The sequence below is a fragment of the Phytophthora infestans genome, genomic scaffold (genome assembly GCF_000142945.1).
Source record: "Phytophthora infestans T30-4 supercont1.2 genomic scaffold, whole genome shotgun sequence".
NCBI classification, from domain to species: domain Eukaryota; phylum Oomycota; class Peronosporomycetes; order Peronosporales; family Peronosporaceae; genus Phytophthora; species Phytophthora infestans.
Genome location: NW_003303757.1, coordinates 804690 through 945398, shown reverse-complemented (window position 1 = coordinate 945398; position 140709 = coordinate 804690). Strand labels below are relative to the sequence as shown.

Genomic DNA, 140709 nt, shown 5'->3' with positions numbered 1-140709 from the left:
GCTCTTATACAATACTACTAACGTTAGTAGTAGTTTAGCCTTGACTTTTCCATACTGCTGTAGTAAAATTCCAAGACCCACTTTAGTACTACAGTAGTCGCTTTGATTATATCTTGATTCGAAATTCCGTTGGTGTATTGGAATTTGAGACCACGCAAAACACTATGATACTAATGAAGCTAAGTGACTTTCAGGACCAAAATCTCACTGAGTTACAAAAAATCTTTTTATCACTAATAGTGGTTGTCGATTGCAAGAAGTTTTTTTTCTTGCAGCAAGTCAGATTTTTTTTTTCGAGACCACTGATGGGCCAATATTGTTTTGGACAATCTGCACCAAAACTTGTGCATTTAGTCTTGCAGTAGCAAGTCATTTTTTTCGCGTGCTTTCGACGTGTTGAAGACCCAGCACACAGATAAGTGGGACATCGCGTGCACGACCTTCTGGAAGGAAACGCACTTGTAGCAGGAAACAAGCAGCTCAGGAGGGTGCTCGAACGAAGCGAAACTATACCAGCACACCGTCTACAACCTCCAGTTGCGATTACATTGACGGAGACACTACAGCTGAGGCTACGCGTTTGGCCTCCACTTTGAACGGAACTAACAGCAATGAGTATCACGACGCGCCTGCAGCGACCCATCACGATCAAACCGTTGCTGCACACCCGCTGTTACCATTCGAGTTTTCACGCGCGGATCAGACGCCGCAGATTGGCATTCAGGAGTTGATGTGTAGGCGACTATCGACGGGTAAGAAGGCCCAACTGGCCAGAATTCGTGAAATCCTCAGCAGCGATAGCGATAACGATGATGGTGATGCACAACCGGTATTGAAGACGAATTCTACAGCTCGTCTACAACAGAAACAACCACTATTTCACCCATTTAAACGGAGCCAGCAACTACACCAGAGTCATCGACGTGTGAAGAGCGTACAACCGCCACTATGGCTGCATTACCAGGTTCTTGTCGATGGAAAGACTGCAAAAACGTGTCCAAACCGCAAGGAGAAGCTTCATTTCGCATTTGTAGCAGATCTGGACGCGAATGAGTCGTGCATTCGGCTTGTCTAGCAGCTATGTTGGTTTTGTTTGGAGGTGATACATCGTTTAACCAAGCGGCATGCGGTAAACGATGCTGCAATGCTCTCGTGAAGCTCGCTGTGAGCACGACATTATCCGTTTCGACAGGCAAGAAGCGCGTGATGTGGCATAACGATGGCCTAGCAGAAGATGTTAGCTCTCTAGCTGTATGGATTGACTGGATGACGGACGGAGACAATTATGAGCGGTATCGAGGTGGTGACGCTCAATCCGGAGAGAATTAAATTGCTCTGGCGCAGAAAAATTTGCGCTTAATTTCTTAAAAGGGAATCAAAACTGTTCGAACTGCGAAAGATAAAACGAACAAGATTGCTAGTCTTGAATCCAGCTATCGGTCCGTGGTAGATTTCTTGCATGGCTCTGGCCAAGGGATAACGGATGAGACCTCATTACGTGACAAAATTCTGCAGATATGCCCAGAGTACTACGAACTTCACGACACGATGAAAAGTCGCGTTGGTACACGAGCTCAGCTATTGAATACGGTCCCGGGGTAGTTAAAAGAAGTCACTGAGAGTGACGGGATCAGTTCTAGCAGCGAAAGTGATCGAGCTTCAGATAAACATGCTGACAAGGCAATCTGCCTGAAACCAAATCGCCCCCAGTCTGTTCCAATATCAATCGCTGTGCCTCAAACAGAGAAGTATCAAAAAGATGATTTATCATCACAACACGCAGCTGGTTCATCAGAGAGACTTTCAGCATGCAGAACTCGGTGTACGCGAATAAGAACTTCATCTTCGAGAAAAAGAGGTTTGGGCTAGAGAAAAACAATGAAAAGTGAAAAACTACTGGCGATCGCCCGGGTTGGTGAAGCAAATGCACAAGCAAGCAAACTAAGCGAAGAAGCCGAGCATTGGCGTCAGCAACGGCGCGTTACGCTCCTCCGAGAACGCAAGTAGCTACTGGACGAAGGCGTTTCAAAAGACGAAATTGATTTCCTGCTGCCTCTCGTCTCGGACCTCGAGCATGTACGCTAGAAGTTGGTTTCTGCGTTTGTCACCATTCTCACCTTCCGTGATGGGTTCATTCAACTCGTCGTCGTCGTCGAGCCTACCCGTTATCTGCCTTTCAAATTCATTTTGCCACTGGTGTGGAATGGGCTCAGCAATAAGTAAGTTGTATAGAATACGTGCACAAGTCACGTGGCGAATTAACCGTCGTATGTTTTTGCGCGTTTTGCCCAAATTTACTCGACGTTCACGCAAGTATGGGAATCGCATCTTTAACAGTCCAATGCAGAGCTCGCTTTTTATCCGGGTCTTCGCAAGCTGCTTGTTGAAGTACGTATGACGAAAATTCATCTGTGCCTTAGGTGGATTTTTGAATGCAGGGATCATTTCGGATAATGCTTGGAATGGAGAATCCCCAGCACATATTCATTGTGCTTGAAGTGATCAGCACGCTTGACGATCAAGGGGCTGTTCATCCAAGCACGGTTGTCGTGGGTGGACCCGGGCCATCCAACAACGAGACTTCAAACTCTTCCAACATCATCGCATGTCATCAAGCCGTGGACTGAATACGAAGCTTTTCTGCTAAAATAATCTTCTCCTTGATGTTGCGGTTTTGCCGCAAGCGAAAATAGCGCCCCATCCGTGATTCCAACGCAGTTTACAGAACCATATTTCTGCTGCATCCGTTGCGATATCAAAACCCACTCCACTTCGTTTGGCCATGCCATAGTGACGGGTTCAAGCTTTAAGACGACATTCGTAGCCCGGAAAAGGTAGTTGTGGACGAACCCACTCGCGATTCCAAGGAGAGGCCCGATTTGACGGCTGTGTTGTCATTTCCGTATGTCCCGAGAAACTTAAGTAGCGTTAGCATGTGAAGCTCCGGTCCACCACGAAAGAGCTTGCTCCCCTTCGAAAAGAACGCAGAATCATGCTTCACCAGTGCCACTAGGCGAAAAAAAACGTCTCGGTCAAGTCGAAAATGATCATAAAACTCCGTGGCGTTCAGGTAATCGTGGTCATAGAGTAACTTACGCCATCGAGCACTACGCCAACGATACTTGTTGGGCCGATCAACGTAACTCGATGACAGCAAGAGATCGTACTCCGACTGTCAATGCGCATCTAGTTCATCTGCTGAAGAGTCAGGGTCAGTCAGGAGTTCGCGGTTAGTTGCTGCAACTCCCCGCCTATCTAGGATTCGGTGCAGCTCACGTATCTTCTTCCCACGGGCCGACAAGCGAGGCATTTCTCTCTAACTTGTTGATGTTAAGAAAGGAAACACGGCAAAAATATAAAACTTGCTGCAACTTCAATTTGGGGGTAGTCAATTGGGTCGGCTCTGATTGGTTGTTGATGTTGCTGCTCAAGTGCATGAAAAAAAAATTCTTCTTTCTGCTGCACAATTGACAACCACTATTGAAAACGAGATTTTTTATTTGACATCCGACGTAAAATTGTCGCGCGGAGCCAATGGTGTTGCCCGTTTCTACTTTTTTTTACTGGAACATGTGCAATAGTTAGAATTTTTCCACAGTTTCACTCTAGTGACATTGTGCCATAAGTAGCATTTTGTATTATTTTGGAGACAGGTAACATTTTGATTAAGCCGTCTGTGTCTACTGTGGCTGCAAAATTTTGCGGTGGGGGCGAGGTAGTCGGCGAAGAATTTATGGACTGGACACTGATATCTTCTTGAAAGTCGTTTGACAAATGAGTGGGCTCGTGTAGGTGCGAAAAATGATGGCCCAGCTTTGAATGCGATTATCTCGATAACTCTAAATGGTACATTAGTACCATTTTGTTTTGCGTGGTCTCATATACATGTTCACATTGAATACATTAGGTTAGCGTTCGATATTAATATCATCGATCATTAATACATCAAAGTAATTACCCCGTGCAGCCATTGCACATTTAGTCAAAATTACTAAACAGACAAGCCATATCCGCGCCAGACATGATTCCGATCAGGACATATTCCTGGTCGAACAGGAGGTATACAAAATTAGGTCGCAGACCAAATTGGGATCCTTGACATATATAACGACGATTTTTTACGAACTACGTCCGCTAGAGTAATTGTGAAGGTATAGATGGAGCGTGGTAGCTCTCTTGTTTCGTTTGAGCCCGTATCGTTCCCCAAACAAGCTTATCTCACAAGAATCTCGTCTCCACAAAATCGCCCTTCCGTCCACCACAACCGGAATGGCACTGCCACGAACGTCTGCTTCCAGCATTCCCAAGGGCAATTTATACTTGTATGCAGCATGTGCAGGTGTTGAAGAAGGCATATCGATTCGCAACGCAGCAGATTTGTACAAGGTGCCAAGGGAATCGCTCCATTGAAGGGTGCATGGATACGTTTCTATTAAGTGCAGACGCGGCTCACAGCGCACTTACATCAATGGTGCAGCCGACGAAGGTCTCACCGAAGCGGTTTTGTATCGTGCTGCTCATGGTCTGTCGATGAACACCACTTCTTTCCGGGATTTAGCGCGTAAGGCGGCACTGGCAATCTGCATCAAAGAGGTACCCGCCAACTTTCCGAACTCAAAGTGGGTTCAGCGCTGAATTGAGAGGCACTCAGACGTGATTTCGTTTAGGATTGACCGTATTCTAGATGCTAAGCGGTCTGTTTGCTCCACCGAGGAGAATGTGCGCAACTACTTCAACCACCTATCAATGGCCATGGAGGATCTGGGACTCATGGATTAGCCTGCGCAGATACAGAACTGCGACGAGACCGGTATAGCCGCACAAGGGTTCTTCAACATGCGTGAGCTGTGTCCCAAGGGAATGTCAGCCAATGTGCAGCGCTCATCCGATCCCGAGAATGTGAGCGTTTTAGGCTGCATCAACGCTGACGGAGGGTTCATTCCTCTTCTGTACATCTTCGTGGGTACTCACAGGAAGATGAGCTGGATGAAGAAAGTCCCTATGGACTCGAAGTGTCAGGTTACGAAGTCCTCCAACATAACTAAAAAAATTCTACAGTAGTTAAGCGGTTCGTGGATCTACTGCCCACCGCACGACCTCAGCTCTTCGTCCTCGACGGTCATTTTGCACATATATCACTGGATATAGTGGAGTACGGTGAGAATCACGGTGTTCATATCTTCGTTCTTCCAGCCCACACATCGCACGTTTTTGCAACCACTCGATGTCGGAGTGTTTCAAGCCTTCAAAAGAATGTACAATACTGGCGTAACGCAGCATTCACTACAGCTTAATGGTGCTCTGCCTATCAAAGACGACGTCACATGGATGAGCAAGGAGTCGTTCGAGAAGGCTTTTATTGCATAAAATTTATCCCGTTTTGCGATTCTGGCATATTTCCTGTTTCATTACAAATAATGCTCTGTAAAATGTTGGGAAACAAATCAACCGCCAACATTGTTTTGCTACGCTACCACTCGGTGATGACACCGCATTTTGATGGTGAACCAGGCGATTCACGTACATAAGAAGTGGTGAAGCGTCGGAAGTTGAGGCTTGACACACGTAACGTAGCTCACTTGTCTCTCAAAATGTTTATTGCACCAGAAGCACAAAAACCCTAGCAGCTTTGTAGACGAGAAGGTGTCAGGCGGTAAATTGCTGAGCTACAGCTAGATGGCGCACGCTGCAAAGCTTGAAAAGTAGCGTGTAAAAGAAGCCGCCAAGGAGGAAGCTAAACGTGTCCGACAGGAGGCAAAATCTGAGGCGAAGCGCGCGAAGGATGCTGCCAAGATAGAAGCCAAACGTGTTCGTGAAGCTAGAGCGGAAATGGCGCGTTAAACGTTTTTTGCCCCAAGACTATGAAACGCTCTCTCAAGCACCTTTCTTCGGTGGGGGGCTCGGATTAAGCTGGCAATGTTTGTAGTCATGTAGTGGAGATATGGCCTTTTGACCATACAAATGCGTAGTTAAGTTCATTTGACTAGGAACATGTCCTCATTTCTTATGTGTGACTTGAGCATTAGAATTTTGAAATAGCACCTTAGGTGACCCACTTCATGTCTGATGCGGATACTGTACGTACCTGAAAAACTGAATGCAAAATACTAAATAAATACATCATTGTCATTGCTAATGCAGCTTGTAATCGATGAGAACAATGAATGTTCATGTTGGAAAGGTGACTTGAGATCAAGATTAAAGCTAAAGCTCCCAAACTACGGTACCGTGACGGAACCCGCTTTTGGTTTGTTCGCTCTGTGTTTTGAGCCGCCTTCACTACATAATCCTCGCAACGTACAAGTGATTCTGTTCATGAATGCCATTTTGCGTGTTTGCTCGCTTAGATGTACTTTTGATCCGAAGCGCGTAACTGCTGCGAACCTGGTTCCCGAGGTATTACCACTTTGCTCGCCAACTCAGTCAGGTCCTGGTTTGCTTCGTTTCAGGCGTGAGTGACAAAAGTTAAGACAGCCTGAGGTGGAACACAAGCTCACGCTGCGCCCACAATGACCCATTTGACGACTAATTAATCGCACACTTCAATCTTCGAGTCTTTCGTTACTTAAAATGATATCCATCAAGATGTCCGCATAGTAAACTTCGGACAATGATCGCAACTCCCCTGCCGTCAGCAATCGTGCAGAACGTAGACGTACCAATCTTCGTAACGCGCACCTCACCACCATTCGTAGCTCTCCTAAATTTGTCACAGTCAACCGGATCGCACAGCATGTTTCAGTCCTTCACAAGATGATCGCTATGTCCACTGTCCATACCCCACGAGTCTGAATTTGCGTTCTCCATCGTTGTCACAGCCAACGCGACGCTGGGCGATGCTGCAGCAGCGCCTTTTTTCTTCTGCAAGCAGTTCGCCTTCCGATGCCCGACTCTCCACATTTACAGGGGGTGCGTGCTTCTCCACTGTCAACACGTGCGGCAAGTTCTCGACATCCTACCATGCACAACCACCCGTTCAAGTCCAATTCGCTTCTTTAGTTTCGATCACCGTGGCCACTTTCATAGACGCGATCACCTCGTCCGTGCCCACCACAGCTTCTTTTGCTACTGTTGCTGATGTGCGTGTTGGTTTTGTCCTCGATCGCTAACAAGTCGTGCATTTGTTAGTTTTGTCGAATTAGTGAGGCGCCAAGTCGCTGGATGAACTGTAGCCCCCAAACGTAGGCGTCAGCACCAATACCCGCGTATTTTGTCATATCGAAGAGCATCGAGAGCCCAGTCCAGGTCCCTCAATTTCTGGATTTTGCAAGCCTCGGACGAGCACAGTGGGAGCACTGCTCTCGGAACGAGCACAGGGTAAAAAAAACCTCACGAACAGTGTTCGTGAGGTTTTAAAGCCTCATTCTGTAAATCGGTTTATGGGGGTGAACACGCGTCTTTGTTGACGTGTCCGCACCCTGTATTCTCTCTCTGAGCTTCTGAGTGGTAGAAATAGACTTTTTCGTGATAGGTCAATACTCAATTGAAATATAACCGGTGCTATCTTGTAGCGTTATGGCCCTGACTCGAGCCCAAGCTGCTGCGGCTGCTGCTGCGGCTGCACCAGGTCAAGTGAACGAGGTGACAGACGTCGAAACGGCGATGGTGGAGCCCGTAGGGACAGACCTGGCATCTTCATCGGCTCTACCGCTCGCTCCCAACGTTGCTGATCATCTGGCAAGGCTCGCCCAGCACTTTATAGCTGAAACCCAGACCCGTGCTGCTGAGCACGTGGCATTGCAGCAGCAGCAACAAGGGCACAGTCACGCCCAACATGCGGCATTGGTGGCGATGCAGGTCTCGACAGAGGCCAATTTGAGGCAGCTCACTGATCAACAACGCGCAATTGTCGAAAGACTAGATGAAGCTCTGACAGCAGCGCAATCAAATCTCCAAGATCAGCTCCATCATCTTCAAACGGCTCAAGACGAGCGAGGAGAACAAACAGAGCAGTTCGTGAATAACAAAGTTGTTCACGCACTGCAAGAAGTACAGAAGGAATCACAGAGAGAAGCTTCGTCTCAGATCCAGGGAGTACACAAAATGCTTGAAGAGATCGAAGCCAAAGTTAACCCCTTGGTTCCCAACGTCATAAGTTACGACGTAACGGAATTGTTCGTCGTAACTTACGACGAAAATCTTTGAACAATAGAAATTGGCTCGGAGGCAAAAATCAATACTTTAATCAAGTTATTTTCCACTCGAGATAAATATAAGCTCATGAAGGTCACACAGAAAAATGCAAAAACTAGACAGGGATAGGGTCTGTAAAGGTGTGTTGCAGGTTGCGCAGCCCTCATTTGAAAATTTTCCTGATGGCGCGTATTCGATCGACTGGACGCGCGAAACCTGACACGCTTCCGGACGACGTCGACTTCCGGCACTTGTGGCGACAGCTACGAGAGGCTGGCTGGCGCTCCAGACGTCCCAAAGGCCTAGAGACTTACTGGACATACGTCAAGCCAGGAGCGCCTGCTAACGGCGATATGGGCGTCGACGTTTTTCTCGGCGAGGCAGCTGTAGTGGCTCATATCATTGAGTCCGGACTGCTACGGACCGAGAACGAGGTGAGGCTATCGTTTATGCAAGAAATATCATCTATACTAACGCATGAATACAGGGAGAGGCGTCTGTAGAGCACGAGAGGCGCAAAGCTGAGGACCAGGTCAACCATGAAGCTGATGTGCAAGACGGCGAAGATTGCAGCGAAGCGGAGGTCAATGTGCGTGCGTCCCAGATCGACACCAGTGTCCAGTTATCGCAGGGCACTATGCAAGACCTATTCGGTTCGCCTACGCCAAGCGAAGTGGAGCTGTCGCAAGGAGCTGTAAATCGCCCATTTGACCTTCCGCAAGACGACGGTCAGGATGGCATTTCAGAGCGGGATGTAATTGAAGGGGCGGCCCAATTACAACATCTCTCGGGGGCTTCTGGAGCCGAAAGCTTGGATTCCGATGCACCTGTCCCTAGGCGAGCTCAACCACGACGTGAATTCAAGCGCGACGTTAACTTTGTGGAGGCCAACGAGAACTCGAGTGACTACGAGCACTTGAGCTCGGGAGATAGCGATGGTGGTGCACTGAGAGACAATGAGGAGGACTTTGTGGAGCTTCGTGCCCTAGACGACGATGACGACGTCATTTCGGAGACGGATGCTGTCCAGATGGATGAGGCGTTTATCGCTTCACTAAGTATCGGTGACGACGATCAACTAAGCCGACCGGCGCTGGAAAGGCGACAGCAAACGCTTCGGACAATGCAGTGGACTCAACCATCGTCCAATTTCGAATTGTCTGACGGATATCCTGGCCTCGTTACCGAAGAAGCACATCCCGTTGTTGAACTACGGAACCTATGCGATTCACCACTGGATACATTCTTCTACTTTGCTCCGAAGTCTTTGTGGGTCTGTATCTGTGAAGAAACCAACCGCTACCGCAATCAGCAGATCCTACCAAGAGCCGAGCGATTGCGTGCAAAGCAGACTGAGCGGCGTGGGGCGCCAACCGAGACGCTGAAACAAATACGACGACGCCTTCGAATGAAGCCAGTGTATGACACGTATGAGATTCTTCATGTGCTGGGTCTCTTGGTAGCACACATGTTGTGCCCGCAGCAACGGCGCTTTGCTCAACACTGGTCGATGACAGAAGACGGCGCGGTCCCCGCTGGAACCTTCGGCAGGTTTATGCCCCGCAATCGCTGCCAGGATATCCTGAGAGATCTACATTTTGTGGATAACGAAAGTGAGCCTACCCGTGACAAGTTGCGAAAGCTTCGTCCTGTGGTTGATAAATTGCAAAAGCGCTTCCTTGCCGGGTGGACACTACCTACTGTGTTCTCATTTGACGAAGGTGTTCTTCCAGCGACGTCTAGACGGAACACCACGAGGATGTTCATGCCGGACAAGCCGCACCGATACGGGTCCAAAATGTTTATGACGTGTGATGCCAGAACTGCGTATTGCCACAGGTGAGCCCGTGCTTTTTTTTCCTCAAATCGTAATGACGTAACTTACGCCTTTGCTATTGACCGCGTTATATTTTGTCGTAACTTTGGAGATTCGAGATTTACGTGGGCAAGGTGAAGACTCGTGAAGATCAGGCGAGCGCATTTGACCATAAGACTGGAGCTGCAGCGGTGGTCCGCAACCTCAAGGTTGTACTTGCCTCAGGACGCCAAGCATTTCATGCTGTCACGATTGACCGCTTTTATTCGTCCATCCCGTTGGCAATCGAGTTGCTGTCTATGAGTGTGTACGTCGTGGGCACTATCATGACACGACGTCTTGGATATGATCGCAATGTTGAGGAGTCTCGGAAAACCAGACCAAGCACCATACCGCGTGGGTCGTTCACATTTTCGCGGTCGTTATCAGTGCCAAGTCTGATTGCCTTCCATTGTAAACCGGTCCATTACCTATGCACAGGGTCAGTGATGAATGCGTCAACGATCAGCCGCAACGTAAGGGGGCAGGGCCGACGACAGTGCCGTGTCCACAGGCAGTAAACGACTACCAGAAGTGGATGGGCGGAGTGGATGTTCACGACCAACTCCGCCTCCAAACCTTCTCAATTCAGACATCTGTTCGTTTTGCCAAGTATTACAAGAGCCTATTTTTAGGTCTCATGGATCTCGTTATGGTGAACGCTTATATATCGCACAAAGAGGCGTGCAAATTCACGAATACCCCGGCGTTGAAGCGTGGAGAATGGTATGCCGTACTACACAAGCAGTTGCTGCAGCTAAAGGAGCAGGATTTTGCTGGAGTGGCGTCTACACCTTCTCCTGGAGGCAAGAAACGCAGGCGAAGACGCGCTGGCCACTCTCTCATACAGTTTGACGACTGGGTAACGGTCTCGGGCATTCAGAAACGACGCCAACGTTCTTGTAAGGTATGCGCGCTGCTTCGTGGAGAGCGAAAGAAGTCGTTTCAGACCACCTTCTAATGTGATCAGTGCTCTATCGACGACGCAAAGTGCTACCTGTGTCCGAAGGCAAGGCGTGAGTACAGGGGCGTGATGAAAACGTGCTTTCAGATTTGGCACGAGGACTTCGAGTGTGGGCTCGCCATTCCGACTTCGCTTGGCAAGCGCGTTGTCCTCAGGCGACCTGGAAAGAAGACCGGAGAGCGGAAGAAGACCAGAAGAGAGCTGCTACGTGAAGAAGAGTGTGAAGCAGACGACGAGCAACGTCGTCGTAGTGACGATGGTAGTGAGGACGACAGTGCGTTTGATCTGTAGAAACGCAATGGTCAAATCCCTTGTGAGTAGCTATAAAACAAGCTTTCTTGAGTCATCGTACCTTCTGTCTAGCAAATTCCGGACTGATCTGGTTCCTAATCCAACTGTGCCCAGCTGTGGGTCTTCTGCAATGCACAAAGCTACGACTTTACATCTTTTCAACAACAAACGAAGCAGTGTAACTTACGACTTAATCAAAATTTCACCTGTGAAAACCTATGCACCTAGCCCGATGTGGATAGTACACGACTATACAAACGACATGATACAACGAAGGTCGTAAGTTACGACGTTATCTTAACGGTTCCGAGGTCCAAATCCTGGGAACCAAGGGGTTAACAGTGGCCTTGAGAACCTATCGCAGTACGTTCAGCAGCTCATTGAAGACAAAGTTACAGCATCTCGCCTCAGTGATGCCCCCAACGACGGGACAATACTGCTCATACAGAAAGAAGTAGAGGCTGCTACCTCGAGCATTGCGTCTTCCATAAAGACATCGCTGCAGCTGGATCTCCAGACAGTATGCGACACTATACGACAAGAATTACTGGTGCGCGTCGACAGTGCTGAGGAGCCACGCCGTGAAGCTTTAAGGGCCCTGGTCATGGAAATAACAACCAATGCGGAGCGCCGATTCGAGGCTCGGATGCAGCGAGCCCTTACAAGCACGCAATCTGAATTGAATCTGCAAGTTCAGCGCCAAGCGGACGCGACATCGGCACTGTATGAGCAAGTTCAAAAACTAAGTGTTCGGTCAAAGCGACAAGCCCAACAAAACGACGAAAGCGTCCTGTAATATACTATTACAGATCTTGTTCAAAAAGCAGTCGACCAGCGCATTAAAGCTCAACAGGAGAACGAGCTCTGTCGATCTGATGCCAACTATCGTCTTCAACAAGAATTACATACGCAGCTCCAAGACTCTCGCAATAGTATTGATCGCAGTTTGGAGTCAGCCGTTGGTGACATTGAAAGGAGCATTAGAGCCGAAGTACGTGGTGCCGTGGTTGAGAGAACCAAACTGACAAAGGTTCCGCAAGCTAACCCGGGCTGCAAGGCTGACGAATTAGATGATGATTTACCTGCTACTGACGAAGTTTTCGAACTTGAATAGAGGATGCAAGAAGCCTGGTGGAGATCTTACATGCAAAACATGCCGTCTGTACCAGCGGATTCGCCTTCAACCAAAGGCAGCGATGTACCTGACGTTGTGGAGGAAAAGGCACCGACGGCGTCGCCGGAGAGAGATCGCCCAAGCACGATTGAGGGGGAGACTAAGGAAACTTCACCGCCGCCGGCAGAACTACCGCAGTTACAGGGGGGTCTCTTGCAGTCGCCGCCGCACCCCAATGTCGCGGTGCTACAGCGAATTGGATCAGATTCGCATGGCCAGCGGCTGTCTCGCCGCTCCTTGCACCAACAGCTTCTGCTGTCGCAGCCACAGCATCCTCCAAATGCCGGGATAGTGCTGAGAACCCAAACACATTCCCAACGGCTATCACGCCGCTCCCAGCGCCAGTCGCGAACACGAGAACTTGACCTCAGGGTTATTGTATCCGAGATTTAGCTCCAAGTCCAGGAGAGAGCGGAGCTGGCTGCACAGCGCTATCAGTCAAACCGTAGCTATGAAGAATGATGTTGTGGCTATACTGGAAGATGTGCGAAAGCTAGGATGCAGAGTAAAAACGATGAAGAGGGGTTATATGCTACCAATACATGTTGCTGAAACCGATGCGTTAGCACGTTGTATACACACGGAAAACGAACAAATTACGGATGCTCGTATTTACAATGCAGATTTCTCTTCTGTTTCTTCTTCTTCTGCTGGTGTTGTGCTAGAAACGAAGTTGGCTATAGTATCACTCGTCAGGTCGTTCATCTCGTAATCCAGGTCCGAGTCCAATGGAAATACAGAGCTGGACGGTGTGGGTAAGTGATGTTGGCCCTTTGGAATTTCCTCACATTGAAGTAAGGCAGCGAAATCGCGGTTCCTATTCAAAAATGAGCACATGTCGATGCTGTGATCGGCGAGAGTCGTGCGCTGCGTAGTTACCATGATTCCCGAAACACCAAAGTCGCGTTCAATCTCACACGAAGAAGATGGAATTGCGTACAGCACTTTGATGGCTTTTGGAATTATTAGATAAGCACCTTGATGCTCAAGTCTTTGCTAAAATTCGAGCACTGTTTCTCTAGGCGTGTTGTCACTTGAACGTTCAGCATCAACATGATCTTCCATCCACCTGTCCAGTTCCTCTTCTGCGCGTCGATCACGATGGTTTGTAGCTGGTCGCCTCGCTGGTCTAGACGCAAACTCCGCTTCTAGCCTACTGACACGTGTCACCGGGGGGGGGGGTGAGAGGAATCTCCACGACGTCTGCGGGCTCAATGACCGCTGTGATTAGTTGCTTCGTATTTTTGCATTAACAGCATTTTTTCTCTCAACAGCTTATTTCCCGGATTTGCCATGCTGTCGACAAGACGAAATTATCACACGATCCAGACTCCTTTCAGTGTGTTTGTAGATGGGATGAAGTTTCAGTTGCATCACCATAATGAGCGCGCATTTTGCAAACTTGGTATCGCTGTAGTATCTGCTGAAGAAGCGTTGGTCTAGTGCTTCTCGCAGGAGAAGTCGTAGCTTAAAGCTGCAAGAGGCGTGAGGTCACTTGCAGCTATCCACCGAGGGTTTTCATCAGTCGACTTATAGTGTGGTAGAGCATGATCAGGATTAAGATCTTCAATACGAGCTAAAAACAGTTTCACTAACACTTCAACCTGCACGGGGCGCTCAGCCTGACAAATTCGTTTTATCTCTCCAATTTGCTTCAGCACTGAGAGGACATGCTCTAAATCGTCATGGCGGTTCGCGAGTGGGAACTCCGGTAGACTTTTGCCTGCGCGAAGTGCTTGACGAGCTCGCTCTTCATACCACGCAGTGATCGCCGGCCATTTCAAACGTATGCTCTCCAAAACGTTAGTCAGACTCAAAAACCGAGACGTTGAGTATCCCACGAGTCGAGTCGAGGCTTCCTTCACCTTCGACTTACACAGCTCCTCAAACAAATTTCCTATTGTTGAGACGTGCTTGATTTGGAATAGAGCTCTCGCAATTTTTGCCACAAAGTCTTCCATTGCAGGATTCTCGGCGGCGCTTGCTGCGCCATTCACACCGCACGAAGATTTTGTGGCCGCGTGAGCCATGTGAGCGAAGCACCACTCCCAGTTCAAGTTCAACTCCTTACGCAGCATAGACTTGACGTCTCCTTCAGCATCACTAGTAGCGCCATATACACTTACAGCCCAAGACCAGGGCTCAAGGTTAATACCTTTACTCTTATGCTTCAAAACCAGAAGTGTTTTATTTACTATTATTGCGGCCAAGTCGCCTAGGGGTAAATGTATCTGTATAACTATCTAGCATAGTTAAACCTAATCAAATGCATAACGTGTGGCTTTCAGCCAACGTACTGAGAGACCTTGTTAACTCTCTGGGTTTTCCGTACCCCTGTGTGTTCCACGCCATATAACCCCGTTACACTCTCCCTCACTAAGATGAGAACGTCCAGTTCTCTAAACTTTCCTCAGCGAGGTCACGTCTTGTCAAGACGACGGAGGTCACTAGACCTCACCTCTGCGTTCTGCAGCTCCACGAGCTCACAAATGCGCTCGCATCCTTGATGCCTGGCACTTCCACTCCGGCCCACGGCCCAACGTCTCCAGCGCGTCGCGCCGCCCCTGCCTCGTCGGTCCCAGACCCTCAACTGCGCTCCGCAACTGCTCCAAGAGCATCTTCGTCTCTTTCCGTGGCGGAGTACCACCAAGAGTATCGCCGTCGACACGGCCAACGATCCATGAGCCGTCAACAAGAAGAGAGCAAAGCTCAAAGCTCGTCAGAGCCGCGGGCGCCGCCCATAGGGAACGAAATTTTGTTCTCGGAACTTGAAGAGGGCGAAGTCGACTACGACGAGCCCATGGGTAGTGAGGATTACTCCAGCCCAACTTCTCCGAGGTCGCACACTGGTGCCGCGTCTTCTCCAGCTTCCTCTGTGAGGTCTAGCCGCTCAGCGGCGCGATCTCAAACAAGAAGAGACTTGCGGACACCGCATCCGTTCTCTGAACGTTCGAATCCAATTCGCGCGCTGCGCGATACGCCACCGCTATCGTCGCGGTATGACGAGGAAGATCGATACGATCACAACGTCATTACGAATGACCTGGACGAGGCCCAAGGCCGTCAGTTGTCCAACGAGCAGCGCTCGCAGTCGTTCCGACCTGTGATCCAACCACTTGTTCTAACGTCACGCCGTGACTACGGCTTTCAGCCGCGGAACCCTGCCGTAGCGGCCCGCCTCACGGCGCAGCAGCCGCTGAACACGTACACGTGTGGGCCTGCGGCCTCAACTGCTGATGATCAAGTGCAGCGGCACCGGCTCCGAGAGCGATATCTGATTCCACAAGTCACAACTGCTCAGGAGTATCAGGCGCGCCTGCAAATGCAGCTCAACCGCCAACGGGTTCCCTCTATGCGAACCATTCCGGTTGTTCTCAACCCTGAGGAATCCCAGCGTGCTTATGAAGCACAATTCCGAAGCTGGGTGGAGAGAGCTCGACGGCTCCCCTCCTACAATGCCCTTCGAGCAAGTTTCTCTGAAACTGATATTCGTCTTGAGAGACGTTTGCGCTTAGACTTCGCTAAGTCGAAAGCACGTCGACAACCACTGGGACCCCGTCCCCATCACCTCGAGGCGTCACCACCTCTCGCTCATGCTGCGAGCGCCGCCCATTGCTATGAGCCGGCTGATACAGCACTGGATCGGAGCTTGAGCTCAGCCACCGACCTGTCATCCCCGCGTTCTAGCGGCGGAAAGCACTCGGCGCCTGACGACGCGGTCGTACGCCGTAGCGGCGGGGCAGTGGGTGTGCCGATCAAAAGCGTCGACGACGTCAGGGCAGTCCTGCCGGAGGACAACCTCAAACTCCCAAGCGTTTTGTGAATGAGGATAACCCCTCCATTTCACAAGGTACTGCGTACGACCCTGGCGCCTGCGCCTCGCCACCAGGCGTTCCACATGGAAGTGGAGCTCGCCGTGCTCGTCGAGCAGAGCAGGAGGAGGCCGAGCCTCAGCTGGACGCTCGCGTCGCGAGTCGCAGCGACGTGCTCGCGCTAAAGCAGCGTGTGGGTTCTCTGAACTAGTATCTCCATGATACGACTGACTCTCTGAGTCGCCTTGCAGATGGTCTCGATGAGACGAACCACCGCGTGGACTGGTTTGAGCAACCACAGTCGGTTCAGAACCGAGTCGCGGACCTTGAGCGTCAAGTCGCTTAGCTGCAAGGTCAGATCGACTTGCTGTTGCGTCTTGTGGCCCCGCCACCTGCTGTCGTTGAGCCTGCCGTGGTTCGGCCTCCCGCTGTTGCGCAGCCTGTCGTGGCCCAGTCACCGTTGGCGCCAACGCCTCCGCGCTCACCTGAGCAGGGTCCTGATACGGCTTGAGTAAGCCAACGTAGAAGACTGAATGCGTGCGCATCTTCTTCGGAAGGTTAAGCGTATACGCTAGGCCCTTCTTGGCCACGACCTTGAACGGTCCTATGAATCGTGGTCTCAATTTTGTCTTAAGGACTGCAGACACTGCATGAGTAGGTAGTTTTTTTTGCATTTAATAAAACTTGGTCCCCGACCTCAAACCTTTCTTCATTGCGTCTGCCTTTGGCATCTGCATGTTCTTTTTGCATGTCTTGGCTTTCAGCCATAGTGTCGCGTACTTGACGCATTACGCTCAGTCTCAAAGAGACAAAGTCATTGCGAACCGCAACAGGGCTGACATCAGCTAGCCGCTCGGCTATCCCTCCCCATCAAGCCCTGAGCCACTGCGTGGCGGCGTCCATGGGACGCGAGGGTTCACCAAGCCGTTCACATAGAACGGAGTGTAGCCTGTCGAGGCGTGCACTTGTTTATTTAATGCGAACTCAACGAGTGGGAGCATCTGGCTCCAGCGTTTTGGCGCCTCAGCGCATACGCTTCGGATAGTATCCTCCACAACGCGATTCACGCGTTCGGTTTGACCATCGGTCTGCGGATGGTCCGCTGTGGACATGTCCAAATGAGTGCCGCGCACTCGGAAGAGGGACGTCCAGAACTTCGCGGTGAAGCGCGGGTCTCGATCCGAGACAATTGCCTCAGGCAAGCCATGTTGGCGAAAGACTCGGTCTAAAAACAGCAAAGCTGTACCTTCACCATCAATGGTGTCCGGCACTGCCGCTAAATATGAGCTATCTTGCTCAATCGGTCTACAAAGACCACTATACCCGTGCTTCCCGCCTTATCCTTGGGAAGGCCAAACAAAAAGTCCATACTCATGGACTGCCAGCATCCCTTGGGGACAGGCAAACTCGCCAGTGGCGCTGCCGTGTTCGGCGCGGACTTTGTCCGTTGACACGTCTCACACGTGCGTACATAGGTGCCAACCCACTTATACATCTTGGGCCACCGGTACATCGAGCTCACTGAGCCATAGGTCTTCTCCCAACCTAAGTGCCCGCCGCAGGGCGTATCATGAGCCTCATAGAGAATTCGATACTTTAGATCCTCACCATGAGGAACGACTACACGAGGGTTATCCTCAGCGTCGGTGCTGTAGTACAGCTGAACGCCATCGAGCGAGTATTGATGCAGTTCGCGCGTTAGCGCCCAGACAATGCCTTGTCAGAGTCTTTAAACTCTTCGCTCCCAAGAGCCCGTAGCAGCGCTACGCACATCTCGTCTTGTGCATACGATCCGCGTATCAAGTCAGGCACTGACGACGTCACTGTCGTGACATGAGCTAACTCGTAGTCCGGCCTGCGCGAGAGCGCATCGGCCACTACATTAAGCCGCCCCGGCTTGTACTTCACCTCGAAGCTATACTCGGCAAAGAAGGAAAGCCATCTTGCCATTCTCGGAGAGAGATGAGGCGACTGTGTCGCAGTGCGTAACGACGCATGATCAGTAAAGATCACAAAAGGCTTAGAGCCTAGCAGGTGTACCCTGAATTTGACTAGAGCATACTTCATTGCAAGTAGCTCTTTGTCATGAACTGGATAGTTCTTCTCTGCGGCTTTGAGCTGGCGAGACTCAAACGCAATCACGCGTTCACGCCCTTCGGTGTCTGCTTGTAGTAAAGCACAAACGATTGCAAAATGCGTCACAGACGACGCTAAACGGACTATCCGGGTCCGGTAGCGCAAGGATAGGAGCCTGGAGGACGCTCTCCTTCACAGCCTCAAAGGCTCCGTCGTGCTCGACGTTCCAGCACCATGGTGCGTCCTTCTTAAGGAGATCTGATAATGGCCGAGCCATCTCCGCGTAGTTCGCGCTGTACTTATGCAGGTAATTGGCTAAGCCTAGCCACTTGCGTAAGTCTTTTTGGTTCTTGGGAACCGGCCAGTCCACGATGGCCTTGACTTTGGCAGGATCTGCCCGTAAGCCACGCTTCCCAATGAAGCACCCGAGGAAAGGTATCTCCTCCGCGCCAAAGACGCACTTGTCCAAGTTGGCATACAACTTATTAGTGCGCATGCACTCGAGCACCGCTCGCAAGTGGTCAATGTGGTTTTCCACGTCTGACTTTCCGTGCTCAGCACGACTATGGACGAATATATCGTCAAAGTACGTTTGAGCGTACGCCCGATGGGGCCTAAACAACTGCGTCACAAGACGATTGAACGTTGCTGGTGCGTTCGACAGATCCTGGGGCATCACCAGCAACTCCCAGAGCATACTGCTTGGAGTACTCACCGCTGTCAGCGGAATGTCGCTTGCTCTCATGAGCAATTGGTAGTAACCATCGACCAAGTCGAGCGCGCTGTACAACGTACAGCCTACCATGTTGTTCTGCAGAACATCCTTGCGAGGAATCGGCGTTTGCGCCGGGATAGTGGCCGCATTAAGCTTGTTAAGAGCATGAACAATGCGCCACTTGCCGTTCGGCTTTCTGACACAGAACGTGGGTGTCAAGTGCGGAGACTTACTCTCACGCACCATCTCTGCTTCGTGCTTCGCACGGAAGAATGCGTCAATGACGTCACACTGCTCTTTCGGCAAAGGCCATTGCCTTGTGACGCAGTATTTGGCTCCAGGAACCAGGTCAATCTCATGACACACGCCTCGATCTGGAGGCAGGCCCGTCGGTGGGTCTCTCGAGACAACGTCTCCATACTCCTTCACTACCGGGTAGAAGGGATCTGAAGGATCTTTGAGGATCGCCGATCCACTTCTTGCGCTCAGCGCCTTCTTGGTGTCCTCTAGGACCGCGTCGTCCACGACGGATGAGGAGTTCAACTCCTCCTCAGGTCCCAGCAGGACCACCTCGGCTAGCTCGCCTGCCTTTAAGGCTTCGCCAAACTCCAAAGCAATGGACATCACGTATCCAGCTCTAGCAGAGCATCTGCAGCGGGCAGAGTGTCAAGGCTGATGTCGCCTTCTACCTCCCCCGTCACTCCGTTCACGAGTGTATACAGCTGTTCACAGCAATCACGTGGAGCATCACCGCTCGTCACGTTGGACACATCGTCCGACGTCGAAAACGTCACAGACGCCCTGCGTCTTCTTCTCCTCTCCCTCCGCGACCGAGCCCGGCCGGATGAGGGCGGTGTGGCGACATCTCCGTCACCACCACCGGGTGCAGCGGCACCATCACTCCTCGAAGAGGATACAGTGTCTCGCAAGACACTCGGCTGAAAGCCAGGAGGTCCTTGAACTTCACACAGTGAACTAGGTGTTACTTCACCTACATCTCCTGGGCCACGCCCATGATGCCTCAACTCGCAGTCGACCGCAGCCCTCGGGCCACGCAGTGGTATGTGGTGTAGTAGAACACACAAATATCGTCAGATGTGGATTCCTTACACAAACCACAACGAATCGCCGAGTTAGGTCGGCGGTTTGTATGGCCTGCGCAGAGGGTGGTCCCCTCGCGGTCCGGCCCTTCCGGGACAGACGAGTGGCTCGCTTCCACCCGGTTCCGACTAACCAAGTCAGATGCCGAGGCTCCGCCGAGTTTGGTTTGGCTGAGCTCGTTCACAACCCTGTGCCCTCCACCAAAGGATGGACGACGGCGCGCGAGCGCTTTTACAGGTCACCGAGCGCAGAGGCAGCTCAGCTAGAAGTGTTACGGCACCCGGGCTATCCGACGTACCGGCCCGCTGAGTATGCGGGACTTTCTTTCGCGCGTAGCGAGACTTTGTCCTACCCGGACCGACCTAATCTCTTGGCGCTACCAGTCAATACCCTACAAGCTATGCCTCTCGAGTATTGACGGCAGGCATAATCCAGCCCTATGCAGGGACTTTCCGGAAAAGTGTACACGTGTCTTGGACTAGGAAAATTCTGCTCTGTTATCTTCTGGGAGCCTTTTCGGCTCCCCCTATTTAATCCTATGCTTCTCATACAAATATCTAATGAAATGTAGTCGTTTCGGATTTCTACCGACCCTTCAGCTGAGTTCCGGCGACCGTTGAGCTCAGCGGCTATCCGGATAGCATATCCGGACAGATTGCCAAGTACTTACCGTGATCCTTTGCTCCTAAGCTCTGGGCTGTCAGACCGAGCCGATTCTTGACCTAAAGTAGGTCGGCGTATGGTCGAATCTGGAAATCCCTACACCACAACTGCCCCGGTTATGATACGAGCCGAGCTGGTGAGTGTCTTAATCCTTCATTTTGTTCTGCCACCGTTGGTCCGTACTCGGCTGATGACGTCTCGCGGCTCCCCACCACCTTCTTTGGTACGTTCGTTGCTTCCGCTGTCACTCACTTGGCAGCTCCTTACTCTTCGCATGTTGTTTCAGCACAACCCGTGGCACCATCCTTCTTCTCCAACTCCTCGTCGAGGTGAAGGCGTGCCAGCTAAGTCGATTCCTCGACCCGTCGGTACTCGTGGGGTCAGCGACCGGCATGAAGCTGGGCTGGTTGACCTGACAACTTCCCATGAGTCTGACGCGGAGTCGGCAGAGTCTTCTCGCGTGCGCCTTCCTGGTCCACCGAGCTTGCCGGGCGACACCACTTCGGGCGCCACCAATCAGCCAAGCTCGGCTACTCCAGTGAGTCTTGACTCCCTTATGGCCAGAATTAACGAGCAAGGGCATGATCGCCGAGAAGAATTGACCTTCTTGGCGAGGCTCATGGCTTACGGATTTACTCGTTCCGTGGAGCCCTCCGATCCCGTGCAGCGGCGAGCGATTTTGCATGCTGCTTCCGCGGGGGAACTGTTGGATATCTTGAAAGGCAACTACGCCGCTCTTGATCATCCAAAGATCATCGGCGATCTCCAAGCTGACAATCAAGCTGCTCAGGAGGAGAACCGCGCACTGACTCGGCGACTGGACTCGCTTGCTCTCAGCAATGTCGACTTGTCAACTCAGCTCTCGTCGGCTCAACAGCAAGTGTCTCGATTGGAGGCTGCTGCCACGCAATCGGCTAATCTCCTCGCGTCGCTGCGAAAGGCTGTAGCTCTGAGTGAGGCAAAACTTGCTCGGGCCATCGCAGCTGAGCAGAGCAAGGTTGACGCTGCGTTGGGTCAGGCCCAGCTTCACCATCAGCAAGTCTTGGATCGGGACGCCGAGATCGACGTCCTTCTCCGATCCATTTCTGAGAGGGATGCGGCGTTCATCACTCTTCAAAGCATTGCTTCCAAGCACTTCGAACAGCTGCAGGAGTCGGTGCGGCTGTACAGTTCCACCGGTACTCAACCCTTGCGGCACGCTCAGTCGGTGATCGCTGAGCAGCGGGCTGTGATCTTGCGACAGAAGCGGCTCATCCGTCGGAATGGTATTATTCCGATGCACGATCCTCACATGGCTGCTGCTGCTGGCGGTGGCTTGCAAGTTCCTGGGCTTGATCCGTCCGACCTTCTCCTCAACGCCCGGCTGTGTCGTGTCTTGGAGTCTCGCATTCCTAAGGTTCTCAACATCCCCGCTGGTGAAACTCGGCGGTTGGAGTTGATTGTCCATCCTCGCCGAGATGCTCCAGTGGCGAGTTCCATTATTGGTCCTAGTGTGGTTCCCTCAGCTAGTCAAGCGTCTTCGGCGACTTCATTGGCAGACTCGGCTGCGGCTCCAGTCAGCTCAGCGGCGGTAACAACCCAGGCTGAGCCGGCTCAGCTTCACCGTACGCCTTTGGCAAACTTGACCTCGACTCAGCGTCTTCGGCGCTATGCCAACCCCAAGTCTCCCACTGCTGCAGGTCCTCGTCATCGTGCACCGGCGCCGCATCCGCCTCAACCGTACGCTTGTCCACTCCCCGGAGAGGATGGACACGAGGGTATCAGTACCCTTTTGCACTCAAGTTCACCTCAAGCTACTGTATCCGATGGAGGAAGGCCTCGCTCTGGAAAGTCCCGTCGTCGGACTCGGCGGAAGAAGGTTCGTCACCTTCAGCTGAGTTCTGCTACTCAGCCCGCTGTCTCTGCTCGCTCTGAAGACGACGATGACGCTTCGAGCGAAGCTGAGTTTGAGTTTGAGTTGCCTGAGCCGACCGCCGACACCGTTCCTGTAGTTGCTTCGACGACTTCGGCGGGTTCTTCGTCTTCTGGTCCTCCGGTGACTTCGTCAGTCGCGGCTATTCGCCCACCGCCGATATCTTCATCCGATGTCGTGACTTCACTGCCTGTCCCGGCTACGAGCGTGTGTGCCCCAGGCTCGACTTCGCCCATCTCCGCTGGGTTGCCCCAGTCGAGCGCACCACTCAGCGTCGTGCTAACGGTGGTTGGACGCTCCCAGTCGCCCTCTCGGGGTCTGAGCGTATCCACCACGCCGACTGACTTAGTGACTCCGGCCGTGAGTGTCCTCAGACCGTCTCTTCCTGTGACCACGGCCGTGTTGACGTCCCCATCTGGGCGCCCTATCCGGAGATCTGCTGCGACCGCCCGCACTGTGACTGCTCAGCTGCTTGAGGATCTCGACGCGTCTGACGACGAGGTGTTAGGGCCTGGTGATGGTTCTGTACCGTCCACCGGCTCGACGAATCCTGCCGCTGGGTCGCTCTTGGATCCCATTTCCTTATCAGAGAACTCGGCTGGCAGTCCTTCAGGTTCCGACTCAGCGACCGCAAATGCTCGTCGTTCTGTCCAAGCGAGAAGTCTTCATGCGGCGATCTTCGGTTCTGACGACGAGATGAACGATGAGTCCTTGCCGCCGAGTGATCGCCACTCCTCGCGGCCTTCATCGAAGGATTCTGGGGACGGGACGAGTTCTGCCTCTGCGCCGGCTTCGGGGAAGCAGCAGCATCGCAAACGTCGTGCCTCGTCGAGTCCTACCGGTCATTGGTCGAAGCGATCCAAGAAGCACAAGAAGCACAAGAAGCATCACAAGACGCACCGACACCACAAGCATCGGCAGCTTCCGTCGACTCCTGATCCAGCTCCGGCTCAGTCCATTCCGGCCGCTCCTTCGCCGAGTAGGCTCCCGGTTATATCGATTCTCTCTCAGCCGAGTTCGACTGCTTCACGTCCGGCTGTGGTCGCACTTCCCAGCGCTCTTACACTCCCGCTGGCGACGTTACGGACTCGGGCCTCGCAAGCGGTGTCCAAGGATTGTCGCCTGACTCTTCACATGGCTCAACACGGCGAGGTACCATTCATGCATTTCGGCTCAACTCGTTGTTGGAATGCATTATTGGATACACAGAGCGGAGGGGTGCAGATGGAGCTCGTAGGGGGCAAGAGTCGTGTTCCACCTACGCCGTGTTCTCTTGACGGCATTCGAGCTTTCATGGCCGTTTTCGACCCGAGCCATCCTTGTCAGCGTCTTCGGCGGATGCTCCCTGAGCTTCCTTTCTTCTTTTCTCCGTCGATACTGGAGGAAGCTCGGCGATGTTTGGCTTCTCAAACCCGGCCTCGAACTTTGATGCAAGTTCTGGAGATATGTGGGTGAAGCTTCGTGGCGACAGTCCCTTGGACTCGGCGGGGAGGCCCATCCAGACAGATGGCCAAATGACTCGTTACTTCGTAGCTCTCTATGAGCGTCGTCATTGGATTGTCGAGTCGAGTGTGTTAATGGGTCTCCATCCTGACGTCAACCCGGCTGCCACGCCCGCCCAGCTTGCTGAGGTATACGAACTGTGGCTGGTGTACAAGCGCGAGCGCAAACGTCGTAGTGACACCTTGCGATCTTTGGTTGTTGCTGTCCACGACCAGCTTTACTCGGCGGTCACTCAGAAGCTCGGCGATGAACCTGCTCCACTGGTGGACGCAGAGGTTTATTTTGATCCGTCCGTTCCCCATTACTCTCCCGTTAACCTTTCGTGGGTTCCTTCCGGGAGAGACTGGGTCCAGTGTGCTCACGATGTGGATCTAGCCGAGCCCTGGCGAGCTTGGTGGCTTACTGACCCGGCGGTCCATCCGTACAATACTTGCTTCCGCGCTCGGAACTTGGACTTCTTGGTTTTCGCTCCGCGCGGTATGGATCCTCAGGTTGTTGACGACGCGATTGAAGAAGATTTTGATCTTGCTGAATCAGCGCCTCCTGCCTATGCCCCGGGTGCTCCAACTCGGCTGAATCGTCAAGGCATCCATATCTTTACTGGGTCTTCGATCGGTGAGCTCGGCTCAGATGGCGAGAGTGCGTCTGATGACGACTCGGCGGACGATGGGTTGGGTTCTCCTAATCTCCGAGGCGCGTCTCCGAGTATGTCTCCGTTCGGCACCCCACTCCCCAGTGGAACGGATCCTCAGCCCACTTCCGCCGCGTCGGGTCCTGAGGCACCTGGTTCGGCGTCAGCTTCGTTGGCTAGCTCGGCGATGATACTTCTTGCCACGGCTGCGAATGTTGCATCTCCTTCCGCAAGTTCCCAAGGGATGACGTCTGCTACGACGCCACGCCCCCAATCGTCGAGTCCGCTGAGCTCTTCCCAGTTGTCTCCGTCGGGTTCAACTCACTTGGAATCCGGATCGCCGACCTTTTAGTTTTCTTCCTTTGACTGGGCGTCCCGTAGGTATCGTTCAGGACTTCATTTCGTAATTATTCAGTATATGTAGTTTCGACACAGTAGCATTCCGTCTCAACTCGGCCTGTGTCGTCCGCTGAGTTGGTGTAACTTTTGGTGCAATAGCTGTTAATCCTCATCTGCAACTTGCACCATTTGCAGACGGTTTTCGCGCTTCTTCTGTCGTAGATAGTCAAACAGGAGACCCCCACATGACAAATTCGACAGTGGTTCCCAAGTAGGCTCATCGTAGCCGACCCACTTAACTTTAAACTTCCGTTGTGATCGTGACGTACTTGTGGATAATGGTAGCTCATCGTCGAGAATTGCTTTGACTTCATACTGGTTTGTACTTGTGTCTGGTTCCCAGCTGTCTTCAGGCAGTAATTCTTCATCAAAGTCAAATCGCTGAGTCTCTTCGAGGTCGGCGATTAGCCTCGTCTTTGGTCTTCCGCCGAGTTCGGTGACTGCCTTCAGCCGTGATACATGGACCACTGGGTAGAACCTATATCCACTCTTGTCGGGTAACTCCAATTCATAGGCAAATTCTTCCACCTTCTTCTTCACCCTGAATGGTCCATGCCATCGGTGGGCTAACTTCTTGGTCAGGCCCGACTTGACTCGCTCCATAAACAACCAGACTTGATCTCCTTCTTTGAACTAGGATTTGGTGGATTCATCTCCTGGTTCTGCAACTTCATCTTCGTCATCTGCTGTGTTGGGAATGGATCGTTTCTCCTTCTTGCTCAACGCTTCGTTGTGCTCTCGAGCTCGTCGTGCTTTCTCTCGCACTTGGAACTCAGCTGCTAATCGAAGTGCCACTTCTCGTTGTCTGTTCGCTTCTCGGCGCCACTCGACTGCGTCCGCCGAGTTGACTGGGCGTCCCTGTCCACGTCGTATTGAACTCGTCATAGCCTTGAGTGTAGACTTGGCGTCCCAACCATGCACCAGATAGAAAGGGGTTTCTCGCCGAGTCGAATCTCTTGAGTTGTTGATAGCGTGTACCATCTTCTCGGCGATGTCATCCCAGTCGGCTTGAAGTGGGTCTTCTACATAGACCCGTATAGTCTGAACCATTGTCTTGACTGACCTCTCTTGTTGACCGTTAGCTTGTGGTCGGTAACTCAGCGTAGCTCTTGATCTCGACTGCATCATCTCGGAGAACTTTTGGAACACTTCACTCATAAACCTTGGATCTCGGTCGTGCCGTATCAGAGACGGAGCCCCGAACTGCCTGAAGACGCATTCCTCAAATACCTTGGCCACTTCGAGTGCTCCGGTGTCATTCATAGCCTTAGCGATAACGAACCCCGTGAAGTGGTCCTGGAACAGCAGCAGTGCAGTATTGCCCCGCTGAGTTCGAGGAAGGGGAATCACGAAATCTATTGACACGACTTGGAATGGATGGTCTGACACCACATTTCCCGGCGAATAACCTCTCAACTGTGGCTTGCTCTTACTAGTATTGCAGTCCTCGCAGGCCCTAACATGTTTCACCACATCGGCGTAAAGACCAATCCAGTAGTAGTCGGCTTTGACTCGGTGATACGTTCTGACGATGCCTTGATGCCCTCCTTCGATCGAGTTGTGGCAGTTATGAAGTATTTCGTCGACCATGGTTGACGGAATCACCAATCTCAATGAGAGGTTCGGTTCGCCGAGTTCGCCTAGTCGGCGGGCTTCATCTCGGCGGTATAACAGGCCGTCTTCGCTGAGTACAAAGACTTCTGCGACTTTGCCGGCATTCTGAGCTCGACGGTGTGTAAGGTCCTCCAATTCACCTCTCAGGTACGCCTTCAGATCGGCCCACCTGAGTTCTTCATCTTGTGCCTTCGCGATTCGTCGTCTCCGCTCAGTCTGTACCGTCACTGGATCAATGTCGTTGGCATTCTGAGCTGTCTGGGCTGACTCCATCTGCGACCCTGTTTCGACATTCGGGGTCGTGTGGTTAATCCGCCGAGTCGACGCCCTGCTGACTTGTTCGAATTCATCTCCACTGCTTTCAAACGCGGATTCTCCAGGATTGGTAGACATGGCTTCATGATCCTGACTTCCTCCTCTTGCTCTAGCCTTGTCTTCATCCAGCTCGTCCTCAAAGTGAACTCGGCGTACTCGGCTACGAGTGACTGCCGTGACAATCGGTGTTTCCGCTGGGTTGTCTGTGGCGTACAGTTCTTCGGCTACGCGGTTAATCATTCTCAGCTCTGCTTTCCTATCCGTCCCAAGAATTACTCGTCCAGCTTTAGCTTCCAGTGCTTCTGTAGCGAGAGAATCAGCCGCTGAGTTATAGTGTCGCGCTATGTGTCGATACCGGACCGAGTTGAGCTGTTTCGTGAGATCCTTGTGCCGAGCTAGTTCCACTTGCAACGTTTCCTTCTTGCATGCTATCACCCCCATGGATTGCTGGATTGCAAGCCGGGAGTCACCCACGATAATCAGATCAGTTATCCCTCGGTCAATCGCCGCCAAGACTCCATTGTTCATGCTGGTGTACTCGGCGATGTTGACTGTGGTGGACGACAGGTACGCACTCGCAGCGATCTCAATGTCCCAATTCGGAAGGCGCCACAGTATCCACGAACAACTGCCATACCCACCGTATTTAGCTGTTTTCGCTGAGCCATCAAATGACAGCACGCATCCTGCAAAGTCAGCTGGTATTCGGGCATATAGCAGCGCTGGGTCCATTCAAACTGTCGCCGAGTTCTTGGAGGGAGGTGCCAGGTGCTTCAAGGAATCGTCGAGTCCGATAAACGGGGTTATCGACGCCTGGAGCAACTGGGCGAAGTCTACATCTCGCTCACGTACTCGTTTCACCTTCAAATGTCCTAAATCGTAGTCAATTCCGCCGGGGTCGAACACCGTCGCCGCTGAGTTCGTCACTCCGATCTCAGCTATAGTACCTTCCACCAGTAATACCTCTAGTAATTTATAGTTGTCGGCTGTGTCAGGGTCCGTATTCGCTGAGTTCACTGCGATGGTCGATCTGACTCCTGCGTTCTCAAACTTGGCTCCGAGGTAGATGGTATCATCGTCATATTGTCTAACCGCTTTCGGACAGGTCGTAGTTTCCATAGTCTCCAACGCTGAGTCCGTCGTAGCTGGGTCGTCGTTCGGCTTTATTCCTTCAGGCATTAATACCTCCCGATTATCATAGTCCTTGGTCGCGTCGGAGTGATCAATCGCTGAGTTGGTTGTGACGGCAGAACTAACTTCTGTGCATGCAAACGCGTCTTCGGAATAGCTGGCATCCTCACCGCATGCTGTGCCCACGTCCGAGGCGCTCTCAGTGTTTAGATCTCCTGACGCCGAGTCCACCGCCGCCGACTGGGTAATGCAGGCTTCCGGTGTACCCATCGCTGAGTTCACCGCGGCTGCAGAACTTGGTCTAATTATTCCAAACTTGGCTCGGTTGTCAGCAACGGGTTGAGCGTCACATAGGGCGTGTTCCGAGCGTTCTTCAAGGTCTCCTTCCGTTATAGCTGAGTCTTCAGTCGCCGACACGTCTTCCGTGGCCCTTACTTCACTTGTTCCTTCAATCGCTGAGTTCGTGTTGACGTCAGAAATGGCGCCATCGTCTTCAAACTTGGACAGCTGATAGGAGACATCTTGGCCATCGTGTAGCACCGACGTACGGTCCGCTCGGACGTCTTCCAGCTTGAACGCTGAGTTTATAGCCGGGTCACCCCTTGTCACTCCTGAAGTCGATATGACGTCTGCGTTACCGCGACGCTTCTCGTAGTCGCCGGCTTCAGCGTCGGCTTCGATCCTTCTCCAGCGTTCGGCGCATGTTAATTCTGGTCCACTTTCCACTGGAGGAGGTCGTCTTTCCACCGCCGTCGGAGTTGGGTATTTTCGTCTTTCCACAGCTGGCGGCTGGTGTGACAACCAGTCGTCGTACAGTCGTTGTTCTTTCTGCAGCAAATCTTTATCCATCGCCGACTCAAAGGCCAATATCTGCCAGTCACGGTACTTCGCCGAGTTCACGCGGACATATCCCTCATTGGCCAGTACTCCGTGTGGCTGCCATTTTATCACATAAAAGTGAGGTGGGCACCAGACTGACGTCTGTCGTACGTTCGTAATCAGGACATGGGTTGGTCTTCCTCGGCGATTAAAAACAACCGTTGGAATCCAACCCTTCGTACGTCGCACCCACAAGTCATGCGTCGACTCACTGGGTTGTCGCCTGGGCAATTTGAACTCAGCGGTCATTCGACTTTCGATCGTCAACCCGTCTGGTGGCCCACATGGGACATTTGGTCCGAACTCGGTCTTGGTCGGTGCATTACTTGATCGGATGAGTGGGATCACCATCTCATCGGGTAGCTTTACCGCCGAGTTGTACAGATCCAGACGGATTCCAGCTGGGATCATGAAGTCGGTGCCGAGAATCAAATCGACTCCGGCATGATGAGGCATTATCCATACTTCAAACTCGTATGCCACTTCCCAGCCGAGTGTCACCTTCACCACTGCTCTTGACGTTGTCACCATCCTGTCTTTACTTATTCCTTGTATGTCAATTCGCTTATCTCTGCTGGCCACTCTCTTGAGACGCAGTTTCCTTGCGAAGTATTCACTAATCGCCGAGACATTTGCTCCGGTATCCAATAATATCTTGGTCCTTCGGTCGTTCACTGCACCCAATACGAGGGCTCTCATTCTAACTCGACGATCAAACGTCTGTGCTGACCACCATCCCAGCCGTTCTCCCGCAGGCAGCTTCATTATCCTGGTACGATGCACAGCTTGGTCTGACTGCCGAGTTACACTTGCAATCGCTCGGTTGTTATCATCTAACTCACCGAGCTCACGTTCAATTCCGTCGATTTCACACATCCAATTGCCATCCCCGCTTCTTCCCTCGGGCCGTCCTGCTTCGCCTACGAAGGCAAACAATAAGTTTGCCTCAACTGCAGGTTCAGCTGACTGTGGCAGCCCGGAATATTCCAACCCAGTCAGTGTTGGCGGGCCGCCGAGTTTAAATCACTCGGCGCGTAAAGGTTTTGCAGGTCTTCTGGCACTTGCGACTTGTCGACAGAGTTCTTCACGAACGCAGCCAGCTTCTCATATTGACGAAACAGCTCGCACCGGCCGCCTTCATGGACTTGTCTGCAGAATTTGCAGCGTCGTCGACAGTAGTGAGCCGAGTGCCCCATTCTTCCACAAGCTGCACAAGGTCCTCGTTGGGTGTTGTCGCGTGATCCATCTCCACGGTTCGACTATTCTCGTTGGTTGTACGGTCGCGGAGGTCGGTTCGCTGAGTTTCCCCAGCTTCGGTTCGAGCCATTCTGGTCTCCCGCCGAGTTCTCTCGGCGGTCCGGTGTATTTCCTTTATCATTGAAAACGCCGGCGTCAATGTTGTCTTCGTCTTCCGCTGAGTCGTGTCCTCCGGACTGGTCCTCATCATCCCATTCGTCTTCGGAGTTGTACGGACTCGGCGGGTTCTGATCGATGAGTTCCTCTCCGTCGGAGTTAGCGTCAACGACAGTGACTCGGCGGTCGCGGTTTTCTTCCTTGCGACTTCGCTTCTCATCTCGGCGGCTCTGATCCTTCCGCTTGTCACGTGCGATCACGAGTCGGTCGCGTTGCTTCTTGCGCTTCTCGCCGAGGATCCGACGATTGATTATCTGTTCCACCTTACTGATGTCTTCCAACTGCAAGGGGTACATCAAATCCATCACATCGTCATCACCACAATGCAGCAAGAAGTGTTCGACATGGTCAGCTGCGTCGGCGCCACCCTTCTCGTACTGGATCTTGGCCGTCCAAGCATACCCGTTGAGTCGGATCAGGAAGTCGCAGATCGGTTCGTTGACTCTACGTCTCGCCGAGTAGTAACGAGTGCGGGCGGATTGGTCGAACTGTGAGCAATAATAATCCAGGAACGCCTCGCTGAGTAGTTTCCAACGTCGCTGAGTCTTCTTCGGCAGCTGCCTGTACCAACTCTTCGCCGGGCGTCCCAAGCATAGCGAGAAAGGCTCGCACCATGCACTTTGAGGCATCCTGGTGCTCTTCATCTCGTAGATGAAACGCTTGAGCCACTGGAGCGACGCGTCAGAGCGGTAGCGCTTTCCTTCGAACTCGGCGATTTTGTCGAGCGAGGCGCGGGTTCGGACTTCGAGGTACTGCGTCGAGTCCTCTTCAGTCGCGTCAAAGCTCAAGTTTCGGATGTAGTCCTTCACGGTTTCTTCACGGTTACCTCTCACGTTGAAGGCGTCGTCGTCTTCTTCATCCTCCTCGTAAGCCTCAGCCTCATCTGCAGCGTCATACAATTCACGGTAACGACCTACATTTCGCTGCCCACGACTCGGCGCTCGCTGAGTCGGGTTTAGCTTCAGTGGAGTCAGCATGTGAGAGTCTTCGAAGTACGGAGTTCCTTGCGTAGCGCGGAACACTTCACGTCTCTTCGTCTCCGGGGTCTTAGGCAAAGGAATCTTGCTCGGGTCCTCGCCGAGTGGTTTGAACTCGGCTACTCGGCTGTACACCTTCTTCGTTCCACCAGGGGCTTTCTCCAATCCAAACGCCACTCTCAGCTTCTTCTTCCATTGCCAGAGTTCGGCTCCGCCACGGGGTCAGACTCCAGTCGGACAGGATGAGGCTGTTCGGTCGGCTGTTGCACCGATAGCCCATCGCCTTCAACAGCAACACAGTTTCTTCCACCAACTGGTTGATGTTGGCTGCACGCACCGGCTGAGTTAACTCGGGACCCAACATCGGCCACTTCGCCTGCGCCATCGCTACAGGCGCGAACATCATCATCCATTCCGATCTCGTTCTCATCTCCTCGCCGAGTCGAGCCAACACTTTATTGGCGCTCGGCGTATCGGCGTTCCTCGTCGCTTTCGGAATAAGGGGCGGACGGTCCCCTTGAGCAACGCCATGTTCTTCTTCATCTTCTTCATCGTCCGCACCTTCGTCGAGCTCGGCGGATAAGTTGCGCTCGACAGGACGTGGGGCTCCCATGCGTCCCACCTGCAGCGTCAACTCTTCCACCTCGCCAAGTAGCTCGGCGGTAGTCTTCGTTTCTCCGAGCTCAGCGGTCTCGGCCTTCTATTCATACTCTCCTTCACTTGCATCTCCGTTCTCGCCCTCCTGGTCTTGGCCATCCTCGTCGAACTGGACGGTTCGTCCCACCTCCATCGTCATGGCGATGAGTCGTTGATCCGCCGGGTCCGACCCCGCGAGAGGCGATCCTCCAGCCGTCGCTGGGCTTCCGTCGCTCGGAGTTGCTGATCCCTTGACCATCTTCACTCTTCTCTTTCTCTTCTCTTCCTCTTAACTTGGTTAGCTGGCACCTATAAAAACAAGCACACACTCCTGTTCCCGGGTCGCGGCACCAGTTGTGGTGTAGTAGAACACACAAATATCGTCAGATGTGGATTCCTTACACAAACCACAACGAATCGCCGAGTTAGGTCGGCGGTTTGTATGGCCTGCGCAGAGGGTGGTCCCCTCGCGGTCCGGCCCTTCCGGGACAGACGAGTGGCTCGCTTCCACCCGGTTCCGACTAACCAAGTCAGATCACTTCCGAGGCTCCGCCGAGTTTGGTTCGGCTGAGCTCGTTCACAACCCTGTGCCCTCCACCAAAGGATGGACGACGGCGCGCGAGCGCTTTTACAGGTCACCGAGCGCAGAGGCAGCTCAGCTAGAAGTGTTACGGCACCCGGGCTATCCGACGTACCGGCCCGCTGAGTATGCGGGACTTTCTTTCGCGCGTAGCGAGACTTTGTCCTACCCGGACCGACCTAATCTCTTGGCGCTACCAGTCAATACCCTACAAGCTATGCCTCTCGAGTATTGACGGCAGGCATAATCCAGCCCTATGCAGGGACTTACCGGAAAAGTGTACACGTGTCTTGGACTAGGAAAATTCTGCTCTGTTATCTTCTGGGAGCCCTTTCGGCTCCCCCTATTTAATCCTATGCTTCTCATACAAATATCTAATGAAATGTAGTCGTTTCAGATCTCTACCGACCCTTCAGCTGAGTTCCGGCGTCTGTTGAGCTCAGCGGCTGTCCGGATAGCATATCCGGACAGATCGACGAGTACTTACCGTGATCCTTGGCTCCTAAGCTCTGGGTTATCACACCGAGCCGATTCTTGACCTAAAGTAGGTCGGCGTATGGTCGAATCTGGAAATCCCCACACCACAGGTAGGTCATCGACCAGATTCGTACCACTCAGTGGATTACGCGCCCCTCCGCGCTCGTCCTCACCAGGACCCAGCAGTTGGTCATTGACGTGACCTGCACCGCTCAGCGGATAACGCGCCGCACCACGTACGCCCTCAGGGCAAACAGCAATCTCGTTGCTAGCAATTTCGGACATACCAATGTCCAGCACTACGGCCGCCTCGGCCTCGTGCTCGCGCCAAAAGCGCTTCTGCTTCCTAGCAGAGGTGGGTTCATGACTCACCAAAGCTCCACTAGAAGCAGGGTGCGACGCACCCAGCGTTTTCGACTTCCAGTCGATCCATGGCTCACGGCGTTCCAGCCATGCCATACCAAGAATGGTACATACCTCGCATCCAGGTCTAAGACCAAACAGTGTTCCACGCTATCGAAGTTCTCGAGCTTCACTCCAAGGTCGACAGAGACCTTCGCACCAGTTACCAGTGTCCCCGTCGCGAGACGGACAGAGATCGTATCTCTCGTTGGCACTTCCAGTGCCTCAGCATACAGCTGACTCCCTTCCAGGGTGGAGCGACGGGCGTAGTTGCCCGAGGCTCCCGAGTCAATCAAGACTCTCCATGGCTTTGCAAAGCCCTTCACGTTCGCTTGAACGACAAGCAAGCCCGGCTTGCACACACTCTTTTCGTAAGAGAGCTCAGTTCTCTTCGGGGATGAGCCCCGTTGCCCTCTACCTCCTCGAGGCGCAACAGAACTCAGTTCTTCCCAGTAGGCCGCCCCGCGCCTACTGGGAATCGCCGTTTCCCAGCGATGCCCCGGAGGTTTGGCTCGCCGGAGCCACGCGCTTCTTGCGCAGAGGGCAATATGCCCTCAAGTGCTTAGTGCTATTGCACACAAAGCATCGGCGGATGCCGGCGCGCTGCTTCGCACCAAGAAGCTCCGCTTCTTCATCTTCAGCATAGCTGAGGCTCATCGGCTCTGGATCGCTTGCGCTACTAGCGCTCCAACCAGGTCGAGCCGACCTGAAGTTGTGCTCGGCATTTAATGCCACATTCACCGCCTCTTCGAAAGCGTTAGGGTGTACACGGAATACTTCCGTTCGAGCTGCGCTCACACGAAGTCCCTCCATGAACACGGTCACGCTGACCAGTTTCGGAAGAGGGTCCGCCGCCATTCCGGTGATAAGCGTTCTCAGCTCTTGGACATAGTCCAATAAATCCTTCTTACCCTGGCGGGTAGCAAGGAGCTTCGACCGGATACGGTACGCCTGATTAGGCAGCGCGAATACGCGCGAAAGCTGTTGTTTCAGCCGATCCCAAGTGGGAAATTCAGCATCAACAGACGTGCCGCACGTTAGTGCCCATTCGCGAGCGCGACATCCAAGCCCGGAGATAGCCAGCACCACGCGCTGATGCTCAGACTGGAGCAGGGCCGATCCCATGGCCATCTCGACCTCACGGGTCTAGAGAAGGAGATTCTCTCCATCCTTCCCCTCGAAGGTTTTTACGCTCACCATGAGCGGTTTCAGTCTCATATACTCTTCACGCGTCATCGACGCCGCCGCCGTTGCGGCGCTCATTTTCTCTTACCGTGCTCCAAGAGCGCGTTCTCGTAGCGGGAGAACGTTTCCAGTCTGGCGGTGACCGCCTCTGGGCCTTGCGATGCAAGCTGAGCCACGCCCTCCGAGCTAAGCAAGGACATAAGCTTAGTAAGCGCGTCCTGCTGCGCCAGGGCCAATTCGCGAACACGGGGTGTTCCATCCTCGCAGAGGATATAGTCAACCGACTCAGGAGCGGGATCGACTACAAGTGCTACCAAGTGCAGCGGGGCTGCCGTAGCTTTAGCGTCAGAGGAAGACGTTCGACTCAAAGAGTCACTAATATTAAGTTCCTTATCCAAAGGACACTTACAGCCCAAGACCAGGGCTCAAAGTTAATATCTTAACTTTTATGCTTCAAAACCAGAAGTGATTTATTTACTATTATTGCGGCCAAGTCGCCTAGGGGTAAATGTATCTGTATAACTATCTAGCAAAACATAACGTGTGGCTTTCAGCCAACGTACTGAGAGACCTTGTTAACTCTCCAACTTATGTACTGAGAGTATGTTAACTCTCCAACCTTTGTACTGAGAGTTTGTTAGCTTTCCGGGTACTCCGTACCCCTGTGTGTTCCACACCATGTAACCCCGTGTCTGGAGCAGTGCTAGACGTGGGCCACAGCGCGAATTGGAATGCAGCTCGTAATTTTTCAGTGTCTTCAAAGATTATGTCAATATCTACCAATCAAGTGCGCTAAGAACGAGCACGTGGCTCTCACTTATTTCCGAGAGGATCTTCGGATGAATACCGGGGTGGAAAAATCCAAAACTGCTCGTTGCTCTCGTACTTAGTCGAAAAGAACACGAACTTTGCGGTTTTCGTGCTCCCTCTGTTCGATGGAGCATCATCTGATTCTTTTTTGGGTTCCCCTACCCCGTATTCGTCCGAGGCTTGAGAATTTCGCGAAATCGGACACATTTCTGTAGTACATTGCAATAATTTATCCTGAAGATCCGCTCCTGCCAGCGACCCCAATATCACCCACGTATGCGTTCTTTGATAACGTCTGTGAACACCGAGCCACGAGTTCTCAGAGGGTGGCGTACGCGTCCCTTCGGTGATACCCTTCCACAACCTGGTCGAATAACACCAAACGTGAGACCACGCATAACAAAATGATACTTACGAACCTAAGTACGAATCGCAATTTAAAGCGGGGCGTCTCCTCTATCTTGAGCCCTTATAAGCTACAGAATGCTTAAAACTGAAGAAGTTGTGGTCGCTCAAAAATATTATCTCCATTTATGGGCCCTCGAAATGACGATACATTTTGAGCTCAATATTTGTTCAATTTTAAAAAATCAAGTGAGATTTTAGAGCATTTGCTACATGTAAAAGCAATTGAATAAGGGTAGTTTTACAGTTTTTTTTATGGAAGCTTACGCCAAATGTCACAGCTCCGATTTAGTGCGAAAATCAATTGGCCAACTTTAAGCTCGATTATCTCGATAGCTCTAAATAATTCGTAAGTATCATTTTGTTTTGCACTACTTATTTAGTAAGTTTCTTCCAAAGATATCCTACACAAAAAATGAAATACGCGCATTTGTAAGAAATTAATACGGCTAGGCGTATTTTTAATACAAACTTCTTGACTGTGTCAGAAAGAGGCTACTATTCGAGTGTTGTTATACGCAAAGACAGCTCTACTTCCGCGGCTTGTAACCTCGTTAGAATGTGTACTTATATGAAAAAAAATAAAAACAAACTTGATGATTGGAACGCATAACAAATGTGTGAATAACACACCGCTTGGCCCCGAATTGATCCCTCTGCAAGTAGGGCAGTTTACTTCGAACCAAAGCACCATCCGGATCCCAGTATAATTTGGATGAATACTCAGCCAAAATGACTCCTCGAATGCTTCTACAGAGCTGTCTACTGCAATTAGGTTTTTTGATGCCTCGCCTCTTCATTGAAGAGTACACGATTCTGCACTGACTCCTGATGGGATTTGAATATAGAAGTCCCCCTCAATAAGCGTAGGGATCGTCTGATAAAGGGAATTTTATGCAATCCGGTGATTTGTCTAATGTACCCCCGATCCTTGTTATCATATACAAAGGGGTATATGAAGTGCAAGCCTAGTGTAGGTACATGATCTGCGATCCCAATAACGACGAATTCCAAAAATCAAAATCATTAGCTCTTACAACCAAATAAATGCGTACAAGGGTTTGAGTCTGTTGACCCTTCGGGACCCAATAACCTCTATTATTTAAGTCATTGCATCGCTCGTTTTCTGCGTAATCACAAGACTCTAGGATCATGAAATAGCGCTGAGCGGCGGCCACGGTACCGCGCTTTCTTGCCGGCAAACGTCGTGTCCACGTCGGCGGCGGCGATAATGCGCTCAACTTCGGAGCTGCGGCCGGCCGAGAAGGAGCCTCGGCCAACGCCGCTGGGTCATCCCGATGTGCTCATGTCTGTTGCTTTGTCTGTACGCTGCTAACTACTGGCGAGTGGTTACGCGTCTGAAGCGTCTGGAGGTGCCCGAGAACTTCGCCTTTTGCTTGCGTTCGTCCTACGCGTAGTACTTGCACTGCAATACTTAAATAGTAAGAAGGTAAGCTTACAACTGTATCGCTAGACTCCGTGCACTGAAGTACATGTAGGCCCTGCAACTAAAGAATACATATGCTAGCTAAAGCGAGACGCGGTGAGCATATTTGCAGAAATGAATAATGTTGGTACCGGTACAAACTATCGCCTATCGCCTTGATAACTTCGTAAAATCGTAGTCGAAACTACGATTTCCCCGCCTCTCATCATATGGAGGATCACAGGATTGGACGTATTATTACACGCGGTGCATGAGGCATTGTTACTTCGCAGCAAGCCAGTGAGGCTCAGGCATTATCGTTTTTGCTGCTACTGACAAACCCACAATGGTGCGGTTCATCTTCCAGATCCTGGCGACGGCGGCGTTAGTGGCTGGCAGCACGAGCGCTCAACTTGACTTTGGAAAGCTAAAGGAATACGCGACGGACTTCAAGGACCAGATCACCAACAACGCTACTGACGCTCCAGCGGGAAAGAGGCCATTGCACGGTCTTCTTTCTGGTCTTGAGTTTGGCGGCACTGGCAATGACGCGTACGAGTACCGGGACGCTGTTGAACCGGGTGAAGTCGTGAGAGGTGTTACCATTCATACCGGCAAGCGTGTCAACGATATTGGCATCATTCACCAGAATCTGGCGGGGGAGCCTGTTACTTTCTTTGCCAGCGGGAAAGGAGGTGACCCACACACGCTCATGTTGGGCCCAGACGAGCACATTACTAGTATTGAGGCCCACACAGGAGAGAAGGATGGCCGGAAGCGTATCTCGTTCATCAAGTTCACCACCAACAAGGGCAATTCAGTTTCAGGTGGAACCCCCACGAACGATATTGGCAAGGAGTCTGCTCCCGAAGAAGGATATCAGGTTGGCGGGTTTTTCGGAAAGCGTGGCGATGAGATCGATTCGGTGGCTGCCATTTGGGCGACCATTTTGCCTTAGTGATTATGTCTTCATGTTACGAAAGGAGGATCACATTAAAGTGGAAGTGGCTCCGTGTTACTAAAACATACTGTTTGTTTTTTCTTTTTTTCATTAACGAAACGAATGAGTTCGACGATGGTTATTGTTGTGGTTGTCTGCTCGATCTTACCTTTAGGTAATTCGTTGCGAGCATCGCCGCTTTTGTATTTCTTTTTCTTACGAGTATCTAAGCCGCTGTGTCTTGAATGATCCCATCAGTCGAGAACGTGAATTTGCCTATACGGATTGTAGGCACGCAATATCTAGAATCGCTTTCGGAAAGCTTGACGCCAGCAACTTCAGCTAGTTTGACCACCAGCACGCGCGTACTAGCCACCGCTTCTTTGGTCCCACCATACACGACGCGCTTAACACCGTCACCGAAGCATGCTACACCTATCAGCGGTTCAATACTGCGCTCAAAGTCACTCGTATCCTGACAGGCTGGGATAGTCAGCTCCAAGTAGAACGGTTGTCCATCCAACACATCGAGCTTCTTCAGCGCTTCGTAATCGGTTAATGCGTCTGTTAAGTACCATTCGAAAATGCGGTGGGTATCAGAGCTTGACGCATGCCCCATACCCAAGTTATGGCGTGTCAAGGAGTATACTTGCACAAGCGCCCGATAATTCAGGGCCTTTGCCTTGTGGAAACGCATGGCCAGCAATCGTTTCTCTAACAAATCAAGAATTTCTCGAACTTGCGAGGGTTTGCCAACAGAGACTCCCATTAGTGCGGTGGAAACCATAAACTTTGTGAGAACTAAAGTTGTGGCGCACGTCTCGCGCACTTTAGCGAGTGCAGGAGCTGTGATAGCGATGTGATTAGTTCTCTCGAACCTCTGCATCAGATGTATCACGTGTAACGATTCCGAGAAAATAGCGTGGCGCATTCGAAGGTTTCTAGCGTCAGAATACTCGTCGACTAGCCCCTGCAGTTTCCCGATCACTTTGCAAACGAGCTGCACGTCGTCGACTTTGCTGAAGATAGGAATATCTGGATCTCGCAAGCGAGAAAATGCAGCCGATGTTTTTTGTCTCAGTGAGTTCTCCAAGATACTTACACGGTAGTTGTTTGCTTCGACTTGAGCGTCTGCTGACACTAGCAGTTGTTGGAGCATCTTTGTGACTTCTGCTACGTCATCCTTCTCTGTCGTCGCCGTTTCGGTTGCTTCGTCTCCCGCATTGTTACCTTTGTTGCGGTTTTTCCTCTTCTTGTTTTTCTTCTTCTTTTTCTTCGTCGACTGCCCTGAATTTATCTTTAAATTCTCAGATTCAACTCGGTGAGCTTCACTACTGCAAGCAGGCTCCACGTTCAGAGAACCGTCAAAGGCTCGAGAGGAGAACATGAAGTATCTTTGCTCGCAGATTTCGGATCAGCCATCAAATTTGGTTTCAATCACAGCTGCGATTTTCATGCACATTGCAATAGCTAGCTCGTCGCTGATGAGCTCAGATCCTGGATAAGGACAACCCGGTAGTGCACGTATATCGAACGCATCATTCGGCCGTAGACAGTCACACGTCTGAGTCACGCGAACTGCCATCCCATCCAGAAAGCACACACGCCGTTCATCCAAAGCACTGTACATTTCCGAGAAAGCGTCCGAGAGATCATCGTTGAGCTTCAGCATGTCACGTGACAGGACGCGGGTGTCAAATAACTCGTGGGAGCAGATATCTGCAGCCTTATCAAGTAAACCCTTTGATGATACACCTTCCAGAAATGACGTATCGTTCTTCGTCATGAGCCGGAATATCTTCGACATTTCGTTCAGATATTGGATTGGCCGAACTTTGATACTATCCACACTTGCTGGGGTGTTACCTCGAATGGCAGCATCCAACGCCGTTGCTTTCAAATCGGAGCTAAGTAAAAAGGTGCGATAGTAAGCGCCACGCACTGCTGCAGCTCGGCTTGGAGTAAATATCATTTCTCCGTAAAGGTCCAGTATATCCTCGAAAAACTGAATGCGACAGCACAAACCCTCGTTGGCAAGCGCACTGTACACATGACAGAAACTACGTAGCTTCGATGTCGCCACAGCCTCACTCGCTAAGTCCAAGTATTCTAAATGATGATCCAGCATTGTAAGTCCCGCTACCAACGGATTTATGGCAGCCAAATGGTCATTTAGAGCTGAACGTTTGAGCTGTTGCGCGTAAGTTTCGAGAGCCTTTTGAAGCTCCTTGTCAGCAGCTTTTACGGCGCCTTTTGCAACACAAACATTGATTCGAGTCAAGAGATCGGCGGTATGCTTCAAGGTCAAACTCGTGTTGCGACTTAGACCTCCGTCTCCTTGCAGCGCTCCAGCCGACTTTATCCAACAAAGACACACAAACACCGTCGACATTTCAATTTCGTGCGACGTAAAATACTTATCCATAGCCGTCAGGAATGATCCAGCGAGGCCCCAGTCGGGGACTGCAGTTGTGTCGTACGAGCTAGCGGTAGTTACCTTTGAAAAGATGAGTGTATTGTACAACTCTGACAGGTTCTGCAAGAGAAAAGTCACCATGCCATTGGAACCCGCGAGTAGATACTCCGGTGTCCGTTCCTCGTCGTAGTTTTCTCCATAGAAGCCAGGCGGTAGGTCTATTCTATACCGTGAACTGGGAGGGATCATATCAGAGAAGGACTTAAGCGTAGTCGCGATAATGAAGAAGTCTGCCAGAAACATTCCCTGGCCAGTGGCAGGTTTGTACACCTTTTCTTCGATCATTGCATCCCATGCAGCATCCATCGCTTGTGTCATAAGCGCCCCCAATCGCTTCTTTTCTGGATCAAACACAAGTCGACGGAAATCCCCTGCAGTTTGAAGTGACGGGTATCGCAACTGTAGCGTCGCCGTCAAAGAGTTGGCAGTGTCAATGGCTAATTTGGTCACCACGGTGGCCTCGAGCATCGTGCGTTGCTGCTTCTTCACTGACTTGTACATCTCAAACACTTTTTCTCCTAACTCTTCCAGTTCCACAAAGAAATACACCACCTCCAATCGCATATCCTCTGCAAAGGCTTCCTCCAGCACTTTTTGTCGGTCAACTCTAAGCTTCGTCGGAGCTGATGGTTCTGGGACGTAGGTGTCCTCATCCGGGAAATAGTCTTCATCCACTTCCAAAGCTTCGTAATAATTCTCAAATTTGCTGCTTTCAACCTCAACAGCAGTTTCGACGTTTCCTGGCTCCACTTCCACCTCCTTTAGAGTGTTATACCAGCTCCTTAACTGCTCTAAAAAGTGTTCATGGCCGTGTTCGGAGTCTGCGAAGAAGGCGGCGACGCGTTCTCTCAATGTGATGGCACATTGACAAGCAGGTTGTTGGAGCATCTTTGTGACTTCTGCTACGTCATCCTTCTCTGTCGTCGCCGTTTCGGTTGCTTCGTCTCCCGCATTGTTACCTTTGTTGCGGTTTTTCCTCTTCTTGTTGTTTTTCTTCTTCTTTTTCTTCGTCGACTGCCCTGAATTTATCTTTAAATTCTCAGATTCAACTCGGTGAGCTTCACTACTGCAAGCAGGCTCCACGTTCAGAAAACCGTCAAAGGCTCGAGAGGAGAACATGAAGTATCTTTGCTCGCAGATTTCGGATCAGCCATCAAATTTGGTTTCAATCACAGCTGCGATTTTCTTGCACATTGCAATAGCTAGCTCGTCGCTGATGAGCTCAGATCCTGGATAAGGACAACCCGGTAGTGCACGTATATCGAACGCATCATTCGGCCGTAGACAGTCACACGTCTGAGTCACGCGAACTGCCATCCCATCCAGAAAGCACACACGCCGTTCATCCAAAGCACTGTACATTTCCGAGAAAGCGTCCGAGAGATCATCGTTGAGCTTCAGCATGTCACGTGACAGGACGCGGGTGTCAAATAACTCGTGGGAGCAGATATCTGCAGCCTTATCAAGTAAACCCTTTGATGATACACCTTCCAGAAATGACGTATCGTTCTTCGTCATGAGCCGGAATATCTTCGACATTTCGTTCAGATATTGGATTGGCCGAACTTTGATACTATCCACACTTGCTGGGGTGTTACCTCGAATGGCAGCATCCAACGCCGTTGCTTTCAAATCGGAGCTAAGTAAAAAGGTGCGATAGTAAGCGCCACGCACTGCTGCAGCTCGGCTTGGAGTAAATATCATTTCTCCGTAAAGGTCCAGTATATCCTCGAAAAACTGAATGCGACAGCACAAACCCTCGTTGGCAAGCGCACTGTACACATGACAGAAACTACGTAGCTTCGATGTCGCCACAGCCTCACTCGCTAAGTCCAAGTATTCTAAATGATGATCCAGCATTGTAAGTCCCGCTACCAACGGATTTATGGCAGCCAAATGGTCATTTAGAGCTGAACGTTTGAGCTGTTGCGCGTAAGTTTCGAGAGCCTTTTGAAGCTCCTTGTCAGCAGCTTTTACGGCGCCTTTTGCAACACAAACATTGATTCGAGTCAAGAGATCGGCGGTATGCTTCAAGGTCAAACTCGTGTTGCGACTTAGACCTCCGTCTCCTTGCAGCGCTCCAGCCGACTTTATCCAACAAAGACACACAAACACCGTCGACATTTCAATTTCGTGCGACGTAAAATACTTATCCATAGCCGTCAGGAATGATCCAGCGAGGCCCCAGTCGGGGACTGCAGTTGTGTCGTACGAGCTAGCGGTAGTTACCTTTGAAAAGATGAGTGTATTGTACAACTCTGACAGGTTCTGCAAGAGAAAAGTCACCATGCCATTGGAACCCGCGAGTAGATACTCCGGTGTCCGTTCCTCGTCGTAGTTTTCTCCATAGAAGCCAGGCGGTAGGTCTATTCTATACCGTGAACTGGGAGGGATCATATCAGAGAAGGACTTAAGCGTAGTCGCGATAATGAAGAAGTCTGCCAGAAACATTCCCTGGCCAGTGGCAGGTTTGTACACCTTTTCTTCGATCATTGCATCCCATGCAGCATCCATCGCTTGTGTCATAAGCGCCCCCAATCGCTTCTTTTCTGGATCAGACACAAGTCGACGGAAATCCCCTGCAGTTTGAAGTGACGGGTATCGCAACTGTAGCGTCGCCGTCAAAGAGTTGGCAGTGTCAATGGCTAATTTGGTCACCACGGTGGCCTCGAGCATCGTGCGTTGCTGCTTCTTCACTGACTTGTACATCTCAAACACTTTTTCTCCTAACTCTTCCAGTTCCACAAAGAAATACACCACCTCCAATCGCATATCCTCTGCAAAGGCTTCCTCCAGCACTTTTTGTCGGTCAACTCTAAGCTTCGTCGGAGCTGATGGTTCTGGGACGTAGGTGTCCTCATCCGGGAAATAGTCTTCATCCACTTCCAAAGCTTCGTAATAATTCTCAAATTTGCTGCTTTCAACCTCAACAGCAGTTTCGACGTTTCCTGGCTCCACTTCCACCTCCTTTAGAGTGTTATACCAGCTCCTTAACTGCTCTAAAAAGTGTTCATGGCCGTGTTCGGAGTCTGCGAAGAAGGCGGCGACGCGCTCTCTCAATGTGATGGCACATTGACAAGCAGTGAGCGCTTTGGGGAAGTCCTTTAGAAGGTTGGGAGTTAGCGTGGCGGGCTGCGCAGCGATCTCCTGCACCACCTCATTTAGTGTCGCTAGCTTCACATGTTCATCAGCGTGACGTCCGTTGCCTCGTGCACGCAGCAGCCAGTCGAGGAAGAAAGCAGTAGCGCGTTTGTAGCGAGCGTATTTACTTGCAGGGAACGACGCCATGGTTCGACGCTGATTTGTGTGTGGTGATGTCAATGTCTCTCATACTGCCGTTATTGTAACAATCTGGATCCATCTTTCGTGCCGCTTAATTGACCACAGCGCTGTAAGCTACATTAAATGAGAGATATCTTTCGTGCCGCTTGATTGGCTGTAAGCTACTTTAAATGTGAAAGAGAAAATTTTCTCTTCCAGCAGACAAACGCATGTACACCACAATGCCGTGCGGTGCACGGGAAGCTCTGGATTTAGTGTACTTTTATACTGGGAATACCGAATAGAATGAGGGATGGACGGCCCCAACGGATTAATTCCACGGTACTGCGTAGCGTAAAGTTTTACGAGCCTCCACAGTTCCCGAAGCTAGTGCAGAGTACGCAACATGCCGTCAACTTGCTGTCGTGACGCTCTGTCAGGCTATCAATCAACTGGATCGATATTCCAAGTCGACAGCGAACCGTATCGTGTCTGGTCTTACGCGAATTGCAGCAGCCTGTCGTGAGGATATCCACCCAATAGCGAATGAACTAATGGAGCCTCTGCTTCCTGCAATGCTAGACGGATCTCAATGGGGCAAGTTCCTGCGTCTTCGTACTGAAGCTATCGCCACTGTGCTCGTTGGTTGTGCTGAGAGTGATGACTTCCGGGTACGTGTGCTGTATTTTGTGTCTTGAAATGGCTAAACTAACCAATGTTTTGCACTGTACCAGGTGGAAAATCATCCGTGGATCAGCGACTTCATCAGTTTCCTCCTGGATCCCGTGGTTTCGTCCGAGTCGCAATAATGCGCAGCTCGTCAACTGTCGTGCACTTGCGAGCGTGGTCCTCTTGGACTTGAAGCTGTTGAATACGCCGAAGCATCCCTTCCACTTCTTTCTTGCTAGTTTCGTGGGAGCTTGGGGTAAGGGAAGAAAACGAAACTAGAATAGTGACAGATGAGTGCCTGGGAACCCAGTGAATGTTGCGCTAGTATGGACCAACACTCCTTTAATGTGTATTGAGGCACACGCGACATCGCATTTCGTCTTGTAATGATTGCAGTATATTGTGATATAATATTAAGTTTCCGTGTGCTATCATTTTAAGAAATTCAGACCTCCAGTCAGATTGCCATAACAATGCCGTGCGGTGCACGGGAAGCTCTGGATTTAGTGTACTTTTATACTGGGAATACCGAATAGAATGAGGGATGGACGGCCCCAACGGATTAATTCCACGGTACTGCGTAGCGTAAAGTTTTACGAGCCTCCACAGTTCCCGAAGCTAGTGCAGAGTACGCAACATGCCGTCAACTTGCTGTCGTGACGCTCTGTCAGGCTATCAATCAACTGGATCGATATTCCAGGTCGACAGCGAACCGTGTCGTGTCTGGTCTTACGCGAATTGCAGCAGCCTGTCGTGAGGATATCCACCCAATAGCGAATGAACTAATGGAGCCTCTGCTTCCTGCAATGCTAGACGGATCTCAATGGGGCAAGTTCCTGCGTCTTCGTACTGAAGCTATCGCCACTGTGCTCGTTGGTTGTGCTGAGAGTGATGACTTCCGGGTACGTGTGCTGTATTTTGTGTCTTGAAATGGCTAAACTAACCAATGTTTTGCACTGTACCAGGTGGAAAATCATCCGTGGATCAGCGACTTCATCAGTTTCCTCCTGGATCCCGTGGTTTCGTCCGAGTCGCAATAATGCGCAGCTCGTCAACTGTCGTGCACTTGCGAGCGTGGTCCTCTTGGACTTGAAGCTGTTGAATACGCCGAAGCATCCCTTCCACTTCTTTCTTGCTAGTTTCGTGGGAGCTTGGGGGAAGGGAAGAAAACGAAACTAGAATAGTGACAGATGAGTGCCTGGGAACCCAGTGAATGTTGCGCTAGTATGGACCAACACTCCTTTAATGTGTATTGAGGCACACGCGACATCGCATTTCGTCTTGTAATGATTGCAGTATATTGTGATATAATATTAAGTTTCCGTTTCAAAATTCAGACCTCCAGTCAGATTGCCATAACAACTCTGGATTAAAATCCATCAGTCCATCAGAACTCTGGATTAAAATCCAGAGAACACCATTTGGACAAAAAGTCAAGATACGACGGATTTGAGATTGAGGTTTACCTTTGGAGATGCCTATGACGAGAATCGGACAAACCAGACTACATACTCCCTGATTCCTCCAACACGATGTTTTTTCCTGCAAAACCTGGCAGAGCTGTACAATACGCTCACGTATGACAAATAATATAACAAACACTTGTACGGCACGTCAGAAACCCCATTATGGAGAGTAGCTGGATCATTCCTGACGGTCATGAAAAAGTTCATTACATTGAAATGTCACGTTTTTCGTGTGTATGTTGGATAAAGTCAGTGGGAGCACTGCAAGGAGATGGAGGTCTAATTCGAAATACGAGTCTGACATTGAAGAATACGGCAGGCCTCTACGCTAAAATTAATTATACTGAAGCGACAGGTGCAGTAAAAGCCGCTGATAAACAGCTTCAAAAATTCCTAGAATTTTACGCGGCCCCGTTGGTAGCCGGACTTACAATGTTGAATCATCATTTTGAGTATCTGGACCTAGCAAGTGAAGTCGTGGCTGTATCGAAGCTGCATAGCTTTGGGCATCTATACAACGCGCTTGTGAGCGAAAATTGGTGTCGTCGCATTCAATTTTTTAGGATATATTGGATCTTTACGGAGAAATGATTTTCACTCCAAGCCGAGCTGCAGCAGTCCGTGGCGCCTACTATCGCACCTACTTGCTTAGCTCAGCTTTAAAAGCAACGGCGATAGATGCTGTTGCTCGAGGCGAAAGCGTAAGAAGCACGGCTGATAGTGTCAAGCCACGGCCATACAACGTCTGAAAGAAGTGTCGAAGATATTCCGGCTTGACCAAAAATGACGCGTCATTTTTCCCAAAAATGACGTGTCATTTTTGGGAGGTGTGTCGTCTAAAGGTCTACTGGATAAGGCTGCGGACATTTGCTCCGAAGAACTATTTGACACGCGGGTACTATCGCGTGATATGCTGAAGCTCCACGATAATCTTACGGATGCTTTCTCTGAAATGTATGGTGTGTTGGCTCCAGGGAATGTGCGTTATCCGAATGACGTTGACGAAGTGACGTTACGCGTCATCCGGATTTGTGATTGTCTACGACCGAATGGCGAACTAGATGTCCAAGCATTACCTGGTGGACCTTATGGAGGGATTGAGCTCATCAGTGATAACCCAGCGAAAGGAATGTGCAGGAAGGCTGGAGAAGTGATTGAGTCCACATTCTCTCTCGAAGTCTGCGAGCAAAGATACTTTATGTTCCCCTCTCGAGTCTTTGACGAACCAAAAAGTGCGGAACCTGCTCGCAGTGAAAGTGACCGCCAGGTTGGACCAGAAAAAGCACATACCGCTTCAGGGCAGTCGGCGAAAAAGAAAAAAAAGAAAAAACAAGAAGAAAAGCAAGAAAAGCAAAACGGGCCAAGCCACAGGAGGCGCAACCATCAAGGTGGGGGCAGCAGAGATTGACGAGTTATCAGACGTCACAAATATGCTCCAGGGGCTGCTAGTGTCGACGAACTTTCCTGACCAAGCAAACGACAACTGAGTCGGTACACGTTTCTTAGAGGACTCACTGAGACAAAAAGCGACGGCTGCGTTTTCGACCTTGCGAGATCCGCGTCTTCCTGTATCTAGCAAAGTTGACGAATGTTCTAGCCTTAATAGAACGAGCGCTCGAATGCGCGATGCTTTTTTCTCGGAATCCTCCCTCATTTTGCACCTGATGCTGAGATTCCATCGGATTAATAACCCCGAGGTCACAGTTCCTGTAGTCGCTAAGGTAAGAGAGCTATGTGCCACGGGTCCAGAACTTACCAAGTTTATGGTTTTCACGGCTCGGATCGGGGCCTGTGTTGGCAAAATGCCACAAGCACGAGAAATCATGATTTGTTGGAGAAGCGATTGCTGGATATGCGTTTTCACAAGGCGAGGCTCTCGTATTATCGGGAGCTAGTACAAAAACGTACTCCACAACACATCAAGAGTTGGGCATGGGACGTGCGTCAAGTCCTGACATCTTCCACGCTTTGGAATGGTATTTGACCAATTCATTAACGGATATTGAAACCTCGACATGCTGGATGGGCAGCCGTTCTACTTGAATCTAACTACCACCGCTTTCCAAGATACGAGTGATTTTGAACATGTTATTGAGCCACTGGCAGGCCTATCATGTTTCGGTGACGCTGTTAAGCACGTCGTGTATGGAGGGACTAAAGAAGAAGTGACCAAGGCGCGATATATGGTGGTCGTACTAGCTGAGATTACAGGTATCCAGCTTTCCGAAAGCGGCGTACCCGCTATCCGTGTAGCAGACTTCAAGCTCTCAGCCGATGGGATACTGCGACGCGAAATTAGCCTACTTGCAGTCATCGGTTGGAAACCCACGCGTGAGCGGTACACCTTTTACGCCTTCAGCATTGATCAAAACGTCAACCACATCAGTGAGTAAGTGTTCTGCTTCATCGATCGCTTAGGCCACCATGCTGAAGAGAGAAATATATATTTTCCATGAGCTTGCAATCAAGAGTTATGATATTGTTGATCAATCATCAGTACAGAATTCACTAACGGCTCGACCTCTTCTGCCTTGTCTGATGTAGCACCGATTAAACACCGTCAGCTCCCGTGCTAAGCCCAAAGGAGCAAAGGCAAGCATTATCGCCTTCTTCGGCCGCACTCATTACTATACTTACTCTCAGCGAAAAATCTTATATTATCGACTTCAGCAAAACCATTGTCGCCAGATCGACTTGGTTTCTTTCATTTTTCATGCAACACTACGAATGTTTTGCCTAGGACAAACCAAAACACTAAAAAGTGTCGAGTCTTCCCTTCGTGCAAGCGAAAAAATTCAAACCTGCTCACAACGTCTTGTTGCGAATAAACTTGGAGATCATGTCAAGAGCGACCTCGGGTTGATCCCCCGGGGCCATGTGACCAGCGTTGTGTATTTTCACATACGTCAGGTGGGAGAACGATTGCACCATGCCAGCATCCTTGATCCCCGAGGCGGACGTGTACGGACGCATTTTTGCTGCGTTGAATCCGGTAGTACCAAACCAGTTGAGCTTCTTTGCAGTCGCTTCAATAGCGTGGAAATTGCAGAGCAGGTCAGCGTCGCCAACGTACATCAGCACGCGTAATCCTGCATTCAGCAGCTCAGCGACCTTATCACCCACGGATAATTGTCCCGAGTAAGTAGGTGGTCCAAAAAAGCCGGCGTTGATGGTACCGTTGAGTTGAATCCACTCGGGACGGCTGGGGTGGACTCCAAGGAACTGACGCACCTTCGGCAAATCTAGATATCCCTTTGTTGTTGGTACCTCGGGCATACAAGCGCTCATGCTGGACATTGCAGTGTCACACTTTTGACGGATATCGTATGGATTCCGGTGCTCTCCAAATACTGGAATCCACTGGGTACTGATGCAGAAAGAGCCTGCTTCTGCGCACCGCGACGTATTCGTTTGGCACTCGGTCAATAAGCTTCGGCATTGGGGAGATGCCGCTTGCATCGCTGCCAATTGAGTGTCGTTCACTAGCGTAATATTATACGGATTGTCGGCCATATCGACAAAATGACTGAAGATTTCCACGGGATCAGTGAGCGCGTTGCCAATAGCGATACCCCGAAGGTTTATCGGGACGGAGTCGGCGGAAGCAGGGGAGAAAAGGTGCTCTCCCTGTTTCTTCCAAATGTAGTGAGCCACGGTAGGCACGAAATGGCCTGCATAGCTTTCACCCACGAGGAAAAGTTCTCGTCCTTGGAGCTCGTGGTGTTTCTTCAAAAAGCCTTGGAGAAACCAGAACACGCTCTCAGCTACACGTTCATCCGTAAGCTCATCGTCTTCAGCGACAGGCGAGTAGGAGAACCCAGAATTAACAGGAATGTCGACCCACAGCATGTTGGCTTGTGTAGTCCATGAGAATGGGTTCAGCTTCGTGGAAAGATCGGGGTTAATCGTGAAAGGGCCGTTCTCGACCAGGAGTCCGTACGTGCCGCCCATTCCAGGCCCACCAGGAAGCCATACTAGCAACGGATCCGTGCTTGGTTTGTTGCGTGACTCAAAGTACCAGTAAAAATAGTGGCTATCAACTCGGTTTGGAAGATTAATGTAGCCCACGTCTTGTATCTCAACGTCAGTGTCAGCTAAGCCACTAGCTGGCCCCATCAAGGTGCCAGCCAATGTCAGGAAGGAGAAGACGTAAGCCACAAGGCGCATGGCTTGGGGAGATCCTTCAATGATTTCTAAGGCGTTTACAAAAACGAAATTTCTGAAGGGGTTTCTTGGAAACGCTTAAGAAAGTATCAGGCCCTTGACCCTGCCCGGTTCAATAAAAATCTTATTATTTCAAATATAAAAAAGATAGATCGTATGACAAGGACCCGGGTTATTATAATTGCATTTGGCGCTGCTCAAAAGTTCCTTCGTCGGCTTCAACCAGCTAGCGTAGTTTCCAATGCGCTTTTTGAGTGCGGATTCCACAATATTGGATTCACCATCCCGCGAATCCGCTTAGAAGCTTCGCTGTGATAAATTCATCTTGAAAGCGGTTTCTATCTTTTTTATTAATACATACATGTACCACTTTCAAGAACGAGTTTATGTTGTTAGCTCGATTATTTTAAGTACAAAACATGTCATTAAGGTTTTGACATTGTCATGTTTTATGAGCGCTGCATGTATCAATGACAAATCATTGGGCGGTCCATTTGTTCCTCCGTACACTACATGGCATGACATGAACTTAGCGTTCCCAAATTGGAAACGTTTGTTTATTTTTTTTATCTAATACTCGAAAAAAAAACTTGTGCGATCTTGAAACAACTTCAAGGAGGCCTCGCTAAATACGGCTTGCTGATTTTTTATTCCGGGACTCGTCGTGTCCCATTGCGGGATTTGCGCACTTCCCGAGCTTAACGACCGTTGCAATGGAGCCTGTGCGGCTCGAGCGCCAACAGCAGGTGCCTGCCGACCACCGCGTGGACTCCACGCGGTGGTCGGCAGGCGCAGCCTCCACGGTGGAGGCTGCGCTCACGCCAGAGGACCAACTGGCCGCGCCGTTGGCCGCTGTGAAGCTCGCGGAAAGCGGCGACTTTCCGCGGCTCTTGGTGGCTTTAGCGCTGCGTCCGCGACTGGCGAGAGCTGCCGATGCCTTTGGCATGACGGCGCTGCATTGGGTCTGCAGCGACCCTAAGGCACCCCCGCGCGTACTTCTCACTGTCGCGCGTGCGCATCCTGCAGCCGCTGCCACACGAAACCTAGCGGGTTTATTACCACTGCACCTGGCAGTCAGAAAGAGCCTCGCTTTGGAGGCCATCCAGGCGCTGTTACACGTGTACCCTAAGGCCATTGGGGTGCGAACGCCGGATGGTAAGACGCCGCTCATGTTGGCCAAGCAAAGACCCGTGGCGTCTAGCGCTGTGCTCTCTCTACTGAAAGTACTGGAAGCTCATGCGAGGACGGGAGCTCCCTCCCCGACGATGTTGGCATCCCGATGGCCCGAGAGTAAACCGGAACAGGATCATCACAAGCAACAACAGGGCGAGGAGCGTACAGAAGCAACGATATCCGACAGATATAGTACCTCTAGATCTGTGACACAGGAGGAGACGATCGCTGCGATGATGGCGCCACATGCACCGCCTCCAAGATGGGCACTGGCCTCGAGATGCAGACTTTGTGCTGCAAAGTTTGGATATTTCAGACAGAGGCACCATTGCAGAAGCTGTGGGGCGTCAGTCTGTGGACGCCACTCCAGACATCGAGTGCCTTTAAAACATCTTGGACTTTTCCAGCCTCAAAGAGTTTGTGAGTGCTGCTTTGACGATCTGCAGAAACAACTCAATGTGCGTGCATTGGAGCGCGTGACGCGTACTGGGGGCGCGTATCCATACATTGACAACGACGACTCGAACAGTATCTATTCAAACACGTCGATGAATCTCCAAACTCGCCATAGACGACGTAGCAAGTCGATCTTTAGTGAGCCAACCCAGCGTCATGGACGGAGTGACTGGGAATGTTGCACCGACAACAATAGTGAGGCCAGTGCTAATGGCTTCACTCCTGTCTCGGCTCCTTGGAATTGGAGCATTGCAGCGTCAGAAGCTGTCGAGTCACTGCAGCCCAGTATGGGCTCCATGTTTCTATCGGTTGCACCGGCACAACTGACGGTACTGGAGCGTCAGCGTCTGTTACGTGAGCAACAAGGACACTCTATGGATTCCGAGCCTACTAGACGGAGAAGTCGACAACGACGATCAAGGCCACACTCGTCGGCTCTAGACAGATCGTTGCACGTACAGAGAATGTCGGAGGTGGATTCAGCGTGTTCAAGTGATGAACACGAGTTGGAGCAGCGAATGCAGCAACTCATGGAAGTCAAGCGGGAGCTTGGGGAGACTATGCGTCGCAGCGAGGAGGACACTGAACGAGCACAGCGTGAGAAGCGGGATCTGGATGCTCTAGCTGCTAAGTACAGGGACAGCGGGTACTCGAGTCCCCCAGAATGCGAGGATGAGGACGAAGAAGCTGAAATCGCCGCGACGCTGGCCTTCTTGAATGCTGGTAGAAGGATGAGTAGCACCGCAGAACTTCTGGAAGACATGGAGCTGCCACTCGATGTGGCTGCCACACACCAAGAGTTGGGCGAAACTTTGCTCAGTAAAGGAGACTTTGCTAGCGCCGTTCTGGAATTGCAACGTAGCGTGGAGCTGGACGCCACTAATGCCACTGCTTGGCTCCAATTGGCGAAAGCTTTGGACGGTGTGGGTGAAGATAGCGAGGCCGCTGAGGAGGCAGTACGTCGTGCACTCGAGCTCGAGCCAACGTCAATAGGCGCACTATCTCTTCTAGGGAAGCTGTTGCATCTACGCGGTGACCACGACGACGCCATCCTAGTGTTTCGCCAAGCACTGGAGCTACAATGCCCCAAAGGACGCCTTTCCGACGGTGCACAAGAATCGGACGCTGAACCCCAAAGCATGGCAATGTAGACACACTAGGCGTACGGAGGCTAATTTGACTAATACTTAAAGTACCGTTTGAATCATTAGCCTGGTGCCTCGTGCTAGTATTTCGTGCCGTATGTGGCGTTGATGAACTTGATGCTAAGTGTCAAAGCGACTTGGTCTACCCAGACTTTTGCCTTTTTCGCGGACTGTTGCGTTGATGAAGAAGTCGAAAGCTCTGTCAAGTTAACGACGAGGCAATTGCCACGGGCTTCATCTTGAAATTGCATCTGCATTTGCCTTGTCGTCCCACCCAGAGAGCTAACAGATAAGTCAATACTACTATCGTCTTCGTCCAGTTGCTGTTGTGATGCTGATTTCAGCTCTAAAACACGACTGAATGCCCACACAGGTACGCAGTCAGCGTCCCAGAGCGTGAAATCCATCACTAAGTAGTTATTCATCGCGTATTTCACGGCTTCCGTCTCCAGTCTAAATACTGGCTCGGTCTCGGAGGTGAGAACTCGGTCTCGCGTGGCGACAGTGCCCCCATGAATGTTGTCTAGCAACTGGACGCTCACGCTCCGTGCTCCATTCTCCGGCATGGGAAACTCGACTTGGTACACTTCACGCTCCCAATAGAGCTCATCCAGTGAGCGCAAACTTATTGCCGCTGTATAAGAGTGCAACCCGTGCGTACGGTCCAAATCATCCTCTCTACGGACTTGCAGAGCACGTGGTGGGGCTGAGTACAGCAGCTCCACAATATTCAGCTGCAAGAAGAACTTGGCCACTTCACATTGTTGGGTCCATACGAGCGCAATGAGGGAGCTCGCACGCCAATCACCAAGTGGGAGTTGATAAAGTGCTAACCCAACTCGGCGATCCGTCTCCGCTACAAGTGTCCAGGCATTAGTGGTCAAAGGCCCATCACTAGCAATCGGGAGCCGACGAGGCGTGTGCATCGCAGTGGAAAACACTATCACGCTTAGGTCGTCCAAGGATGAAAGTGTCAGTTCTGGATCCGAGTTTGTGTACTGCAAGCTCAGTCCGTATCGAAATCTCCCTGCTTCCGGCTTGAAGCGCCATGCCGCCGTCGTCGAAGTATGGCGTATGCTGCCCATCGCCGCTGCGACAGCGACTGTAGGAGCTGGAGGTGCTTTGGGTAGCAGCTCCACTCCGTTCACAAAAAGATCCGACGTAATTCGTAGTGTCGCCAGCATCTTCTCCATCGACTGCACCAATGAATGTGGCTGAAGTCGCCGAAACAGTTCGTTCGTCTTCCTTTTAGCCACCATCGACGAAGTGGAGGAGCTTGTCGACGGTGACGATGAAATCGAGCCCGGTATTCTCAGCGTCGACATCTCTAGACTAGACACCGATCGTCTCTCACTAATGGGCTGGTTACTTGCAGCATCGTCACCGCGAAGAAGACGCACCGACTGCTGCGGATACTTCCTCATGAAAATGTTCTTCAACATTGGTGCCACATCATACTGACACTAGTCGGTATAAGGAATGTAAGCTAATCTCACAGTTTATTGTACCACCGACCAACTGTCTAGGCCAGACATTTCATGACACATTCCGCATCCAAGCTTCAACAAGGAAAATGGTTGCGTTCCCTGCCAGCAAGTATGCGCGTTACAAGCGCACTACCGCTTTTTTCCTGGACTGGCTACTGCGAGCGCGTGGTCGGGGACGCCATGCAGGCCAGCGTGTGGAGCTAGCGGCGCTCAGTGATGTGGTGAAGGAGATCGCAGCAGCTCCCTCTACACTCACGCCGAAGTTGCTGCAAGAGCTGCCCAAGGCTCTCGCAGCCTGTCAATGCTCCATCACATTACGCCAACACGTATCTACGTTCTTCTCAGAGGATGATACTGCTCAGCGAGGCCACCAGCACTTCCTCGGTCTGTTGAAGGACTGGCATGCGACGCTGAAGGACGTCGAGAACCAAGAAGCTGCAGCAGAGACGGAGAGCACGAGGTTTGAGAACTACTACGAGGTATTACAAGTGGACGAGGACTATTTCCCTGATGAAGAGACTTTAGTGACGGAGATGACGGCGTCAAAGAGCGCGAAGACCGACAGAAAGCGGCTGTTTGATGAGGCTTTTGCTGAAGGTCTGAGACTGGAGGTAGTCTACTTCTTCCTAGAGCTGGAGGAACTTGTGGAAGGAGTGTTTACCGTGTACGACCAAGTGAAGAAACAGCAACGCACGATGGTAGAGGCCACAGTTGTGGTCAAGCTGGCGATGGAAGCTGCTAGTGCCTTGACAGCGAGACTGCAACTAAAGTACCCTGCGCTCCAGACAGCAGAAGATGTGTTCAACATTGTTTCAAGCAAAATTCCGCTTAACATGAGGATGCGGATGGCGGAAGCAGTTGCTAAGTTCTGGGACAGTTTTCAGAGGAACGGGACGTATCACTTCGTGCCGGGGATGCTGATCGTGGACTTCATGAGTGTGACGAGCACGTTGTCCAGTTTCACCACTGCAATCCCGAAATCATCACGAGAGCGAATGATCCTTCGAGATGGCTACTTTGGAGCGACTTACGGGGAAGAACGCACGCCTCAGTACGTTCTACCGGATCCTAGTAACATAGTGGTCTTCTTGATGCAGCAGCTACCACATCTCTACAATGCCGTTATCGAGAAGAAAGCTGCGACTGGGACGGGATATGATTCGTCCGGCTTTACCGGCTCATTCATGGCGCAAATGGACGAGTTTTTCACGTCACGCAAGGTCACGGTTCCAATGGTGTTTACGTGTATTTGCTGGCTGAAATCGGTCGCTGCACTACAAGGAAACGCAGGACTCAGTCGCAACGTGAGTCTTACGTTCACTCACTCGACAAAGCTACAGAAGAATCTGGATGCGACCTATGCGAAGGGCGCGGTTCAAACTAACGACCAAGAGATTCACGGATTACTGAAGTGCAGTTCGGATGCGATCAAATGCTCGGTGCCTAGTCGCACCTTGGCTCGTGCGAATCCGTTGCTGGCAGGTCTCATGATGTTGGGTCACCAGTTCCAGTACCTGAATTTGGGAGGCGAAGTCATAATGGTGACGTCGAGATTCCGTGCGTTTGGTCATCTATACAATGCTCTAGTGCAGCAAGGGTATCTCCAGCACATTCCATTTTTCGACGAGGTGCTACAGATTTATGATCAGATGATCTTTACTCCGTCACGCGCTGCTGCGGTGCACGGGTCGTACAACCGCACTTACCTGTTTAGCTCGCACATGACTGCGGCCGCGGTCACTAAACTGTACCGTGGTTCTCCGCCTCCTGCCTCTGGTGAAGGCATAAAAGTACGGAAGGCTCTCCATATGGTCGATTTGTCCAAGATCTATCGACTGCTAATTGAAAAGGATAAGACGGTTCTGGGAGGTACTTCGTCGAAGGCTATGCTGAGTAAGGCAGCAGATATTTGCTCGAAGGAGCTTTTCCAGACTCGGATTCTATCCCGAGACATCCTGAAGCTAAACGACGATCTCACAGATGCGTTTTCGGAAATGTGTGACAGACTGGGTCGGCGACAGTATCACGATGACTATATAGCAAACCCGACACCTGGGGAATCGCGGCAGTATCGTGTCAATCGCGCATTAGAAGACGCCGTGATGATGCATTTGATGCCGCTGCTGGATTGTCTTCAAAGTGATGGTTCTTTGGACTTAACTGCGCTTCCTATTGGAAATAGTGTAGTTCAGACAGGGAGGCTGGATGGAGAAGGCGTCAAGGCTATGTGCAGGAAGACTGCGGCTGTAATCAAAGCCAAGTTCGCGACTCCATCCCTGGTCTGTATGCACAAGTACTTCACGTTCCCTGCAAGACCTGATTTTGTCGACCAAGAGTACGGCACTAAGTCATTTAAAACGCGTACTGATCGTCGGAATCGCGAGGATGTATTTTGCGAGCTGATGGATTTACTCGAGGACACCGAGGGTCCACTTTTGGAACGTGATCTGAACAAGCTGAAGACAGAAATTCGGGAGGATCCGGAACTTCTGAACATGCTCTCACTCCGTTCTATGACGTTTGCTAACCCCAGCGAGTACAACCCACACAATCTGGCTAATGCCCCGCGTGATGACGTATCTACGCTCCTCCATTTCGCTGCAGCTGGTCCCGCACATGACGCTGATCTTGTCGAATGGATGATTCAGATGGGAGCGCTCACACTCCAGCCAACACTGCACTGTCGTATCGAGCCTCGCCAAAGCAGCGTGAGATGCTCTCGCGACGATCTGTGCAGAGCTATGGCTGTTCACAGCGCAGCCATCTCGGGGCTTCAAGATATCGTCCGGATCATTCTTGAGGCGGACAATATGATCGACTTGAATACCCCCACGTTCGATACGAAAGAAACACTTGCGCATTTGGCTGTGAAGCATGGACATCGCGACTTGTATCGCATGCTTGCTGGGCTTGGGGCCGATCTTCGCATCAAAGATCGCACTGGCAAACGTGTGTGCGATATGACAACTGATAGAGCGTGGGCAAACGACATTGAGAGGTCGACTGCTACACTTGAACGGAGTCACGCAAGAACGGAGGGAGCGAAGAATCGCGACGCACAGTTCCGTCACGAGGGATCTCTACGTGCCGAACGCATGCGCCAATCGGTATCGGTCCAGCGAGACGAGGAACGCAGACGTGTGTTCGCCATTGCCAGCACGAATGCCACTGATGGATCTAAGAAGAAGAGCAAGAAGAAAGGCAAGAAAGGTAAGAAGGGCAAGGCGAAGGAAATTGCACCAAACGTATCTGTAGCCTCTCCAGCTGCAACGGAAGCCACTTCTGAGGAAGTATCGAATTTGCTTAAAGATTTACTGGTGTCTACCGGTTCTGAGGTCGACACAAGCGACGATTCTACGCCAATTACCTTGCTGGAAGACTCGATTGAAAACACAGCTGCTATGTTTGCTCGATTGCGCGACCCCAACATCTCCACCGACGGCAAAGTCGACGACGCCCAGAAAGCCTGCACTGCAATCGAAACGTTAGAGCAGGCTGTTGAGATGTTCTCCCACCCCAGTCGACTTCACTCAGTGGATCGTCAATTGCGTACCGTAGTCGCTTCTGAAGCTCAGCAGATCATCCACATGATGCAGAAACTGCATCGAATTGACCATGCCGCTATCTCGGCCCCTGCTTTGGAAACTGTGCGGAAACAATGTGACACGACGTTTGCTTTTACCAAGTTCGTGGTGGGCGCTGCGCATTTGTGCGTCTCCGTCAACAAGAAAGCACAAGCTCGTGAACTCTTGGACGTACTGGAAAGACGATTGGTGAAGATGCCTTATGGCAAGCGCGAGCCTGGAGGGTTTCGAGAGCTGGTTCAAACGTACTCTGCAGCGCGTGAAGCTATGGGAATGGGACGCACTTCCAGTCCAGACATGTTCCACACGTTGGAGTGGTATTTGATTTATGCGGTGGACAACTACGAGCTCCAAATGACGCTGGATGGGATGGATGGTCGGCCGTTCTACTTCGAGTTTACCACCACTGCAAGTGCTCGACAGTTTGATGATTTTGAACAAGCAATCGATGCGCGACCTGAACTGGATGGAGTGGCGTGTTTCGGCAAGCGCGCCAAGCACGTTGTCTACGGAGGTACGAGTGAAGAAGACGTGGCGAGAGTTCGTGAGCTCGTACTCGGGGTGGCAGTTGCCTCGGGGATCCGATTTGCTGACCGCGGTTCCCAACCTTTGACGCGTAATATCCATGTCGGACAGTTCGTTTTCTCAGCTGCTGGGATCGTTCGGGATGCTGCTGCGGCGTGAAGAGAAGATGACATCAACGATAGCGGTAGACATTTCCGGAGGTGACGTTTTCAAAAAAAACATCATTCCTTAAAAGCACGCGCTGGAGGAGGCCGCGAGATTTCGGGTTTTGTTAATACTTCCTCTGGTCGGAAATGATCACGCGAAGTTAGTATGATAGGTCGTTCAACTGTTCAATCCTCGATAGAAATTTGACAAACCTATCATACTAACTGACACGTCTTTCAACTGCTCTATCCCCGATAGGAATGCTCTTCAGTTTGTCACGTACTTCGTCTCGATTCTTCCGCTTTCTGCCGCTGTTCTTCTTAAGCCGGTTAAGTCACTCACCCCTACGACACCAGCCGTCATTGCAGAGCTGTACAGCTCCAATTAAGTTCACGGTGTCCGGAAGTCGGCTCATAAGAACATCAAACGCTTCACGGGGTAGTTCTCTGTTGTTGCTGATCTTTAGAAGCTCGTCAATGACGGCTTTTGCGCTCGTTGTCGATAAGGTTGGACTTCGGCATGTTTATAGAGGAAGAAACAGCGTAGCGCAGGCGTGGCGGGTCGCACTCCAGGCGAGGCTTGAAACCTTGAGAGCTAAAACTGAAATTGCAGAGGCTATAGAAGTCCGTTCTGCGCACAACCGGTGGCTGAGGTGCAGGGCTTCCGTTTGGTCCAATCAGATGCCGTATTGGATAAATAGAGCTGAAGCGATTGGTCATTTTGTCAGTTTCGCGTGATCATTTCCGACCAGAGGAAGTAAAAATTTAATCGGATAATATTATTGTTTTTTGCTAGCGACACGATTAAAACAAATATTATTGCTAACGAACTTTTTGGCAAGAAACAAAACGAACCAAAAATTCGGATTCTGTGCTCAGAAGAAGCTCAAACGCCTTGTCCAGCATTCAGCATGATACATCCACGCGTACCCATTGTCGCTTTATGCCGCAACAGGGTCGCTCCGTGTAACCCCATCTTCCGAAAAGGTAAAATCTTTAACTATCATCGACGGGATTCCAATGCTCATTTGTTGGCTACTAAACAGCATTCCTTCACTTCGGGCCAGCTCGAGCAACGGCCTAAGAGCGCGCATCAATATTAAGTATCTGACGCGTCAATTGTCATAACAATCCACGCCGTTGAGCTCTGGGGCAGATGCCACTACCATTTTGAAGTGGCAGAGGGGCCAACGCTCATGTCACTAGTGGTCGTAAACGCAGAGTACATCGAAAACCCAACCATTCTGTCGAGTGCCATCAGCAGCTCGTAATCGCCCACTATGTTCACCAAATATCACTCCAAAGCGAGAAATGTGTCGGGGCTAGAAGTCTGGTCCAAACCAATCGCATCCCGAGCTACAGAGTACGTGCACCAGCTCCCGATACATTGGAGCTTCTCTCTTGTCAAAGGGCATCTTCACCAAGCGCTTCTCCAATAGATCCAGAATCTCCTTGGCTTGTGGCTTCCGGTTCACGGACACGCTGAGCTGCGCGGTTCCAATGACAAAACTCGTAAACTTGAGCGTCGTAGCACAGAGTTGGCGCACCGACGAGAGAGCGGGGACAGCGATGGCGGGGTCGTTGACTCGACGGAGTTTCTGCATCAAGTGGATGACTTGCAACGCCTCGGAAGCGATAGCGACTCGGTCGCGTCGATCCGTGGAGTTGAGTCGGCTTGGGTGACTGGAAGCTGTCACCAAGCTCTCTAGCTTCTTGATTAGTTGACAAGCACGTTGCACGTCGTCGGTTTTGTCGGCCGCAGAAATGTTCGGGTCTCTCAGGCGACCAAACATCGCCGCTGTATCCTCATCACTGATCTCCCGCAATGCTGCCGGCTTCGTATCATCGTTTGGGTCAATATCTGAGCTGCTTGGAACCAATAAATCCTTCAGCAAGTTTGTTGCTTCTGCTAAATCGTCTGCCGTCACTGTGGCAATTGGAGTGAAAACGTTCGCCGTCGCATTGCATTTCTTCTTCTTCTTTTTCTTCTGTTTCTTTTTCTTCGACATAGTATTGGCCGCGTTTGTGGTGGCATTTTCCACTTCACGTCGACGTTCTTCATCGCGCTGACTATTTACTGACTGACGCAGACGTTCAGCTCGGAGGTCGCTCTGGTGACGGAAGAGTCCATCGCGATTCTTCTTGCTCTCGTTATCAGCTTCGCATCTCTCGATCTCAGCGATGGACGCTGCAATTTCACGCCTCCACTCTCGATCGTTTGTGACGTCACAAATCCGTCTTCCTTCACCGTCCTTGATGCGGAGATCCGCTCCAACCTCAAGAAGCATCTCGTACAAACTGCGATGTCCGTGCTTGACAGCCAAATGGGCGAGCGTCTCCTTCGTGTGGTACGTGGGAGTATTCAGGTCGACCATATTATCAGCCTCAAGAATAATCCGAACAATGTCTTCGTGTCCCGCAATGGCTGCATTGTGGACTGCCATCGTGTTGGGCAACCCCTCGCTATTAAATGGAAGCTCTCTTCGTTGCAGTTCGTATCGACAGTGCAGAAGCTGTATGGTTAGCGCTCCAAGCTGGATCATCCATTCCACTAAGTCCGCGTCGTGTGCAGGTCCAGCTGCTGCGTGGTGGAACAATGACCACAAGTCAGAGTTGGTTGCCATGGCCAGGAGATCTGGATTCTGGCGCAGTTCAGATTTAAGAATCTCCAGATTATCTTCAGACAGAGGACCAGCGCTATTCTCGAGCATTGCCATCAGACCATGAAAGACATTATGCCGTGCTTGACCCTCCAACTCTCTCAACGGCGCTCCATACTCTTGGTTGACGAAATCAGGTTTGGAAGGGAAGGTGAAGTATTTCTTCTCACATACCAGAGGTGGCGTCGCGAACTTGGCTGATCACCGCAGCAGCCTTCATGCACAGTATCCTGATACCGTCACTACTCAAGTTACCAATCTGGACATGTTGAGTGGGTATGGCACGCATTTCCAGCGACCCATCCGACTGCAAGCAGTCCAATAGCGGCATCAAAGGCGTCATCACTGCAGCCTCTAACGCGCGATTGACTCGATAGTGACGAGAATCCCCTCGCTGCGGACGAGCAGCTACATAGTCGTCGTGATACTGTCGCTGCCCTAGCTCGTCACACATCTCAGAGAACACATCCGTGAGGTCATCATTGAGCTACAACATGTCACGAGAGAGCACACGTGTCTGGAACAGCTCCATCGAGCAGATATCCGCTGCTTTGTTCAGCATGGCCTTCGATGACGCACCACCAAGCACTGACCTGTCGTTCTCAGTGAGAAGTCGGTAGATCTGGGATAAATCCTGGAAGTGAAGCGCCTTCCGCACTTTAACGCCTTCTTTCCCAGCCGGTGGCGTCTCACCACGATACATGGCGTTGACTGAAGTTACAGTCAAGTGAGAGCTCAGTAAGTAAGCGCGATTGTAAGAGCCATGCACCGCTGCAGCGCGTGAGGGCGTGAAGATCATCTCGTCGTAGATTCGCAGCACTTCGTCGAAAAACGGAATGTGCTGAAGAAATCTCTGCTCCACAAGCGCATTGTACAGGTGACCAAAGGCTCGGAACCTCGACGTCACCATCAAAATCTCACTGGCCATGTGGGAATAGTGGAAGTGATACGTCAGCATCATAAAGCCTGCCATCAGAGGATTGACACGTGCCAAGTTGTGGCCTCGACTTGATTGTTTGATCTCCTCTGCGCACCTCTTCAAGCCTCCGTGGATTTCCTTATCGGCAGTGAACACTGCACCTTTCTCCACTGTCTCTTCCATGTTTCTCATCAAGTATTTCGAGTGGTTAAACGTAAGACTCACATTGCGAGTGAGCCCAGATTTCCCTTGCAGCGCAGCAACGGACTAACAAGACCGTCACCTACAGTAACGGTGATCGCTATGGAATGCCAGTTGACGCACACTACGTGAGACTCAGAATTCTATTTTTCCTTTCCCATATTGAAGTGCTGTAGTGGACAGCCACGCAGCAGATAAGTAGGAAAATACATTGTGCTTCTTCGTTTGTCAAAGCTAAGTCCTCTGCAAGCCAAGACTTTCAGGCTGAGAACCCCGCTGCGAGCCAAGGGTTGTCACTTTGCGATATCGCAAACCTTGTGGAGGCAAGGAAGGCAAGAACGCAACAATGAGTGAAGAAGGTAACGAAGGCACTGGTGTGTCGAGATCCGTAACGTTTCAGGTTACGACCAGGAAGAAGACTGGGGGTCATGAGCGTGAGTTCATTAAGATCAGTATTCCGCGTTTCAGTGGCGGTTCGGCGCAGGAATGGCTCCAGTGGATTCAACAGTTCGAGCATGTTAGTAAGATGAAGAAGTGGTCGTCGGAAGAGAAGGCACAGCACCTGTGTTTGGTGCTAGATGACGAGGCATTAGATGCGTGGGTTGACACGTCTGGATCCGAAGACATGGCGGACCAGGACACGTTTGATGACGCGTACCAGAAGTGGGGTCACATGTTCGTGCCGAGCATGTATCACGAGCGACTGGAGGAGGAGTTGTTTCTCTTTGCGAAGAGACGCCATGAGTCTGTGGCTGAGTGTCATCAGGGAATGCGACAGATCACTCGAATGCTGAAGAATTTACCCACAAACGCTCTGGTTGTCGACGAGCAGTCGATGATCCGGACGTTCAAGCGGGCTATGCCAAATGAGTGGAAGACAGCATACGAATTCAGCGGTATCCACCTCACCACCATGCCTAAAGCTGTCCAGTACTTTGAACGGCTTGAACAGTCTGAACGACGTCAGGGCAAGGAGCGTCATTCTGGAGGCTGGAAGCAGCACGGTAAGCAGAATGGTGGTAAGCCGCATGGCGGTTACAAAGGTAGCGGGAAGAACTTTGGGAAGAAGGATAAGAAGGAGTTCCACTCGTCAAAACAGTTTCAGTCACGGGAGAAGAGCAACGGTGACAAGTGGTGTAGTTTACACAAGACGAGCTCGCATTCTGATAGCGAGTGTTTTACGCAGAAGAAAAATACGTCAAACCACGGCGGTAATAAGTGGTCAGCAGCAAAGAAGATTGAGGAAGCGAAGATGACACTTGTGGAGGAGATGGATTCTGACTACTCGCTCAGTGACGAGAGTGAGTGTAAAGTCATCGGTAGTATACTGAAGGACAGAGAGCCGTCTAAGAAACCTCCTATGCGTCTCCGGTTCCGATTATGCAAGACAAGGCAGGAGCGCGTCGCACTCGTGGATACAGGATGCGGAACAAGCTTCATTAACGGGGAGTTACTGGCGGCAAATCGTGAGCTGGGCTTTGAGATGTCTCCGTCTGATCTGACATACGAACAGGTCGAGGGCTACGTTAAGGTGGCTGGATCGACACAAGTTCAATTTCGTTTGATGGATTTGAACTATGGGTCTCGAATTACGCATAGATTTTCCGTCGTCAACGATGCCAAGGACGAGATGGTGATCGGGCGGGATCTATTAAGTGCGCTTGGGGTAATTGTTAATTTCCGCGATGGGATAGTGGAATGGAATGGCAACACGGTGGCAGTGAACACGGGAGACAAGTCCACAGCAAGTGATGAAAATGGAGGTCCGAACATACAGGAGGAAGTGAAGGAGATCAACGACACCTCTGTGGCGCCTGAAGCTATGGTCGGGACAGCAGAAATTGATCAGTCCACATACGAGCAAGTAATCAAGCTGCTTAAGCAATTCGAGCAATTGTACAATGGGCATTTAGGGCGGATGAAGTTTCCTGACTATATTCTCCCTATGGCAGAGCAGTATACACCAATACAGGCTCGCCCATATTCAATTCCAAGGAGCGAAGAAAACGCAGCGAGAAAAGAATTGTATCGACTCATGCAGCTCGACGTGTTGGAGCAGATATTCGATAGCGAATGGGCTTCTCCGGCTTTCTTCTTAAAGAAACCAGATGGGCGTCTGCGATTATTGACCGACTTCCGAGCTTTGAACAAGTTTTTGAAGCGTAACCCCTATTACGTGCCGCTAATTCGGGAAGTCTTGATACGTCTGGGCGGAGCGAAGTTCTTCTCCTCTCTGGACGCTAATATGGGATACTATGCTAGGCAGTTGGCAGAAGAAAGCAGACCGTTTACGGCATTCTGTACACCGTACGGGAAATTCCAGTATAAGAGACTCCCAATGGGAATCTCAACGGCGCCAGATGAGTACCAGGCGTGCATGTCTAGAATTCTGGGCGATTTGGACTTTGTTGTCGTCTATTTAGACGACATACTCATCTTCTCTAAAACTGCAGAAGATCATTTGGAGCATTTACGGGTGGTGTTCTCGCGTCTACAGAAGTTCAACGTGACGCTTAATGGTAAAAAGTGTCGAATTTTCTGTGCAACTGTGGAGTACTTGGGATTTACGATCAATGCAGACGGGATTAAGCCTCAGGAAAAGAAGATCCGTGCCATTCTCCAGATTCAGCGGCCGAAGAACAAAAAGGAACTACGTCGGTTTATCGGTATGATAAACTACTACAGGGAGATGATACCAAGAAAGACGGCGATGCTGAAGCCACTAACACGATTGACGTCTCCAAAGACGGCGTTTCAGTGGACATCCAGCGAGAACAATGCTTTTGAGGAGATTAAGAAGGCGTTGGCCAAAGCAGTACTACTGACATTCCCCAATTTCTCGAAACCTTTCGAGATATATGCAGATGCAAGTGGAAAGCAGTTGGGTGGATTGATTGAACAACAAGGAAAATTAGTAGCAGCTTACTCTAGAAGTCTCACTACCGCGCAGCAAAACTATACGACGACTGAACTAGAGTTATTATCGGTGGTGGAGATCTTGAAAGAGTATAGAACAATGCTGCTTGGATTTCCTATTGTGGTCCGCACGGACCATAAAAATCTCATTTATCCAACCGAGAATTCATTGCGGGTCAAGCGATGGAAATTGCTACTATCTGAATATCATCTTACCTGCGAGCATATTCACGGAAAGGAAAATGTTGCTGCAGATGCATTTTCTCGACTGGCGTGCGACTCGGAGCAGAAGATGGGAGAGACTGAGCTGGAGGCGCTCTTGATTGATCCTGTTGAGTGTGTTCTGGAGGGCAGCTACATCAAACAATACCAAAATGAAGATTCCGCTATCCAAGACATACTCCAAGCCTGCATGAATGGTACAAACGACTCGGATTACAAGATACAAAATATCATGGGTGCACGTCTATTAACTTACCAGAAGCGTGTATTAATTCCCACCGAATTACGTCAAGAACTGGTCGATTGGTATCACACTCAATTAGTACACCCTGGTGCCAAGCGCCAGTATCACACGATGAAGTCATTCTTTTATTGGTCGGGAATGAAGCAAACAGTGGTGAGCTTTGCGAGGAGATGTCTTACATGCAAGAGAGCCAAACTCCACGGTGGACCTCAGGATTATGGCAAGTTACCACCACGAGAAATGCATACAGTCGATCCTTTCGACGTAGTGCATGTGGATACCATGGGGCCTTACGGTAGTGATCGCTACTACGCGCTAACAGTGATTGACGAAGCTACAAGATGGCTAGAAGTCTCCATTCAAGAAAATAATCGTGGTAAAACCACTGCAGAGAACTTTGACGTGACGTGGTTATGCCGATATCCAAGACCAAAAGAGGTTGTGTTTGATCAAGGCAACGAATTTAACACTACAGAGTTTCGAGAAATGCTTGCCAGCTACGCGGTCAAGCCAAAACCAATCTCCACCAAGAACCCTCAGGCAAATGCCATTTGTGAGCGAGTCCATTTAGTCATTAACAATGGTATTCGATGCTACCCGGAAGCAGATTGGCGACAAGTGATTCAATATGCAGCATTTGCAGTACGTGCGAGTTATCACACGATTTTGGGTACAACACCAGCACATTTAGTCTTTGGGCAGGACCTGATAACGCGGCAGCTTCATGAAACGAATTGGAGCTATCTCACGAAGCGCAGATTTGAAGCAATACTGAGAGATAATGATCGTGAGAATGCTACGCGTTTGGAGCATTTCTATCATCCTGGAGATCAAGTCATGATGCGAGTTGCAGCTAAGGATCGAGGTAACAAGCATCGTCAGGTGGCCAAAGGGCCATATTCTATTGTCGAAGTGCATGCTAACGGCACCGTAACGCTGGACTACGGTGTGACGCAGCAACGCGTCAACATACGCCGTCTCTTTCCGTGTTAATCGACAACTGGCATGGGGGTGAATAACAAGACCGTCACCTACAGTAACGGTGATCGCTATGGAATGCCAGTTGACGCACACTACGTGAGACTCAGAATTCTATTTTTCCTTTCCCATATTGAAGTGCTGTAGTGGACAGCCACGCAGCAGATAAGTAGGAAAATACATTGTGCTTCTTCGTTTGTCAAAGCTAAGTCCTCTGCAAGCCAAGACTTTCAGCTTAACCCTTGCTGAGAACCCCGCTGCGAGCCAAGGGTTGTCAGGACTTAAGTCAGCAGATGCACGTGAACACAATAGGTACTGTAACCTTCTGCGACGTGAAATACTCATCCATCGACGCCTAAACGAACTAGCCAGTCCAGATTTATCGTATCCAGTTCCCGTAGTCAACTTTGTTGCAAGGATCGTGTTATTCAACAACGGCAGTTGTCGCAGTAGGAACACTACCATGTTGCTAGGATCGGGCAGCACATATTGAGGCGTGCGTTCCTCTCCATACGTCTCGCCAAAGAGCCCATCTCTCAGCACTAATTTCGTCCTCGCTTGTGTCGGGATAGCAGACGTGAAGCCAGTGTGCTCCCCACACTCATAAAGTCCATTATTAACATCCCTGGGACGAGCTCGTACGTCCCATTACTATGAAATAAGCCGCATGACGTTCACGACCGCGTGCAAGCACCAGTCAGTCCAGGAAGAAGGCCGTTAGCGCGCGTACTTACTCGCTGGGAACGGCATCCGAAGTTTTTTTAGATTTGTCCCGAAAACAAGATTTTTGCTTGTCAAAAGTTTTGCTTTTGCCAAGAAATTCCTTAAGCGAAAATGTCAGATTACAGGTCTGGTAAATCGTGGTGTGAAATCTACATAATTTAATTAAACCGTATTATAATGCAGATGGACAGAAAACGACCTCTTCTCCACAAAAGTCTTTCATCTCTAATTAAGTCTTTACAGAACCATCAGCGATGCCGGCGTTCCCGGTCGGTAAGTATGCTCGCTACAAGCGCGCTACGGCCTTCTTCCTAGACTGGCTGCTACGTGCGCGCGGCCGAAGTAAACATGCGGGTCAAGAGTCGGAGCTGGACAATCTCACATCCGTCGTGGAAGAGATCGCAGCGGCACTAGCGTCCCTGACTCCGAAACTGTTGAATGAGTTCCCAAAGGCTCTCGCCGCCTGTCAGTGCGCCATCACGTTCCGTGAACAAGTCGCCGCCTACTTAGGAGGTGGAGATAGTGGTCACCGACACTTTTTAAGCCTCTTGAAGGGCTGGCAAAAGACTCTAAAAGCCGTAGAGAGGGAGCGACAAGGAGACGATGCAACAGAAACCGACAGCACGCGGTTCGAGAACTATTACGCAGTGCTAGAGGTGGATGAGGACTATTTCCCTAATGAAGATCTGCTCATTGCTGAGACTGGAGCTCCGAAAAGCACTCAAGTGGACAGAGAACGGCTGTTTAACGAGGCCTTTGCTGAAGATCTGAGACTGGAAGTGGTCTATTTCTTCTTGGAGTTGGAGGAATTGGTAGAAGGGGTGTTTAGCATTTTTAATCAAGTGAAGAGGCAACAGCGCACAATGGTAGAGGCCACAGTGGTGGCTAAGTTGGCTATTGACACGGCCAGTGCATTGACATCGAAGCTCCAGTTGAGGTACCCAGCGCTAAAGACTGCGGAAGATGTGCTACGTATCGTGATGGAACGCACACCCAACGACTTTGTGGATAAACTGGCTCATAAAGTCCGCGACGTGTGGACGAAATTCCAGAATAACGGGACGCTCGAGTTCGTCCCAGGGATGTTACTTTTGGACTTCATAAGTGTGAACAGAACGTTAGCCAGCTTCACCTCGATCATCCCAAGTCAAGAGGGAGCGTACTTGACTATTCGTGATGGCTTCCATGGTGAATCTTATGGAGAAGAGCGGACGCCAGAGTACATGCTGCCAGACCCCACTAACCTCGTGGTTTTCTTGATGCAGCAGCTGCCATTGCTATACAACACGATCATGCAAACGAAGCGTGTTACCGGCTCGGGCTTTGACGAATCCAATCTTGCTAGCTCGTTCTTAGCAGCAATGGATGAGTATTTCACGTCGCAGAAGGTTACAGTACCTATTGTGTTCACGTGCATCTGCTGGCTTAAGTCCGTTGCTGCGCTGCAAGGGAAATCTGGGCTCACTCGCAATGTGAGTCTTACGTTTGACCACTCGATATACCTGATGAGAAACATGGAAGAGACAGTGGAGAAAGGTGCAGTGTTCACTGCCGATAAGGAAATCCACGGAGGCTTGAAGAGGTGCGCAGAGGAGATCAAACAGTCGAGTCGAGGCCATAACTTGGCACGTGCCAATCCTCTAATGGCAGGCTTTATGATGCTGACGTATCACTTCCACTATTCCCACATGGCCAGTGAGATTTTGATGGTGACGTCGAGGTTCCGAGCCTTTGGTCACCTGTACAATGCGCTTGTGGAGCAGAGATTTCTTCAGCACATTCCGTTTTTCGACGAAGTTCTGCGGATCTACGACGAGATGATCTTCACGCCCTCACGCGCTGCAGCGGTGCATGGCTCTTACAATCGCGCTTACTTACTGAGCTCTCACTTGACTGCAACTTCAGTCAACGCCATGTATCGTGGTGCGACGCCACCGGCTGGGAAAAAAGGCGTTAAAGTGCGGAAGGCGCTTCACTTCCAGGATTTATCCCAGATCTACCGACTTCTCACTGAGAACGACAGGTCAGTGCTTGGTGGTGCGTCATCGAAGGCCATGCTGAACAAAGCAGCGGATATCTGCTCGATGGAGCTGTTCCAGACACGTGTGCTCTCTCGTGACATGTTGAAGCTCAATGATGACCTCACGGATGTGTTCTCTGTGATGTGTGACGAGCTAGGGCAGCGACAGTATCACGACGACTATGTAGCTGCTCGTCCGCAGCGAGGGGATTCTCGTCACTATCGAGTCAATCGCGCGTTAGAGGCTGCAGTGATGACGCCTTTGATGCCGCTATTGGACTGCTTGCAGTCGGATGGGTCGCTGGAAATGCGTGCCATACCCACTCAACATGTCCAGATTGGTAACTTGAGTAGTGACGGTATCAGGATACTGTGCATGAAGGCTGCTGCGGTGATCAAAGCCAAGTTCGCGACGCCACCTCTGGTATGTGAGAAGAAATACTTCACCTTCCCTTCCAAACCTGATTTCGTCAACCAAGAGTATGGAGCGCCGTTGAGAGAGTTGGAGGGTCAAGCACGGCATAATGTCTTTCATGGTCTGATGGCAATGCTCGTGAATAGCGCTGGTCCTCTGTCTGGATATAATCTGGAGATTCTCAAATCTGAACTGCGCCAGAATCCAGATCTCCTGGCCATGGCAACCAACTCTGACTTGTGGTCATTGTTCCACCACGCAGCAGCTGGACCTGCACACGACGCGGACTTAGTGGAATGGATGATCCAGCTTGGAGCGCTAACCATACAGCTTCTGCACTGTCGATACGAACTGCAACGAAGAGAGCTTCCATTTAATAGCGAGGGGTTGCCCAACACGATGGCAGTTCACAGCGCAGCCATTGCGGGACACGAAGACATTGTTCGGATTATTCTTGAGGCTGATAATATGGTCGACCTGAATACTCCCACGTACCACACGAAGGAGACGCTCGCCCATTTGGCTGTCAAGCACGGACATCGCAGTTTGTACGAGATGCTTCTTGAGGTTGGAGCGGATCTCCGCATCAAGGACGGTGAAGGAAGACGGATTTGTGACGTCACAAACGACCGAGAGTGGAGGCGTGAAATTGCAGCGTCCATCGCTGAGATCGAGAGATGCGAAGCTGATAACGAGAGCAAGAAGAATCGCGATGGACTCTTCCGTCACCAGAGCGACCTCCGAGCTGAACGTCTGCGTCAGTTAGTAAATAGTCAGCGCGATGAAGAACGTCGACGTGAAGTGGAAAATGCCACCACAAACGCGGCCAATACTACGTCGAAGAAAAAGAAAAAGAAGAAGAAGAAATGCAATGCGACGGCGAACGTTTCCACTCCAATTGCCACAGTGACGGCAGACGATTTAGCAGAAGCAACAAACTTGCTGAAGGATTTATTGGTTCCAAGCAGCTCAGATATTGACCCAAACGATGATACGAAGCCGGCAGCATTGCAGGAGATCAGTGGTGAGGATACAGCGGCGATGTTTGGTCGCCTGAGAGACCCGAACATCCCTGCGGCCGACAAAACCGACGACGTGCAGCGTGCTTGTCAACTCATCAAGAAGCTGGAGAGCTTGGTGACAGCTTCTAGTCACCCAAGCCGACTCAACTCCACGGATCGACGCGACCGAGTCGCTATCGCTTCCGAGGCGTTGCAAGTCATTCACTTGATGCAGAAACTCCATCGAGTAAACGACCCCGCCATCGCTGTCCTCGCTCTCTCGTCGGTGCGCCAACTCTGTGCTACGACGCTCAAGTTTACGAGTTTTGTCGTTGGAACCGCGCAACTTAGCATGTCCGTGAACCGGAAGCCACAAGCCAAGGAGATTCTGGATCTGCTGGAGAAGCGACTGGTCAAGATGCCATTCCCCAAGAGAGAGCCTTCTGTGTACCGCGAGATGGTGCAGACGTACTCTGTAGCTCGGGATGCGATGGGATTGGGGCGAACGTCCAGCGCCGTCACCTTTCGTGCCTTGGAATGGTATCTGAGTAACGTTACGAGCCGCTTTAAGGTGCAGGAAGCACTCGACAAGTTCGTTGGGCGACCCATGTATCTGGAGTTCACGACAGTGTCAAGGATCACCGAGCGACAGTTCCGTCGCTTTGAAGCCGCCGTTGAGACTGTTGCAGAGTTGGCGGGCGTCGTGTGTCTGGGCAACCGAGTCATGTACGGGGCCACGGAATTTGATGGCTTAATGCGCGTTCTTCGTGCTGTAGGAGACTTGGCGCACAGGGAAAAGATGGCCTTCGCTCAGGAGACCATGCAGATCGCTGTGACGACGTTGCATGTGGGGAGGTTCGAGTTCTCGGAGAATGGCGTTGTCAAATATGACGCCGCTGCTGTCTGAGGTTTGTGGTGTTGCAACGGAGTGGTAAGGAGAGAAATGGATGTTAGCAGTAGGGTTGCAATACATTTTTGGATTGTTGTGACGTCTAGTTCTTGTCGCAGCTCGGCACTTCGTACTGTTCCTTGGCATCCACTTGCACCAAGCGATTCGACTGCAGCCATCACACCACCACAGCGTAAACAAAGACTTCTTACGAGTAGTTTTCAGCGAGCTTACCGGAATAATGCACGCCGTAAGCTTTTTCCCATAGCAGCAACCGGTGTCCAACCCCGTCGCAAAACTCTCTTGCTAGACATGCAACAGCGACCATTACCATTACCCGTTAATTCCTTCGAAGCAACCTTCTCACCTGCAACCCCGCGCTTGCTGCATGTCCAAAGTACACGTGTCTAGGCCCGCCCCATACTTTGGCCCACATTTCGGGCTCTCCGCTGTTCTCATTTTTATACTTTTTCTTCTCGAGCGCCATCCACGTGGAAGTCTCGTCGTCCGCCTTCTCCCGTTGTACGAACCGCATCTTGTACATGTCGACGGGTCTCTGCTCCTCCAGATTCACTTCTGGTACAACTCCAGCGTGTATTACAATGATGTTGCTATGGTTAGGCAGCGACACCGAGAACGGCAGTTGCTCGAGGAATTCCACATCCTCAGGTTTGAAGTGTTCCACGTAGGGATACTTGGCGGAACCGGGGACGCGACCGCCGTTTATCCATTGGTAGAAAGCACTTAGAGCGGCATCGTCATGGTTCCCACGCACACAAAGCGAGCCGGATTCGCGAACGAAGCGCACGACGTCCAATGGCTTGGGGCCTTTGTTGACCAGGTCCCCTACAAACACCAAGCAGTCGTTGGGAGGCGAGAAGTCGCACGCACTTAGCAGCAGCTGCAGCTCCCGTGCACGTCGCCGATGATTATCACGCGCGTGGATGCAGGCACGTCGTCGGCGACGCGGTGTACAACGGCAGGAAGAGCCACGTCCGGGTGCGCCCGCTCGATTTGAGCCATAATGAAGGAGTGTAAATTGGCTCAGACGGAAACATTCTGAGTCTGATTCGTGACAATAAGTCGCTTCTGAGTCGGGCATTAAAGTACGGTACTGTCGCAGGCGAGTGTTAGCTACTGCATCGTGAGCTGGCGTTAAGCTGAACATTGCAAACAGATATCATATCTGAGATATGCCACGCTTAAGGACAAGAGTACCGGACGCAGAAGAAAAGATCGGTGTTTGGAATAGCGTCTTTGAATCGATCTTTACTCGATTTTGAGACGATCACGCATGGTCGTTCGTTGTGCATGCGATTTCGACGAGCGCACATGGCTCCTCCGAACGTTGCTTGGCAATTGATGCTTGCCAAGACCACTACCAGCTGGGTGGGCTGTGCTGTACATGTAGGCTACTACATTTATTAATACGTACTACAATGTAGTTGCCAATGGCGAATGATGAAGATCCGCCTCGGAATCGGAGCGCTCAAAAGGATTAAACGTGACTGAGCATTTTGCTCAGAGCAATGGCTGCGAGCCCAGAGCGTGTCATCCGACCAGCCCACTCCGCCTATCGCTGAGCAACGAGACGTACTATCTCAGTCTTTTGCAGCCAGCAGCATTCCTCGCGGCAGATCGTAAGAAGGGCTAAAAATTTCTCCTCGGGGCGAATAGTGCGCAACTTTTTATAAACCATTGCAACTCTTTATATGCGGGGAAGGCAGAGCGTGTTCCTCAGTCTTACAGCGCTCTGAAACCGCAGTACTCTCGCGCACTGGAACGCTCTCTTTCCATCAAGACTCGAAACGGCGAAAGTGTACGACGTTACACTGCACCTAGTAGGTCGTTTTTGGTGTTTGCGGCATCGCTCCACAATTAGCAGCGGCAACAAGACTCGTGTGCATTCGTCTGAAGACTCCAGCGCCTTGCACTTGGAGCGCGCCGTCCAATTGCCTTGTGCAGGTCGCAGCATCGGTTCGGCCTATTTCTACCAGTGGCGCAGATAGGGCTTCAGCACAGACTTCATGGCCGAGCTTCGAGCTTGCATGCATTCGCCAACATCTGACTCTCTTAACACCACCTCTCAAACCTAGTACACGATTTCTCCAGCTCCTCGAAAATTTCCAGACTCACTCATCGTGATACTATATTTACCTCTACAATAGATCATACATCAACTGTTATTGTCTGTGTACTTCACATAGAGAAGCACCGGCTAATCAAGGCTCTTGCTAGCACTTCGCAACACTGCGCTAAAGCTACACCCGTCGCATTCCCCAATTTCTATTCCGCTCGCTTACAGCCTTGAAGCCTTAAAGCCTTGACGCCCATGAGTCGACTGGTGGTATCCATTGGCCACGTCGAGTTCACGGGCGGCAGGGAGGTCCTGTACGTCGTCAAAGTGCAGCAGGACGCCGACGAATGGGAAGTACGTCGCACGTACTCGGACTTCCGCAAGATGCGCGACGACGTCCAGCGCATCATGAAGGACGCGCGTGCTCACATCTTAGACGACTCGTGCTCGCGCGAGTTTGCGCGTGAGCTGCAGGAGCTGCCGTTCCCATCCAAGCGGCTCTTTGGCAGCAAGAAGGACCACGTGGTCAAGGAGCGCGCCGTGGAGCTGCACCGCTTCCTCATCAAGCTTTTGTTTCTCACACACAAGTACCGCAAGGCGCAGAAGGCACGATACGATCAGTATGTGCAGGCGCTGCCCGCTCACCAACAGGCCGCGTATGCGGCGCTGCAGGACCGGACACAGGCCAGCGCCAGTGTCTTCTACTTGCTGCGAGACTTTTTAAAGCCCATCACTATCAAAACAGACGTACCACCGCACTCAGGTGACCTACTGGGGTCCTCTGGACTCGATAGCAATGGAGCAGGCGAAGATAGCGACAACTCGCCCACGAGACTCATCCGAGAGAGCAAAATCTTGGCCATGAGGAGCTCCAATTCCGGCGAGAAGAAGACCCGTGAGGCTGAAAAGATGCAACAAAAGCGCAGAGAACATCAGCTGGGACAGCTACGCAAGGAACAGCACAAGCAACAGCCTGTGCAACACAAGGACGAGGTGGCGAATCCTGCTAACGACGCTACGTCGCTGTATGACCACAATAGTACTCCTAAGACTGCCAAGATGAACAACTTAATGGCTGCATCAGAGCGCTCAAAGGCCGAAGCCAACTCGCTACGCGACCAGTTTTTACAGAAGCAACACAGCACGTCAGCGCTGGCGACCGAACACCGGAAACAGCGACATTATTCGACGCCTGACGGTAATGCCGGCGAGTGGAAGAACCGCAGTGCACGAGCAACTACGTCTGCGAGTACAGGCAACTCAGTGGCGTCTTCGCACGACGACTCCGAACCCGAGAAGGAGAAATTCATCTCGTCTTCAGCCACCCCGTCCTCGACGTCCTCGACGGCATCTGTTGAGGAAGTGAAGCTCGTGGATTTGTCGTCTCTGGCGCAGTACAAGACGAAGAAAAGTTCTCGAAGAGGCAGCCACTCCAGCGACAAATCCAAGTCTTCGCACAAATCGACAGGCAAAGAAAAGACCTTAACGCGCAGTAAGGAGAAGAAGAGTCCGTCACGTACGAAGAGGAAGGCCAAGTCGGCCAAGAACGTCCAGATGAGCGACTCAGAGCGCATGTCACGTGTCAGTTCGGCACTGAACGCTCAAGCCATTTCGATCCAAGCGCAGCGAGAGCTGGAGAAGTATATGACCGAGTACAGCGCTATTATGATCTTACGCTACGTGGATAGGTTCGTCAACAAGGCGGTGATGAAAGCGCCCGGTTGTTACCGAGTGAATGCGCAGTATCGACTGGTAATCGACGGTCAGCGGTTCCTGCAAGAACTGGAAGAGACCTTCACAGATCTGCCGAATAACTTTGGTGATTTATTCCGTGTCGGAGCTCCTGGAGACTCGGATGAGTATGGGCTTCCTCCGGCATTGGACAAGTATGTGCAGCTCAAGTGGGACTCGTTCCAGTCTATGGGCAGCAGTCGCGTCAGCCACGATAACGGACACAGCAGTGCGGCCGATCAGACGTCGGACTCGGATGATTCCGATACGGATTACGAGTACGAAGAAGTTGGCGGAGGCGGCTACATGACGGCGAAGCAGCAGTTCTCGAACGATGAAGAGTCCATGCTGCAGGAAATGATTGCCAACGGTACAGCCGGACGCGAACAGATGCTGCGTCTGAGACGTCAAACGAACGAGCAGGGCTGGAATCGACGCCAGAATCCAGGAACGACATCGCACCGTGTGATCGAGGAGGTTTCGTCGTCTGATTCGGATGAAGAGGTGGTAGCTCGACAGCGAGAGAAGCGCAGATCCAAGCGACGTGAGCCCCAAAGAAGCGTGTCTTGCGTCGTGGAGAAGTACCAGCAGGAGCAGAATGCCAGCGCCTCAGTCGAGTGCAGAGTATGGGCGGTCAGAGTATTGGCGGTTTTGTGTAAAATACATTCAAAGCAAGCGGTGGAGCAGCGAGCAGGAAGCAAGAAATGTGACAAAAAGCCACCAGATAGAGGCGGCTACGGCGCAAAAGTCTCTCGATCGGACCACCATCGCGACGAAACATCGATGGAATAAGTGCAGTAACAACCACACAATGAACACATCAGCAGTCTTTCACTTCTTGCCTTCTTGTTGCTCTTTTCCTTAGGAAAATCGAGTGTGTGCAGTGAGGACACTGCCGTGGAGCTCTTCGGTTTCAAATCTAGTCGGTTGAATTAGGATAGTCGAACGGATTAAAGGACCCTGTGCCAGACGACAGCGCAAACGCCAGTGTGTGTGCACGCCTGTAGAGGGCCTCAACTTGAGGCAGCAGGAATTCCTTGTACAAGTACTTTAAATACGACCAGGCTCTCGATTTTCTCGGCTCATGGTGGCGTACTGTGCGGATCGATCAACGCTTACGTTATGCTGAGATCGGCCAACGTACTGCAGAAAAAGCCAGCAGCATTACACGCCGTTTCGCTATTAAATTTTGAAGGTAAAGATCCAATTCAAATGGCGTTGGAGCAGCTCATGGCGCAGAAATTTAAACTAAAATATAAATTATTACAGTGTACCCGTTTCAGCTTTCCTCTTGCCAGAGCAAACTTAGTACAGGCAGGTTCTTGTCAGCTTCTCGATGCTCGGTCCCATTTCTCAAGTGACCCCACAAACTGCAGTGAAATCTCCACTGCTTTACTTGCTCTACAACTAACTCTGACTGTCACCAGAGTACCCTTCACAGTGTGAAGTTCACACGGCATGACGCACATACGTACGTCGGGCTTGGTGTTTTTGGCTTTCAAGAAGCTGGTGCAAGGCGCTACGGCCGACATGACGGAAGTGAGTGTGTGCCAGGATGCCACTTTTCAGATTCCGACTAGCCGTGGTGCAGTGTGTTCTGGGAGTGGAGCGCAGCCTCTTGGTGTGCAATGCCCTCGCATGGGCGACACGGCTCTGGATGAATGCCATTCGTACCTCGATAGCTTTAACGGGGTGAACTGCATTGCTAGAGAGGATGCACAATGTGTTCATCTCGACGGGAGAAACGCGTGGGGCTGCACATTTCCATCGACGTGGTGCTCAGACAAGTGGAAGGCTCCAGAGGAGACTGCGTCTGATGACTGTCCGACGTGGAATTTTTATAGTGACGAAAGCTCTGCAGTGGACCCATTCGATGTTGGGAGCCAAGGTGATCGTGATCCGGCATGGTTTACCAAGACGACAAAGGTGACAACGCTTTACAATTGCAAAGCTGACACACCGACCCCAGCTCCAATTCAGGATACTGCTATTCCGACTACTCCATCAGAAATCCCGGTTTACACAATGGCTCCTACGCCGACTGCTACTATGGTTCCCCAAATCGAAACAGTGGTAACAGCGATACTGGAAGACCCAGCGTCAGAGACACCAGGAACTCCAGTACCAACTAAACCAGCTTCATTGGTGCCGATACTGGAGTCATCGAGTCCTCCTGATGCTTCATATCCTGATCCTACACCGATAGATATGTTAGTCACTATCTCACCTACACCAACACCGACGATAGAGGAGCAAACACCTGCGCCTTCCGAAACACCAACGAGTCCACCCGAAACTCTCACAGGAGCCCCTTGCACCAATGAAGTAAGGACGATTGCTCCGACGTACGAGACTCTCCCGCCAAGCACATCAGTACCAGAGCAAACTTGGATAACTCCGACAGAAACACCAGCTGCAACTACTTCAACTCCGGTGCCTACCATAGCTCCAATTCTTGGAAGCAAACCCTGGTATCCGACTCCTACAGCGACAATGAAAGAATTGATTGTTCCTGAAGCTACGGAGCCTACGTCAACAACAGCAACTGAAACATTAGTGGCGACGTCTCCTCCGCTAGCAGCGACTACTTTACCACCTTACGATGTCGAGCCTGAGCCTCAAACTCCCGAGTCAACACCGTATTACTACTACGACGACACACCGTGCCCAGCTGAGACTCAAACGTCTACTCCCATCTTCACTACGCCACCAGCTCCTTTAGAGGACATTGAGACCGACGTGCCTTCCACTCCACCCGCAACCTTGGACCAAACACCAGTTTCCACGGACGAGATTCGTTCTTCAGTCCCACCTACCACTGAACCACTAGAAACGGAGCCGCCATCTGTGGACGAACCAACCACGGAGATGCCGATTGTCGAAATGAGTAAGGCACCTACGATAGAGACACTGGCAACCGACACAACAATTACGGAGATGCCAACGACGGTAGCACCATTGGCTACTATCCAAACTTCTTATCAGCAAGAAGAACAGCAAAACTACCAGCAACTAGTAGACACGACAGCTCCCCCAGCTACGACGCAGGCTCCTACTCAAGCACCGACGGTTGCTTCGGTGTATACGACACCGCTTTCAGCTCAGCTGTCCGATACGCCCTGCCCTTCGCAGACGTCAAACAGGCAAACATCCCTCCAGGCTTCAACCGAGTCAGATCTTACGACCATCGCTTCTGTTGGTATTTCAGCTGCGGCAGTGATCGCTATTATCATCGCTATAGGCACCATTTTGGTCGTGACCATTGCCATCTTTCGGGCTCAGAGCCGCAGCAACCAGCCACAACCACCACCCGACTCCGAAGGCCCATTCGACCACAGTATCGTACTCACCCCGTCAGACTTCTAAAACCTCTACAGTATACAATTCTTTAACTACTTCGATGCACGCACACACCTTCAGCCTAGACTACAACATGTACGAGCGCGCTAAAATAGATCTGCACTTGCAAGGAACAAGATAGAGAACACCAACCCTCTTCATCCCAGCTTCCGAAGCGGATAAGAACCTCAAGACGTACTCTTTTAAAATGGAAGAATCACTCAGCGTTGCACAAACGATTCTTCATTGTTGATAACCCAGCGCGAAGTCATCGCTTTAACTTGATGCCGCGACTTGTTCGCGTCGTGTCCATTGTAGTGGCGGTGGCAGCCACGATCTGTACCCCAGTCGAGGCAGCCAATCTTCGCGGCAGTGCTAGCGTCCCCAAGTACGACTGCAACGCCCCGCCGTCGATTTACCAGGGCTCAGTCAAGTTCTCAAGCACAAGTCCGGGCTCGACGGCGACGTATTCGTGCATGAGAGGCACGAACATAAAGGGCTCAAAGACACTTCGCTGCACGAATCAAGGCATTTGGTCTCCCCAACCGCCTGAATGCCGCGTCACGTACCTGGCGTCAAGGGACAACACCTTCAGGAACCACGACTCTGGATACGCGCTGTACTCTGGCTGAGGTCTCGATAAATAACAGCTAATAATCTTTAACCCAAATTGGATACCATCGTGTTATGATACTTCTTTAGTTTCCCTCATATCGTCAATTGGGTACGTCGTCATAAACCTTCGATACATAAACTGACACATCACTCGATCTTACAAGGTCTTCTTACTGTTCGCAGTCTTCTTGATAGGCACAAAGGTGAGCAACAAGTAGCAGCCCACAAGCCCGACGTGGCCAGTAAAGCGCATGGAGCGGAAACCAGCAACTGCGTCCTCCCACGACAGCACTACGAACGAGACGGCCAAGTAGTTGACGACCAAAGCAGTACAGATCATACCGACGAGGTCGTAGAGTGGCTTCAGCGGGCTGTCCACAACGTACGGACGCACGTGACGTCGCGCCAGGCGATTCACAGACGTCGCAAGCGGCACCGTGAGGAAGAAGAGATAGTAACCAGGGTAGAATCCGTGCCACAGAGCCGATACAGAGTACGTGGCAAGCAACGAGTTGCCCGTGCGTGTGTACACATAACGCTCCAGCCAGTTCTGCGTGCCCTTGTTCCAAGCACGCGAGATCTCACGCACGTTGGCGCCGAGTTCGAAGCCCAGGATGTCCACATTACTGACACCATCCCAGCCTTTGGGGTTGTTCTGCTCGTCGAATCCTTCGAATCCCGTTCCGGTCAGCACAGTCGCCCCCTCCGCCAGTTTCCACGCCACGTAATACTTGGCACGAGTCAAGAACAACGCGACAAATAGTCGCCCCCACTTCATGAGCATGGACTGATTCTCATCGTTCAAAATCTGATTCAAGTCGGCTAGAGCTCCGAACTGCACCAAAAGTCCCATAAGTCCAAGACCCAATACCAACTTGGACATTGCCGCACGCGCAGGGGACACATTACGTCGGACACCGTTGTTGTCGACGAACCTAGCCTGGTGAATAGCGTCGCTGTACTCTTTGTACTCAAATGCCGGACCGGCCAGGAACGTCGTGAAGCAGTAGACGAAGCCCAAAAACTCCAGCAGTGACGGGATCTGTGGGATCGCCAGTTGTTTACGCAACTGCTTGACTCTTTTCGTGTGCTCTGAGTCGCCGTTCTGCACTGCTGTGGCACTGGGAACAACACCATCGTGGTAGTTGAAGGCGAAGCTCGTGAGCTTGATGAGCAGCAGCATCTGACTCGCTGTCGAGTCCATACTCCAGCCCATATAGTTGACTCGCATACGGTGGATGTGCAGTGCCGCCACAAACAACATATTGGCGAGAAACACCACGAACGGTGCGCGTTTGGGCGGCAGCACGCACACCAACGCGTACGTGACCAGCGAGGATAGAAGCGAGTGTAGCCATCCTGTTCCATAGACGAATTGGGCGATGCTCACACCAGCGCAAATGTGCAGCCAATGCTTAGCTGTGACCGACGGCAACTTGCGCACGATAAGTGCCAATGGGTAGACAGCTAACAGGCAAGCGACGCAACGTAGTTGGTCCACTGGAACCCCTACGAGCTCCGAGAGTTGTGTGAGCTGCTGGTTTAACAAGGTGAATCGCAGCGGAGTGGCTGCATTACTCAGCGACGAGACAACGTGAGAAGCCATGAGTGCCAAATGCGAGGCAGAAACAGGAATGGGAGGCTGCGCGGCGAGGATGGCAAGGATGCTGCCGAAGGTGATGTCATGTGCGACGTGTGTTGGATGACGCTGGCAGTTCATATGGTTATGGAGGTAACTAATCCTAAGTGTTTCTCAGTAAATGATGCAATCAATACGGGAATTTGATACTACAATATAGGGTAGAGCAGGTTTTAGGGTCACTATTTGAGGGGACTCCGCGTCACACCGTGTTGAAGAGTTGTTGCCACGATCGACTTGCAGAGTTGACTGGTTGGCTCGTAGCGCGCCATTTCTCGAGGAGATAAACTGGTGACTAGTCCTGCTTAGAGCACAGTGATGAAGCCTTTGCTTTAGTACAGTTTTGGTGTATTCTCGGGGTGAGCATCGTACAGCTATTGTCGGAAGGAAAGGATGTCTTTCGCTCTCCTAGATTCGAATTGAGCGTAATCCACAAAGTGAGGATGGCTGGGGCCCTCGAATCGAGCGCAGCGTCATGTCACTTTGAAAAGCACCACGGTGGAAGACATTTCCGGCGTTTCTGCCGCTTAACACTCGGGCCCAGGATGCTATGACGTAGGTCGGACAACGAATTGATGTAACGTGTATACAATTTTCTGTGCTGTATACAACAGGAAACAGGTTCCCCTCTGCAATCATCAGCAATCTGCTGGAGGCAAAGATTATTGCTGCTGCAAGCCTGTAGGACCTAAATATCAAGGATGGAGGACACTTGCTGTCGGAGCAGACGACCTGTAATAATCAGCGGCGCTGATTATCGCTGGCATTTCACCCGCCGTGGCGTTACCGATCGACCCGAATTTGTTAACCGCGCGATTCCAGCAACACTAACGTTGCGCCTTGACGAGAACGCTGCTTTGGCTACTCTTTTTTAACTGTCAACTTTAGTCACGCACAAGTAGTCAAGTACTGTCATCATTCATCATTTAGAAGGCGATGGTGAAATCATAGCGTCAGTGTATTTTAATTGATACATGTACAGCTTTTGTGTCAATTTGAAATCCCAAATCAACCAATGGGTGCCTTCCAAAACTGGCATAAATCAGTTTTATCGATTATCACTCGTCTGTGCTCCTTACTTCGGTGATAAAAAGACGACGATCTTCTAGCATAAAAAAACCGCATCCAAAACCGTGTCAAACCATATTTTGTGTCCAGCTGTTTGTGTCACAACCGGTTCAAGTATCTGGTGCTCAGTATTATTCTAGAACGGGACAGGTCAAAGCCGGACAATATTGTAAATAAATGCTCTATAAATCAAGATCTTCGAAGGCGCGAAAAAGCATCACGACCCCTTCCTAGCAACGATGCGCTGGGTTCTGCGCTCCATTTGTGATCTTGAACGATCTTTAGTATCTAGAAAACGTGCATGTTGGAGGAAAGCGTCGTTCTCGTGGTTTGGACCTCCTCTAAAACACGTCAAAGAGCTGCAGCGACGCTTAAAGATCTTCGGCGCCGAGTTCACGACGAGATGCTTCGAGCGGAGTGGCAGCGACTGGTACGAACCCGTCACTATAAGACGATAGACTGCTTAAAGGAACCCGAAGATTCCTCGTGGATGAAGACGTGGCTTCACGGTACAGACAAAAATTTTATTACGACTACAAGTCTTACTAGGTACGCGGCGTCTCTGTTTATTATTAGTCTGCTAGCTACTTAACAAGGATGTAGAAGCTCTTTTTGTGTGTTGCTAGAGCGCTTCCGGCCCCACTACCTTATACCAACTTATCGTCGTCAAGGTGGACGACCTCAGAAACTGCGCAACCATCACCAAGTCTTAGCGCTACTCCTGGCATTTTACGTTGGCTCCATGGGACGGTCTACACTTTGCAAAGAGTTTGGTGTGCCGCCATCGACGTTAGCACGTGTATTGAACGCCGCAGAGGATGCATTGACTACTGCTTTACGAGCTTTACTTCAGCACGAATTGTATGGCCTACCTTCGAAAGACAAAATGCTCTTGCTAAATTGGTAGCACTTCGACAACCACTGTTGCAATACACATGGGGATTTCTGGATGGAAAAACTATCGCGTACGTGGGTAACTCGAAGTTCTATTATGATATTTTCTCTATTGATAATGCTGATGTTGTCTGCTACTTATAGATTCAGGAACCGCCGCATCCTGATGTGCAAAATGCCCATTATAACGGACGGCTGCATCAGGTATACGTCACTGGGACGCTGTGCTTTAGCGCTGATGGACTTATCGTTTGGGCTAAACACAACTGCCCAGGTTCCTGGAATGATGGAGATACTAGTCTTGGCTTCCGCCGACTGTTATCAGATCCGTCATTAAACCCTGACACTCGCTACGGGGTGGTCGCAGATAGTGCTTTCCTTGTGGAGCCGATATGACAGGGAGGATTTTGACTCCACTTAAGGAAGGTGATATCGGAAGACTTGTGCCGTCTGTCCGCAAAGCTGCAAATATCATGTCCGCAGCTATAACTTTCGTGCGCCAGCCAGCGGAGTGGGGTATGGGAGTAATCGAAAAGGTTTATCATCGGCTACCTTTACCTTTGCCGTACGATACGAACAAACGGAAACAGAGACTTGATAACTTGTTCAGGCTGTCAAATTATCGGGTAAGAACTGTGGGTATCAGCCAGATTAGAACCACGCATTTTCACGGTCATGAAGATGACTACAGAAGATAATAAATGCTACGCTGCCGCTATCAGTCACCGTTCTTCTTGCCTCGATGTAGCGAAGAAATTAGTAGTATAGTTTGCTCATGGCGTTGGCGCGCTTCTTCACGGTCTTGTGCAAGGCTTGGATGGGGGACCAAACAGCTCCAAGACATCAAAATATTCACCGACGACTTCCCCGGCTGGAATAGGAGCTGTTGCAACAACACCACGCATCTTGGTTCTGGTGTTCTGGCGTATAGCTAGCGAGTCTTTCTCTTGAAGTGCGTTCCCGCACACTCCGACAAACGAACAGTTCCTTGCAGTAGAAAACCGACTACGCTTTGCGTGGAAGCAGGTACTTGCTGTACAACGCACCTCGCAGCCACACCCTTGGTCACCACGATTCCCTGTACTCAACGTAGGAAACTTCAAACCCAGAGGATTAGACTGGACGTTCAAACGCGTGACTTCAGCAGGCCAGTCAACATCAACCACTCGGAGTTAAGAGCCACACCAGCAGGTTGTTCGATAACAGAGAACCCCGGTGAGCTACTCTGCGAAAGTATTGAAGTACGTCGTCGCTGTGAAGGCGGAGGAGGGCCATTCAAAATCAATTCGTCTGTGTTGTAGCCGTCCGACTCAAAACACTCCGAGAACCATTTGGGGACATCGGGACGCAAGCTGACAGGTACCGGACGCGGTGTACACGTTCTTGGAGACCAGGGAGCATCAGCAATCTCTTGTGAGCTAGTAAGGAGCGGTTAACCCATGCTAGCGAGAGTCGAAGCTGGCGACGTAGGTGGTGTTGACCTCCCCGCCTTCATTTGAGCCCCGTGTTCCAACTGGGTCTTGCGAGGTGACAGCGAATCGGCCTCAGAAGACTGCGAAAGATGAAAATCAGTTAACGGAGCTGTTTGCATCGTCTCACCCTCGTTAACAAGAGGGTGAGTGAACGCTCTACCAGAGCGCATCCACGGTAGTGTCGCCACTCCATCGGACGGCTTCAACAAGGAGGGCGATTTGCTCTTGGTCATCGAAGAATTCGTCGAATCAACACTACTGGCACCAACTGTTGTAGGTGCATGCACCCGAAGCTTGCAGTATGAACTCACGACTGTCTTGAGCTTCTTGGCAGGGCGGTCGGGTGATGGCTGCGCGAGTATTGATGAGTTGGCGCCTCGGCGGTTGGAAGCCATCACGGATCTGTATACAAGCTCATTATAACACCAGTCAGACCAGATTCATACGCAGGTGTATTGCTTCAAGACGTACCAAATGTATAGATGAGGAAGTGAGGGGGAGGCTTGAGCTGGAGACTGCAATTTAAAAACTAAAAGCTTCGCGCTTGCGAACGGCGCAGTTTCGCGCCCAGCGGCCCTCGAAGATCGGCACACTTCAATTCAAACAAATCTCTAAATTAGGGGCTCCTTTAGTACCATACAAATATGAAGATACTGTTTTGTGTGGTTGCTGCTTAAGGGTGGCGATTAAAGGGTATTAAATCCAGTTTAATGAATTGTTTGATGATACCACTTTTTGGTCTCATCAAACAATTCGGTTTTAATCACCGTGTTTAATGACTAGTTTAATGAATAGGGGTAGGGTGACAAAAAATTTCTATGTCAGTTTTGGAAGGCACCCAATGCGTACCAATTTCGCTCGTGAACCAGGCTTTGCAAAGGTACATGTAGTCCTACTGTAGTAGGGAGACAAGAAACGAGCTATTCCAGATTAAACATAGTCACTTAGGTATAAAAATTTTCAGATATAGGTATTCCTCTGATACACTCCTTTGGCAAAATGCCGACCAGGTTATCCTCGTAATTAGATGAAGAAAAAAAAGGCAGTCCTCACTCGCCGATTTTGAACCCGAGGTGCGAACGCGACTGGCCGCTTATTTCAAGGAGCTTGCTGCTATCCTCGCCGGGATCTTCTCCGTCAGAGCCGACCCAGCCATACACGTCGCCGCCATCTTCTCCGTTAGAGCGGACCCAGTCATACCCGTCGTCGCCATCTCCGCCACCAGAGCCGTCGCCGCTGTACTCGTCGCCGGGATCTTCTCCGTTAGAGCGGACCCAGTCATACCCGTCGTCGCCATCTCCGCCGTTGGAGCCGACCCCATCATGTCCGTCGCCGCCATATACGCCACCAGAGCCGTTGCCGCCATACTCGTCGCCGCCATCTCTGCCGTCAGAGCCGACTCCATCATACCCGTCGCCGCCAACATCAGAGCCATACCCGTCACTGCCATACCCGTCGCTGCCATACACGCCGCCATACCCGTTGCCGCCATACCCGCCGCCGCGATCCCCGTGTCAGCTACCCGTGCAATCTGTGACTGTGGAGACCGATAGTAGAGCTATCGACAACCTCCGCGGTTACTCAAACAGTGAACATGGGTCTGCGAATCATGGGAGTGTCGTTGTTTTCACGGAGACCGTTAGTAGTACTATCGACAGCCTCCGTGGAGATGATAGCACTCAGATGGCAACGAACGTGAGGAAGAATTCGCTTCAGCTTCCCGTGCAATCTGTGAGCGTGGAGACCGATGGTACAACTATCGACAACCTCCACGTTTACTCAAACCGGAAGCGCGGGTCTGCATGGAGCGTCGTCTCTAAGGTGACTATCGAGCACCTCCATGGAGACGGTAACTCTCAAAACACGGTGATCGCGACGAAGAATCCTTTTCAGCGACGACTTCTCCTCACGGATCCGATTTAGCTCGCCGACTACGATCCCGATGGATACGGCTACATCTCGAGTGGATGCAAGATTCCGCTCTACCACATGTCATCTACGGTAGGGTCCCTGTTGGCGAATTTACAAGCACTTGTCGATCGTGAGGATCTTCGAGACATGCTCCGGTTCGGCTATCGTCGATTCTTCATTGAGATGTTCTCCAGGAAACGCTTCTTTTCCAAGGGATCGCGGAAGTATAAGCCATCCGACTTGTGGTCACTTTCCCAGGCATGGGACGCATTTATGAAAAACCTGCGGCAGATCAAAGCCTCTACCACGCCCGCCGACGGCCTCGTCAAATGGTATGCCGGGTTTACCAAAGCAAGGAGTGGGTTCGTTATGAGCACTATCTTGGACGCGCAGTGGAATCTGCATAATGTGAGTACGGTATTCATGGAATGCTGCGCTGTAATTGAGCGGGGGTGTCCATTCTGGCACCCGCGTGGGAAGGAGATGACCGACGAGATGCGGGTATCTACAAATCTGCTGCCGTCCGAGATGCAAGTCGCGATCAATGTTCTTGACGACTTGATCGCGAGGGAGGAGAGATGCCATTCATATCTGCAATCAAAGCGCCATCGTAGCTAAAGAATACCACGACGACGGGTATGACTGGGTCCGCTCTAACGGAGAAGATCCCGGTGACGAGTACAGCGGCGACGGATCTGGTGGCGGAGATGGCGACGACGGGTATGACTGGGTCCGCTCTAACGGAGAAGATCCCGGCGACGAGTACAGCGGTGACGGCTCTGGTGGCGGAGATGGCGACGACGAGTATGACTGGGTCCGCTCTAACGGAGAAGATGGCGGCGACGTGTATGGCTGGGTCGGCTCTGACGGAGAATATCCCGGTGGGTATAGCAGCGAGTTCCTTGAAATAAGCGACCAGTCGCGTTCCTCGAAATTGGCGAGTGAGGACTGACTTTTTCTTCTTCATATAAGTCCGAGGATAACCTGGTCGGCATGCCAAGGTGACGCCGAGCTGCGTGCATGTGTCTCGGATACGATACGCCCTTGCTCCATCTAAATACTACAACATTTGCTGGAGCCAAACTTATAAAGTGCATCCATTGCATTTACCAGAAAGTACGCCTTTGTAAATCTAAAAAGAATACCGTACAACAAATACTTAAGTAAGTAGTAGTACCAGTACTTTCAATAACATTTGCTTACCGGGTACCGGTATTCACATGCCAAATCAGAAGCTTACAATCGATCCGGATATGCTCCGGTCATTTATGTGTATAGTATCCGACACTTAGCTGCTCATTATCACTCGCGTATCAGACCCCCCGCCCACTCCAGTACCAATGGACCGCGTCGTGGACTTTGTGGAGCACCTGCAGCCGTACACGGAGCTTGCCACTCCTTTGGACTTCAGTTTCCTCCATGCAAAAGTGGACGAGCTGTCCGTGTCGCTCGGTCTGGGCAGCGACCAGCTCTGCTACGTCCTCTGCCTATTCGCTGCGTATCCGCTGGCTGTTGTGTACAAACTGCTACCCGGTGCCAGCCTCAAGCACGTGTTTGATGTGGTGCTAGGTGTGAGCATCGCTCAGTTCGTGCTGGGCTCCGGCTGGGTGCACTCGTTCATCTCGAGCTTCCTGACGTACCTGATCGTTAAGTTCGGGCCATCCAAGCACGCGCCAGGCATCGTGTTCCTCTTCAACATGCTATACATGTCAGCGTCACACATCTACCGTTTGTATGTGGACTACATGGGTTGGACGCTGGACTTCACCGGCCCGCAGATGCTGCTGGTCATCAAGCTCACCAGCTTCGCCTACAACTACTACGACGGCGTGGTGGACAAGACGTTTGAGAAGAAAGGTGCCGAGATGTCCCCCGGCATAAAGAAAGTGTACGAAGGACGTCAGAAGCTCGCTATCCAGGAGATCCCGTCTCTGCTCGAGTTCTTCGGCTACGTGTACAGCTTCACCACCTTCCTGGCCGGCCCGGCGTTCGAGATCCGCGAGTATTTGGACGTGACGAGCGGCAAAAAGTTCCTTATGGACGGCAAGAACAAAGAGCCGTCGAGTGTGCTCGCTGCGTTCTCTAAATTCCTGGTGGGATCGCTGTTGATGGCTGCGTTCGCTGTGTATGGCCCCATGTACCCGCTGTCGAACCTGCACGACCCCAAGATCGCTGCGCAGCCGTTGCTGTACCAGATCCGCGACCTGTACATCGCGCTGATCTTCTGCAAGGCCAAGTATTACTCCGCCTGGAAGGTAAAGTGCTGGGAATTTGCAATTATTTATTTTAATCTGAATTATTCACATTTTGATATTATTATATTGGAAATAGATTGCCGAGGGCGCCACCGTGCTGTGTGGCTTCGGATTCGAGGGCTTCAACAAGGACGGAACCAGTCGCGGCTGGAACGGTGTGAGCAACATGGACATCTTGGGCTTTGAGTTCTCGCAGAGCATCCGTGCGGCCTCGCGAGCCTGGAACAAGGGGACGCAGAACTGGCTGGAACGCTACGTGTACACGCGCACGGGCAACTCGCTGATGGCCACGTACTTCATCTCAGCCTTCTGGCACGGATTCTACCCGGGCTACTACATTTTCTTCATGAGTCGTACGTACATTTGGAGTTTTATTTTATTTTAAATTATTTGCAGATTGGGGATTTTTATTCTAATCCTATTGGTTTTTATTCTCTCTCTAGTGCCGCTGGCTACGGCGGTGAACCGTTTGGCTTTCAAGCGTCTTCGTCCACGTTTCATCGAGGCCGACGGATCGTTCGGAGCCAAGAAGAAAATTTACGACGTGCTCAGCTACTTGTTGACGCTCTTCGCTATGCACTACTTCGTCATGCCGTTCCAGGTACTTAATAAGTATTTGTGATGTTTTTTTATACGTGGATTACTTACAAACGTATTCTTTTCCACGTAGGCTATGTCGTGGGAGCACTCGCTGGCTTCTCTGCAGAACACGTACTTTGTGGGCCACATCGCCGCCGTGGTGCTGTACGTCGTGTTCTCGTGCATCCCGGCCCCGAAGCCCAAGAAGAAGACCGAGTAGATAAGTGTAGAGATCTGAGTGAAGCACCTTAATTGTGAGTGGCTTCTTGCACTTCATTGATCCTTCGATAGAACGATGTTACCTTTTTCCACAGTAGCCATTACCCAAAGGGTTATTACTACATGCAGTTATCTAAAGTTCGTTGCGAGCTGCTAGCAGCTTGAGTTCCTTGCAAAAGCGTTGCACCGGGAAGCCAATTACATTGTTGGTGCAGCCATGAACCTCCTGCACGAAGCACCGTGCTCGACCTACAACACCCACCTGTGTTTAGAACCCCAGCAACGTTCCTGTTCGATACTACAGTACTCACCTTGCAGTCCGTACGACCCTGCCTTGTCCATCGGCTCCCCCGTCGCGATGTAAGCTTCAGTAGCGACCCAACAGCCATCAGCACAGACGATTAATCCACAGCACACACAAACTGCCACTCACCGCGAATATCTTCAGGCTCCAGCGGACCGAAGACCAGACTCGTCTTCTCGAAAAAGAGGTGCGGGTTGTCCACGCCCCTCTCAGCGGTGAAGAGCGCCACACCAGAGAACACATCGTGGGGACGATCGGACAGCTGGGTCAGCATCTTGAAGGCGTCTTGCTCGTCTTTGGGTTTTTCCAGGATCACTCCGTCCTGGACCACAACGGTGTCACATCCGATCACGACTGTCGGGAGCTGGTCACCTGCGTTCTTGTCTTTGGACACGCGGTTCAGCACTTCTAGCGCCTTCTGCTTGGCGTTCTCGATCACATAGAGGTCGGGCGTCGGGAACCGCTCCTTGGGCAGATTTTCCTCGAAGGTGGATGGAATTACCTCGAATGTGAGACCCTGGCGACCCAGCGGACGACACAGAAAACCAGCGGTTGGTGAGGACAAGAGGAAGGGAGGAAGCTATGGACTATGCACGTACGCAATCGCGAAGAAGTTCCAAGCGACGAGGACTCTGTGATGCGAGGATCACGCGACGACTGCGGAGGTGGCTCGACAAGGTTGACAGCATGGGGATAGAGAAAAAGTACTCACATTTTACTGTGAGCTAATTATTTAAAATTACAATCCCAGTACTACATGTAAATACCACTGTAGAAAAGAAGGAAACAACAAATTTTCGTTTACCCGTTAAGTGAATGCAGCCCTGTTTACCGACCTTTGTGTTAGCGTCATGGGCACAGTCTACTCAGCGGGCCTTATCACGCACAGCAAAGGAGGCGAGCCAACCAGGATGTGACTTAAGCCCGCAGAACGCGTCCACGCTCGTTTAGACCCTGGGTCTGATCGTTAACCTGCTTCACGTCGTCCGGGCATGGCGTTTCCGGCGTCGGCGTCTCCGGGCAAGGCGTCTCCGGTGCCAGCGTTTCCAGGCAAGGCGTTTCCGGTGTCGGTGTGTCCGGGCAAGGCGTTTTCGGTGTCGGTGTGTCCGGGCAAGGCGTCGTTGGTGCCGGCGTCTCCGGGCATGGTGCTTCCGGCGTCGGCGTCTCCGGGCAAGGCGTCGTTGGTGCCGGCGTCTCCGGGCATGGTGCTTCCGGTGCTAGCGTCTCCGGGCATGGTGTTTCCGGTGTCGGTGTCTCCGGGCAAGGCGTCGTTGGTGCCGGCGTTTCCGGACATGGTGTTTCCGGTGCCAGCGTCTCCGGGCATGGTGTTTCCGGTGTCGGTGTCTCCGGGCAAGGCGTCGTTGGTGCCGGCGTCTCCGGGCATGGTGTTTCCGGTGCTAGCGTCTCGGGGCATGGTGTTTCCGGTGCTAGCGTCTCCGGGCATGGTGTTTCAGGTGCCAGCGTCTCCAGCCATGGTGTTTCCCGTGTCGGTGTCTCCCGGACAAGGCGTCGTTGGTGCCGGCGTCTCCGGGCATGGTGTTTCCGGTGCTAGCGTTTCTGGGCATGGGGTCGTTGGAGCGGGTGTCGAATCATACTCCTTGGTCGGAGCTGGTGTAGGCTTTTCCCCTTCGGGGCAAGGTGTGGTCGGCGCTGGAGTCGAATAATTGTCCGTAGGCATAGGGAGATTGGTACCCGGGCATGGCGTGGTCGGTGCGGGGGTGATGTAGTCATCATAACCGCCTTTGGTGGCAGCAGGGGTCACGTCGGGAGTGCCGGATTCGTAGGTCGTTGGGCACGGTGTCGCCGTGGTTCCAGAGACCGAGGGAAAGACACAGCCCCAAGTGTCTCCGAGTACGATAGCGCACTCGGCGTCCTCCTTAGCAGTGCACTGCTTGCCGTCGAAGGAGAAGAGGTACGGGTGACAGTCCGCCGTTGCCACATCGCCCTTCAATGGACACGCAGTGCCGGCTGGCGCTTTGCCAGCACCGGAACAGATCGCGCCGCGGGACGTCGGGATGGTGTAGGTGGCATCGTACTGCACCGACACGGGGAGATCGGAGGTTGCGAGACCGGTTGAACACAGCGAGGCGAGCGCCGTTGCGAGTTGTAGGCGGGTCAGCATGGTCCAAAATGTCCGTGCGGAAGGCAACGGGTGGTAAGGCTTGAAGTCGAAGTTTCAAGTTCGAAGGCCGGGTCAACTGCTCGAAGGCAAGCAGATTGAAAAGTGAGTAGCGGAGTGAGGAGGGCCACCGGCCAATTTTTTGCTGGTTGTCTGGAGACCTTGACGTCCATGGTCGATAGCTGAACCCACGAGCCACTCTGCCGCCGTTGCAGCAAGCCGCTCCTGGGTAAGTAACTAGACTACACGTATCAAGATTCGCACGGCAAGTTGCAATTGCTTCCAGGGCTGGCGTGCTGTGAGAAACGGCTTGTCGTTTCTGCAGATATGACGGACAGGAACTATAAATGGCTTGGACTTCGTATGGCGATTGAAAGGACACTGGGCTTGTTGAAGTTGTCCACACGTCCAGCGTGACAATGGAAATGGATGCAAGCTGTACATTACTTCGAAGCTTACCACTGCTGGAAGTAGTACAAACACCGCTGTTGTCACGTGGATGTGAAGACTGCACTGGTCGAAATCTTGGACGCGGGGGACAACAATAAATCCTCGCCGCCATCGCCGGTTTGAGGATTCGGGCGTGCCCAGTACGACAATCTCCGAGCACCTCTTAACCATCATGATGAGGATCTCCATGTGTGGTCAAGAGTCATGATTTATGACTCGTAATGGAATTTGCGGTGAACCCAATAGGTTCAACAACCAGCGCGTGGCTCAAAATTTTAATTGGGTGAGCAAGGTGCCCCTACGCTAGTGCTGCAACCTTCAGTACACAGGCTTAAGTTATTGCAGGAACATCGCACTTACTGTGTTTTGCGCTTTCGTTGCGGCTTGATCCTTGCGAGGACAATATGGCCTTGCAGTATGTCGCTGCCAGTCCTAATCTATCCGAAGCCGAGGCTACGATAAAACTCATCATTGTATTTAGTGAATCTCCGGAAAAAGATCCAGTGAAAGTAGTCGGTGGGATGTCGGCTATTTATTGGGGACCACTCGCGAAGTTTCGCAACTCGAACTTCCAGATTGGACGTCTATGCTTAGCGTTCAGCTTCAGTAAATGTAGTTCATTAGTTACTCACCAACAAGATCATCTTTGTAGAAATAAGTAATGTAGCCCTTACTAGTATATCGGGAGATAAACAAACTGTCAGGTGAAAATGTGAAGTTGTAACTGTATTACCTCTATTAGTGATGATGGTCAACTATAGGTCAGCCGAAATTGCATTGTGAAATCAAGTAAAAAATGTGGCCTCTTATTGGCAGGACTTCTTTTTGGATGTGTTTTAATAAATCGTTATTCTGAGCTTACTTCTTTTTCTGGAAGTTACAAAATATCCCTGTAAATTAACAACGAAATCAGCTTTTCAGTACCGCGCTGTGGTTTTTCGTTGCTAAGTACAAACGTAACGCCCTGTGAGGATGCCCCCCGTAGTATATTTTTTTTTCAAATTGGATTGAATTCTAACGAGTTATCGAGTTGTGAAGGTAAACTTATACAGGATCGTGTCAACTTATTAAAGTAAAATAAAATCTCGGTTATATCGATCTGATGCGTCTGACATGCGTTGTTTCTCCGATTCAGAAAGTAAGTAGATAAACTTCAAGTTTCATACTCCACGCTAAATTACGGCGTCAGATTCATTAATGTACAGGGCGATTGGTAACTATCTATCTAAGCTATAATTAGTCGATGCGTTAGCTTAGCGTGCGTTCTTGGCTTGTTTTGCCGCTGATCAATTCTCCGCCTTATTTGCCACCTCACCGCGAGGGTTGAATGCTACCACACTCAATTGCGCTGACTGTCAATAGTTGTTCGCCTAGTCATAGTCGTTGCAAAAGTCATGAAATATGTGAGTCCTGTCAGTTCGGCAGCAGATGTGTAGATTTTTTGGGTCGTCTACCGGTCTGGTCTAAATTGCGGAACAAGGTTTTCTCAAAAAAAAAAATGGGGCCAGGGTTCAGATCCGTAAAATAACCGCACACCCAGACAAGCCTAATTACTAGCATTTGACACATCGGAATAACCTTTTTCCGATTAAAGCTAAAGCAAGGTGATACAGGCGGTTGAATGTGCTTTGGGAAGTTAAATGGGAAATTAGGGTGTTTCGGTACGGATCGACAGTAAATATGCTGTTTTGACAGCTGCTGGAGATTGTGGTCACGCCACCTGGCTGTTGTGAACAAAACTCGATTCGCAGACATACCATACGCTTGTAGTATATATGATGGGTTTTTGGCTTGATGTTACGATCCGAAGATCTGTCCTCGTATTGAACACTTTTTCGAGCACACTTTAGTTTTTACCTTCGACTACAAAGAAAGCTCCCACGTCTACTCCATCTTAACCCATCTGATAAATCAACCCCTTGGTGCACCCGCGACATCTGACTGCTCGCCGGGCGTCTCATCCCCAGATGATTCTGCTTGCCCTTATCCTTGCGACCCTGATGCTGGTGCAAGACAAACCGCGAGCGTGACAGTCATCTCATCCCAGTAAGCCTTACCAAGTATGAACGCCGTAAGAACCCTGCCTGGGACGGGGTCGCTGCTGCCGATAATCTTGTTTCCTGCAAGAGATGCGAGCGGATTATTCACCTGCTGGGTGAAACTCACTCTAAGCGCGTTTGTCATCACTTGCAAAATAAGTTCTTCAAGCTGCTGAAGACCAAGGCGATTACGTCGTGTTTCCGGCCCCTTTGACTCCTTCAATCCTTACTACTTTCAAGAAGTATTTTGCGCTGTGGTGATACGCTACTTGACGCGTCTTATAGCCCTCCAGATTCTGCACCCAGGGGTGGCGACCTCTCCTCCGTACGAGCTCGCCACGACTCTGCTCAACAGGAGCTATTTTGACTTCAAGTGGATAATGTCGCACAATCTTAAAGGCAAGAAGTGCGCCCTCAACACACTCGGCTGGACGGATATCAACGGTAAGCTCGTAATTTACTCCGTGCGGTAATGATATGGGAAGGAATACGTTTTGGAGTCGGTTTACACCGGAATAACCTCCTACGATGAGCAAGCTTGCACGGGTACATGGGGCATAGGGGTCATGCTGGAGGTGACAACAGGGAAAATGGTGCACGTCTTGCGATTCTTGCTTTTCGTCATGTACCGGTAGTGATACAGGTACTTTGTTTTTGAAGATAACGCGCCATTCCACTCTGCTCCACGCTGATGGCGAACAAGGCGAGCCTTCCGCCATACAAAACGTTGAGTATGCTTTTGCTGACTACATCAACGCTAAACTTCTGCAGTACATAAGTCCTAACCGCAGATAGCGTCATTTTCTAATTTAGGCTGTACATGTCCTTCAGCTCCTGCTTCTGGCCCGCGGACAGCTTTACCATGATGGACGCAGGTAGTGTCAAACTAGTTGCCAAACAGAAAAGCAACTTGCATTTCCTTCCTCTGATTAGTAATATATCATTTTTTACCACCTCGTGGTATATCCAAAAACACCGCAGAGGTCAGACAGCGATAATGCAACCGCCCAGGACGCCCAGGACAAGCAGCGGAGACAGCTCGAAGACGCCAACAGAATCGGAGACGTCCCATGCGTCGACCAACCCTGTCGAATATGTCTGGAAGTACAGTGAGTAGCGTCAGCAGCAGTCGCGGCCTGGGCGCGTTCAGTAAGAGCGGCAGCTCCAAAACGTTGAGTGTCAGTGGCAGCAGCTTCGGTGGCAGCTTCAACAAGCCTAGTAATGCGGCCAACGCCACGATGATAAGCAGTTTGCTAGGAAGTGAGCCGCAGCTCGGAGAGGAGTACACAGAGAGAGTAGACTTTTACTCGCTGGGTGTTCCACACTGTCCGCGCTGATGGCGACGCTGCTTGACACGACGATGGAGGCGCTGGAGCCTAAAGAGCACGCGGACAACATCGTGCGCGTATCGCAGAGCGTGGATCCCGAGACGAGGACTAGGACTTCCACTTTAATGCCCCATCTTTATACGACTTAAAGAATCCGTCACTGGAGCGACGCTACGGCAACAATACGGACGGTTTTTTTTCTCGCTGCCCCCGATATATGTCACCACGCGCAAGAGCTCGCCCTTCACAGGAATGTGTACGCTGGCAGAGGTCTGCGTCGAGCGCACTTCGGCGGAAGACGTTGCCACACCGCTGACTGTCCAAAGGCTGATGTTGGCGGAGGGAGACGTAACAGTGATATATCTTCACCTCGACACCGAGAGCGTGTCGGCACGTCACCGCCAGCCGAGATGGAGACGCAGAGCAGAATTGAGCCAAATTAGATACAGTGAATGGCTGCCACTGGCAGGCTGGAGTCCACCGATTAGATGGACATCTTTTACACATTACGCTGTGAAAATTGTACTTTTCAAATCATTTGATAATAAGAGCCCTTCAATCACCGGTATAGTCCTCCATGGCTGCTCTGACGTAGCAGTACAGTACATGCATATGGAGCCTCCGTATGCATGCACTGTACTTAAGTACTGTATTTCCGCACTAAATCGTGCACACCAGTCATGGTCATTTCGAAACTTGCGTCGCGACACACAAGACTTAACCAAGAGGAGCCTGAGCACGGCAAGGATCTACGAGCTACTTGTCGATAAATGTAAGTCTGTTCTGAATACTGATTGACAAACATGATAACTAACCGTCGTTTGCTATACCGTTTGCTGTGTTAATACATGTAGCCAAGAAAAAGAGCTAATTGTTGATTAATGTAAGTCTCTTCTGAATACTGATTGACGGCAAACATAATAACTAACCGTCGTTTGCTGTACCGATTGCTGTGTTATTTGATAGAGTTAATCGATTATTTAATTGAAGTTACGAAACAAAAATCGAATTCGCCTTTGCAATATTGAACTAGTTGTGCTACATGTAATATGTGTGGCGATTGAAAGGACTGTAGCCCTGAGGCGTGGTTTTTAAGCTTGTAGCCTTTGTGGTGTGGCTTTTGAGGTCGAAGCCCTTGAGACGTGACTCTTCTGTTGAAGCCCATGTGGCGTGACAAAACAATCATTTTTCTTAAACTAGCTTTTTTATTCGTCTTATCTAGTTTCGTACGTGTCTTGCTGCCCCTACTGATCTAGGCTAAGTCGGCGACGAAGTCTTTCATTGCGAGCATCTGCTTGCATAGAAATCAGATGATCTCGAGGAACATCTCGAGCGGGCTCCCACATGGGCTCCCACTCGACTTAAACCTCGAGCTCGCCGTCGTTGATGCGCTGGTCCAGCAGCGTCCTAAATGGATAGTTGTACCAGCTCCCTCAGCGGGAAAAGTCGTAGGAGCATTAGTTGGTCTTGTATCTCCTTCTCGGTTAGGTGCAGGATGCACACTTGGTGGCTCGGCTGCAGCTCCGCCTGCTGTCGGGGAGCCCGGCTCAGGCTCAGCGACGAACGTTTTCGTAATGTCGTCCTTTGAGATCCGCTTATTCTGCATCATGTCCAATAAAATCGGTAGTACAGCACCTGCGTATTCCTCGCGTTCCTCGTCTGCGATCGAATACATTTCGCGCAGTAAATTACTCCGGAGAAACCTGGTGGCTTTTCCGGTCATGTACCGTCCTTGGCGACGCAGATGCTCTACACATTGAGTGCGAAAGGTTTTCTTGTCAAGGATGTTCTCCATCGTAGGAGAAAAGACGAATGAGTCTCAAAAGCAGTTGAAATGACATGAAAACGAATGGTTTAGAGTACTTCGAGTAATTGATCTGGTTTAAAACATGCATTCAGAGAAAAATATACAAAATTACAACAGGCTACTTAATCGCGACTTTGTTTGATACGGTAGTAGACGATCATACATTATAAGAAACGTTGTTAGTATGCTGCCTGGTACATTTGCAAATTGCTTATTTAATCAAAAGCTTTGATCGCGATTCTTGTGCAGTTATAGACTAATCATATACTCACCTTCCTCTAAATTGGCAAAGTGACGTTCCTGGTTGTCACTCTTACTCTCCTCATCGTGATCGGCTTTTTTTAGACGCCAGTTGCTAATTTTTTTGTTGACTCGATCGCGGTTAGACTCGCACATCTTGTGAAGCGCGCCGTTGGTCTTCGTTGCACGAGGATTGCTGCATTTTCCACTTCGGTAGGTGCATTCACCGGGGTCCTTGCTTACCATCATCGTATGTTTGTTTTTGCACATTATTTTTTCTCTCGCGTCGATTTATGCGATCGCGGTGAAACTGAACCTACACAGTTTCATAGCAGAGCATAGCTGCACTGGCGTCAACTAGACGAGACAATACAACCGAAATATAAACAATCGGTTCTCTTCGCCTCAAGTACGGCCACCATCTCGTCTTTTTCTCCGCATGAAGTGCACATATAGTAAGGAAACAGCAGCATTTACAATTATCATCAGCCACTGCAGATTCAAGCGCCGTACACGCACATAACTGGTATATGTTGGTTCTTGTCCGTGTATGCGTGTGATACAGCCACAACAAAATTATTTATCAATGCGACACAACGTTTCGATTAGTGCTATTTGTCCAGTGTTCCATCAGATTTCTGCACCCACTACACAATACTTACGTTCGGTGTGGTCAATGCAAAGAAGGCGCCTCTTGTCTGGAAGTTCTCGATGAATGTAAATTCTCTTTTGTTTAGTACACCAAACGTGTAAACCTTTATATCCATGCGAAACCTTTTACTCGGAGTGGGGCCTGTGAAGGTTATACAAATTGATAGAAAAATAAGACCTGGTCATTTGAATTTGTATTGGATTGTTACCTACTATTGGTGTGTGTACATAATCTCGAATTAGTCCCTAATCGGCTGTATGTACTACTACTCGTAGTCCTACCAGGAAAAAAAATAGTATGTCGCGCTAACTAGATAATCGGGCTTTTAATACTTACCGTATCTATAAACGACTTTATATTTGTTTTAAAAATCATATACAGATATAATACACAGCTGAACTCCAACACCTCTAGAATTTGTAAATCGGTTTAAGAAGGTAATATGATTTGAGCGAGGTTACCATTTTCTAGCACCGGAAATATTGTTCTTTTAAAAGCTTACAGCCGCAATTTCGCAGCGAGCTCACCTGCTGCGGCGACCACCGCCCGAGGTCATATACTTCGTCGCCGCGGCGGTGAGTGGGCTGATGCGGTTATCTTCGCTACTCATATACATGATACGTCTACTTCTGCTCGTCTACTTATGTTCCTCTTATTAACTGATTACGCTCTGATTGGGGAAGCACTGGGTCAATCGAGACCACCACTGGCGACGCCCGCGGCGGCTTACAGATACGGACCTAACGACACATACGAGCGGACCTTTTGAGAAAAATACCGCGGATGGGGGAGACATCCGAAATCACTATGTCCAAGAGACTCAACTTCTCGATACTGTGTCAAGTGGCAGCATCAAGGCGTTGAAACCACTACAACTCCAAGTGAGCAAGGGTGAAAGGTAGACGGGTGATACTGCGCTGCCTGGCGCTGCTACGTTGTAATGGGTTACTCTGTTACATAAGTAGTTGCATCGGCATACGACTAGCGTGTGCTGAAATGCTGTCATGCCGTTGGTTGATATATGGGGAATTATACCTATTATTAGCCAATTGTACTATGACGTGTATTTGATTGGCCAGGGCTGCGGCCTTGGTCCTCAAATAAAGTCAGAGTTTATTTCCTTACAACAAACCTAAACCTCAGTCGCTCTATTGTGAGCTTCCTCAACACTATTGTGTAAGCAAGTAACGGAGTAAATACCTGGCCCGTTACATACATGCTCTCATTGGACTACCAATCTGCTGATCCTATCCTTCTGTCGCTCGACACACACATCACGGCATCGACATGTACGTTTACAGATCTCTTTAAAGCTATTGAGATCTACTATTAATGATGATACCCTTGCACAATATTTAGCCGTCTATTGTGAAAGAAAATCTGAATAAAAGTAAATGTTCTAGAAGCAACATACCCCAGCATTTACGTCGATGTGTTCTTAAAGAAAGTGGGCTGTATTTTGCCTAGCACACCAAGTTTCTATCAGTTTATACCCATGCTGAACATTTACTGCAGAGTGAAACTTGTGAAGTTTATTTCAAATCGATTTATGCTACTGGTAGGTTAAGATAATTTCGAGTTAATCTATATAGGGCTATGCGTACTACTACTCGCACCACTACCAGGATTTATGTGAGTGTATGTAATGCAAAATATGAATATCAATGATTTTACAAAGAAAACTGCTACAATAACTCTGCGTTTCGAAACGCGGAAACACCTAATATATATATATAATTCGTAAAACAGTAAGCATACACGACCTATCTAATAAAAAATCTCCCAGAAGATTCCGACCCATTCATCTTTTGACAGATGGCAATTAAATTTAAAAATATTGAATTAGACTTTTCGAAGCAAAACAAATCTCAGCTCGGCTTTCTTACCTGCCGGTTACCTTCTTTGGATCGTCTGCAGGTCTGGTCTAGCCACCGGGTCAGGATCTGTCTTTATTACTTGCACTACATGTAGTAAATCCCGACCCCAGATCCCGACCATAATAAAATGATAAACTGCCTTGGGTGACAATTACATCAGCGGCATCTGTGATATTTTAAGTAAATCTAAGCACACCACTGTGATAATTGGATATCATAGTTGGTCTAAATGCGCCTTCAACCCAGCTCTAATTGACCTCATTTTAGTAAGGCACGTACTTAATCTGGCTCATTTACTGCAACTGTGATAGACCTTTATCACGTAGCAAGGGTGACCTTTCAAAAAAAGGTTTTACAAGCAAGTATGCGGCGAGGCCAAAGGAGAAGCAGCCCGGCTCCAAGTGATGGCACCGCTGTGGCGAAGTTACTGCAGTCGAAGCGAACTAATGCAAGCACCAAACGGACCTACCAGTCAAAAGTAAAGATAATGAGGACATGGCTTGCTCAACACTATCCAAGTACTATCGATGCAGATACTCATGAACTGCGCGCCCCCCTCCCAAAAGAAGCCATTCTAGCCTTCTTCGGCCATATTTGCAGCCCTGCTCATGATTGCGATCGCGACGACATTAACTATACCGACGCATCTAGTGTTCCGCTCTCTGCGTCTTGTGTGTGGGGTTACCGTAGTGCGCTTGTTGACGTGTATCACAACAAGTTACTGGAGCTGGGTCAGCCCGTGGACATGGAATTGCGGCATGTTCTAGACTGATATGAAAAGGTGATTAATAACTTAAAGAAGCGCGGTCTGATGAAGATTAACGAGGGCAAGCGCAATCTGAAAGCCAGTGGGTTTGAGCTACTCGCGCTGAAGCTGATGACACTAACACCAGCTAAGAGAGGCCAGTCGTGGGCAACGGTTTGGGTGGAGCTACTCTGTCTTGATGTGGAACCTGATGAGCCGTTCCGACTCTATTGACACGATCATGTTACAGCATCTTGAGTGGGCTGATGACTGTCTGGTTATCGAGGAGCAAGGCCATAAAGGTGACCAAACTGGTGCGGAGAAATTTGGTAAACATGTGTACGCTAATCTCTACGAGCCTTCACAGTGTCCAATACTAGCTGCTGAAGAGCTTTTGTTTTCCAGTCCTGAACGAGTTGTTGGTGGAAAGCAGCAGCTCTTTATAGGAAGCGACAACAAAACCCGTTTTGGACGGATGCTGTGCAGGGTCATTGGTGATTTGAGCGAGGAAAAAATAGGTTTACTCAGCTGCAACCCTGCAGATATTGGGACGCACAGTCTGCGGAAGGGAAGCAGTTCATATGCCATTGGGCAGGTAAACGGCCCCACACCAGTATCGGTATATCTGCGTATGGGCCAAAGTCTTGGTAAGCTAAAGGACCGGTACATTCATTTCGGGTAAGATGCAGATCAGCTCTGTGGCAGAATGATTGCTGGGTTGCCGTTCAATTCAGAGAAATTTGGAGTGCTGTCACCGCACTTCCCGACTGCAATAGCACAAACCATGACTTCTTCATACTGGGAGAATATTGTAAGTGAATTTACAACTATCCACGTGGTGTTGGATCCGCGTTTCCGTTCTTATTGGCCTCGGTAATTCATCGTGAGCAGTATCTTTGTGCCAACCTCAGTCCTAACCACCCCATATTCAGAGCAAGAATTATTTCAGCTAACCCTTTATTGAAGAAACAACGAGGGTCCACAGTACTAGCTATTGGTACTTCTCCAGTGTGTGGAATGAAATCTACGGGTATACCCGCTCATCTTGCAGTTTCAAAGGAGGTAAATATTTACGCGAGGAGGTGGCTAATCTCAACGAAGAGATTAAACAGTTGAAGAGTGACGTTGCAACTAAATTACCAGGCAGTGTCGCTGACAAAGTCACATCCGAGCTAAGAGAACATTTCGTAGTGGGTGGTGTCGCTCCTGTATCCCTTCGAGATATCGCTAGTCTTCGAGCTGACCTGGCAGCGGAGTTTCGTAACGCAATCAGCTCGATCCAGCCGCCACGCGATTGCGGGGTAGCCGCACCAGCGGAGACGCCATCAGCAGAGTCGCCATCAGCAGATTGGCATACTTGGCAGTGGGGTGATGGTCAATTGGGGCACGCCGTACTAAAATGATGGGAGTTTCCGGCTCACACGAGTGTAAAGCAAATGTGGAATCTATGGCTCTTCGGTAATAAAGACACCGGGAGTCGCCCATACAAGTTGCTTAGCAAACAGCATGATATCCAGCCAAATCACCACATGAGGCAATGCCGTGCCCGGTAAGTCATGCAGCATATTTTAGATCTTGTAAACGGAGCTGGAGTGCTACCAGAGGGAGTGACAAACATATCTTCAATGGAACTTGCTGCAGCTGATAAAGTCTTTGGCGTCGTCTTTGAAACCATGATATCACAGCTTTACACCAGCGTCCCAAAGAGATCAGAGGAAATTACATGCGGTACGATCTACAATAGACTATGCAAATACCAGCATGCACAACAGCACAAGTAGTTAGCAAATACCACAGTAAATTTCTGACTAATATTTTCAATCAACCAATCACGATGCTTAATGCTTTGTGATCTGATTCCCATCACACATGCAGTCATTATATACATTTTACTTTTTATTTCATTGAATAAAATCTGTACCAGGATACTTGTATCTTACCCCCCCCCTAGTGGAGTCTGGTGTCTGTCTGTCAGTCCGTCCGTAACGGGCTAGGGTTAATAAATGTAACGCAAATACGCGCGTTCTACTGGCTGCCGAGCGCAGCGAAGGCGGCTCCAATTGGCTAAAATCGCATTATGTGGTGTACACACTGTATGTGGTCTACACATCGTACTTAAATGCACCGCTCAAATTTTATTTTGCCCCCATTTTCAAAACGGAAGCCGCGGAACGCCACGTTACTCACGGTACGCTGCGTGTATGCATGTTAGTTTGCATTAGTAGCTAGCAAGACACACATACACAGATAGTCCGAGGTTCCTGGGGCTGCTTAGGGGGTAGCTTATAACTTGCGGGATTTTATCCTGCAAGTAGGTAGCCGTGCTAAGGGGATTTAGTTCTAGAGCCCTCTGGGTTCTTGAGGCTTCATCCCACCGCCCACTCTGCGCGAGAGCACATTTGGCACCTGGTCCATTGACCGCAAACCCGACAGCGAACCAGTTGAGCCGGTCGTTAATGGTTATTGATGCATTGCGTGCGTGCAGTTAGTCAGGAGGGGTACCGTAACTGGCCTCTTTTAACCGACAGATGGGATGGGGGCTGTAATAGCCTATCAATAGCCAGCCTTTGCAATTAACGGCCGCCTTTTGGCAAAAGGATATCGCACCTCAAGCTACAGTACTATCCGGGGGCCCAACCCTGAAGATTCGACTGCACAATTTGCAAACTAAAACCGCTCCGGGCCTCACGGCCCGTGACTGTGGGATAAGTGATCGGAGATAACCTTGATGGGGGCAAGCAATCCCGGGTAGTACGCATATTCCAACACACTTCTCTATGAAAACCTACTGCTACGTGCGGTGTACTTAGACATTGTCTAACGCGTCACGTTTTCGTGTTCGCAGAGCTATGGCTCGGAGTAAGCGAAAGAGGACGCGCGAGGATCTCGAGGAGGCCCAGCGCGAGAACGAACGCATTAACGCGACACCCATTCAAGAGGAAAAGGATGCGCGAAAACGACGTCAGACCAAGCGCAGAAAGAAACGATACGACTTGAACAAAGAGCTGAAGGCCCTCAGCGTACACCAAGACGATCCAGACGTCACAGAAGCGACGGAAGTTCCGGCTCATCGTATTGAAGATCAGGAGGAGAAGACGGAAGAGTCCGATCCTTCGGTACATCAGCGCCGTTTTGCAGCTCAGATGGAGGCAGCGTATCAAGCGGGAGCCGCTGAGGTGGCTTCATTTGCAATACCTCCAGCTTCTGTTCAAGAAGCGATTCCGGTGTCAGCAGCGCAACGAGCTCGCGAAAGACGAGCTAGCAGGACATTGTCTCAGAAAGATCGCGACCGTACCAGTGATGCGCAGAGAGCTCGCACGAGACGAGCTAATATGTCACTCTCTCAGCAGGATCGTGCCCGGAAGAAAGACGCTGAGCGCAAGCGCGCCCGTAGAGCTCGGATGCGCGGGGAGGTGCTTCAGGAGCACCGAGATTAGAACAGGCAGCACCAAACGGCACACAGAGTGGGGATGAGTGAGCAAGAACGGGATACTGAACGCGAGCTAGACCGCCAGCTACATGCGAATCGGCGAGGACACCTCTCGGAGGAACAACGAGATGCTGAACGTGAGCTAGACCGACTACGGCAATTTAATCGGAGAGCAGGGCAGGCAGCAGAAGAGCGCCAGCAGGAACTCAAGCGGGTGCGCACTCGACGCCAATTCGTTCGTCATGGCCACGCTCTTATTTCCCTCGCAGACTTCGATGCGTCCATGATAACGGGTGACGACGTGGATAACGGTCGGCACAAGCTTCCGACAAGAACGGTTTGTCCGATCTGCAACGCTTGGAAGTGGCCAGGCGAGTCTGCGATATCATGCTGTCTGGCAGGCAGGGTAAAGCCTCCTCCACTGCACCCCGCGCCACCAAAACTGCTTCAGCTGTACGGAGATCCCGAGTTCCGCCGTCAAATTCGTGCCTACAATCAAGCCTTCGCATTTACGTCGATTGGTGCTTCGTGCTCAAACCGATCGTTTCAAAACGTACGTCAAGACGAGAGCGTTGCCGGTACACACGGGGTGTACACATATCGCATTCAAGGGGCTATGGGGCACTACCTAGGGTCCCTCCTTCCCCACATAGACCGTCGGACAGGCGCGCGGGTAGCACCCAAGTTTGCGCAGATCTACATTGTGGATCCAGACATGCAACGCCGCGCGGAGCGACGTCTTGGTATATTCGCGGATCTAAATCGTGTTGCACTACTAGACATCGAGAAAATGATGGCAGAGCACAACCCATTAGCGCAGCGATTCCTCCACTTTGGGCAGCAAGTTCGCCAACACAACACGGAGACTCAAGTAGATTTGGTCTTCCGTCTGCATGATAACTCCTCGCGACCGAGGACGCATAACCGCCCCACTGTGTCTGAAGTGGCTGCGACCCTCATTGAGGATGGCAACCTGGCTCAGCCTCGGGATCTACTGCTCTTTACACGCGATCAAAGACTGATACGTTTGTACGAGACTCACGCCGATTACGATCCACTCCAATACCCGCTTCTCCTTCCATATGGAGAGAAGGGCTGGACCTACACAGACGAGTTCGCGAATGGTGCTGAGTATCGAAACAAGAAGGCGATGTCGCTTCGTGAACATGTCGCGTTCCGCCTTCATCAGAAAGTGGATGACCAGTCCGCTCTCCACCAAGGCGGGCGTCTATTTCAACAGTGGTGTGTAGATCAGCGTGCAAAATGTGAGCAAGAACAGCTTCGCTGGGTGGCCGACAATCAGAAAACACTACGCGCCGATCAATACAGGGGTGTTCAAGACGCTTTGCTCAACGAAGATACTTTGGCTCTGGCGGAAGGAGAAGTGCTGCTGTCAGAATACGACCGTGCCCAGAACAGATTGGTGCACCCGGATCGGGACGCAGGCAGCAGAGGACGTCCAACCCACTTTCTTAATCAGGTTGGCAAGCGTATCATACTACCGGCTTCGCACCTGGGTAGCCCGCGGTCCATGTACAAGTCGTATCAAGATTCGATGGCAATTGCTCGGGAGTATGGACGGCCCGACGTCTTCCTGACGGAAACGTGCAACCCTAAGTGGGACGAGATTCTTGAAGCGATACCTTCCAATATCCAGACAGCTCAAGATCGACCAGACATCGTGGCTCGCGTATGGCAGCAGAAACTGCAAGCGACGCTTGACGATTTAAACCAAGGCGTCCTGGGGCGAGTGCGCGTGCGGATTTACGTTGTCGAGTTTCAAAAACGAGGGCTCCCCCACGCTCACGTATTGATGATTCTGGCTGATGAAGACAAACCTCGAACGCGCGAGAGCGTAGACAAGATGGTATGCGCTGAGATCCCAGATAAGGATACAAACCATCTGCTGTATGAGACGGTCGTGTCATGCATGCTCCATGGCCCATGCGGGCCTGCAAACCCTTCCTGCGCGTGTATGAAGGACGGCAAGTGCACCAAGGGGTATCCGAAGCCCTTAGCAGAAGTTACACAAGCCAATGCCAATGGTTATCCAGTGTACAGACGACGTCGGCGGCAAGAAGGTGTTCTAAAGCTCAAAGGCAGAGATAACGACAATGCTACGATCAACCAGTGGGTTGTACCGTACAGCCCGTACTTATCCCAGAAGTACAGCTGCCACATCAATGTGGAAGTGTGCACGGATATTACTGCGGTTAAATACCTGTACAAGTATGTGTACAAAGGACCCCACATGGCTATACTCACTGTGGAAGAAGTCCGAGGAGGGCAGCAGAGTGCGCGTCGAGAACCAAATGAGATTCTACGTTTCTTGAGCGCCCGGTACATTTCTCCGGTGGAAGCTTGCATGCGCCTGCTCGATTTCACGATTCAGGGAAAAACCCATGCGGTTACTCAGCTAACGGTTCATCTCGAGTTAGGCCAGACGATTTGCTTTCGCGAGACGGAAAACCCGGAGGCGGTTTTGGAACGTGGTAGTCACACGATGCTGACCAGATTCTTTGAATTGTGTGCGAGCGAAGTGCCCGAGAATCATATTGCCAGAACGATGTTGTATCAGGACATCCCCAAAGAGTTCTGCTGGAAAGCGCCGGAGAAAGGTCAACCGAAAAGGTGGGTCCGCAGGAAACAGTATCAAGCTGCCGTTGGTCGCATGATTCACGTGTCCCCTCGCGATATGGAGCGCTTCTATCTTCGGCTACTGCTCTGTCAGCGTAGAGGTCCAACGTCGTTTGAAGACTTGAGAACGGTTAGCGGGATTGTCTGCCCCACTTTCCAAATTGCGGCGCGGGAAGCTGGCTACTTGGAGAATAATAACGAGTGGGTTTCGTGTTTTAAGGAAGCAGCTGAGTTCCAAATGCCGTATCAGCTACGCCAGCTCTTCGTCACCATTCTGGTGTATTCAGCTCCAGCAAATGTTGGTGTTCTATGGGATCGGTTTTTCGCGGATCTTTCCCAAGACTTCGCACGCAAACATCAGACTTTGATGGACCTCTTCAAGTCGGTGTTGGTCGAATTTGAAACGCTGATGAGCATTCAAGAACTACGTCAAGCGAGTGGGTATGCGGTAGCTGACTTCGACGAGCTTCCTCAGTCGGGGTCGTTCCCAACATTGATTCGTGAAGCGCTTCGCCAAAACGGATTACTTCGACGTGAGCTCACTGGATACGATGCGTCAGCTTTGGAGGCGATTGTAAACACAGAAGATCAGCTAAACGAAAGTCAGCGGGTGGTGTTTACGACCAGATTATTGAAGCGGTTGAATGCCCGGAGGAAGGCAAGAAACTATTTTTTGTCGATGGCCCGGGTGGTACTGGAAAATCTACACTGCTTCGAAACATACTGGCCAAAGTCCGACTCTCGGGGAAAATCGCCATCGCTGTGGCGTCTAGCGGTATTGCCTCGCTCTTACTTATGGGTGGTCGGACAGCGCATTCTACATTCAAGATCCCTTTGAAATTGAACGAGAGCTCGACGTGCGGTATCAGGAAGAACTCCCATATTCAGGAGTTGATCAAGCATGCAAGTTTGATTATTTGGGACGAAGCACCTATGGCTCATCGCCACGCATTCGAGGCAGTAGACAGAACACTGCGGCACATACTGGATAACGATACCGAGCCTTTTGGGGGGAAAGTGTTTGTACTTTCGGGAGACTTCCGCCAGATTCTCCCGGTCGTTAAGAATGGAACACCCGTCGAGACAATTGACGCTTGCCTCAAGTCGTCTAGGCTGTGGCCCCAATTCCAGACGTTCCGTCTTACGGGAAACATGCGAGTTCGCACAGCTGATACTGCAGACACAGCTGAGGAAATGGCTGCGTTCTCCGAGTTCCTGTTGCAAGTCGGGGAGGGAAGGCATGATGTAGCTCCTTCCCTAGGAAGCGCTTACATGAAGATCCCGCGCGATATGCTGATTGAGAATCCTCCTGTGCCAGAGGACGAGGACCAGGAAGTTCGTCCGGGCGTTATTCCAAGAGGCATGGATCGGATCACTGACGAGATGTATGGCGAGATTAATAACCCCGAGGTTGCTACCGACGAGTATTTCGCTAGCCGAACGATCCTCACGACCACGAACGCAATCGTGCACCGCATCAATGAAGCGGTGACCGATCGATTAACTGGACAGGCGCGGGAATACATGTCTTCCGATTCTGTACAAGACGACGGTGACGGCAATTTCTTCGAGCAGGAAGTACTCCACTCGATGAATATCAGTGGAATGCCTCCCCACAAGTTGACTCTCAAGGTAGGAATGCCTATCATGATGATGCGGAACTTAAATCCAGATCTAGGGCTGTGCAACGGAACACGGCTTCGAATTGTGGCCCTCAAGCCACATGTCATCCACGCCACAATCATGACCGGTGAGCGTCAAGGGCAACATGTGTTGATTCCCCGCATTGTTTTCATCAGTGACGGAGACATTCGGAGCTTTCCGTTTCATTTGAGACGCAAGCAATTTCCTGTCCAACCGGCCTTTGCGATGACGATTAACAAGGCGCAAGGACAAACGGTGCAGTACTTGGGGCTGTATCTTGCTACGCCTTGCTTCTCCCACGGGCAGCTGTACGTTGCGATGTCGCGAGCTACTTCAAGATCAAGATTCAAGGCGCTGGTCGAGTACCCAAAGCTGGAGGAAGAGGATGGGGTCTACGCCTAGAACATTGTCTACAGGCAGATCTTTGGTTGAGAGTAGGAATGTTCAATTTCATATGCATTTAATACATCACGTTTACGTAAATCCTGTTTACGCCGGAGCGTAGCGAAGGCGGCAGCCCATTTCCCCTTGGACTAAAACCTGCCACCTCCGCCGCGTAGCGGCGGCGAACGGCTAGTTACCTCTCTAGTGGAGTGTGTTGTCCGTCTGTCAGTCCGTCCGAGGGTGGGGTTCTAAAATGTAACGCTAATACGTGCATTCTACTGGCTGCCGAGCGCAGCGAAGGCGGCCTCGATTCGCTAAAAAGCTGCCGAGCGCAGCGAAGGAAGCCCCCATTGGCTAAAATAGGTATTGTGTTTTGTACACACAGTATGTGGACTACACATCGTACTTAAAAGCACCGCTTAAATTTCATTTTGCTCTCATTTTCAGCTGCGGTATGCAAGGCCACGCAAAGGGCGCCGCCTGTGTGCGCGTTAGTTATCATAATTAAAAGGCGCCGATGAGCACATACGTACTGGATTCGCTTAGGAGATGTTGAAAAAATTGTAGGCTTTGGTAGCGCATATTTTGGCCTCAATCGAAACTTTAGTACTCATTGATTTTAGAATGATACTTGAGGCTTTGTAGTACTTTTCTAATAATAAAAACTTACAAAATTGTTTTGCGTAGTACTATTCTTAAGACATTTCATATTTTTGTTTGCAGTTATTTGTAGTAGTAGTCAACATATTTATTTTATTAGCGTTCTATAAAAAATCAATATTTAGTACTATTAATAGTAGTGTGAAAACTTTATAATATGACTTTTGTGGCTTACACCCCTGCACCCCACACTGCCTCCGGGAAAAAGTGTCACCTTCCTTTGTATTTGCGCACGTAGTGTGCGACCTTCAGATATTGTGCGAGCTTTCCAACAATATATGTAGCGTACATAAAACAAAATGGAAACAGCGTTTGTGATTAAGTTAGCGCGGAGGCACGTGACTAAGCAAGAGCACGAAGCACGAAGGAACACCGACCCACACTATATAGACGATGGGGTAGAAGAGCAACACGAAGCACGAAAGGTCATGGACGATGATAGAAGACTTAGCCGATGCAAACCACGAAGTGTTCTACGTAGCGTGAAAGATGGAAGTGCACGCAGCCATGAAAAGGACAGAAGGACAAGAATATGACAGGAGCGTACGGGCCACAGAAGGGAACTTAATACGTAGACACCCCAGCATGCCGAAACGCACGGGCTACGAAAGAGCATGCACGCTCGAAGCCACGGTAGAACACGTAACGGTAAGAGTGCGCGGACAGAAATTCTTCCATAGCACCACTGATGAACACGGAGCACATTCAACCGACCAAACATGAAGCCGCGGAAGACCATTAACGGGAGGTTGTCGAGTAATGAAAAACGATACCAGGGTAGAACCGGAGCTCACTGGGGAGCGCGATACTACTGTAGATAGCGAAATCTTGGACGAAAGACCAACCGCGACACCAAGAGATAGCACGATAGCATGGACGATGGGACAGCCACTAATACATGGAAAACAAACAGCCACAGGAAATCATGAGCACGATAGCACAGTAGAACTTGAGATCGCCGGGCCACTGATGACGATACTTCATTAAAACACGTTTACCCGAACGGCCGACAAATCGCGGGGAAACGCTTCTGGAGACCACGATTGCACAACCCGGAACACGGAATCATGGTAGAACGCGATAACTTTGGCAAAAACATATATATTATGCGATCGTGATAGCATAGACAGCATAACCACATTGCAATTGCACGATGGCGCGATAACGCGGTAGCTGGAGCCACCACAGTGGTGCGCGGCACACAGGTGACAGAAAATTTCGGAAGATTATTAATTGGCGAGTGTACCAGAAATGGAACGCGACCATGAATGATTATGGACACGAAGCCTGTGGAATCCACGTAAACCCTTGAGAACACGGAATATCTAGCAGCCACGAAAGAGGGTCGTACTACGGTAGCGCATGAGACCAAAAAGGTTAGCACACAACCATTAAGCACTGTGAGAGAATGAGTCCACAGATCCAGGACAATCACTAAGCAGCGTGGGCCACGGGTGAGCAGGGAACCACGAAGCCACGAAGATCACGGAAAAGCGCCGGCCACTGTAGAACATGACATCCAACCTGTAGTACGATGTAGCGGAAGCGTACCAAACAGGGATATTCAAGACAAATATATGTTGAAAAAGTAAAATTTTAGCAATATTATACGGGTTCAGATGAGACAGCGGACTGGTAAGTGATTAAGTACACGAAGTTAAGATCTACTGGGGTGAGTGACGCTCACAAAACACGCGACACCACGAAGCACTTAAAACTGAAAACCACAGCTCCAACAAACCATGCCACTCCGCCGCGTAGCGGCGGCGAACGGCTAGTCCTAAACTATTAATGCTAGCACGGTGTCTGTCCGTCCGTCACACGAAACGCTCAGGTTTTTGAGCCTTCTCATTGGCTGCTGGGTGTAGCGAAGGCGGCTTCGATTTGTTAAAACTGAATTATGTTGCTTACATCAGTAAATTTATGTGGTTCACAGAGCACAAATGGAGATTTGCACAATACTATCCATTATCCGATGGCGGCATTTTAAATACTACGAAGTTTTAGTTTGTACTATTTTAATATGGGATGTTGCTATTAATATTTAATTGCTACTTATTCTCAAATGAAATAGCCCCTAAAGACGCTTCCTATGCTGCAAGGTGCTTATCGTACACGTGTGTTATCGAGGCCATACTATTAATACACAAAATATTATGTTCTTTATAGTTTTTGCAAGAAACAATGAGCTACAACTGTTTTGTTGTAGAAATATTAAGAACATTTCTGAATGTGAGGTAACCGACTCAGCTGCCAAATAGTAGTACATGTACAACAGAAGCTGGCCGTAAGAATTGGCCGTAAGAACACCGCTGCTAATAAACGTTGTCACTTGAATCATAAATATAGATAGTTTTAGATTGTATAAAATGAACTCTTAGAATAAAATGAGCTCATATGCGTTACTGCTGTAAACCATTGTTTTCTAAGAGTTGTTTAGACAGCAAAATCCAATACTACTTAGCTGGTGGACGTGTCGTCGACATGGGTGTAGGATACAATTTTAAATGGAGCGGCAAGACAATAACAAAACACGAGAGGTGTGAATTATAGTTGGTTAAGTATACCCCTTAAAGAAACATTAATAAACTTGGAGCCTAAATGAGGTCCAATAATCCTGGATTCATCGTTAAATATTCAAATAGAAAACACTACCGTCAACAGCAACAGCAGCAAGGCGTCTTGCGACACAATATCCAAGTGATTCAATCATAACTGGCACAGGTTCGAGTGCTAATTCTGAATCAGCACAAAATGAACGCTACATACACTAAAATATAAATATTTTTGTTTAGCTTTCATTGAGTTGATATGAGAAGTGAACACTCTTTAGTTAATTACAAGCTGAAATAGGCAGTAAAGGCAGGGGTTAATAAGTGGTGCAAGCTGGACAGGCCATTACTACCGTTTGCGCTGATGTGAGCTAACTTTCATAGCGGCTCAGACATGGCCCGTGATATCGCGCACGACGCTAAACTAAACATATTGCGTAGCATTTGTATAAGTGTTATTTGAAGTGCTGGTGGTTTTGGATGGAGGATGAAGATACAGTGAAAGCCAGCAATAAAAAAGAGATTGCATCAAGAATCTTGATATAAGATCATTAGAATTTTTATTTCTTAAATCAGGTAAGCATGATGCTGACCCAAATTAATAAATTAAAAAAAATCGATTTAGGTACACACGGGTTGAGCGTTTTTTTTTTCAATAGTTAGCGGAGCGGAGGCAGGAAGGCCAAAGCAAGTAGGAATAAACCTTAAACTACCGCCGCGTAGCGGCGGCGCTCGGCTAGTCTTATACTCCAGTAGTATTTTTAAAGGCAAGAGCTAAAATAGGGATTTTTTTATGGAGATCGAGGTTACGGAGACCGAGGTGTGCGTAGTCGTGCAATTGGGTAGCCATGTGTCAACGGTTGAACATTATCCCAAACGGCCTCGTTCACAAACGGTTTGATGGTGGGCGATGCATTAGTAAGTTATATACTAATGAATAAAAAGGACGTCTCCCTGCGTATTCCCAGGAGCGTGACGGCAGACAATCCGGGTAATACGTTAAATTCGTACTAGATTCATCCCACGGAGGGATCGACGCAGTATTTTGGGTCAGCAAGTTTGTGAAAGACATCGTAGATGGTTGTAATAGAGAAAATTGAAGTGCTGGCGGAGTGATCATAATATAACGGACTTGTGGAGGAGCTGCGGGGTGATTCAGATCGACTCGCTCACTGTATGTTGGATCTCGTGCAGTTCCAGTCTTACCGTGATTTTTTTTTGTGTTTTTTTTCTGCGTTTAGCGGTCTTCGTAGGCTTTAGAGGGGCAGGTTCGAGGGGACGAGCTCCGCATTCTTCAGTGTGACCACGGCGTGTCAGCCAGAACCGGTGAAAATGATCGACACGAAGTTTCTTTTGGAAGTCCGAATTGATAAGCTCAATGATATCGTGCAAACATGGGGAGACATTTGTACGTCTAAAAACTCCAGTGCAGGGTTTTACGACCTCCTTGTTCTTCACAATTTTTTCACCTTGTTTCCAAAACTCCGCAGTGGAGTCTAACGCGGTGCGACCGATAAACATAACGACGCCCGAATATTGAGGCTTTTGCAGAATATTAGAGATTACCGTGACATCCTTCTCCAGGTTAGACTTCACGTTCTGTATGCTGGCTTCCCACCACGGTAGCAGCTTTTTGAAGGCTGTCAACAAGTCGCCTCGAGATGACTCTAACCACTTCTTACATTTAGAATGTGTTCCCTCAACAGGTGAGGTATCACGATAGCCAAAATGCAGATACTGATTTGTCCAACAGCGAACAAGTTTTGTCTTGTATTCCCACCATTGTAGGTCCAGATAATCTGCCATTTCAGAGCTGGCTTCGCGAATAACTTCGCATTTTGCGTCAAACTCAGCTTCGGTAAGTGCATCAACAGCGTTGTAGTAGAGCTGCATAAACTGATCTGTGGCAACGGTATTTACAAACTTGTCTTGTTCGGGCAATGGGTTTTCCACTTGAATTTGACCGAAAATTGAACGAGTCTTAGCCAATACGTTGCGATTCATGTGCCAACGACACACTAGTGACGGAACAGCAGGAAAAACAGCATCTACCGCATTCATGCATGCTAAATTACGGTCCGTAAGAATTATCGATGGGAGCGCTATGTGATTAGCTGTCATCATGTTTAGCAAATGTGTCAGTGCCCACACAAAGTCTTCTTTTTTTTCACCAGGTAACCAACATTGGGCGACAGGTAAGACAGACTTCGTGCTCGTCATGGCGATAATGTTTAGTAAGGGAAGATCGTACTCATTGGTCTTATAAGTGCAGTCCATAATCAGCACGTTTGAGTTCCACGGAAAGTACTTCATGATGCCAGGGTGCGACCAGTACAAATACAGCAAACGAGAAGTCTCTGGATGTAATTTGTAGGCGGAATAAAACTTGTTGCTGTCCAACTGCTTCAGTAGAACCTCTACGGATGTGTGTGTACGAAGCTCTTCACTACGCTCAGCGTTTTTGTAGTTAGATATGTCCTTGGCAGTGACTAAAATATCAGGGTGAGATTTACGTAACATTGCCACAGCAACTTGGGGCGAAATGCCCACAGCATTTTGAGAAGCTACGACACCCTCAGCTGTGAGCTCCTGTGAAATTAATTTCTGCATGTCACGGCGTCTGTGTCCCGGGTGAGAGCTAACGTCCTGCGAAGGTGGATGGTTGTGCACCGTCGATCCATTCAGATACACAACTTTCCATTTACCAGCGGGGTCAGATTTTGTTACCGCTTCAAGACGGATTTTCATTGTACATCCCGTCTTCCGAGTCCCTCTTTGAAGTCGCACACGATCTTCGTCGCGAAGAGCACGGTTGTTTTGCGTTCTACCATACCTATCACACTTGATATCACGTTGCCAGATGAGCTTCAATTTGTTCTTCTTGTGGTGGCTCATGCTCACGTCGATTATTCGCTCTCTGCTCCAAGCGTGGAGAGCTGACTCAGCTTCATCGTACGAATCAAAGACTCCCTTGGGCAAAGGTGGGAGCTCAAAGCTTCCGGTAGGCTCTTCTAAGGGAGCCATAACAACGCGTCTGAAGTCTCCGATGAGAACAACAACAGACAGAAAACTGGACTAATAATAACCATGTAGTAGCTCCCAAATAGGTCGGTACTACCCAATTGCACGACTACGCACACCTCGATCTCCGTAACCTCGATCTCCATAGAAATTCCCCTAAAATAGGTATTGGTTTTGGAAAAAATTGTGTACACCCACACGAAGTACCGGTATATAATCCCCATTTGGTCTGTTCGCTTACAGGGTTCTGGAAAACCCGGGTTTTTCGAAAAAAAAGTGGATGGGTAGAAGAGAAAATTTTTTTTTCCCCTTACCGCTTTACCCTATAACATCTAATATTTTGACTGTTAAGCGTTAATAGACTTTAATAATACAAAGTAACGCTCCAGACCTATTCTTTGTACAGCTAAAAGCACACAACCTGACATCGGAGTCAAGGGGTGGGTGGGTGGGTGGGTACATAACCCTGGTGTAATCCAGCCCACAAAAACTGCATACTGCGTACCAAAGTGCTTCCAGTAAAAGGTAGATGCTGTACCCCGTTTGAGTCATGTCGTTTCCCCTAGAGAACGTTACATGGTGTCCCCCCGCTTGATCAATCAACGACCCTGCAGACCAATCCATTGCAATAAGTAACAAGGATGGATGCCAGGAGGGACGGGGGTGAGTCTCGGGATGGAGCCAAGCGCCGAGGCGTATCGATTGGGCCGCAAGCGAACCAGATCCTGCAGCGTCTGTATGAGCCAAATCTAGGACCTGGCTCTGCTACAGATGCCCGAGATCTTCTGTCTCCAACGAAGCGTGCTGTCCCGACTAAAAGCAATGCTGTTCTAAAGCCTAAATTCCAGAGCCGAATGAAGAAGAACGCGAGCGTAGTGACCTTCCTGAACGATATACCGTCACGAGCTCAAGCTGGAGTGCTGCCACCTTCAATCTCTGCGTCGGGTAGCCCTTCTCTATCAACGTCTGCCAGTATGATGAATTTACCACCTGGAGTAATGCATCTTAGTCTCCATAAGGCATCTGAGAGGATCAGAAACCTTCAAGATAAGTCTCATATCTGCAGCACGACAATGACCCGGACTCCGACACTAGCCGGTGAGGGGAACCAGAAGGGAGGAGATTCAGGTCCATACGCGTGTCTCTCGCCTGCGTCAAAGGCTGCGCAGCGTAAAGCGCTCGCAACGCAGTCGTCATTTACAGCATCTCTCAATCTGGATCCCAAATATCTGAAGGAATTCAAATCTGGCAACTTTTTGTATCTTCGCAAAAAGAAAAACACCAATCTCATCATGTACGCACTTGAAGTCGTGGAGCACTTTGAAGTGGATCGCTCGAACTACTTCACGATGAGTCTGGAAGGCGTGACGCACTTTACTACGGAACATTCCGAATTCTGGACGCTGGACAAGTGGGAGACGGAGCATTCTCGTTTTATGAAGATGCTGGCGATCCCCTTCTTCCAGAAGTATAAAATGTGGAAGAACTTCAACATGTGGAAGACTTCGGTGCGTACATTCAAAATGCGCAACGCCAAGAAGGCTCTAAACGAGAGGCTCTTCCTCCTAGCGCCCAGCCTTCAGTCCACGTTGCTAGCTCTGCGTTCTCTCTGTCTGGACGTCACGAGACTGGACCTGATCCATTTCAGCAACCGACAAACGTATTCACTGCGCGATTTCGACTTGGAGCAGCAGAAAACGCGCGCTCAGGTCACTTACCAACTCGCGGGTTTCTCGGCCAAGTCGTCGGTGTCCAAGAAGACTTTGAACCCAAAATGGGACGAACGACGTCATCGACAGCTTCTTAGTGGCCAACAAGATCGCCGCCGACCACAAAATGACCTTCATGGAGCGAGCGGCGTTACGGAAGCAATGCCGCACACTCACGAGTTTCCTGCGTCTGGTAGATTTTCTAACCATCGACGCAACTATCCAACTCACCGTTCGGTCCTTCCAGCAACTTTACGCCATTCTCGCAGCTGGGAAAGCGCAACTCACTGGAACGCCAGCACCTCCAGCACCGGTGACTCAGACGAACGGTAAAAATCCAGGAAAATCCGGTCAGGCGAGTGCAGCTCCGCCATTCACTGCTATCTTCGCGGTATCTGTGGAGATGGATTCTGCCACTTCAGCTCTAAACGCCACACCGAACCACGACGCGTGGAACGGAGCCCTCCAACGAGCTCTGAAAGAAGCTTTGCGTATGGTGGAGACGCCAGCGCGTCATCTAGGACACGAATCGCTGGCTCCGTACACTACCGCGAGTGCTGAAGACGAAGGCAAAGACGTGTGGTCGGTGGAGCAACTTAACGTGGCGTTGATACTTAACGAAGACGCCAAGTTCAGTTTGCTGACGAACGACATTTTCGTGGCGCTGGACGAGGCGTTCGAGGCTGTTGAGGAATACATGGACGTGTTCAGCCCCTTCCACCAGATTTACGCCGAGAACGAAGGCCAGGTGACGCATCTCATGGAGACGTACGCGACTGCTCCCTTGGATTTTTTCTCGGAATCCGTCGAGAAGTACAGATCCCAAAGTCAGTCGTTCACTGAGATTCCGGACGCTGCGACTGTCGGGATCTTCCGAGTGGATTCTTCCGAGTTTAAGAGTCGACTGCTTCCGAATCCTGAGAAGTGTATCCTTGGAATCCGAACTCTGATCCCGAAACTGATGAAGAAAACCAGCACCGAATTACTCGAGACGTTGAACGATTTGTCGCCCGTCGCGTTCTCCACGCCGTCCACACCTGATGCGTTCGTGAATAAAGTGGTGCATATGTCTAAAGTCAGTACCTTGCTCCCAGATTTAAAAAGTAGATACCGTCGCGTCTACGAGATTGGCGTTCTGATGGACAATTACGACTGGCGTGTCCCGGATGATATCAAAGAGGATATTATCCTCATGAAGGAAGGCGTGTTGAGTCTGGAGGGCACGGTGACTCGCTTCGAAGGGGAAATTGACTCCGAGACAGCGCGCTTCTCTCAGATTATTCTGGATAGTATCTCGCCGTTGAACCGGAATGCGCAGATGTTACTAGAAAAACTGGATCATCCGAAGCTATCAACGATCAAAACGCCGATGAATGAGGCGCTGTCGTTCCTCCAAGCGCAGGAAGATTCGCTCAACCAAATTGTGGAAGAATCCAAAATGCTGGCCATGTTCCAAACGCAATTGAAGCAAAGCGTGAGTGAGTTTAGCGAAATCAACGAAGTGGCGGCACATTTCGAGCTCAAAATGAAGCTCTGGAGTGGCCTGGACACGTGGCAGAAGCTCGCAGTCTCGTACTCAGACACAATCTTCGACGATATCGACGTAGCGGCCATCAGTAAACAGGTGCAGATGTACGTAAAGGTGGCGTATCAAGCGCAGAAGCAGCTGCCAGGCAACGAAGCTGCGGATTTATTGCAGCGAGAAGTGGAGAAATTCAAGCTCGTCCTCCCCGTGGTGACCGATTTACGCTCGTCGTCGCTAAAAGACCGACACTGGGATCAAATCCACGCTGCTTTGGGGTTCCAGATGAAAGGAGAGAGTAGTATGACGTTGGGTGGGCTAATCAAGCGAAACGTGATGAAACATGGCGAGACTATCAGCGCTGTGGCTGTATCTGCCCAACAAGAAGCGGTGCTCGAAGAAATGCTCAAGAAAGTCACGGATGCGTGGGCTACGACCGAGTTTGAGGTCAAGCCGTACAAAGAATCCAAGGATGTGTTCGTGCTGGGCAGTGTGGAGGAGGTCACTGCGAAGTTGGATGACTCGATCGTGACGATCAGTACCATTATGGGCTCTCGCTTTATCGGTGCGATTCAGGAGGAAGTGGAAGGCTGGAGGAAGAAGCTCGTTACTCTACAGGAGACACTGGACGAGTGGCTGCTGGTGCAGAAGAACTGGATGTATCTGGAGAATATCTTCTCGGCTCCAGATATTCAGAGACAGTTACCGGATGCCTCAAAGATTTTCAGTCACGTGGACGCGTCGTGGAAGACAATTATGCGTCGTACAAATGAGAATCCACACGTGTTGGCGTCGGGAACGTTCCCTGGGATCAAAGAAACCTTGCAGCAGCACAATGCGCATTTGGATAAAATCCAGAAAAACCTCGAGGATTATCTCGAGACGAAGCGGATGGCATTTCCTAGATTTTACTTTTTATCCAACGACGAATTGTTGGAAATCCTCGCGCAGTCTAAAAATCCACAAGCCGTGCAGCCACATCTGCGCAAATGCTTCGAGAATCTAGTCAAACTGGATTTTGGAGATATCCCCGGTAGTGTGGACATGCTCGCCATGTATTCGTCCGAGAACGAGCGAGTTCCGCTCGGTAAAAACTTGAAAGCGCGAGGAAACGTCGAGGACTGGCTCAAGGCACTGGAAGTGAGTATGAAGCAGTCCATCTACAAGCTAATGAAGGCTGGATTACTCGACTACGACTCAAAGCAGCGCTCGGTGTGGGTCTGCGATCATCCTGGACAAGTTGTGGCTACGGTGGCTCAGATGACGTGGGCGAGAAGCACTGAAGAAGCGCTTAAGAGTGAAAATCCAGTGCAGGAGATGCACGCGTGGTACAAACGCAATCTGTACGAGCTGAACGAGCTTATCGTGAAAATCCGCGGAGATCTCAGCTCTCTGGAGCGCAAAGTGATCGTGGCGTTGGTGACGACTGACGTGCATGCGCGCGACATTGTGGAGAGTTTGTGGACCGAGAAAGTGGACTCGGTGGGGAATTTTATCTGGCAGCAGCAGCTTCGGTACTATTGGGACGCCCAGGCGGACGATGTGCTTATCCGACATTCGGATTCTGTTATCCAGTATGGGTACGAGTATATGGGCGCTACGTCTCGTTTAGTGATCACACCGCTTACGGATCGCTGCTGGATGACGCTCACGGGGGCGTACGGGATGAAGCTGGGCGCTGCTCCTGCTGGACCTGCAGGGACCGGGAAAACCGAGAGTAGTAAAGACCTGGCCAAAGCGATGGCCATCCAGTGTGTCGTGTTTAACTGCAGTGACCAGATCGACTATAAAATGATGGGGAAGCTGTTCCGAGGCCTCGCTCAGGCCGGGAACTGGACGTGTCTGGACGAGTTTAACCGCATTGACATCGAAGTGTTATCCGTGGTGGCACAGCAACTGCTTATCCTGCGTGAAGGTCGTATACAGGGTAAGGAGCACATTAACTTCATGGGCATCGAGATCTTACTTAAGGATCACCACGTTATCGTGACGATGAATCCTGGTTATGCTGGTCGCACCGAGCTTCCGGATAACCTTAAGGTGTGTTTCCGACCCGTATCCATGATGGTACCGGATTACGCGCTTATCGCGGAAATTATGCTGTTTGCGGAGGGGTTCGGCGACGCTCGTACGCTGTCTCGTAAGATGTGTAAGCTGTATATCCTCTGCAGTGAGCAGCTCTCTCAGCAGCCTCACTACGACTACGGGCTTCGAGCTGTCAAGTCCGTGCTGGTGATGGCCGGGTCCCTTAAACGTGCTAATCCTGACTTAAACGAGGACGTCACGCTTATTCGCGCTCTCCGAGACAGCAACATCCCCAAGTTCCTAGCAGACGATCTGCCGCTCTTCCACGCTATCGTGCTCGACTTGTTCCCAGGCACCGACATCCCTCCGAACGACTACGGAGAGCTGCAAGCCTCTCTCGAAGAGGAAATTTCACAAGCAGGATTACAAAAAGTGTCCACGTACGTCACCAAAGTCATTCAACTGTTTGATATCTTCAACGTCCGCTTCGGAGGGACACTGGTGGGTCCAACGGGGGCGGGGAAGACCTCGTGCTACCGAACACTGCAGTCCACTATGACGTCTCTGCGTGCTAAAGGGTCCAAGAATCCAGTCTACCAGACGGTCCACGCTCGAGTGCTCAACCCCAAGTGTATCTCCATGGGGGAATTGTACGGAGAGTTCAACGAAGCGACTCAGGAGTGGCACGACGGCTTGGCTTCTACGATCATGCGTGAAGCTGTGGCGGACGAGTCCTCGGACGTCAAGTGGACGGTGTTTGACGGACCTATCGACGCCCTGTGGATCGAGAACATGAACACGGTTCTGGACGACAACATGACGCTGTGTCTCGCCAATGGAGAGCGCATTAAGCTCAAGAACGAGATGAAAATGCTGTTCGAGGTCATGGATCTGGCGGTGGCGTCTCCTGCGACGGTGAGTCGGATTGGTGTGGTCTACATGACTGCCGCGGATCTCGGCTGGATGCCGTTCGTCCAGACGTGGATGGAGAGGGAATTGCCGTCAGATTTCCCGTCTGAAGGGCTCAAGCGACTCGAGTTGCTTATCACAAATTACGTGGACAAATGTATCCAATTTGTGCGTAGAAAGAGCTTTGAGCTGGTCCCGACGGTGGATATGAACTTGGCAACGAGTTTGTGTCGCTTGTTTGCGTCTCTCTTCAGTCCTGAGAATGGCGTGAGGTATTTAGAAATGAAGAGCGACGAGATGCTCGAGCTGCTGGACAAAGTGTTCGCGTTCTCTCTCTTCTGGTCTGTGGGGGCGACGATGACGATGGACACGCACGAACAGTTCGACAGCTTCGCGCGCGAGTTGATGACCGAGGCCAAGCTCAATATCCCGAATGCTGGGCTGGTATTTGACTACTTTGTGGACATTGAGCAGACCAAATTCCGCGCGTGGAGTGAAGTGGTCCCAAAATTTGTGTACAATGCCCAAATTCCGTACTTCAAGATGACCGTCGCGACGCCAGACTCGGTTCGCTTCACCTTTTTGTTGCGCACTTTAACTGCAGCCAAGCGCCCAGCATACGTCACGGGCGTCACAGGCACAGGCAAGACGGTAATTGTCCAGGATTTACTGCAAGAGCTGACGTCAGGCCCCCTGATCTCAACTGGAGATAACGCAGAAAATGGCGAAAATTCCTTCGCCCCAGCGTCAAATTTCATGACAATTTTCATCAATTTCTCGGCGCAAACGTCGTCGCTAGTGACGCAGATGACGATCGAGAATAAACTCGAAAAGAAGCGTAAAAATCTACTGGGGCCCGTAGCGGGGAAGCGTATGATCATCTTCGTAGACGACGTCAACCTACCAGCCGTCGAGGAGTACGGCGCCCAAGCCCCAATCGAATTATTGCGTCAATTTCTGGATTTCGGTGGATTTTACGACCGCGATAAATTATTCTGGAAAGACATTGCAGACACCATGTTACTGGCAGCTGCGGCGCCCGCTGGAGGTGGGAGATCGCACTGCACCCCTCGCTTCGTACGCCACTTCCACGTCTTGAGCATGTATCCGGCAGGTGAGACGTCTTTGAAGCTCATTTTTGCATCAATTCTTGGAGGTTTTCTGGAGAAATTCGCTCCATCTGTAAAGGCCATGAAAGACGGGATAATCTCCAGTGTTATTGAGATCTACAACCGCGTGGCACTCGAGTTATTACCCACGCCGAATAAATTCCACTACACATTTAACCTGCGCGACGTGTCGAAAGTTTCCCAGGGAATTCTCATGATCACGCCGTCCAAATGTCCCGATGCAGACTCGATGAACCGCTTGTGGGTGCACGAGGCCTCCCGCGTGTTCCAAGACCGCCTTATTAACGCCAGTGACCAAGTGTGGTTCGAAGAGCTCGTGTGCGCTTTACTGCAGCGTTTTTTCAACTGTAGCTGGTCACGAGAGACGCTCTTCCACGCTCCGTGTCCTCTGACTTTCGGCGATTTCTTCAAACCGGGGACGCCCACGCCCCTGTACGAACACTGCAACGATGTGGCCAAAGTGACCAAGATCATGGACGATTTCCTGGAGAATTACAACGTTTCTTTCGCCAATAAAATGAACCTCGTGTTCTTCCGAGACGCCATCGCGCATTTATCAAGATTGGTGCGGATTCTACGCCAACCTCGAGGCAACGCGATGCTCATTGGCGTCGGTGGGAGCGGGAAACAATCGCTCGCTCGTCTCGGCGCGTTCATGGTGGAAGCCAAGTGCGTTCAGATCGAGATCACGCGCGGATACGGCACCAACGAGTTCCACGAAGACCTCAAGAAACTCATGATCAGTGCCGGCGTGGGGGGCCAGTCCACAGTCTTTCTATTCACTGACAGTCAGATTGTCGAAGAGAGTTTCTTGGAAGACATCAACAATGTTTTAAACAGCGGAGAAGTGCCCAATCTCTTCCCTCAGGACGAAATGGACCGCATTATCGCCGACATGCGACCTATAGTTAAAGCCATAGAGATCCCCGAGACTCGAGACAATTGCGTTGCCACATTTATCGAGCGAGTGCGCAATTATCTGCACATTGTCTTGGCCATGTCGCCAGTGGGCTCAGCTCTTCGCGTGCGCTGTCGAGCCTTCCCGTCGCTCATCAATTGCTGTACGATCGACTGGTACATGAACTGGCCGCGCGAAGCTCTGCAGTCGGTGGCTGATCGACTGCTCGCCGGCGTGTCCTTGCCCTCGGAGGACGTGCGTACAGCGCTCGTCGACATGTGCTCCATCGTCCACACAACGTCCAACGACTTCGGCGACGAGTTCCTGTCGCAACTGCAGCGATACGTGTACACTACGCCCAAAAGTTACCTCGATCTCATCGGACTATACTTGAAAATGTTACAGGAGAAACGTGCCGTGTTGCAGACGACCAAGAGCCGCATGGAAGTGGGCGTCAACAAGCTCGAGGAGACCAACAGCATCGTGGACTCGTTAAAGTCCGAATTGATCGAGTTGCAGCCCATTCTGGCCAAAAAAGCCGTCGAAGCCGAGGAATTACTCAAGCGCGTGTCAGTGGACCAGAAGGGCCGCAGCAGTCGTACGTGAACGTGTCTCGCAGGACGAGGCTACAGTCACCAAGCAGGCCGAAGAAGTGGCAGTCGTCCAGGCTGACGCGCAGAAAGATCTGGATGTGGCGATGCCGGCTCTTAACAACTCGATCAAAGCTCTGGATAGTCTATCCAAGAACGACATTACAGAGGTGAAGTCCTTCGCGAAGCCTCCGGAGGCTGTCGAGACGGTCATGAACGCGGTGTGTCTGCTGTTCAACGAGAAGCAAAGCTGGGACTCCGCCAAGAAAATCCTCAGCGACGTGACGTTTCTGGATAAACTCAAGAACTTTGACAAGGATAATATCCCCGCGGCGACCTTGAAGAAACTCAGTAAGGCTGTGTCGGAGCCGGGTATGGCCGTGGAGGTGGTGGCCAAAGTGTCCAAGGCGGCGACGTCGCTGTGTATGTGGGTGCACGCCATGGACGTGTACTCGAAAGTGGCCAAGGAAGTGGGTCCGAAAAAGGAAAATCTGGAACGGATGAACCAGAAATTAGCCGAAGCTAACGCGATTCTGAGCCAAAAACAGGACGAACTGCGCGTCGTCAACGAGAATGTGGCGATGCTGGAGAAGCAGTGCAAAGACACTCTGGACGAGAAGGATAAGCTCGCAAACGACGCGGCGGTGACCGAAAAGCGCCTCGTCCGTGCTGAGAAACTCATTTCCGGACTGTCAGTTGAAGGAGCTCGTTGGAAAGAGAGTGTGGCGTCCTTGTCGGAGTCGATTTTGGCGCTTATTGGGGATACGTTCCTAGCTGCGGCCTGTATTTCCTACTACGGGCCTTTTACGGGGGGCTTTCGGCAGCGGATTGTGGACCAGTGGGTCTCTCAGACTCAGGAACTTCATATCCCGTGCTCGTCAGGTTACAGTCTTTCAACTACACTCGGTAGCCCAGTGGAGGTGCGTGAATGGCAGCTGAACGGGCTCCCCACAGACTCCACGTCAACCGATAACGCCATCTTAGTGACTCGAGGCGAGCGGTGGCCGCTGATGATCGATCCACAGGGTCAAGCGAACAAGTGGATTAAGAAAACCCTATTTCCAAATCTAGAAACGACTAAAATGACCAACGCCAACTTGTTGCGGTCATTGGAGACTTGTATCCGGAACGGTAAGGCCTTGTTGATTGAAGATATTGACGAGACGCTGGAGCCGTCGCTAGAGCCAATCTTACAGAAAGCCATCTACAAACAAGGCGGACGGGTGTTGATCCGTCTGGGCGATTCAGATGTGGACTACGATCCCAATTTTAAGCTGTTTCTGACTACGAAACTTCCGAATCCGCATTACCTTCCGGAAGTTTATATCAAGGTGACCGTCATTAACTTCACAGTGACCATGGATGGGCTGGAAGACCAGCTTCTAGGCGACGTGGTGCGTCATGAACGTCCAGATATTGAAGAGAAGAAGAACCGGCTGGTTGTGACGATGGCACAGGATAAGAAACAGCTTAAGGAAATCGAAGACCGTATCCTGAAACAACTCTCCGAGTCTTCAGGAAACGTTCTAGATGATCAAGACCTCATCGACACGCTGCAGTCATCCAACGTCACGTCTCGTATCATTAAGGAGCGTGTTCTAGAATCTGAAAGCACAGAGATCGAGATCAACCGCGCAAGAGAAGAATACCGCTGCGTGGCTACACGAGGGTCGATTATCTACTTTGTGGTCGCCAATCTCGCGCTAATCGACCCCATGTACCAGTACTCGCTGCCGTTCTTCCAGCGTTTATTCAACATCTGCTTCGACGAGGCTCCCAAGGCCGACACGTTGCAGAAGCGGCTGACAAACCTCATCGACTTCCAGACTCGATACATCTACGTGAATATCTGTCGAGGGCTCTTCGAAGTGCACAAAGTGCTCTTCTCGATGCTCATCTGCTGTAAAATCCTGCTGCATTCCGGTAAGATATCGGCGCGTGAGTGGAGTTTGTATCTCCGTGGGGCCCCACCAGGTGCCGATCGCTCGACCCAGCAGCCAAACCCGCAGCCGTCGCACATCACTGAGGCTCAATGGGACTTGATCTCGGAACTGGAGACCGTCGTAACTGGATATATCGAGACTACAGAAGGCGAGAGGACGGAGGTCCAGGCCTTCCAAGGACTCGGTACGTCCTTGACCAATGTCTGGCCACGTTGGCTAGCTTGGCTCGACGATCCGAAATTCCTGTCAAACCCGAATTCTTGTCCCGGAAACTTCGGATCAGTACTAAACGCGTTCCAGAAAGTGTTGCTACTGCGAGGATTAGCCGAGGAGAAAGTGCCTCAGTCGGTGCTTAACATGATTTCGGCCGAGATGGGGGCGGAGTTTGGTCGCAACGCTTCGACGACGATGGAGGAGATCTACAACGACACAGACCGTAAGACTCCGTGCATCTTCGTGCTCTCAGCGGGTGCTGATCCGACGGGGATGCTGCTTCGATTCGCCAAGGAAATGTCGTTCATCGAGCGTCTGCATCTCATTTCTCTGGGCCAAGGACAAGGCCCACGAGCCGAGAAACTCATCGAGAGCAGCCAAGGTTCGGGCGACTGGGTGCTGCTGCAGAACTGCCATTTGGCCAAGTCCTGGATGCCCAAACTGGAGAAACTGGTGGAAGATATGGGCCAGCGGACGGACGAGCAGTGCCAAGCCACGTTCCGTCTCTTCCTGACCAGTTTCCCGGCCGCGTATTTCCCCGTGACAGTGCTGCAAAACGGCATCAAACTCACGAACGAGCCGCCCAAAGGAATCCGCGCGAACCTGCTCCGATCGTTCAACACGTTGCTGTCCGACGAAGTGCTCGAGAGCTTCCGCTATCTCGGCAGCTTTGACTCTGGCGAGGCGAAAGAGCACGTGTGGAAGTCGCTGCTTTGTGCACTCACCTTCTTCCACGCGATCGTCCAGGAGCGACGCAAGTTCGGAGCTCTGGGCTGGAATATCAAGTACGAGTTCAACGATACCGACTTGGAGACGTCACTGGCGAGTCTTCGGAAGTTCTTGGAGGAACAACCGATCATTCCCTGGGACGCTTTGCGGTATGTCACGGGCCAGATCAACTACGGAGGACGCGTGACGGACGACTGGGACCGCCGCTGTCTTACGAGTATACTCAGTAACTTTTACACCCCCGACGTGCTGGCTTCGGGCCACGCGTACTCGACGTCGGGTCTGTATCACGTGCCCAAAGAGCTCTCGCACTCGAGTGTTCAGTCGTATCTCAGCGCTCTACCAGCTTTCGACAATCCCGAACTCTTCGGGATGCACGAGAACGCCAACGTCACATACGAACGCAACGAAAGCGCCAACATGATGCAGTTGATCTTGAGTCTCGAGCCGCGAGACGGAGGCGGCGGCGGCGGCAAGTCGAACGATCAGCGAGTTCTAGATCTGGCCCTCTCTATTCAAGAACACCTCCCAGCCGACCTCAACGTGAAAGAGGCTGGACCCACGACGTTCAAGACTCGAGACGTGGCTGGGACTGTCGTCATGGACTCGTTGGCCACCGTCTTGGGCCAAGAAGTCATCAAGTTCAACACACTGCTGCGACGTATGCGCTCGTCCTTGAGAGACATCCAGAAGGCCATCAACGGCCTCATCGTCATGTCCTCAGAGCTGGATAACATGTACACTGCCTTCTTGAACGGCAAGGTCCCGCAGCTCTGGTCTTCCGTCGGCTTTGCGTCCTTGAAGCCTCTCGCGTCGTGGGTCCGCGACTTACTCGACCGCGTCTCGTTCTTCCGCCAATGGCTACTCCATGGCGAACCGGTTGTGTTCCAGCTTAACGTCTTCTTCTTCCCGCAAGGATTCATGACTGGCACCTTGCAGAACTTCGCTCGAAAGTATCAGACTGCCATCGACTCGTTGGCCTTCACCTTCACCGTCCTGGACGTCGAGAACGCGCAGCAACTCACTCAGAGCCCCACCGACGGCATTTACGTTGACGGACTCTGGTTACAAGGAGCCAAGTGGTCTCCGTCGCGTCGTCTCCTTGAAGACGCCAAGCCTGGAGAAATGTTCTCTGCCATGTCCATCGTCCACTTCCTTCCTGCTACTTCAGCGGTGGCAAGTTCCCCCACACTAAGTCCAGGTGTCATGATGTACCCATGTCCAGTGTACAAGACGTCGGTGAGGCAAGGAACGCTGTCGACCACTGGCATCTCCACCAACTACGTCATAGCAGTGCAGCTTCCCAGTGATAAGCCACCCAACTACTGGGTCATGATGGGCGCGGCCTTCTTGCTTAACCTGGATAACTAAAATGCAGGATAAAAAACAGCATAAAACACGTTAACGGCCGAAGCCGACGTCATGTAAAAAAAAACATTTGCATTATGTTGTCGCTTTCTCTTGTCGTTAACCTGGGAGTCCCAACTTTGCCGGACGCCCTGTACACAAGGCCACACCCACACCTCGCCACCTCCATCTTTGTCGCGCCTTATCCTGCATTTTTTATCCGTGCTACACTACTACTTGGTCCTCTCCAACAAAAAACAAGGCGATAAAAGTCCGTGCATTGCTCTAATACGAGTCCATGGAGATGGTGGATGCTCGAGAGGACGCGGGCATGAACATGCTGTCGCGCATACTGGGGGTCAGAGTCGAGATGCTCTCTCTCGAGCCCACGCTGTACGACCGCTTGCTCTTGCGCTTGTACACGCACGTGTCCTTATCTATCCGGATACCCCACTGGAACTCGTCGGCCTTGGTCACCACGTCCAGGAACTCGTTGAGTTTGGCAATACGGTCGATGATGAGCTGGTCCGAGAAGAAACCCGTGAGGCTCTGAGTCTGCAGCTCTGGGATATCGTGCTCACTGTTGGGATTCTTTGCCTTCAGAGTTGCTGCCAGGTTCCTGTAGTTGCCATTGCAAAAAAAAACAGTTTTCATGTTAGTGGCAAATCAATTATCAAAAACATACACTTTCTGACAATGATATATAAACTTACAAGAAGGTGCTGTATCGATGCCACAACACCAGCGTGCCTCGGATGTCTGTCTCAATCTGCAGCTTGTACTCGACGTACTGTCGGCCCTGTTTGGTCTTAATTCGACTGCAATCAATACAGCATACATGAATCGTCAATCACAGCGGCAACACTCCACTCAATAAAACGCACACGTGTCGTACCTGTCCACCACCTTGGCCGAGAGCAGCGAGATCTCGCGCATCTGGTCGATCTTGGACTGGTACGAGTCGAGTGTCTGTCGCAGCTGCACATGTTCGCGACGGAGGTCCACGCTGGCGTTCTGCAGTGCCATATTGAGGATGGAGGCGCGCAGTTTCTCGTTCTCCTCTTCAAGATGGCGTTTCTTCGCCGCCGCCTCGGCCAGTTGGGACTCGTACTGGCGTGCGGTCTCCTCCGCCTTGGCCACCTTGTCGGCGGCGTCCGACAACACGCGCTCTGTTCGCGTGCCCATGTCTGTATGTTACTGTGGAATAAAATGGAGGGGGCTGGCGTCGAGTTGCCACGACAAGTACGCAAAAGAGTGAGAATCGTTTTTGTTCCCGCAACAGAGAGAAGAGAGAGAGGGAAGGAAGCGCCACTTACCGAGTATTCGTGCCTAACTCGATAGCAGCGGAGGCGTTTATCTGGAGCGACAGGGCGGGGAGACTTTCGCCGCCGATTGAGAAAACTGGTTTCTGCTTCTCGTTTGGTTGGAGATTATCCCGTCCTTCTGACACCGAACAACTCGGCGACGGCGCAAATGCGGCAGCTGGCAACAACGGGAGGGTTTGTTTTGTTGCCGCTCGACGTTCAGTTTCGCTCTGTAAGAACCTCACGCTTATTGGTCGAGAGAAGTCTGCCCACTTATGCACAGAGACGGTCCGAATTGAGCTAATTCACAGCGATTTGCTCTAAAAACAAGTTCGTTTCGGTAATTTACAGTTGTAAAAGAAGGGTGTTCGACGCGCGGCAGAGATTACAACATGCAGACTCCTCACCGCCGCGACTTCATTGCATTCGTAATGCGAGCAATGACAAGTAGAATGTGGCTCTAGCAAGTCTTTCACTGCATTAAAGCTTTCAGTGTGGAGGCAGCCGATGATGCCGTGCATCGCTCGATGGCGCTTTAACGGCGTCGTCGCGTTGTATTACGGAGCGCCACGACAGTGCTTGGCAAGATCTGCTTGTCTTGATCCGACTTGTTCCTGCCGTGTAGGTACAGTAACGGAGCCGTTCCGCTGCGTTGGAGGGCTCTGTTAATCGGCCTTCATTTTTTGGAATGGCTTCAGCAGTCGAAGGGCTACAAAAACCCGGTGCTGCAGACAAACGTTTCCGATGAATAGGCTTGGCAAGAATTACGGTGGGACGGGACCATGACAGTACCCGGAAGCCAAAATTGGCCGTCAAGACGGCGTGCATTCAGTATTATTTCAGTCCGACACTACTATTAATACTTCGAAGTTCTGGGGCCTCAATCTTGAAGCCAAAAGGCAAAAGAAGGGGTTTATCCCAATCGCATGATCCCAACTTGTGGTTCAAGCTCAGATTCGCGCCTCCTCACCGAATGCGTGTAGAAGAAAATCACAGTCGACCTTTTACGTTTTATCAGTGCTTTGACGGATCATGGTAGTTTAATCAACTCATACGTGTCTAGCTCGACAACTGACCGCCTTATTGCCATTCTCTACTAATCGTAGCTATGCCAATTGATTCTACGCGCGATGCTATATTGTTATTTAATTTGATCCATCTAATAGGTAAGCTCTTGGTCTCTGCCCTAGCTTGAGCCTTACAGATTCTGTGTCTTAGATTAATTAGTGAGACCAGATTTGCGAAGGCCCATGACAACAGTAGGCTCCTTGTCTCGGCGTTGCTGCTATTAATAGGCTACAGTCTACATTTAATGCCGTCCTTGACACAGGTCGTATTCTAGCGCTATGGTAGTGCCGTTAAAGTTGCCACTCGAATACCGTTACTCGTATTAATATTAAATATTAATGACACTAAAATGTTTAGTGTCAGCTCAAATTGACCAAGATCCCTTTGTTCAAGTTTTGCGTTACTTGCATGTTAGAATTTGTAAGAAACCTTTTTGTTTTCGGCCTAATAATTACCAGGCTTTAGCTGGGGATAATCATGTCAGATCCATCCTTAGCTCGAAAATATATTTTAGAGAACAGTAGTTTTTGTAAACATATTCGTAGTGTCCTCTGGCAGGGTGTCGCTAGAGCCTACGTATAAAATTCCATAAATTACAGGTAATAAGTGGGCAGATGCTGCGGCTGCAAAGCAGGCGCAGGAGATGCATTAAAGCGCCAAGGACATGCAGGACGTTATTAAACGCATGACTGGTCTTCACTATGCCCAAAAGTCGTGTTCCAGCAACTGTTTTGGTGCGCATTAAACCGATTTGCAACTAAAGCCGTTGTCCGGAAGCTCTGGATATTGACGCAGACCCAGATAAAAGAATGCGTGGTTTTTAAAAAGCGTATATCTATTAATATGTGCTTTTCAGATAAAATGTTGCTCAGTTTTATGATCTAGATCGAGCGGCGCATAAAAACAGGTATAAAACTGAGATTTGGAAAAAGGATTTTCATATCTGCATTCACTCTAAAACGCAAAAGGAGTTGTTTTATGTGATACATATATTGATGTCGCTTTGTCGTAATCGACCACGAGAGCTTGATTTGGCTTGTCGTAGCTCGATTTATTAGCTACTCTAATCGATCGATCTATCCTTTTTTAAATCTCGATTTTCAAAACGACATCGATTTATTAAAAATCGAGCACCCATTCTAGTGATAAACAACAAAAGCTTTGCAAAGCACAGCGCATTTGTCGCAACCTTTCTAAAAGGTGCTCGAGCGTGAGACATTCTAATAATCCGCTCGGAGTCCATTCATGCCGGTGTGACTTACCAAGATGTGCACGTTCGTATATACGGTTACCTGGAGCCACCAGGATATTGTTGAAGTAGTCTCTAAACAGTATGATAACCTTGAAAGCATCTCTCTAAGATATTATTAAAAAAATTAGGAGATCATGTTTAAGCCGTTATGACTGGCTTAAACTAAACTAACACTAATGGCTGGCGTGCAGCTACTAGTGGCTTCCTAAGACTAATAAAGTGCTCACTTCGTCTTTTGATACCTACAAGTAGCTTCTTCTTCTCTCTTCTTCTTCTCTACCTGCCTACCGAGCCATATGTTATGAGCCCAATCCAAGCATCAGAGCGCCGACTTCCCACGCCTCATCGGCACCGAAAACTTCGACGTCTGGAAAACCCGTGTGTGCGTAGAACTAGATGGCAAGCACCTACTCGGCTACGTGAAGCAGCCTGACTACGATGTTATGTCTGAAGACGAGAGTGAAGACAACGGCAGCGATATGTCTGACGCCAACGATGAACCGCATACCAACGCTACCAAGAGCGTCGAAATCGACGCCGACGCTGTGGACTACGAAGAGAGCGACGACGAGCTCAAGCCGCCCTCGGCCTCGGACGAAGACTCTGGAGCCAGCTCCGAAACGTCAATCAAGAGGAAGGACCTCCCGGTTGCTCGACCATTTAACCAGCGTGAGGCTCGCCGTGCACGCATATGCGCCAAGAAAGAAAAGCCCCAGCCTCTTAGCCAGCGCGAACACCGTCGACAAGAAGCCAAGACCAAAGCCTTCTTAATGAAAACGATGGACAACATGCATGTGCGGCTGGTCAAGAATCTCACGACATCCTACGAAATATTCAACTACATCTGCCAGAAGTACGAGGGAGTAGCCTTTCATGCTGATCCATACTTCATTCAACACTACTTGATGGAAATCAAGTACGAGGAAGGCTCCGATTTAACCGAGTTCTTTCTTAAGCTTGAGAACGCGATGAGAGCCGCGTCAGAGGCCACCGAATCGGTGATGACCGAGGGACAGAAGTCTATCTACCTGTTCAGCTCCATGCCCAAGTCGTGTAAGGACGATCCCCACATCTGGAAGGGCCAGCGGAAATATATCCCGTATGAAGAACTTAAGCAGAGCATGAAGGCAAGGTTCGCGATCTTTAAGCTCAAAAGCGCTATACCTTGGACAAGGGCACACCACAACCAAGGGTGAGAGAGCTCTAGTGGCTACCGGACCTCCTGTGTCACACGCTCAAGGCCGTGGCAACGCCACTGTCGGCTCCTACTGTGATCGCCCACGCCACAACATTCGTCAATGCCGAGGCCTTCAAAACGATTTGCGAGATGGACGAGTGAAGACTGGGACAATGCTTCCTGCTAACTTCGCCTTCGAGGGTAAATCGAAACGCGATCACCCGTACCAGAACTCGAACCGAAGGTGGCAATGGACGACACGGCAAGAATAACAGCAGCCGCGACTTCAAGGACAACAACGGTAGTAGCAAGAACAAGCATGGAAATGGCAGCAAGCAACGCGGCCAAAATCTCGACAAGGACCGTCCTCATGAGTCAGACAATGACGAGAAAGATGACGACGACAGTGACTCTGGAAACAACCGCAAGGTAACTCGCCAAGGAGGTCGTGACACCGGTCTCATCGCTGTTCCTACCACAGTCAATCCACCGGTTAGCCTCACCGCACAAGCCAAGGTAGAGCCCGATCCCACCTGGACGATCGACTTTGGCTGCACTGGCCACGTCACCCATGAATCTCAGTGGCAGTGGCTCACCGACATCACCTCCAGTGGTGGCTCAGTTACGGTTGGTGGTAATAGCCAAACTCCCACCGAAGGCATCGGACGGGTCGATCTGGAAATCACTGACTCCAAAGGCACTTCGCAGAATATTATCCTCTTATCCCCCCCCTAGCTCCGATTCAGTCTGCTATCAATTCCAGCAGCTGTGAAGCACGACTTTCGCTTCAACTTTGACCGCAACAGTGCTATATGCAATCTGACCAGCGCTTCAAGATCAAAGCGCTCATGGCTACCAACACGGATCTGTATCAGTTCCAAGCCAAACTAGCGGCACCTCCAGCGGCTTATATTGCCTTAGTTAAGCAGCGTTTCTTTCGGCCCTTACATAAACGCCTTGGACATCCTAACGTTCGTGTCTTGAATGACCTATCTAGGGGCCAAGCCATACCTGGACTCGATAGATCTATACCTCTAGGTCCAAAGACAGATTTCTCTTGTGTTGCCTGCACGTTAGCGAAGTCACACCGCTTCCCATTTTACTCTAATAGAGCTGTTCAACGTGCTACATTACCTTTGTCAAAAGTCCATTCAGATATCTGTGACCCACTACCTGTGCCTAGCCTTACTGGTTGTCGTTACTTCTTAATCTTCATCGATGACTTTTCTCGATTCATCTTCACTTATGCAGTTAAGAATTGTAGCAAATTGTATGCCTGCTACGAAGACTTCACGAAGAAAGCCCTGAAAAATTTCAGACAAAATATATCTGCTATTGAGTACACATTCAGTGTTGAAGACAATGAAAACCAGGGCAACTGTGAGATTCAGCGGCTTCAAGCAGACAACGCTAACGAGTACGATAAGCTTGGCCGCATCATATTTAAAAGGTATAGAACTCACGCCCAGTTTACCAATGCATACACACCTCAGCAAAATGGTGTTGCAGAACGCCGCATGCGTACCACCATGGAGCGCGTCCGAGCCCTTCTACTTGACGGCAAGCTACCCCAGTAGCTATGGGCCGAGGGTATCTGTCATGTGACCACTCTCGTCAATATGACTCCTAGCTCCAAGACAGATGGACGAACCCCGTACGAGCTTTGGCACAGCCGTATTCCATCCATGCAGTACATCAAACTATTCGGATGTAGCGGATATGTCCACATCACGGAGCAAAGACAAACTCGACACTAAAGCCCGTTTGTGTGTGTATCGTGGTGTGCCTGGCCATAAGAAAAGCTTTCGTCTGATGGACATCGATGCTCATCCAATTATCTACAGTCGTGATGTAGTCGTTAAAGAGGACGAATTTACCTCTTTCACTGGCCAGACGTGAGCTCCAAAGCTACACAGCACACGGATAGGCAGCAATCTATCTCTACACCTGCACCTGTACCTCTGTCACCTGATACTTCTACTACAGTAGCACCGGAGCCTAAACATGTGTCAGAACCAGTGGCAACACCGTCACCCACCTCAGGCCCTGCAATGACAACAGCGCCAGGCACAGTGAACCAACGTGTACTGCCCTCACTGAGGGATGCTATTGATCAAACAGCCATACATAATTCTTTCGAACGGAGACGGACTCTGATCCTCCGCATCATTCGACTCCTAAGCGACCCCGCCTCTCTGCGGAAGCCATTGATGGCTCTGAGAAAGCCAATGACGTAGCCCTCAACTCTGAGGAAGGCATACACGAACAGGAGCAACGTCAGCAATTACTATACACATGACAAGCTATTCGGTATGTGTCTGAGCCCACTACATATCGGGAAGCAATGAAGTCTTCCCATGCTAACCAGTGTCATAAAGAAGCTAAATCGGAATACAAGTCCCTCATGGACAATCACACCTGGGAGTTGGTATACCCTCCTAAAGGAAGGAAGCTTTTATGTAGCCGATGGATCTTTGTTGTGAAGTATACCGGCACTGGCGAAATCGACCGCTTTGAATCGCGTCTTGTGATCAAAGGCTTCCTTCAGGAATATAGCATCGACTACAACGAGATAGTTGCTCCTGTCATCAGGATGGAGGTAGTTAGACTACTGCTTACTATTGCAGCTCTTCTCGACGTTGAAGTTCACCAAATGAATGCTAAGACAGCATTCCTGAATGGCTATTTGGAAGAAAAGATCTACATGGCTCAACGGGAAGATTTCAAAATCCGGGGCAAGGAGCACCTAGTGTGAAACGTCTTAAGAGCTTATATGGGCTGAAGCAAGCGCCCCGTGTCTGGTACCAAACCCGGAATGCCTTCCTAGAGAGTCTTGGGCTCCTGAAACATATTAAAGATCGATGTGTCTTTCGACGCACAATTGGTGATATTACCTGTTACATGCAGTGTACGTCGATGACTTACTGATCATTGCGCCAACACCAGCAGTCGTCAATGAGCTGAACTCAGCCCCGAAAAGCGATTTTCCCTGGCCTTTTGGATCGTCAGGAGGTTGCTTCTCATCACGCTGTTCAGATTTAGAGGAGGTGAAGTAATTACTCGGCTGGTCCATTCAATGTGATCGTAAAATCGAACAATATTTATCCACCAGCACAAGTACGCTACGAAGGTCGTTGACCGCTAAGCGACTACATTCCGTACCCTATTGCAACACCAGCAGCCAAACTCTCCGTAAGCAGCCAGCCTAGCAGTAAGCAAGAGAAAGATGCGATGAAATCGATTCCGTATCGCCAAGCCGTAGACAGTATCATGTACTAAATGGTCGGCACTCGACCCAACATGCACTTTTACATGCGAGAGGTCAGCCAATTCCTACCGAATCCAGGTATATATCACTGGAAAGCAGTCATCCGTGGTCTAAAGTATATATTCGGAACGAAAGAATACGGTCTTTTTCTGGGAGGCTCGACCGATATTACCTCGGAAAACCTAGCCGATCAACTGATTGCCTACAGCGACTCTAACTACGCCAACACTCCCGACACGAGACGCTCCGTTGGAGGATACGTGACAATGCTAACAGGCAGTCCTACCGCATGGCTTTCGCGAAAGCATCATACTGTAGTTCTCTCTTCAACAGAGGCAGAATATATCGCCCTACGTCACTGCATGCAAGAGATGATATTCCTCAAACTTCTTCTCGAAGAACTTGGCTTTGCTACAACGCAGGCTTACACTTTATACGAGGATAATCAGAGCTGCATCAAAATCTGCTACAACCTCGAACTTCACCGACGATCAAAACATATACACGTACGATACTGTTTCGTACAAGAAAGAGTAGAGCTGCATGAATTCAACGTCACCTACTGCAATACGAAAGCGATGATAGCTGACATATTTACTAAAGCTTTAGACAAGCACCAATTCAGATAACTAAGGGCCAATCTCAGGATGAAATCCCTCAAAGTATAATCCGGTCACTCAGTTTAGAAATGCACTGATAATACAAGCGCTTGAAGCGATTCTATATTCTGCATTCTTTTTAGCTTTTTTTCCCACTGGGTTTTATCTTTTTTGTTCGCACAAGGTTTTCCCGGTTTCCCAGGTGAAGTAATGAATTATCTAGACTTAAGCTGTAACGGGCCAGATATTTACTCCGTTACTTGCTTACACTATAGTGTTGAGGAAGCTCGCAATAGGACGACTGAGTCTTAGGTTTAAGGAAAAATCAACTCTGGCTTTATTTTAGGACCAAGGCCACAGCCCTGGCCACTCAAATACACGTCATAGTCCAATTGGCTAATAATGGGTCTGGCTCCCCATATATCAGCCAATGACATGACAGCATTTCAGCACACGCTAGTCGTGTGCTGATGCACCTACTTATGTAAAGAAATCTACCTACTTATGTAATGGAGGGGCCCATTACATTACCCCCCCTCTTAAAGCTGCACTTACGCAACATAAGCAGTGGGCGAAGAACATTGGAGAAGACGGCTGGAACGGCGGAGACAGCGGCGACATCGGCCACACTCACGACATCAAGCCACTGGCGTATCAACAAGAGACACCACGCTCGGCAACGAGCGTGCAGAGCGAGAAGCCATCTCAGACAACAGCTTGGAGGCCACCGTCGCTGGCGCTGGTGTCGACACACGTGGGCTTCGAGGCGCCAGGTGAGGTTCTGGTGGAGTGAAGCTTGGACCTCTGGAATTGTCCTGAAGCGCATCTAACTCTCTGCGACGTCGTGTCCGAGCGGGTAACGGAGCATGCTCACGCGCAGTACGCGTGAGTTCGATTCCCACGGAGACCAAACTCCGCGACAAGAGCACGAGCAAGTGTTTTTGCAAGGAAACGCTGGTACGATGATCACCACAGACGCAAAGACTGAGCGCCGACTGGAGACTTCCTTGTGCTTGGGGATACGCTCATCGTGGAACGTCCACGATGTTCTAGCAGACACGAGGATCACGAAGACAGCGCACGAGGTACTTGAGACTGCGAATACGGGGACGACAACCACTTCGCTCAGTTGACTGAGCGACGATGTGCGACTGCGCAGCGTACGAAGAAGTATCTTGTAGACCCAGGCGACTGCGACGTCGGAATATAGGTGACCTGCGAGCTGGGGTTTCACTCGTCGTCGTGGAAACTCGCGTCACTCGAGCCGCAGTCACTCAATCAGTCCGTCTCACTCACTCACTCACTCACTCACTCACTCACTCACTCACTCACTCACTCACTCATTTGTTCACTCGGCTTACTCACCGAGTGGCTCAGCGGTACAGTGCCGAGTTCTCGTGTAACTGGTCACCGGTTCGATCCCGGCGTCAACTCCAGTTTTCTTCTTAATCATCATGGCGAGCGCCTCCGTGTACCCGCGGAGGCTGGTCGCCTTCTTCACCGCGGATATCAGCACCCGACTCACTCACGCTTCGGAACGTGAGTGTCTTCTCGTATTCGTTCACGATGTCGGGAACGTCTTCCCGCAAACGACTGCGCGGCTCATAAGTCTTCACCTGGGGGGAGTCCCAGCCAACGCACGCGATAGTGTTGTTCCTTGTCCCGCAGGGCGCGACCCTGTGGAAACGCTTCAGTGTGACCGTCACGGGTACCATGACACTGGCGAAAGTCGTGGTCGACGATTCACTCAACGATCCAACGCTGAGCGCCCGAAGAGTCGATCAAAGGAGGAGGACCATCTCGCTGGAAAGTTGCCGCGTCACTCGAGGACAAATCAGCGTCCGGGATCTCGGACGGATGGTATTTCTTTAAACGTCCGACGTAGAACGTCGGATGTAGCCGTAGTGTCGAAGGAATATCCAGAGTGTAAGCGTCACCAATGGTCTTGATCACCGTAAATGGCCCAATAAAGCGCGGCGCGAGTTTGTTCGCGCCGAGGTTGGTAACCGCAGAGTTTCTGATACCTTCAGTCGACAGGAGCACGCGTTCGCCTGTCGTAAACGTGGCCGTGTTCTTGCGGTCGATCCTATCGGCGTTCTCCTTCTGCTTGTCCACCGCATCCTGCAGTGCGTCTCGAACATAACGGGTGACCGCTTGGCGCTGTAGTACGAAGTCGGAGACGACTGCGAAGTCGATTGGCCGCCCCGCACGCTTCGGCGCGTAGTTAGCTGGCGCAAGCGGGCTCGATGCGGAGCGTGTCACTGCGTTGACCGACGTGGGAACAGGGGATACACTCGAGATATCATTAGCAACCGGTGTACGTACCGGTGACCCAGTACCGGTGTAGCCGCCGGAGACATCGCAGATGGAGTAGACGGCTTGTCGGCAGCTTCTTCCCCACCCAGAGGAGAGACACACGGCGCTGTGGGATGGCCCACGGCGAGGAGAGCAGGGACACGCGGGTGTCGCGCGTTGTTAACGAGGAAGGGCGTCAGCCCAGTCGACGCGTGTACCGCGTTGTTCAGAGCGAACTCGGCCAGTGGCAGAAACGAGCTCCAGCTGGAGAACGACGTCGAGTAGCTTCGAAGGACGTCTTCGAGGACGCGATTTACGCGCTCCGTCTGGCCGTCCGTTTCCGGATGGGCTGCTGTGGACATCATCAGCTTCGAGCCCAGTAGCTCGAAGAGCTTTGACCAGAAGGCCGACGTGAAGCGCGGGTCGCGGTCGGAGACGATAGATTCGGGGAGGCCATGATGACGGAAGACAGCATCGAGGAAGTGCACCGCGGTATCTGCCGCGGTGATCGCATCCGACACCGGAATCAGGGAACCATCTTGCTGAAGCGGTCTACGAATACTAAGACACCTGAACGTCCTTTAGCGTCGAGTGGGAGCCCGAAGATGAAGTCCATTGACACCGAGCGCCAGACCTCGGTGGCCACTGGTAGAGGACGCAAGGGAGCCTGCGAAGACGAGGCAGGTTTCACGCGCTGGCAGGTCTCGCAGGTGCGCACCCACTTACGCACCCATTTATACAGGTGGGGCCAATAAAAGTCGCGTGACACAGCGGCAAACGTCTTCTCGCGACCGAGATGAGCGCCCAGCGGAGCATCGCGAAGCTCATGGATAATCCGTGAGCGCAGGTCGGGGTCGTTAGGGACAACGACACGTGGGGCATCA

General features: G+C 50.6%; 23 protein-coding genes across 23 annotated transcripts; 9 read left to right on the top strand and 14 right to left on the bottom strand.

Annotated features, from left to right (window-relative positions):
* Positions 1 to 190: 190 nt before the first annotated feature.
* PITG_22679 (uncharacterized protein) lies at positions 191 to 643 on the bottom strand (the record flags this gene model as incomplete). Its single annotated transcript, XM_002907973.1, has 1 exon — positions 191 to 643. The coding sequence occupies one exon, from the start codon at positions 641 to 643 to the stop codon at positions 191 to 193; it is 453 nt and encodes a 150-aa protein (XP_002908019.1).
* Positions 644 to 1967: 1324 nt separating this feature from the next.
* PITG_01348 (uncharacterized protein) lies at positions 1968 to 2445 on the bottom strand (the record flags this gene model as incomplete). The annotated part of the gene is made up of 2 exons (XM_002907972.1): positions 1968 to 2049; positions 2141 to 2445. The coding sequence occupies 2 exons, from the start codon at positions 2443 to 2445 to the stop codon at positions 1968 to 1970; spliced, it is 387 nt and encodes a 128-aa protein (XP_002908018.1).
* A 37942-nt stretch (positions 2446 to 40387) lies between these two features.
* PITG_01346 (uncharacterized protein) lies at positions 40388 to 40844 on the bottom strand (the record flags this gene model as incomplete). Its single annotated transcript, XM_002907971.1, has 3 exons — positions 40388 to 40415; positions 40468 to 40597; positions 40682 to 40844. The coding sequence occupies 3 exons, from the start codon at positions 40842 to 40844 to the stop codon at positions 40388 to 40390; spliced, it is 321 nt and encodes a 106-aa protein (XP_002908017.1).
* A 1197-nt stretch (positions 40845 to 42041) lies between these two features.
* On the bottom strand, positions 42042 to 43019 carry PITG_22678 (uncharacterized protein; the record flags this gene model as incomplete). Its single annotated transcript, XM_002907970.1, has 1 exon — positions 42042 to 43019. One exon carries the CDS (start codon positions 43017 to 43019, stop codon positions 42042 to 42044), a length of 978 nt encoding a protein of 325 aa, XP_002908016.1.
* Positions 43020 to 44731: 1712 nt separating this feature from the next.
* PITG_01345 (uncharacterized protein) lies at positions 44732 to 45865 on the top strand (the record flags this gene model as incomplete). Its single annotated transcript, XM_002907969.1, has 3 exons — positions 44732 to 44827; positions 45410 to 45727; positions 45791 to 45865. The coding sequence occupies 3 exons, from the start codon at positions 44732 to 44734 to the stop codon at positions 45863 to 45865; spliced, it is 489 nt and encodes a 162-aa protein (XP_002908015.1).
* A 1487-nt stretch (positions 45866 to 47352) lies between these two features.
* Positions 47353 to 47778, top strand: PITG_01344 (uncharacterized protein; the record flags this gene model as incomplete). Its single annotated transcript, XM_002907968.1, has 2 exons — positions 47353 to 47422; positions 47543 to 47778. The coding sequence occupies 2 exons, from the start codon at positions 47353 to 47355 to the stop codon at positions 47776 to 47778; spliced, it is 306 nt and encodes a 101-aa protein (XP_002908014.1).
* Positions 47779 to 49096: 1318 nt separating this feature from the next.
* PITG_01343 (serine protease family S10, putative) lies at positions 49097 to 50407 on the bottom strand (the record flags this gene model as incomplete). Its single annotated transcript, XM_002907967.1, has 1 exon — positions 49097 to 50407. One exon carries the CDS (start codon positions 50405 to 50407, stop codon positions 49097 to 49099), a length of 1311 nt encoding a protein of 436 aa, XP_002908013.1.
* A 761-nt stretch (positions 50408 to 51168) lies between these two features.
* Positions 51169 to 53235, top strand: PITG_01342 (uncharacterized protein; the record flags this gene model as incomplete). Its single annotated transcript, XM_002907966.1, has 3 exons — positions 51169 to 51219; positions 51265 to 51722; positions 51822 to 53235. The coding sequence occupies 3 exons, from the start codon at positions 51169 to 51171 to the stop codon at positions 53233 to 53235; spliced, it is 1923 nt and encodes a 640-aa protein (XP_002908012.1).
* Positions 53236 to 53309: 74 nt separating this feature from the next.
* PITG_01341 (uncharacterized protein) lies at positions 53310 to 54488 on the bottom strand (the record flags this gene model as incomplete). The annotated part of the gene is made up of 2 exons (XM_002907965.1): positions 53310 to 54362; positions 54432 to 54488. The coding sequence occupies 2 exons, from the start codon at positions 54486 to 54488 to the stop codon at positions 53310 to 53312; spliced, it is 1110 nt and encodes a 369-aa protein (XP_002908011.1).
* Positions 54489 to 57457: 2969 nt separating this feature from the next.
* Positions 57458 to 59539, top strand: PITG_01340 (uncharacterized protein; the record flags this gene model as incomplete). Its single annotated transcript, XM_002907964.1, has 5 exons — positions 57458 to 57800; positions 57927 to 58213; positions 58313 to 58633; positions 58724 to 58852; positions 58937 to 59539. The coding sequence occupies 5 exons, from the start codon at positions 57458 to 57460 to the stop codon at positions 58982 to 58984; spliced, it is 1128 nt and encodes a 375-aa protein (XP_002908010.1).
* A 754-nt stretch (positions 59540 to 60293) lies between these two features.
* Positions 60294 to 61851, bottom strand: PITG_01339 (uncharacterized protein; the record flags this gene model as incomplete). The annotated part of the gene is made up of 2 exons (XM_002907963.1): positions 60294 to 61396; positions 61806 to 61851. 2 exons carry the CDS (start codon positions 61849 to 61851, stop codon positions 60294 to 60296), a joined length of 1149 nt encoding a protein of 382 aa, XP_002908009.1.
* Positions 61852 to 62118: 267 nt separating this feature from the next.
* Positions 62119 to 62733, bottom strand: PITG_01338 (uncharacterized protein; the record flags this gene model as incomplete). The annotated part of the gene is made up of 1 exon (XM_002907962.1): positions 62119 to 62733. One exon carries the CDS (start codon positions 62731 to 62733, stop codon positions 62119 to 62121), a length of 615 nt encoding a protein of 204 aa, XP_002908008.1.
* A 5355-nt stretch (positions 62734 to 68088) lies between these two features.
* Positions 68089 to 72177, top strand: PITG_01337 (uncharacterized protein; the record flags this gene model as incomplete). Its single annotated transcript, XM_002907961.1, has 1 exon — positions 68089 to 72177. The coding sequence occupies one exon, from the start codon at positions 68089 to 68091 to the stop codon at positions 72175 to 72177; it is 4089 nt and encodes a 1362-aa protein (XP_002908007.1).
* Positions 72178 to 72499: 322 nt separating this feature from the next.
* On the bottom strand, positions 72500 to 74134 carry PITG_01336 (uncharacterized protein; the record flags this gene model as incomplete). The annotated part of the gene is made up of 3 exons (XM_002907960.1): positions 72500 to 73273; positions 73492 to 73558; positions 73998 to 74134. The coding sequence occupies 3 exons, from the start codon at positions 74132 to 74134 to the stop codon at positions 72500 to 72502; spliced, it is 978 nt and encodes a 325-aa protein (XP_002908006.1).
* A 330-nt stretch (positions 74135 to 74464) lies between these two features.
* On the top strand, positions 74465 to 76797 carry PITG_01335 (uncharacterized protein; the record flags this gene model as incomplete). The annotated part of the gene is made up of 1 exon (XM_002907959.1): positions 74465 to 76797. One exon carries the CDS (start codon positions 74492 to 74494, stop codon positions 76757 to 76759), a length of 2268 nt encoding a protein of 755 aa, XP_002908005.1.
* Positions 76798 to 77210: 413 nt separating this feature from the next.
* PITG_01334 (uncharacterized protein) lies at positions 77211 to 77698 on the bottom strand (the record flags this gene model as incomplete). The annotated part of the gene is made up of 2 exons (XM_002907958.1): positions 77211 to 77215; positions 77443 to 77698. 2 exons carry the CDS (start codon positions 77696 to 77698, stop codon positions 77211 to 77213), a joined length of 261 nt encoding a protein of 86 aa, XP_002908004.1.
* A 1626-nt stretch (positions 77699 to 79324) lies between these two features.
* PITG_01333 (complement control module protein, putative) lies at positions 79325 to 80077 on the top strand (the record flags this gene model as incomplete). Its single annotated transcript, XM_002907957.1, has 1 exon — positions 79325 to 80077. One exon carries the CDS (start codon positions 79591 to 79593, stop codon positions 79936 to 79938), a length of 348 nt encoding a protein of 115 aa, XP_002908003.1.
* Position 80078: 1 nt separating this feature from the next.
* Positions 80079 to 81641, bottom strand: PITG_01332 (lysophospholipid acyltransferase, putative; the record flags this gene model as incomplete). Its single annotated transcript, XM_002907956.1, has 1 exon — positions 80079 to 81641. One exon carries the CDS (start codon positions 81639 to 81641, stop codon positions 80079 to 80081), a length of 1563 nt encoding a protein of 520 aa, XP_002908002.1.
* A 6578-nt stretch (positions 81642 to 88219) lies between these two features.
* On the top strand, positions 88220 to 89782 carry PITG_01330 (lysophospholipid acyltransferase, putative; the record flags this gene model as incomplete). The annotated part of the gene is made up of 3 exons (XM_002907955.1): positions 88220 to 89160; positions 89237 to 89513; positions 89604 to 89782. 3 exons carry the CDS (start codon positions 88246 to 88248, stop codon positions 89780 to 89782), a joined length of 1371 nt encoding a protein of 456 aa, XP_002908001.1.
* A 309-nt stretch (positions 89783 to 90091) lies between these two features.
* Positions 90092 to 90951, bottom strand: PITG_01329 (septum formation protein Maf; the record flags this gene model as incomplete). Its single annotated transcript, XM_002907954.1, has 4 exons — positions 90092 to 90207; positions 90270 to 90323; positions 90392 to 90779; positions 90862 to 90951. The coding sequence occupies 4 exons, from the start codon at positions 90949 to 90951 to the stop codon at positions 90092 to 90094; spliced, it is 648 nt and encodes a 215-aa protein (XP_002908000.1).
* Positions 90952 to 91041: 90 nt separating this feature from the next.
* PITG_01328 (uncharacterized protein) lies at positions 91042 to 92384 on the bottom strand (the record flags this gene model as incomplete). Its single annotated transcript, XM_002907953.1, has 2 exons — positions 91042 to 91689; positions 91858 to 92384. The coding sequence occupies 2 exons, from the start codon at positions 92382 to 92384 to the stop codon at positions 91230 to 91232; spliced, it is 987 nt and encodes a 328-aa protein (XP_002907999.1).
* Positions 92385 to 116488: 24104 nt separating this feature from the next.
* Positions 116489 to 128886, top strand: PITG_01326 (dynein heavy chain; the record flags this gene model as incomplete). The annotated part of the gene is made up of 3 exons (XM_002907952.1): positions 116489 to 117588; positions 117647 to 124613; positions 124660 to 128886. 3 exons carry the CDS (start codon positions 116489 to 116491, stop codon positions 128884 to 128886), a joined length of 12294 nt encoding a protein of 4097 aa, XP_002907998.1.
* A 261-nt stretch (positions 128887 to 129147) lies between these two features.
* Positions 129148 to 130249, bottom strand: PITG_01325 (myosin-like protein; the record flags this gene model as incomplete). The annotated part of the gene is made up of 4 exons (XM_002907951.1): positions 129148 to 129481; positions 129576 to 129680; positions 129758 to 130081; positions 130179 to 130249. The coding sequence occupies 3 exons, from the start codon at positions 130045 to 130047 to the stop codon at positions 129148 to 129150; spliced, it is 729 nt and encodes a 242-aa protein (XP_002907997.1).
* Between the last annotated feature and the right edge of the window lie 10460 nt (positions 130250 to 140709).